The sequence below is a fragment of the Anabrus simplex genome, chromosome 1, assembly GCF_040414725.1.
Source record: "Anabrus simplex isolate iqAnaSimp1 chromosome 1, ASM4041472v1, whole genome shotgun sequence".
NCBI classification, from domain to species: Eukaryota; Metazoa; Arthropoda; class Insecta; order Orthoptera; family Tettigoniidae; genus Anabrus; species Anabrus simplex.
This window is the reverse complement of record NC_090265.1, coordinates 667042717-667186895: the sequence shown is the minus strand read 5'-3', so window position 1 is coordinate 667186895 and position 144179 is coordinate 667042717.

Below are 144179 nucleotides of genomic sequence, written 5' to 3'. Positions count from 1 at the left end.
TGACTCACAGTAGCGCTCGTAGTGGTGCTTAAGTGAAACACTGCATTGACTCACAGTAGCGCTCGTAGTGGTGCTTAAGTGAAACACTGCATTGACTCACATTAGCGCTCGTAGTGGTGCTTAAGTGAAACTCTCCATTGGCTCACATTAACGCTCGTAGTGGTGCTTAAGTGAAACTCTGCATTGGCTCACATTAGCGCTCGTAGTGGTGCTTAAGTGAAACTCTGCATTGGCTCACATTAGCGCTCGTAGTGGTGCTTAAGTGAAACAATGCATTGACTCACATTAACGCTCGTAGTGGTACTTAAGTGAAACTCTGCATTGGCTCACATTAGCGCTCGTAGTGGTGCGTAAGTGAAACAATGCATTGACTCACATTAGCGCTCGTAGTGGTGCTTAAGTGAAACTCTCCATTGGCTCACATTAACGCTCGTAGTGGTGCTTAAGTGAAACTCTGCATTGGCTCACATTAGCGCTCGTAGTGGTGCTTAAGTGAAACTCTCCATTGGCTCACATTAGCGGTCGTAGTGGTGCTTAAGTGAAACAATGCATTGACTCACATTAGCGGTCGTAGTGGTGCTTAAGTGAAACAATGCATTGACTCACATTAACGCTCGTAGTGGTACTTAAGTGAAACTCTGCATTGGCTCACATTAGCGCTCGTAGTGGTGCGTAAGTGAAACAATGCATTGACTCACATTAACGCTCGTAGTGGTACTTAAGTGAAACTCTGCATTGGCTCACATTAGCGCTCGTAGTGGTGCGTAAGTGAAACAATGCATTGACTCATATTAGCGCTCGTAGTGGTGCTTAAGTGAAACTCTGCATTGGCTCACATTAGCGCTCGTAGTGGTGCGTAAGTGAAACAATGCATTGACTCACATTAGCGCTCGTAGTGGTGCTTAAGTGAAAGAATGCATTGACTCACATTAGCACTCGTAGTGGTGCTTAAGTGAAAGAATGCATTGACTCACATTAGCACTCGTAGTGGTGCTTAAGTGAAAGAATGCATTGACTCATATTAGCGCTCGTAGTGGTGCTTAAGTGAAACTCTGCATTGGCTCACATTAGCGCTCGTAGTGGTGCGTAAGTGAAACAATGCATTGACTCATATTAGCGCTCGTAGTGGTGCTTAAGTGAAACAATGCATTGACTCATATTAGCGCTCGTAGTGGTGCTTAAGTGAAACAATGCATTGACTCACATTAGCACTCGTAGTGGTGCTTAAGTGAAACAATGCATTGACTCACATTAGCGGTCGTAATGGTAGAAAAAGGCAAACTGCTAATCTAATCGACCGGATAACGATGATTAAGAAAATGATTGTAATTTTTAGGAATAGCCTAAATAAAGAATAATATATTCTCATATTTTATTATATTTTATGTACCTAAAATTTGTACCTCATATCCCTAGGGCATTTTCAACGTTCAGTAGCTTGCCTGAAGATTTAAAAAACAATTTTTTCACGGCTCTAAACAAACTAAGTTTTAAAATAGCAGACATCAAAGTTTATCGCCTAATCTTGCATTAGCATTTAGCTGCCGACGCACTTTATTTTCCAACGGTTTCAGACAGATGTATTGTATCACATCTTTCTTACATATTTATGGCCCTGCTCTGTAATCTCTACGACTAATTTATAACTTGCTCACCATTAAGATGTCGACCGTTAGAACAACCGTCACTTTGGTCAAGTGGCTAGGTAAACAAGCGAACTGATAAACAGATGTGTGAACACAGCAGCGCTGGGATAAAATCGTTCCGCTTTTGAGTGCACATCAGAGGGCTTTGCTATTTCGTTTAATGTACACACACACATAATCTCAGGCAGCGATTTAAAACAGTTGTTGTCCCATAAGTTGTAAAGTGTGCCACATTTGGCTCGTACAAAGAGGATTTAGGAAACCGCTGTGGTAAGCTACATCACTTCCCCACTACGCTCTCTTTAACATTCAGTCAGTCGTTAATTTCCAACATTTTTATAATTTCATGTAATATGGACGTGTATAAAGCAAAAATCAAAGTCATCTCCATTCACTCCGACTCGATGGCTGAATGGTCAGCGTACTGGCCTTCGGTTCAGAGGGTCCAGGGTACGATTCCTAGCCGGGTCGGGGATTTTAACCTTCATTGGTTAATTCCAGTGGCTCGGGGCTGGGTGTTTGTGCTGTTTCCAACATCCCTGCAACTCACACACCACACATAACACTATCTTCCACCACAATAACACGCAGTTACCTACACATGGCAGATGCCGCCCACCCTCATCGGAGGGTCTGTCTTACAAGGGCTGCACGCGGCTAGAAATAGCCACACGAAATTATTATTATTATCTTCGTACAGGCCGTGAAGGCCTTTGGAGGGGCGGAAGGTAAAGTGTTCCACTATCCGTAACCTCGGCACTTGATGCGGTATAGTGGTTAACTCTACGCCCGACCGCCTTTGCCCCCAAGAATTAACCTGGTACTCATTTTAGCAGTAGGCTGAGTGAACCTCGGGGCCATGTGCACCTCTGGAAGTAGAAATCTTGTTACTTACATTTTTCGTTTTCCTGGCGGGGATCGAACCCACTTCCTTCCGGGTGGCATGGAAGTGTATAACAAAACCAAAACAAAAATGGCTGGAATCTGTCACTATTGCAACTACCGCAGGGTTTTGAGGGTTTCGTAAACTTATTAAATTGTTTTCTCTGTTTCAGCTAACCGCCAAATGAGCGCGCGGGTCAACACAGCGCCATCTCAAAACATAGTATGCGTGTGACGTCACATACTTAGCACAAAATTTTATCTTACTTTGGAAGGCCATTTCATGAAAAGTACGTTTCAGATTTTTGTTTTGGACCCTCTCCAAGCTGGGACTGTGGTGAAGAACTCCAGACAATGAGACACATCCCCTTCAGATGCTGTGCGGTTAGTGGCGCACAGCTGTGAGCTTGCATCCTGGAGATAGTGAGTTCGAACCACACTGTCAGCAGCCCTGAAGATGATTGTCCGTGATTTCCCATTTTCACACCTTAATTAAGGCCGCTTCCTTCCCACTCCTAGGCCTTTCCTATACCATAGTCACCATGAGAACTATCTGTGTCGGCGAGTTAATAAAAAACTGAATGAGACATTTCGCATCATCGTACAGTAGGAGCTGTAGTTATTTTTTAAAAAATGTATAAGGGATGGAGTTATACAGCGTGGTCGAAAACAACGTGAGCGGAATATAAAAGCGTTAGAGGGTTGGTCATACTGATAAGTAATTTGAAAGCAATAAATCGATATCTCTCACCGTTGTAGGTTTATCATCTCCTGAAGTTAACCAATCAGATCGCTTCGAGGGCGAAATTAAATGACTTCAAGGGTCGGTTTTGCTAAATCTGAACGTGGCTTGAGAACAATGCGCAGAAATCAGCATTAAAACACACCGTGGGTTTCAGCTGATGTGACCGCAGTGTAGCCTACTTGCTATGGGGCGATCTTGTCAGCACGGAAGCCCGTGTTCAAATACCTGCCCTGGAGCTCATTTCCTGGACTCAAAATAGATATTTCTACTCGCAGGGGCACGGAAGATAGTGGGTTCGAAACCCATTGTCGGCAGCCCTGAAAATGGCCAGGCAAATCCTGGGGTTGTACCGTAAGGCCACGACCACTTCCTCCCCATTCCTAGCCCTTTCCTGTCCGATCGTCGTTATAAGATCTATCTGTGGCTGTGCGACGTGAATTAAATCGTTAAAAATAAAAAAGGAATCTACTCATAAGAACGACGTTCCATTCTTCTAAAAATTGTCGGGCTGTGTGGCTCAGACGGTTGAGGCGCTGGCCTTATGACCCCAACTTGGCAGGTTCGATCGTGGGTAAGTCCGGTGGGATTTGAAGGTGCTCAAATACGTCAGCCTCGTGTCGGCAGATTTACTGGCACATAAACGAACTCCTATGGGACTAAATTCCGGTACACCGAGCTCGATAGTTGGAGTCGCTTAAGTGCGGCCAGTATCCAGTATTCGGGAGATAGTGGGTTCGAATCCCATTGTCGGCAGCCCTGAAGATGGTTTTCCGTGGTTTCCTATTTTCACACCAGGCAAATGTTGGGGCTGTACCTTAATTAAGGCCACGGCCGCTTCCTTCCTACTCCTAGCCCTTTCCTATCCCATCGTCGCCAAAAGACCTATCTATGTCGGTGCGACGTAAAGCAAATAGCAAAAAAAAAAAATAAAAAAAAAATAAAATCCGGTACCTCGACGTCTCCGAAAATCGTACAAGAAGGTAGTGAAACGTAAAGCTAGTAACATTATATTACATCTAACATTTTTCTCTATCAATTTAATTATTTTCCTGGTCACTATATGGCTCGGTCACTGCCCCTACAAAATAAAATTTCCCTAATATTCGGCAAAGTCGATGAAATACCACCTGGTTGGTTGCAATTGTACGTAAAATTTGACAAATGCTAATGGAGGCCAAGAAAGTATGCCTAGAGCATGAACTTTCCATTCCTCTCGATACCGGCTGTAGGCTAAGTTAGTAACACAAATGTAAGAAGTGCGAGTGTCGTTATCAGGCGAGAGAAAGCGAAGTGAAGATAATCGTGCCCCATACATCACGCGGCTCGGCTGGAAGAGGCGCTAGAAGGCTGTAAATCATGAATAGCGGCTCCTCCAGTCCATAAATTATCCCAGCTCAAAGCTCGGATAGGTAAAGAAGTGGTTCTAAGTGAGTGAAAGAGATCCTTCAAAACCGCAAACACTTGCTGAAGAAAGGCTTGATATGAGATGACTAATGCGGTCAGGGGCAGCAACACTCTCGTCTGAATTAGTGCGAGCAGGCGGGATTTACATCATTAGATGGTCCGTCCATTTCCAGTCTCCACTTTCGGAGCCAGTTCATTCTAGAACCAGAAATACGAGGATAACTATTGTTGAGTAGACCAAGGGCAATTATTGTAGCTTGTTCATTTTTTATATCCTGAGATTTTTGTTATGGTAATTTCGAATACTAGTGTTCTTCAGAACGTTCTGGGTTGTAACACAACTTTGGCAGAGGTTTCTTTAAAATGTTGTAGCTATAATTTGCAGGTTAAGGTTTATTAGTTATGAATATTAATTACAAAACGTTTTGAGTTTGCCTTAATTAAGGTACAGCCATTTTCCGGGCTGCCGACAGTGAGGTTCGAACACACTATCTCTCAGATGCAATGTTTAGTTTTTAGTTATAGATTATTGTGTTTCGCGTTGAACTTCGTGCTTTTGGCAGTCCAGATTTTCTGGGATGTAGGTGATCCTTTCAAATACATTATAAAATTTGGTGATACGTGTATGCATTTACGTGTCGCGCTAGAGATATACAATAATGTACACGATTACAGTCTTCATTAGGACTGTCACCAATCAGCCTAGCGACTAGTGTCAATATTCATCTCTACGACACAGAAAACTGTGATTTCGACGCCTATGTCGGTCATTTTCGATTATTTTTATATGTCGCCGCCTCCCTGTGTCTTACTCCCACAGTATTCTTTTTCCGTTTGGTTGAGAACTGTGCTAGAACAGAAATCCAAAACTTCGGGCATTTTGAATATTTGAATATTTTTTGAATATTTTTTCACCCCTTGAACGGCATGCAGAGTGTGACAATTCATCTCAGTCACCCTGGAAACTATTGTTTCAACTCTAATATTGGTTATTTTTCGACTATTTTTACATGTCACTCCACCCAATCTCCATCCCTACGGGTGCTAGGGGTGTCTTCCTCATCATTAGAACCATCTATCAGATTTCCTTCAAACCATTTCCTAAACCCTTTCAGAAGTAATAGGAACAAATTGTGAAATTTTCAGCGAAATCGCTCTAGTAGTTTTGTTAGTCCCTTCGAGACGAACAGACAAATATTCATTTATATATTAGAATTATTTATATACCTTTTATCTTGATGCACTACAAAAATACCTGACGAGTTGGCCGTGCGGTTAGAGGCGCTCAGCTTTATGCTTGCATCCGGAAGATAGTGGGTTCGAAACCCACTGTCGGTAGCCCTGAAGATGGTTTTCCGTGGTTTCCCATTTTCACACCAGGCACATGCTGGGGATGTAGCTTAATTAAGGCCACGGCCGCTTCATTCCCAGTCCTAGGCCTTTTCTATCCCATCGTCGCCATAAGACCTATCTGTGTCGGTGAGATTTAAAACAAATTTAAAAAAAGTCGCAGTATAAAATATGGAGCATATCAGTGGCAGTCGTGTGAAAGTTGAAGTCTAAGATACATAATTCAATGGAGAGTTACATTGAAGTTAATCCCGGCCAAGTTTGAAACGCTACGAGCACCTGTCTGTAAAGTTTTTGATATCCTGATAGCTGGATTTTATACCAGAATTTCGTGATTCATGTGGAAGGAAACGAGGGTGGAGGAGAAGATCTCAACTGAAAGGAAACTTAACACGCTAATATGTCCGTTTATAACATCACCAGATTATTTTTGATACCAAATCTCCTAATAATTTGTCAATTAGACTTTACTTACTAGGCACCGAGTAAGTGGCTTCTTGGTTTGGGTTACGTAGCCTTCACCTATTGCCATATTTGTATCTTCCGTTACTTTATTATGTACTAGCAAATGTACCCGTGCTTCGCTACGGTATTCTGAATTGTATACGAATACTGAAGTAAATACTGCACATGCAGTAAATAAGATTGTTTTAAAATTGCATGTCTCTTAGCGTTATCCGAGAAACAGCATGGAGAGGTCCCCATACGTTGTTTCCAATGTAAAGTGCTTGTTACGGATTTGTGATTATAACGACAGGCTCACTTGCCTACTGCCATTCGCAATCTAGTTGGGAAGTTTACATTATAATTGCACGCCCTATTGCTTACTGCGCGGTTACAATCGATTTGGGGAGTTTTCGTTACAATGGCAGACCCCCTTTCCTACTTCCAGACATATTGCAGTTGAGGAGTTTTTATTATAATGGCAGGAAACTTCCCTACAACCAGTTAAAATTGAGTTGTGCAGTGGTCATTACAATGACAGGCCCCTTTTCCAACTGCCAGCCAGCTTGCTGCCAGTCACACCAAGTTGGTGAGTTTCCATCAAAATAGCATGCCACTATGCCTAATGCCAGTCACATTTTAGATGGGTATATTTGTTTATAATTGCGCGCACGCCTGCCTACAGCCAAACACAATCGGGTAAGGGGAGTTTTGAACAAAACTGCATGCTCCCTTGCCTTCTGCAAGTCAAATCGAGAAGTGAATTATTCATTAAAATGGTAGGCCTGCCTTATTAAGGCATTGGAGAAGGACCCCATTCCTACTGCCAGTCAAAGTCGGTGAGGAGAGTACTGATTACAATAGCAGACACACCCTTTCTAGATCGCTACAAAATCGACATCAGTGAATATATATAGATCGGCATACGAAAGTATGTGCTTGTTTACAATATTGGAGACCTTCATATACAGATTAACTGCTGCTAAACGATACATCATATCGAGAAAGGATTGTACCATAAGACGCCGGATCTAGTGGCATAAATTGCTGGTCTTATGATATCTCATCTATTCATGGGTGAGATTGAGTTAGAAACGTGGAATAGGGTAAAATTTGTGTAAGATTATCTCACATTGCATTGCTTTTCGGATAATTAAGTAACAGCTACATACATAGCATTTGGCTCACATATGGCTACTGGGTGGGCCAATTTTCGTGTCGAGTTTGATGATTCTATCTTTCCCATAAGTGATGGAAAGTATGAATTATGTATGTGAAAAGTCCAAATTTACTTAACACCGAGAAACAGAGAAAAATCAAACGTAAAATGGATATAAATACGACAAAAAGTCGTAAGACCAAGGTTGTAGATCACTCCAAATTGAACGGGGATTGTGCCATCCGTTATGTGATAATACTTCCCGAAGGTCTGCACCATCATTAAAATTGCCTCCATATTTCGATATTCTTCAGGGATAAAAAGGGAAAAATTTAAAGATCTTGGAAGTTTTCCGTTCGTTACAGGCTAAAACGTATAATTTTGCCAAATTTCAATATCCTTCTTCTACTGGCAGATTATACCGCAATCTGGATTTTCGGTGAGGAGGGTAAAAATTAGGACTTTCAAGAAACTAAACCATTATGGTCATTATTACCCTTTAAACGTGTAGTTGAACGAAAATTTCGCCTAAATAGTCAATGTACTGTACAGGCACACAGTCGTTACGATTTTATTTACATAGATTAAGAATCTACTCCACGTACAACACCTTTTGGGCTATATCCGCTGAACTTAACCTGAAAAACGGACCATTTATGATATCTCCCTTATTAATCCTCGTGTCCAAAAATACTCATGAAGACAAGTTTTAGAAATGGATTTCCATCAAGTTTGCTCGATTTCCAGTACTCGATTTCTTGTACTGTATACTGTATATTGTGTAAGAGTAAAATCACCATTTCGGTTCCCTATAACCGCCAGTTCATTCCGGGAAGACGAACCGTTATTGACCATTAACACCTACCGTTGGACAGGTGGATGTTAATATAAATTTTGACTCAAATATCTTCAGTAGTTTTCAAGTTGTAAAAAATACGCTTTACACGCCCCGCTCTTGAGTTAAGTCCGGTGGGACTTGTACCGGAAAACGGTCTGTTAATGATATCTCCCTTATTAATCCTCGTATTGAAATGATTCACATGAGGAAAAAGGCTTAGAAGTTCATTTCCATTAAGGTAGGTAAATTTACATTAAGTTTGGTTGTGTATATTTTGTGGGAATGCAAAATCACGGTTTCGGTTTCGTATAATCCCCCAGTCAGTTCAGGGATTTAGAAACAATACTTACCCTAAAACGTACCCAAGGACAGGTGGATTCTAAATATCAAGTTTGATGGAAGTATATCCAGTAGTTTCCAAGTTATAGACAAACAGACAAACAAACAAACAAACAGACACCAAAACTGAATATACTGTATGCAGATGGTCATTATTACACCTGAAACGGATAACTGTACGGAGATTTCGCCAAAATAGTCAATGTACAGACACACTCTAAAAGTGCAGACCTTTATTTCTAGAGTTACTGCTTTGAATCTGTACGACGTATCTACAAACGGACTTCACCAACAGACGCCTCTTTCAGTGCTCTACATGGTTGGTCCCATGACATCTTCTCGTATCTTCTATATTTATGGGTTAGATTGAGTTAGAGTCATTGAATGGGGTGACATTTTGTACAGTTTTCACATACTACTTTATATTTTTGATACTCATGTGACAGCTTGAATCATAAAATTTGGCTACCACATGGCCACTGGTCATGTCAATGTGCGTGCCGAATGTCATGATTCTACCTTTCCTATAGGCTAAGTGTGCCAAATGATAACATATACGTGTAAAAGTACAAAATCAACTTGAAATCGAGAAATGAAACGCCATTTGCTTTCTGACTTGTGATACGACTTACTGATTAGCCACCAATTACCCCGAAACGAAGGTCTGCACCGTCGTTAAAATTGCATCCATATTTCGGAATTTTCCTGGGCCAAAAGTTATACATTTGCATAGCTTAGAATATTTCTTCAAAGAAAAGAGTGCCCAGCTTTCGGGATTAGCACTCTCATACATACGTGGTAATTAAGGAAGAAAATAATACAGTTTAGTAAGTTGAAATTAATAGAAAATGGATTATAACTGAGGACATTCGGATGACGACAAATATGTAAATACCAAGTGAATGTATTGGAAAATCAAATGCTCCTCAATAAATTATGCCGGTGTCAGTTATGGATATAAGAAAGCGGTAATCGGAGAGAAATTTAGGCGCAGGGATTCTTAGGTAATCAGATAAGAAGATGAATATTTGTGTTATTACTTAAGCTATTCGAGGACGGTTATAACCTCCAATGATATTCCGCAGAATGGCCGATTGCTTTCTACCCAAAGATCAACCACGAATTTAAAGGCATGATGAGGAAAATGGCAACACGTTACTTCCCTCCTGGCAAGTAGTCAGAGACGTTGCCATGGTAACTTATATATTCGTTGTCGGTCTGTCAGTCACTCAATGCAGAGCATGGTATCGGCAGAAAATAGTAAATTTCTTCGTCATTTGAAGAGTAAGGTAAATTATGAATATAACGAAAGTTGTTTATAATGAAGAGAACTTTCACATACGGTCCATAGAGTTTACAGAAAATCAATAGTGCAAGAGAAAATGGAGGAAAACCGTTGTGGTTTTCCTAAAAACCTGTATATTGAAAGGTTTTAAAATTATATGCATATCGAAACCTTCCCCTGGACGATTATACTCTAAATATGAAGTTTGGTTGAGATCTATCCAGCCGTTTCGACGTGATGGTGGAACAGACAAACAGACAAACAAACAAACAGACACGAAAAATAAAAACCACCGATCCGGTCTTGAGTTGACCTAAAACGGATAAATATCTGAAAATTTTTGCAAAACAAAAGGAATTACAGACAGAGGACCCCTTACAACGTTATTTATATAGATTGTGTTCTATTCATGCATTGACTTATATTTTTCAGTTTGTATATAACTTGTGTATCATTGTGTTTGTTCTCTTCCTTTTTACTTTTATGCTCCGGATTTCTTTTCTTTCTTTCTTCATTATATGTTCTCCAAATCTGTTATTTAGCTTACTTATCTTTGATCGATTAGTAGTCTATAATTCTTCTATATGTGTAGGCTATTATACTGTAATTCACGTGGGTAAGTGTAAGGAGAGGGCCAAAAACCCTAACTTCGCCACTGCTAAAGTCAAAAATAAATAAATAAATAAATAAATAAATAAATAAATAAATAAATTTCGTTTACATCGCACCGACACAAATAGTCTTAGGATGTGAATGTTCTAGAAGTGGGAGGGTAACGGCCGCTTCCTTAATTAAGGTACATGCCCAGAATTTTCTTGGTGTGAAAATGAGAAACCACGGAAAAGGGCTGTTGACAGTTCGAACCCACTATCTCCCGAATGGAAGCTGACAGCTACGCGACTCAAACCCCGCAGGACACCGCTCGGTATTAAGATATGTATATTGTTCGTATCGGCCTACTAAGGACCACGTTATTTCAGATGTCTTGTCTGAGATTTGATCTTTGCCCAGTGCTTCTTCATTCTTTGCCGGTGTTCTTTTCTTTCCTCCGTCCACGTCTTTCCCGTCTTCAGCTTTGGTTTTTCTTGAAAACCTTGGCGGTCTTATAGTTAAGAGTTTCCTATGAACTAAGTTGGCTGGGTCTTCTTGTTTTTAAAATAGGCAAAGATCCAGTTAGATAATCGTATTGGTTTCATTCTTAGGAAGTGGCCATAAAATGCAATAATTCTCCGTTCCGTAGATATACTTTATTTTAGAGTTGCTTTACGTCGCACCGACACAGATAGGTCTTATGGCGACGATGGGACAGGAAAGTTCTAGGAGTGGGAAGGAAGCGGCCGTGGCCTTAATTGAGGTACATCCCCAGCATTTGCCTGGTGTGAAAATCGGAAACCACGGAAAACCATTTTCAGAGCTTGCCGACAGTGGGTTTCGAACCCACTATCTCCCGAATACTGGCGCAAGACACTAGAGATATTCTGGACGTAAGTATACAGCTCAAGGTTATGCCGACGTCTATATTCATCTTTGTCTTTAAATGGGCCAAGAATTGTCTTTAAATCTTTCTTTTTTTCTTTCTTTCTTTAATTTGCAAAGTTTCTATCCGGCCCTTCTTGTTTATATCAAGGCATTCCGCTGCATACAAAGCCTCTGGTCTTATTACAGTGCAGTAATATCTGAGCTTTGCGTTCACGGATATGAACTTTTTGCTGTAAAAGTCTTTGGTCAGTTGATAATAATAATTTCGTGTGGCTATTTCTAGCCGAGTGCAGTCCTTGTGTAGGGCAAACCCTCCGTTGAGGGTGGGCGGCTAATGTGGTGGAGAATAGTGTCATGTGTGGTGTGTGAGTTGCAGGGATGTTGGGTACAGCACAAACACGTGGAATTAACCAATGAAGGTTAAATCCCCGACCCGGCCGGAAGTCGAACCCGGGACACTCTGAACCGAAGGCAAGTAGCTGACCATTCAGCTAACGAGTCGGACGGTCTGTTGATAAGCCATATCCATTGTATTACAGTGAATGAAAATCCACAGCCTGTTTCCAGTCATTCGAGCGGGTCATGAATGGAATGAATGAAGCTCCATCTAGCGACGAGTATAGCAACTGTGCCGGCTGCCGAAACCTGTCGCGCTCCTCTGGGGCAATGATCAGTGAATGACAGATGGAATGAAATGATATTGGAGAGTGTTGCTGGAATGAAATATGACAGGGAAAACCGGAGTACCCGGAGGAAAACCTGTCCCGCCTCCCCTTTGTCCAGCACTTGGAGTGACCGGGATTTGAACCATGGAACGCAGCGGTGAGAGGCCGGCGTGCTACCGCCTGAGCAATGCAGCCTCTCTTTATTACATTATTATTATTATTATTATTATTATTATTATTATTATTATTATTATTATTATTATTATTATTAGATATTTAACGGCTGTGGACTCAGAAATGCATTCTTATGGTATTTCGTTGTAGAGTTAAAGGCTTAGTTTCGACAGCATGAAATTTACGCGGGATTGTTCGTACTTGATATTGAATTTTCTTCACGAGCAGTCCAAGGAAGTAGCGATAGCGGAGAGGGGAGAAGTGACAGACTGCATTACCACGGTGTGAAATACGCTGAGCATAAAGGCGTATGTGTGTTTTGTGATAACAGGTACATGTGTGAATACATAAGGCTCTACGAGATGTTTGTACAAGTCTGGTAGGATGGGGTGGAGTGGGGGTAAAAAGTACACCTGGCCTTGTAACGGCACAGATATATCCTTTAATCCGTCCCATACAGTCAGTCATAAACATGTATTATTGTATATTTTATGACACGTTATAATAAATCAGCCCTCACAGTAGCATTACATGGGATTATAAAGTCGTACTTGTAATGGTGTATGGAGATTGCAGCAGAGCCACAATCTGTTACACAGCTACTGTGTGTGTTTGTGTGTAGCTACCTTATCTCCTTGGCTCTTCGTTTATCTTCCTGCTTCAGTTTACTCGAGCGATGACAGTTTTATGGACAGGAAAATGTTTCGCTTTTCACTCTAAGATATCAGGCATAAACATCATGTTATATATGTGTTAACACTACCCGAAGAAAGGAGAGACAATCCTTCTGGGAGAGGAGTAGGAGGAGGAGGTAAAATCAAAAAACACACACATGTCGGCTGAATAATGTTTACGTTTCGTACATTGATACACTGCTGTGTTAGTTTCTTAGGACGCGACAAGGAGGGTCCTGCCTAAACAAACACACTCGACATGTGAGATACTACACAAGGTTTACCTGGGGAGACAACATACTGTTCGCTCCCACTATGGCGTAATGCATTTACGCAAAATTTCCTGCCACAACATCTCTTGCATAGTATTGACCCCACTCAAAGAGGTGACATCCGTGTCTGGCTTTATGGTCCTCCTGTAGGTGGGGGCGGTAGAATAACACCCACGTTATCCCCTGCCTGTTGTAAGGGGCAAATAAAAACGGCTGAAGGGGTTTTAAACTTTGGAGTGTGGGTTATCGACCACGGGGCTCTTAGCTGTGTCCTGGCATTGCTTCCACTTACTTGTACCAGGCTCCTCACTTACATCTATGCTATCCCACCTCCTTTGGTGAACTTGTTCATTTTCGACAGCGCCGGTATTAGGTGTCGAGACCTGGGGAGTCCTTCATTTTCACTCCCTTCGTCGCCCTGGTCTTTCTTTGGCCATCACCTTCATTATTCGAAATGTTGAACCTAGGGACGTAGCCAAGAATTTTGTTAAGGAGTGGGGGCGGGGGCAAACTCAACATAATTATAAAGACAAAGCTCCTTACTTGTTCTTATTCTTTATCCACTTTTTCCCACGCCTGTAGGGTCGCGGGTACGAGCTGTGGCGCACATGAGGATTTGGCCCTGTTTTACAGCCGGATGCCGTTTCTGACGCCAACCCTATATGGAGGGATGTAATCACTATTGCGTGTTTCTGTGGTGGTTGGTGGTGTAGTGTGTTTTCTGAATATGAAGAGTACCGGGCGAGTTGGCCGCGCGGTTAAGAGCGCGCAGCTGTGAGCTCTCATCCGGGAGATAGTGGGTTCGAATCCCACTGTCGGCAGCCCTGAAGATGGTTTCCCGTGGTTTCCCATTTTCACACCAGGCAAATGCTGGGGCTGTACCTTAATTAAGGCTACGGTCGCATCCTTCCCATTCATAGGCCTTTCCCATCCCATCGTCGCCATAAGACCTATCTGTGTCGGTGCGACGTAAAGCAAAATAGCAAGAATATGAAGAGTAGTGTGTTGGGACAAACACAAACACCCAGTTCCTAAGCCAAAAGGATTAATCAAACTCGATTAAAATCCCCCCGACCCGACCAGGAATCGAACCTGGGTCCCTCTGAACCGAAGGCCTGAATGCTGATCATTCCAAGGAGCCGGGCACAAAGATCCTTATTTATTAGCTTAAAACTATGCCGAATTAATTAATTGTATTTTTCAGTTTCACTTCAACTGCAGGTTGACAAAGACGTCCGACCGTTCGAAGAATGAAAGTACGGACAAAACGAAGGGAAGGTCTTAAAAGCAAATTCCGTCGGGGTCAGAAGACAACCTGAATTTGCCTCGGGAGGTCGGTCAGAAAGGAAAAAGATGCCAAGAATATGGCAGAATTTTTTTCTTCCTTTCCTAGTGTTTTATTTTACAATTGGCTGTACGTCGCACCGACACAGGTCTTATGGCGACGATGGAATAGGAAAGGGCTAGGAGTGGGAAGGAAGCGGCTGTGGCCTTAATTGAGGTACACTTGCCTGGTGTGAAAATGAGAAACCACGGAAAACCATCTTCAGGACTGCTGGCAGTAGTGTTCGAAACCATTATCTCCCGAATACTGGATATTGGCCGCACTTAAGCGACTGCAGCAATCGAGCTCGGTTTTCTAGTGGTTTAACGTCACGCTAGCACATGGACGGTTTTCTAGGTTGCAATGGTTGGAAGGGATGGGATTGGGAAGGTCTTAATTAAGCTAAAACCACAGTATTTTCTTGGCGTGAAAATGGAAAAGCATCTTCAGGGCTGTCGTTGGAGGGTTCATCCGTCACAGGGAAATTGCCGTTGGTCCAAATGTGACTTAATAACGATGAGAATCTCCTTTGGAATATTTTCTCCTGCCATCTGGATGAAATGCAAGCTGACAGTTATATGACCCGAACCGCACAGCCAACTCGCTCCTTTTGGGAGCAATCCAGAATCAACAAGGGGTCCATGGTCATCAACTCATGCTCCCAAATTGAGAGCCTAGGGAGTCCACCTTTCTTTAGTTGTCCCTCGTAACACATAGCGAATACTCCAACCTACAAGGAGGGCACGCCTCCTGAATTCGATTCCCGATAAGTACAAGCATATAAATTCTGGAACAATGATAGCAACTGTTGAGCTCTGTAAAGTGAGATGCAGGTAGAAGGTTTCGAACCATGAAGAAAGAGGCTGTGTCATGATATGACCTAGGGGAGGTTAATCCTCATAATTTCTCAGGTTTGTTTCAACTGTCCGCATTTATCTGCTTGCTTCATCTAGAGGACTCTGTTGAACGTAGTTAACGTTTGCTTTGAACAGCGTTCAATTTATACGAAGGGGATACCACAACCCTCTCCTCTCCCCACCAACTCACTGCCTTCGACCATCCCAACCTCTCGACATGAATGATATATCTCAGCCCGGGATATTAATTGAAGATCTCCACGGAATAATGATGTAACCAAAACACCGGGCGAGTCGTCCGTGCATCCGGGAGATAGTGGGTTCGAACCCAATTGTCAGCAACCCTGAAGATGGTTTTCCGTGATTTCCCATTTTTACACGAAGAGAATGCTAGAGCTGTACCTTAATTAAGGCTACGACCGCTTTCTTCCCGATCCTAGGCCTTTTCTCTCCCATCGTCGCCATAAGAGCTATCTGTGACGGTGCGACGTAAAGAAAGTTTTAAAAAAAGTGAAAAATGAGATTTCAATAGGTATATGGCGTATCATCCCGCCTGTATGCTGTGGTGTCAGCTTATGTCGTAAATTTGAACTTCAAGCTGACTTAAAGCCAGTAAAACTTTGTCCTTTGTCCTCAGTGGTGTAAGAATGGAACACCAGTCAAAATGATTGACAGTGCTTGTGTTGATTCATCACCATGTGTAATAGATCATTTAAATAACGGACATAGAAAATTACATCTATATTTTGAATTTATTTTGACTGCTGTTATTGTTGTTATTTTTATTATTACACTAATATTATTTGCTATCATTTTTGTTCTAAGTGCATGTAAACATTTTCTTCTGTTACACTAGTATACAAATCTAAGACGTACTTGCAATATGTTTTCCGTTGTATCACTTCCAATACGTACTTTATTTTTAAAACTGAAGTTAATACACTAAAATATTGTTTTAATAGATGAACTCATTTATACACTTGCATATGCAACTGGTTCAACTATGTAGGCCTATACCATGAAAAACAAAAAATTATCTGTTGGTTACATCCTTATTCCGGGGAGGTCTTCAGTTATATCCTGGCTACTGGATGTTTTAAATTTATACGAATTGATGTTTTGTTGTTGCACTTAGCGTTAGATAAGAAACTTAGTTCTTCTGAAGCATAGATTATTGAGGAAATCAATTTGATAGTACAGTTCTGCATTATATCCACTTTTAGAATCAATGGAATCCGTGCTTAAATATACAGTATTTGTGCTGTTCACTCCAAGTGATTATGAATACTGTTAAGTGCATCAACATGATTATTGACATAAATATGTCTTAATGGCTCGGGGTCATCTGAAAAATTAGCGTCACATAATGTATAACGAAAGCGTAACCTATCAACCGTGCACGCTGTGATGTAAAGTATGGGTGGCGAGGCAACGTTACCTAGCAACCGTCACGCTGTGATGTAAAGTATGGGTGGCGAGGCAACGTTACCTAGCAACCGTCACGCTGTGATGTAAAGTATGGGTGGCGAGGCAACGTTACCTAGCAACCGTCACGCTGTGATGTAAAGTATGGGTGGCGAGGCAACGTTACCTAGCAACCGTCACGCTGTGATGTAAAGCATCGATGACGAGGCAACGTTACCTAGCAACCGTCACGCTGTGATGTAAAGTATAGGTGGCGAGGCAACGTTACCTAGCAACCGTCACGCTGTGATGTAAAGCATCGATGACGAGGCAACGTTACCTAGCAACCATGCAGGCTGTGATGTATGTATAGATGACGAGGCAACGTTACCTAGCAACCGTCACGCTGTGATGTAAAGTATGGGTGGCGAGGCAACGTTACCTAGCAACCATGCAGGCTGTGATGTGAAGTATGGAAGGCGAGGCAACGTTACCTAGCAACCATGCAGGCTGTAATGTAAAGTATGGGTGGCGAGGCAACGTTACCTAGCAACCATGCAGGCTGTGATGTAAAGTATAGATGACGAGGCAACGTTACCTAGCAACCATGCAGGCTGTGATGTAAAGTATAGATGACGAGGCAACGTTACCTAGCAACCCTGCAGGCTGTGATGTGAAGTATGGAAGGCGAGGCAACGTTACCTAGCAACCATGCAGGCTGTAATGTGAAGTATGGATGGCGAGGTAACGTTACCTAGCAACCGTGCACGCTGTGATGTAAAGTATGAATGGCGAAGCAACGTTACTTAGTAACCGTTATAATAAATAATAAATTAAAAATAACGCCCACGATATCCTCTGCCTGTCGTAAGAGGCGACTAAAAGGGGACGCAGAGACTCAACTTGGGAGCGTGGGTTGGCGATCACTGGGCCCTGGGCTGAGTCCTGACATTGCTTCCACTTACTTGTGCCAAGCTCCTCGTTGTCATCGGTCCTATCCGATCTTCCTTGGTCAACTATTCCTTTTCCAACCCCGACGGTATTAGGTTTCCGAGGCCTAGGGAATCCTTCACTTTCACGCCCTTTGTGGCGCCGATACCTTTATTTTTCGAAGTGTCGGATCCTTTCCATATTTTCCCTCTGATTAATGTTATATAGAGGATGGTTGCGTAGTTGTACTTCCTCTTAAAACAATAATCACCACCACACTCTTTGCGAAAATCAAATGATAATCCCCGTCAAGGCCAGCCATCAACGGCTGCTAATTTCAGATGGCAACCGGCCATATGACGTAGCCTGCACGGTTGTGCTAAGTAACATTGTCTGACCACCCATCCATACCTTACATCACTACCTGTCGTTACACTTCCGTCACACATTTGGTCGCTTCACGTTACATAAATTTTGGGATGCCTCCCAGCAATAAGACGTACTTATGTCAACATCGGAATGAAACCTTTACGTTCGCTATTAGATGTGCCAAATTTCAGCCCTTTAGCTTAGCGGGAAGTATCAGAATGAGTGATGAGGAGAATAAAATGTGAGTCGTGAGGGCCTCGTTAGCCTTCTATATATATATATTAAAAGGATTATTTCTTACTATATTTACTATAGAAAGGGATATAGTTCTGCTGATCATGGTCAACGGTTGCTTTGGAGTAATATTTAGCCCATTGGCCGTCATGTTTCACTCATTAAGACATGGCAATTGTAATATTTGCTATATTTAACAATTATTGTTTCATCACGATTCTTTATAAGGAGCGATAAACAAAAGTAAGAAACATTTGCCTGAGAGCTTCAATGATCACTATAAAGAACTGACATTCCTCTAAAATAGCTTCCACATTTTGAGAAGTAAGTTAGTCTCTGGAATTCTCTTTCCTCCTTTTCCGCCACCGTACCACATCACATCTTCAAACGATGTGACGTCTCACGGTCAAAGGCAAAGACGTATTCTACCCTCCTGCGTCTACTGTCCTGGCGAAAACGGTTACCACAGCATATTCTCCTCAGTGGATTGGAGAGTGTTTCAATGTTACATAGTCAAACTTCAGAATTCTGTCTTGTATTGGACGCAGCAATGTTTTATAACTTTTGTCTTGAATTGTTTAGACATCCTCTTGTCGCTGAGAACGCAAATTGCTTGGCTCCACTTGAGCCATGCTGCATCCTTCTTTGTCCACGATGATATTGTTCGAGCATGTTACCTCTCTCTGTCTCTCTTTTCAATCCTGACTTCCCGTAGGAGGTGTGATTATGTGATATCTTCGAAAAATTTCTCCATAATTTCGTGTCATTTGACTTCATTTATTAGATCATGCATTGTTCTTCCACACGTACTAGTAATCTGTCTAAACCACTTTTTGGCAAGGGTAAACGCCGTATGACCTCTGCTTAATATATTTATTCACGAGCTTAAGATACAGCTACACTGACCGAATTTCACTTGTACTGCCCACATACTATTAACAAATGTAAACTTTCATAATAAATTATAATAAACATAACGAAAGATAACAAGATCAGATTCACAACCTACTAATAACAACTGTCCAAATCGAAAACCATGAGAATGTCCATGTTCATAGCCAAGTCGTCATGGGTCAAGATGGCAGTATAACCACTTCACATCAACTTATCCTTAAGAGATTATTTACACCCCTCTGGAATATACTTTTATCTGATGCTATGTGGAGCTCTTGTCTCCTATTAATAGTGTTAAACAGAGTTGAGAGGCGGATTAGAAAAGATCACTGAAGTATTGAGTACTGACTGTGGGGAATGCGGGGAAGACTCTGGTGGACCGGGAAGGAACGTGGAACTCCGCTCATTAGAGTATGCCTCCTGATTTCTTGCGTATACCTTCTACTCTGGCTTCTTTTCTTTTTAATTTCGGCATTCTGTCAGTGACTTTTAACTCTCCTGCTACGCTCGTAATCGTGACCATCGAAGGTTCAGCTTGATGAATAACATTATTAGCCGAAGAGTGAATGTTTATTTGGTACTAAAAAAGACCGTTTTCATCCGATGTTGCGTAACCAGATTGAACTACGGCGTGATGGCCTGTAGGTAGGAAGTATGGTACCCTGCATATTCAGAGTAACAAGTGTTCGAAATGTTGACCACTTCAAAGTGTTCATTTAACTTTTTACCGTTACGGAGCACGGGACGTACATTTTAATTCGACAGCACTTTCTCCATATTTTTTTTTGCTATGGGCTTTACGTCGCACCGACACAGATAGGTCTTATGGCGACGATGGGATGGGAAAGGCCTAGGAGTTGGAAGGAAGCGGCCGTGGCCTTAATTAAGGTACAGCCCCAGCATTTGCCTGGTGTGAAAATGGGAAACCACGGAAAACCATTTTCAGGGCTGCCGATAGTGGGATTCGAACCTACTATCTCCCGGATGCAAGCTCACAGCCACGCGCTCTCCATAAATTAGCAACAACTCAACGTACTCTTCATAGGAATACATCGCGAGGAAATGAAAAAGTCCTGTGATGTGACCTGGTAGGTGTGGATTATTATATGTGTGCGTTGGATTCGGTAGGTTGTGGATTCGAATCCCATGCTGGCCGTTCTGAAAACGGTTTTTCTAGGTTTACCATTTTCACCACCTGGAGAATGCCGGGACGGTACCTTTACAAAAAACCAAGGCCGATTTCCTTCCCAATCTTTCCCTCACCCATCCTTAGTGGAAAGACGCCAATTCAGAGTGCACCAATTAAAACAAACAGCAAAAAAGTATTATTGTATCCCCCCTAAAATTGAACACCTCTGTCTTTCAGAAAATTTCGAAGCACTATGATGCCGATACTTAGACATTTTATACTCCACCCCTTATCCGATTCAGCCACGAAGTCTGCAACATGTTGCTTGCTAGAGGCTTAGTACTTAAGTACGGCCGTTCTAACTCGAAAGTTAACATACGTGTCAAAGTCTTCATTGAAGGTTTACAGTTTTCATTTAACTTCCTTACGTTACAGAGCACGTGTTATCGCTATTATGTGTACCTGTGTTATTTCAAGGCGCAAAAATCACATGTTTGCAGAATGGTCCTTAGTATTTGGCCCGGCATTGTGCATAGTAGCTTTTCTTTGCTACGTCCTTGGATCAATTTACAGTGATGACACGCAGGTAGAGGAGAGTCTTATTGACCATAAGGAGACATTTCAAGTTATTTGGTGTTCATCAAACGTTATTTGGGTTGCCTGTCTCCGAAAAATAAGGGGCTGTTGAACCACTCGGTATATATACGAAGAAAATAGGGCCATATCGATTGAATGAATGCCGTTATGCTATTGTTCTTTACTAGAGTGGCAAAGTGAGAGTTATATGCATGGGAAGTAAGGGGACTTCTCGTCGGAGCCAGGGAAACTTCGTTTAAGGACACGAGTTCGTATCTCAAGAAACCGAGTCTTTTGTCGACAGATGTACAACATATTTCATTAAATAATTTGAAGGATTCGTTGACAATATTAAACCACCTTTTATATTATTTTCATTACATAATAATAACTTAATATATTACATTTTAAAAAGTTGTATTTTACTCCGGATCTTATTATAAGGATCTTTAGGTTATACGCGTTATTTGGGTTGCCTATCCCCGAAAACTAAGGGGCTGGTGAACCAACCGGTGTATATACGAAGAAAATTGGGCCATATCGATTGAATGAATGCCATTATGCTATTGTTCCTTTTACTGGAGTGGCAAAGTGAGAGTTATAACACAACTGCTTATGCATGGGAAGTACGGGGACTTCTCAACGGAGCCAGGGTAACTTTGTTTAAGGACATGAGTTCGTATCTCAAGAAACCGAGTCTTTTGTTGACAGATGTGCAACATATTTCATTAAATATTTTGAAGGATTCGTTGCCAATATTAAACCACCATTTATATTATTTTCATGCGATAATAACAACGTATTATATTACATTTCTATTATACATTTAAAAAATTGTATTGTACTTCGGATCCTTGTGGTCACCCACAATTGCGGCGGGATGAGTCTCTTGTTGAGAATATAATAATAATAATAATAATAATAATAATAATAATAATAATAATAATAATAATAATAATAATTCCCTTTAAACACACAATACGGTAAAATCGTACAAGTAAGTCATTTTAAATACCTTAGTGAAACTATACAGTCATCGGGACTAAACCGGATCGCCAATGAACAAAGAATCATCAAGCTAGAGAAGGCCTGTAAGCTAACGTGCGCTCACTACAACAAGAAAAGCATTTCGATAGATGCAGAATTACGGCACTTTAAAACAGTAATTATTCCAAAAGGAACCTATGCAGCCGAAACAATGGCGATCGACGGTCATTCTAAAATTAAGGACATAGAAAAATGGGACGAAAAATTCTTCGGAAGTTTTATGGGGAAGTGAATACAAATGACATCTGGATGAAGAGACCGCAGAACGACCGCTAAGAAAAGATAAAAGCTATTACGGATGAAATCACAAAACGCCGAGCAAAGTTTTACACACACATTTACAGAATGGACAACTCCAGAACGGCAAAGAAACTGCTCAACATCGTAACAAAGAGTAAATGAGGCACGGAATGGCTAAAAGAGGTTCAGAGGGACTAACAATAGATGAACATAGCAAATCTCGAGGACCGCACCGAGTGCCGAAATAAAATCACAAATGTAAAATTTGAGTCAAAAATATCACTACAACCTGGAAAAAAGTGGACAGAGGAGCGGAATAGGAAACATTCAGAGATGATGACGAGATTTTGAGAAGAAAAGAGGAAAAATGCCCGAAGATGACATTATTTATTCAAGGTCAATCGCTCTCCTTAAGGGAAACAATCATGTAAATAAATAAATAAATCAATAAATAATAATAATAATAATAATAATAATAATAATAATAATAATAATAATAATAGGAAGATGGTGATGTGAAGTCTAGAAGGACAGAGTGAAAGATCAAGTTACTATCAATTTGAAGAAGAGTTCTCGACAGAAGTCTCTCACGTGTGAGCGGTATATTTGAGAGAAGAAGAATTCTGTCAGTTATCTTGAGCAGGAAGCTGTCAATAATCCACAACACATGTCCCCATTGTTCACTGCTTGTTACAGACCAATCTATGGAATCCCTTGTAACACAACTCTGTTCAAATATTTACTGCCTTGGTGACAACTTGAACATCCCCCACCTTCTATAATACTTCTTGCTGTCCCCCTCAGACTGTCTCCTCTGCTGGCGCACTTCACTCGATGTTAACGTTTATTGTTCAGAGCGTACAAATTACATTAGTCGACCGTCATCCCGGGATTAGGTCACAAAGGAACATGCAGAGTTGATCCGTGATGATGTCACAAACTTCAGGGATGATGGAAGACGACAAATGGATCACTTTGAGATAAAGAACCGAAGTCCGGAAACGTTCAAGTCAAAAGTTATTAATAATCCAAATTGTTTAAGTCCGTCCGTTCTTAACAGACGCTGGGGTGTCGAAAATTCGTCCCGCAGTAGTTCTTTAAAGTACCGGAAGCCAACGACATGGAGATGTCGCCTTTAAACACCTATAAAAACCACCGACCTCTTGGCAAGAATTCTCGCTGCCGGGACGCTGTTCGAACGACACCGGGGATATTCCAACGGGTACGACAGAACTTTGTGCGACGATGCCACACCATTTCGAACATTTGTTGTAAATGTAGCAGCTTGTGAAACTTGTGCAGGTAAACAGACTTGAATGAGTAGAATTTTGCTTACTTTTTGACTCGATCGTTTCTGGAATATGGTTCTTTATCTCAAATTGATCAATTTCCCGTCCTCCATCATTCCTGAAATTGTGTAACATCATCAGGGATACACTCTTTATAGGCCTATACATGGAGTATGTAAAAATAAGGCGATGGTAGGAACCAAAATATAACATAAACAGTTAAAGCAGATATGACAGAAATATTGAAGGACTGGAAGTATCTGTGTGGGAATTAAGTTTCAATTTACAATGATGATGATGATCAAAGTATAAAAATGGACATTACTATGGTAGTGTTCAAAGCAACGTACAACCCACAACTGTACATCACATGGTTGGCACAATTTTCTTTCAGTTTTGTCATGAGCATTGTAAGTGAAAAAAAAACCCCTACATTTTGTTCACATTCGTATCACACCACTTGTGAAGTCTATTATTCGAAAAAACTGGATAATCAGTTAAGACTTTCGTGTAATATTCACTGGTAGCCTCCACAATAACCTGAACCGGTGCAGAACTGAACAAACACAAAAAGACGTCTATTTCCGGAGAATCATCGCGTAATATATTGTCTACAATAGCTGAATGCGTGAACGGCAAGTATACAGTACTGTAGTAAACTGATCATCAATCCAAGGAAATGATGATGACTTACGTTTCACTAGTGGAGGCCAACTCTTTTAAACTTCATCTCTCTCAGTGATATCATTGTAATTGTACGCATTTTCACTGTCACTTTGTATCACAACATCTCGAACGCCATATTCACCGTCACTTTCATTGTCCAGAAATTCATTATCCGAAGTCAACTAAACACTGTTCAATTTCGTCATTGCTGGGAAACACAATCCTGACGTAAATACGAGGAAAAAGTGAACTGTATGTCCTTCAGAACTTCCTTGAACTTCTAGTACGCCATTTGAACTGTTCGGACGTTGCACGCATTTTTAAGGGCTTAGCAAAGTGAGCGCTGCACGAAAACGTAAATTTACGGCTTTAGCATAGGCGGATCGCCCTATGTCACCGTAAATCAGCGTCTTTCATTGACGATAGGCAAGTAGTCGAAAGTACATCTTCCGACTGGAGGACTAATTTCTAAAGTTATCCCGCTAAGGGCCGGTATTATAAGAGAAGTTTAAACTGTTGATTCGGTTTAAACTTCGGTTTATCTGTTAGTCGTCTATTATAAAATTTAATCTTAAGTTCAACTAGAGATTAATTTTACTGCCCCTCATCTACCGTTTAAACTGAAGTTTAAGAATATATAACCTTACAACATGGCAGAACGAATGGATCTCGAAGATATTTTTGAGGTGTTTGAAGAAATACTAAGCGATGACGAAGAAGTGATTCACATTATTGAACGACCACGGGCACTACGATTTTTCCGAGCAAATGAAAAATAGTTGTTAAATAGGTTTAGGCTTACAAAACAGAATGCCAAAAGTGTCAATTTTAGAAAATAAAGTAACTTCCTCCTATTTCAGAAATCATGCTGTAGAACCCCTCAGTCAGCTACTAATAGCATTGCGGTTTTATACCTCCCGTAGTACGTTTATTAAAATGGCAGATTTCGAAGGAATTCATACGGCCACTGTTTCACGCACTGTATAAATATTGCTGTACTAATTGCACAAGCAATTCTATTTCCTTACAAGTAAAAATAGGACAACGTTTATTGCTTTTATCCGCCATTTTACCTACAAGAAGTAAACAAAAAATATCGACAGTCATCTTTTCTTGCAAGTCACTGCTACCAAGATCGTATATTTCCTTCTTCACCTCAGTTTAATTTAGACCGGCCAGTATAAGACTCAACATCGGTTTAAACTCAAGTTACAGTTTAATTCAATCTTCAGTTTAAACTCTCATTATAATACCGGCCCTACTACCTCAGCTGGATTACTCCAGCCTCACTTGACCGTTACGAAACCTTTGACGGAGAGGAGTGGTTGCTATCTTCAAAGTAGCTACTTATAATGACCGATGTCCGAATCCACCAGTATTACTACACGTCCTTCATGTGCCTATTCCATTGATTATGTGCTGACATGCTCGGCCAGATGTCTCGGTATACTAACCGAAAATTGATGTCTGATGCACAGCAGAAGTGGACAGAATAATATGTAAAGTTAATCTCTCTTAGGGGCTGCCTGACCTAGGCGGTAAAGACGTGCTCGGGTCGTCCGGAAGGACGTGAGTTCGATTCCCCGTCAGGAAGTCGTAAAATTTAAGAAACGAGATTTTCACTTCCGGAGGTGCATTTGGTCCTGAGGTTCACTCAGCCTACACCAAAAATGAGTACCAGGTTAATTCTTGGAGACAAAGGCAGCCGAGCGTAGAGCTAACCAGTCTATCCCATCAAGTGCTGAGGTTAAGGATAGTGGAAGCCTTTACCTTCCACCCCTCCAAGGGCCTTCATGGCCTGTAAGGAGATGACTTTGCTTTGCTTTAAACCCTTTGAATATTTAGAGAGCTGTGAACTCGAATTCCACCATTGGCATCCCTGAAGATGGTTTTCCTTCATTCACCATTTTCACACCAGGCTGTGCCTTAATTAAGGCCACGACAGCCATCTTCCCCTTCCTACCACTTTTCCATCTCTGTATCGCCAAATAACATTAAATCACTAGCAGAAGATAAAGAAAAGTTCATTTCTGCTAACTGATTGGATCGGATTGCGATGTGCTGTGTTGCAAGATCTGGTAAGGCAGTGAGGCTCGTAATCAGCGTTAGTTTATTGTCACTGTGCAGTCTAACATAGCGTCAAACGCGGGAAAGACCGTCAATCAACCGATAAATGACCATTGATCTGCATTTAGGTCAGATTCCCTATCAGTTGTTTACCTAGTCTTTCCTTAAATGATTTCACAGAACATTTATGGAACATTTCCCTTGATAAATGATTCTAGTCCCCAATTTCCCTTCCTATAACTGAATATTATTTACCTCAATATGTCCTCGTGAATTCCAATCTTATCTTAATATTACGACATATCCTGGGGAGCCTCCGTGACTCGGACGGCAGCGCCGGCCTCTCACCGCTGGTTTCCGTGGTTCAAGACCCTGTCACTGCATGTGAGTTTTGTGTTCGACAAAGCGGAGGCGGGAAAGGTTTTTCTCCAGGTACTCCTTTTTCCCCTGTCATCTTTAATTTCAGCAACACTCTCCAATATCATTTCATTTCATCTGTCAGTCATTAATCATTGCCTCAGTGGAGTACCACAGGCCTCGGCAGCCGGCACAATTCTATTCTCGCCGATAGATGGAGGCTTCATTCATTACATTCCTGAGCCGGTCGAATGACTAGAAAGAGGTTGAGTATTTTTCACTGTGATATTTCCTATTTTCAAAAGCTCAGCTCAAGCTTATTCGGCTGCAACAGTCATTCCACATCATCGCTCCACTGACAACTCGAAAAATCTCTGCAGATTCCTTCCACTGTGTCAGCCAATCACGTTTGCATTACAATTAATCAATCAACATTGATCTGCATTTGTGGCAGTCACCAAAATGGCAGATTCCATATCTGTTGCTTTTCTAAACTTTTCTTAAATAATTGCAAAGAAATCGGAAATTTATTGAACATCTCCCTTAGTAAATTATTCCAATCCCTAGCTCCTCTTTCCATAAACGAATATTTGCTCAGTCTGTCCTCTTGAACTCTAACTTTATCTTCATATTGTGATCTTTCCTACTTTTAAAAACACCATTAAAACTTATTCGTCTGCTAAAGTCATTCCACGCCATCTCTCCACTGACAAATCGGAACATACTATTTAGTCGAGCAGCTCGTCTCCTTCCTCCCAAGTCTTCCCAGCCCAAACTTTGCAACCTCTTTGTAACTCTTCTCTTTTGTCGGAAACCACTCAAAACAAGCCGAGCTGCTTTTCTTTTTTTTTTTTTTTTTTTGCCAGTTCTTGAATCAATTAATCCTGGTGAGGGTCCCCACACACTGGAGCCATACTTTAGTTGGGGTCTTACCAGAGATTTGTATGCCCTCTCTTTTACATCCTTATTCCCCCCCACCTCCCCAGCCCATGGCGCGACAGCCACGAATAGCCATGGGCTACATAGCGACTGTTTCTCAGCCCAAAAGCCTGCAGATTATGAGGTGTCGTGTGATCAGCACGAGGTATCTTATCGGCCGTTATTCACCGTCAGACAACTCCTCAATTGTAATCACGTAGCATGAGATGACCTCGAACCAGTCCGCATCCAGGTAAAAATCCCTGCCCTTGCCGGGAATCGAACCTGGAGCCTCTGGGTAAGTGGCAGGGACGATACCCCTACAACGCGGGACCGGGTTTACATCCATACTACAATCCCTAAATACCCTCATAACCACGTGAAGAGATCTGTACCCTTTATTTACAATACTGTTTACGTGATTACCCCAATGAAGATCTTTCCTTGCTCACAATCTTGTAAATTATTTATGACTCTATACAGCCTCCGCTTTGAGCACGTTGCTTTGACATCACCGTCGATTGAACAATCACCCTGCAGGTACGAGCCCAGGTAGCTTTGTCAAGATCTACACCATTAACTCGGATGGAACCATCAGCCGGACTTGTTTCCAAATACTCCGTTTACGCAGCGTTGAGACGAAGCCCAAACTGCGAAAGGCGATCGGCCCATGCCTGTACTAAATTGTGGCTGGAGTTGTTTCCTAGTTGTATTATTATTATTATTATTATTATTATTATTATTATTATTATTATTATTATTATTATTATTATTATTATTATTGATTCATTGTGCCCAACTGTGGAGCGCGTTTGAACTTATTTTGCACAATGTTTCTTCTTCTTTTCTTCCCAATATCTCTTCATTTTTTCACTGTATTCCTTTCTGGTGTTTCTGTCCAGCCTGTATTTTTTCTTGTTGGCTTCTCTGCAAATTTATGTTTGTTTACTAAGCTTCTAAATTTCATTCTATCTTGAATGGTTTCGTCCTCAATACCCATTTCTTGTAGATCTTCATGAATTTCTGCTAACCAATTGTTGCGGATTTTCAGCGTTAGAGCTAGATATAGAACTTTCTTTGTCAGCCTGTTGTTATCCATTCTGTGAAGGTGTCCGTAGAATTTTAGTCGTCTCTTTCTGATGGGATCTGTGATTTTTTCTGTGAATTGAAAAATTTCGTGTGGTTTCTTTTTCATCCAAATTCCATTTTCAAACTTTGGTCCTAGGATTTTTCTGAGAATTTCCCTCCCTTGTTTCTCAATGCTTTTCATTTGTGACCTGCTGCCAATGATCAGTGTTTCAGATGCATAAAGTACCTCTGGTTTGATGACTGTATTGAAGTGTCGTAATTTTGCATTTTGCTATAAATCTTTTGTTGTATCTGTTCCATGTGATTTTGTAAGCCCTTTGCAGTTTAGCAGTTCTTTCTTTGTTAGCTTCCTGATTTAATCCTGCTGGCTGAATAATTTCACCAGATACTTGAATTTGTCTACTTGGGAAATTATTCCACATTTGGTGATTAAGGGTTGATAGTCGAATCTTGATTTAGTTCCTTCCATAAACTGCGTCTTTTCAAATGAAATTTGAAGTCCAGTTTTTGCGGCTATTTCATGAAATTTTTCTATGGAGTGGATTGCTTCTTGTCTGTTGTTCGAAAGGATCGCAAGGTCATCTGCGAAAGCTAAGCAATCAAGGTGAATTTTGTCTTTAAGATGTCTGCCAATGTTTATACCTTTAGTTTCTTTTCTCCATTCACGAATCACTTTTTCAAAACTAAATTGAATAGTAGTGGGGATAGTCCATCTTCCTGTCGGACACCAGTTCTGATTTCGAACGGTTCAGAAATTTCTTCCAAGAACTTAACTTTTGATGTTGTGTTGGTCAGAGTTTGTTTAATCAATTCCCTCATTTTCATGTCGACTTGAAATTCCTCTATTATTATTATTATTATTATTATTATTATTATTATTATTATTATTATTATTATTATTATTATTATTATTATTATTATTACTGTTTCTTTCTCCGTTGAGGCTTTTGGGGACCACGTGAAAATTTTAATGCTTTATCCTCTGTTGTTCCTTCTTCTTCCTCTAATACTCCTTAATCTGCTCACGATGCCGCCTTTTCCTCTCCTCTTTCCCTCCTGACGTGGGAATCCTTCCATTTTTAACAATTTCTTTCTAAAAATCTCTCTCCCCCTTGCTTCTTTTTCTTCTTCCCATATTATTATTATTATATATATATGTAATTCGCTGGAGCCATCAAGGACCACGTTAAGTCTTGTTGCATTTGGCACTGAACTTGGCCTTCTTTAGAGCCCAAATTTCCCTCATTCTTTGTGAGTGGGCCTGCTTACGCTCCTCTGTCCAAGGGGCACCGTGTCTTCTCTTCGGTTGCTCGTCTCGGTTTAGCCCGTTTGTCAATATTTTCTTGCGGAAGAGATCTCTGTTAAGGGCGTCTTCAGCTGAGATATGTAGCATTTGCAGGTCTTCTTTGGTATTTCTAAACCAGGGAATTGTGGTTTTGGGGTTTGAATCAATAAAGTGAAAGATTTCTTTAGTTAACTTTCTTCTGTCCATTCTTTTCAGATGACCGTACAATCGTGCCCGTCTTTTTCTGATTGTGTCGGTAATTTTCTCTATTTTGCTGTAGACTTCCTTGTTGGATCTCTTTTGATGGATTTCATTTCTGTACTTTGATCCCAAGATTCCTCTCACAATTTTGCGTTCTCTTTTCTCCAGTTCTTCAAGGAGTCCTTTGTTGGCATTTAGAGACAAGCTTTCGGCTGCATATAGAACTACTGGCTTCAGAACTGTTTCATAGTGGCGTATCTTGGTGTTCTGGGAAAGGCATTTTTTGTTGTAGATTGTGCGCGATGTTTGGTAGGCTATTTCCAGTTTGCGTACTCGCTCCTGAAGTGCTTCTTTGTCCAGTCCATTTTTCATGATGATCTCACCCAGGTATTTGAATTTGTCTACTCGGGTGATGTCCCCGTATTTTGTATGGAGTTTTGGTGGAGCCTCATTGATGTTAGTCATTACTTCTGTTTTCTCAAACGATATCTGCAAACTAGTTTGTTCGGCAATTTCCTTTAGATTTTCAACTTGAGCTCTAGCGGTTTCTATGTCGTTTGAGAGAACAGCAATATCATCAGCAAATGCTGAGCAGTCTGTTGCGATCCCCTTGGATTTGGTTCCTATTCTCAATGGACTGTAGTTGGTTTCCTGTAATCTCACACGCCAGGTTCTGATGATCTTTTCAAGAACACAGTTGAAGAGTATCGGGGATAGCCCATCACCTTGTCGGACTCCTGTTTTGATGTCAAAGGAATGCGAGAGACATCCGTGGAACTTCACCTTGGATTTTGTATCGGTCAGGGTGGCTCTAATTAATGCCAGCAGTTTCAAATCAACTCCAAATTCATTTAAGATGTTTAGCAGGACTTCCCGGTCAATGGAGTCGTACGTTTTCTTAAAGTCCACAAAGACAGACACATAATGCTTGGACCTTAGTGTACAATATCTGATGATCGTTTTGAGATTTTGGATCTGTTCAGCTGTTGAGCGACCTTTTCTGAACCCTCCTTGGTATTCACCTATTTCATGTTCGACTTGTGCTTCCAAACGCTCCAGGATGGCAAGTGATAGAATTTTGTAAGTCACGGGTAGCAAAGATATTCCTCTGTAGTTGTTGATGTTCTTCATGCTGCCTTTTTTGTGTAACGGATGGATCAAAGCTATTTTCCAATCTTCGGGTAGGGTCTCCTTGTTCCAAATTTCTTCTATTTGCTTTTGCAAGATATCAAGTGATTCTTCTGGGGCATATTTCCATAGTTCTGCTACTACTGAGTCTTCCCCCGGCGCTTTGTTATTTTTGAGACGGGCAATGTGGCGCTTGATTTCATCTCTGTCGGGTGGTCTGGAATCTGGGTATCTGAGTAAGGGTTCCTTGGTCTCAATGGCGCTTTGCGGTTTAGAGCAGTTAAGTAAATTCTTGAAGTAATCTGCCAGAATGCTGCAATTTTCTTCATTTGACGACGCCAGTGTTCCGTCCTTTCGCTCAAAGCATAGAGATGGTGGTTATAGCCAGTGAGTTTGCGTTTGAAGGCTCTGTAGTACTCTCTGCTTTCATTCTTCCTAAAGTTTTGTTCTATATTTTCAATGAGAGATTTTTCGTATTTACGTTTCTCAGTTCTGAACACCCTAGCTGCTTGGGCACGTTGGGTTTAGTAGGTTTCCCAATCATTTTCTGATTTCGTAGAGTAGTACTGTTTCCACGCATTGAGTCTTTCTTGGAGGACTGATTCGCAGGTACCATTCCACCAGGCATGCTTTTTGCTTCTCTTGATTTCTGCAACGTCTTTAGCGGCCTCAACAAGGAGACTTTTGGCGTTGTTAAAGTCACAGTCATTTGGTCTAGCCTTCTCCTGGAAATCCTCGACCCTTTGCCGAAGTTTATCATTGTCAAAGCGTGTAATCTGTTTGGTTGTCTTCCTTGTGTTTGCGGGAACTGGTTTGAATTTGATAAGAGACATATAATGATCTGGGGCCACATTGATGCCTTTCTTTACCTTGACATTCATAATCTCAGGGCTGTTTCTCCTGGAGATTGCAACATGATCAATTTGGAACTCTCCGAGAGATTGGACGGGAGAACGCCAAGTCATTTGCTTTCTGGGTAGATGGCGAAAGTGGGTCGACATGACCTGCAGATTGTGATTTTCGCAAATGGACACCAGTCTTTTGCCGTTGGGATTGGTTCTTTTGTGAGCAGGGTAATTTCCTATAACTTTCTTGTACTTCTGTTCACGACCTAGTTGGGCATTGAAGTCACCCAAAAGAAGCTTGACATGGTGTTTGGGGATTTTGTTTAATTTTTCATCCAGTAGGTCCCAGAAATTATCAACTTCGTCTGGATCAGACTTGTTCTTATCGTTTGTAGGAGCATGTGCGTTAACTAGGGCGTAGGTTTTGTTCGCGCATTTAATTGTGAGTATAGACAATCTGTCATTCACAGGTTCGAAATTTGCAACCGATTTAAGGATCTTGGTTCTAACAGCAAACGCGGTTCCAAGCATCACAGCTCCATTGAGGATTCCTCTTTGCGCTTTGCTCTTGAAAACTCGGTAGCCTTCGGATTCAAAAATCTCTTCATCTGGGTACCTTGTTTCCTGTAGGGCCATTATGGATATCTGATTTTCGTGAAGAGCTTTGGTGAGGATTTTCAGCTTGCCAGTTTGTGTAAGTGAATATATGTTGAAAGTTGCTAGAAAGGTTTTAGATTTTGGCCTGAGTTTTTGACTCTTCGGGGTACACCGAGACGCTCCGACTCGTCTCTTGCATAATGTCGAGTCTCCCCCAGAATCCGAACGAGACTCCTGCGCCGTGGCGTTCACGACGAGGGATTTATCCGAAGATTTACCCCCTGGGGTATGTTTCTCGAAATGTTGTGCCATCATGCTTTTTGACTTGACTTTGCTTTGGACGGGTACCCATCCTTTTACAACTAGGGTTGTTAGCCCTAGAGGTTGCCTCAAGATGTTTTCTGGCTTCTGGTCATTTACCAGTCTTCGCCGTAACCCTGGCAAGGGACCAGTTTTTTTTTTCACGGTGGTATTTTATTTCCCTACTACCCTCTAACTTTGCTGGCGGCAGAGCCAGCGAGCTTCCCCAATTCCCATGGGACGCGCCCTATGGAGGTAACCGGTAAATCCCCACACGGGTTATTATTATTATTATTATTATTATTATTATTATTATTATGATTATTATTATTATTATTTGTATAAATAAAATCGTAACCACCGTGTGTCTGTTCATTGACTATTTTGGTGATATTTCCTACAGTTGTCCGTTTCAGGTGTAATAATGACCATCTACATAATTTTTAGCTTTGTTGTCTGTTTGTTTGTCTGTTTGTCGTTCTATAACTTGAAAACTACTGGATATATTTCCACCAAACTTCATGTTTAGAATCCACCTGTCCTTGGATAGGTTTTAGGACACATATTGTTTCTAAATCCCTGAACTATCTGGGGGTTTATACGAAATTTTGATTTTGATTTTGCACTCCCTCAAAATATACACAACCAAACTCAATGTTTTTTTTTGGTATTTGCTTTACGTCGCACCGACAAAGGTATCATGGCGACGATGGGATAGGAAAGGCCTAGGAACTGGAAGGAAGCGGCCTTGACAGCCCCGGCATTTGCCTGGCGTGAAAATAGGAAACCACGGAAACCATCTTCAGGGCTGTCGACAGTGGGACTCGAACCCACTGTCTCCCGATTACTGGATACTGGTCGCCCTTAAGCGACTGCGGCTATCGAGCTCGGTCAAACTTAATGGAAATCTATGTGCCTTATTGAAAATTAATTTCTAAACCTTTTTGCATGTGCATCATTTCGATACCAGGATTTATAAGGGAGATATTATTAACCCACCTTTTTTCGGTACAAGTCCCATCGGACTTAACGCAAGAGCGGGTGCGTGTAAAGCGTATTTCTTGCAAATTGAAAACGACTGAAGATATTTGGACCAAACTTTATATTTAGCATACACCTGTCCAAGGGTATGTTTTAAAGTCAATACCATTTCAAATTCCCGGAATGGACTGGGGTTTTATAAAGAACCAAAATGGTGATTTTACTCTCCCACAATATATAAAGTACAAGACCAACCTGACTGGAAATCGACCAAACGTGATGGAAATCCAATTCTTTTTTCCATGCGCATTTTTACAACAGGAGGATTAATAAGGGAGATATGAAAGGTTGGTTTCTCAGGCTAAGTCCAGCGGACATAGCCCAAAAAGTGTTATACGTGGGTCAGATTCCTTATTTATCTATAGAAATAAAATCTTAACGACCGTGTGTCTGTGTGCATTGACTATTTTTTGCGAAATTTTCTTACAGCTTTCCGTTTAGGGGATAATAATGAACATCTGCATATTTTTAGCTAGTTTCCTGAAAGACCTAAATCAAGTTTGCCTCACAATCTGCCACACGAGCTCAAAAATTGAAATTAAGCAAAATTATACGTTTTAGCCGGTAACTTACGGAAAACTTCCAAGATCTTTAAATTTTTCACTTTTTATGCCGAAGAATATAGAAATATGAAGGCAATTTGATGACGATGCAGACCTTCGTTTCGAGGTATTTCATGGCTAAACGGTAAGTCCTATCACAAAACGGATGACACATTCTCTGTTCAATTTCGAGTGATCTACAACTTTGGTCCTGTGGCATTTTGTAGTCTCTCTCTCTCTCCCTTATAGGGTAGATTTGGCTGTTGTTCGTAAATTTTGTGCTTTTGACACGTATGTTACTTAGTTTGACACATTTATAGGAAAGATAGAGTAATCGAATTTCGTACGCACATTGCACGACCAAAGACTATATGGGAACCAAATTCCATGATTCTAGCTTCCACATAAGTAGTCTATGTGAAAAATAATTTTAAATGTTAAAAATGTACCCAAATTTCACCCCATTCAAATATCGTAACTCAATCGAACCCATAAATATGGCAAAATGTTTTAAGAAAAAACATATAGAGCGATAAAAGGGACGTCTGAGGGTGCAAACCGTTTGTTGGTATGGTCTACCGTTCAGGAGCAGTAAATCTTGAAATGAAGGTTTCCACTTACAAACTTGCCCATGCTTATCTGTCATCTAGATAAATTTAATCGTAACGACCGTGTGTCTGTACATTGACTATTTTGGTGGAATTTCCGTACAGTTGTCCGTTTCAGGTGTGATAATGACCATCTGTATATTTCTAGCTTTAGTGTCTGTTTGTCTGTTTGATTGTATGAGTTCTTATAACTTGAGAACTACTGAATATATTTCTACCAAACTTGATATTCAGAATCCACCTGTCCTTGAGTAGGTTTTAGGGCCAATATTATTTCTGAATACCTAAATTTACCGGGGTTTTTTCCGAAACCGAAACCATGATTTTGCACTCCCTCAAAATATGCACATCCGAAATTAATGGAAATCTACAATCCTTAATGGAGATCCATTTCTAAAACTTATTTCTCATGTGCATTTTTCGACAGGAGGATTAATAAGTGAGATATAATGAACGGTCGGTTTTGCAGGTTAAGTATAGCGGACATAGACCAAAAGGTGTACGTGGAGCAGATTCTTTATATCTCCATGTATATAATTAAAATCGTAACGACTGTGTGTGCCTGTACATTGACTATTTTGGTGAAATTCTCGTACAGCTACCCGTTTGAGGGATAATAATGACCATTTTCATATTTTTGGTGTAGTTTCCTTAAACTCCTAATTTTTACCCCCCTCACCGAAATCGAGATTGCAGCATAATCTGCCAGACGAGCAAGAAATTTGAAATTTGGCAAAATTATACGTTTTAGCCTCTAACGGACGGAAAATTTCCAACATCTTTAAATTTTTCACTTTTATTCCCGAAGAATATGGAGGCACTTTTAATGATGGTGCAGACCTTCGTTTCGAGGTATTTCGTGGGATAAACGGAAAGTCCTATGACATAACGAATGGCGCCATCTCCGTTCAATTTGGAGTGATCTTCAACATTGGTCTTATGATTTTTTGTCGTGTCTGTATCCCTTATAAATTAGATTCGTCTCTATTTATCGATTTTAGGTAAATTTGGACATTTTCATGCATAATTCATACTTTCGATCACTTACGGAATCATCAAACTCTACACGAACATTGGCCCACCCAGTAGCCATATGTGAGCCAAGTGCTATGTCACACAATTATCCGAAAAGTAATGCAATGTAAGATAATCTTTCACAAATTTTGCCCTATTCAACGTTTCTAACTCAAACTGACCATGAAAAGATGAGATGCGAGAAAATATCATAGGACCAGCCATTTAGACCGCTAAACATGGCGTTTTATGGTAAAATCTTTTGTCGATATGACGTACCGTTTAGCAGCAGTTAATCTGTAAATGAAGGTCTGCAATATTGTAAACATGCATATACTTTCGTATGTCGATCTATATATATTCATTGATGTCGATTTGTAGCGATCGAGAAAGGGTGTGTCTGCTATTGTAATCAGTACTCCCCACACCGACTCTGACTGGCAGTAGGAATGGGATCCTTCTCCAACTCCTGTTAACTGGCATTAGTAAGGAGGGCCTACCATTGTAATGAATAAGTCACTTCTCGATTTGACTTGCAGAAGGAAGGGGAGCATGCAAATTTGTTCAAAACTCCCCTATCCGATTGTGTTTGACTGTACGCCAGGGTGGCCGCCATTATAAACACATGTACCCATGTAAAATGTGACTAGATTTAGGCATAATGGCCTTTTATTTTAATGGAAACTCACCAACTCTGTGTGACTGGCAGTAAGCTGGCCGGCAGAAGGAAAAAGGCCCTGTCATTATAATGGTAACTGCACAATTCAATTTTGACTGGTGGGAAGGAAGTTGCCTGGCATTATGATAAAAACTTCTCAACTGTAATCTGTCTGGAAGTAGGAAAGGGAGCCTGCCATTGTAGCGAAAACTCCCCAAATCGATTGTTACCGTGCAGTAGGCAATGGGGCCTGCAATTACAATATTAACTTCCCAACTCGATTGTGAATGGAAGCAAGTGGGCCTGCCGTTATCATCATAACTCCGCAATCCACACTTTACATTGGTAACAACGTATTGGGACCTCCCCATGCTATTTCTCGGATAACGCTAAGAGACAAGCAATTTTAAAGCAATTATTTACTGCACGTACAGTATTTACTTCGATATCAGTATCCAATGTAGAATACCACAGCGAAGCACGGGTACATTTGCTAGTTATTATTATTATTATTATTATTATTATTATTATTAATAATAATAATAATATTAATATCTTCTTACGGCTGGAGATTATGGTAGACAAGAGATGTTAAGGCAGGCTATCCTTGTGCTCGAAATTCTGCTAACACTACACAACGCCACCAACTTTATTGGTTTACGACTTGCTCAACGACTTACCAGAAGCTTACAGCGATATTAAAGACTTCTTCTCTCTCGCTACATCAAAACTTCATCAAGTTATTCCTTGTTGTTGTTTGATGGGAGGTCGTCCTTCTCTCTTGGTAACAAACTACTTCGTTAACTGCGAGCAGTCATAATGAACAATGTTTTACTGAAGTGGCAATTTGCCTTCCTCCACATCTTTGCGCAGAAATTAAAGGTAGGAAACTGTAGTGGCTCTTCACAAGGAAGAGAACTGACTTATCAACATTTCAGAGTATTTCATTTCCTTCTTTTAGGTGGATCTCATTATGCTCTGCCGCAGGTATAATAGCTAGTTTACCAGTCGTTTACAGGTTGATTTTTCCTACAATTGCAGCATTAATACTATCTAGAGGAGATGAGTTGCAGCTATGGATAATAGTATCGGTAATATAATCTCTGTAATAATAATAATAATAATAATAATAATAATAATAATAATAATAATAATAATAATAATAATAATAATAATAATAAACGGTCCACAAAAGGCTGTAAAGAGCAATTAATAATTGATAGTATAATCATCGGACAAGTATACCATAACAACCGGAATTTGCACACTTATTTCATATATTACACAAAGACATTTCACTTAGTGTCACATTTCTGACTTCTTGAGGTCCTTAAAGTTCATCCTACAATAGTGACATTCTTAAATAATGTTATTGGCTTTACGTCCCACTGACTACTTCAACGGTTTTCCGAGACGCCGAGGTGCCTGAATTTTGTCCCGCAGGAGTTCTTTTACGTGCCAGTAAATCTACCGATACGAGCCTGACGTATTTGAGCACCTTCAAATACCACCGAACTGAGCCAGGATCGAACCTGCCAACTTAGGGTCAGAAGACAAGCGTTTCAACCGTCTGAGCCACACAGGCCGGCAATCAGAATTTTTGCTGTTTATTTATTTGTGTAACAGGGATGATTATTTCTTATTATCATTAATATTTCACAAAATAGCAGTGATATTCTTAGCAACTACCTGGAGACTAGGAAAACTGCTATGGAGAATAATGTGTGATAACTGACCTCATATCAATTAAGAGGCATTTTCAAAGGAGATTCCCTCAGTCCACTATGGTTTCGTCTTGCTTTTAACCAACTTTCAGACTTACTGGGTTCAACAATAACGTGCGGATTCACTACAAAAAATAAGCAAAGAACAATCTACAAAATCTCAATATCTACTGTGCATGGATGATCTGAAACTGTATTCTGCATCTCACAGATAACTTGAACACCTTGTTTCAAGTTTTCCACAGTCAGCTGCATGAAATCTGGACTCGATAAATGTGCTACTCAGACAATAAGGAGGGGTCCTTTCTTAGCACAAAGCATCCACTTTAAAGCAACAGATATCTCACCACTAACAACAAATCAAACATATCGATATCTTGGAAAGGCTATAACCAATCAGAAATAATTTCATACAAAGACACACAACAGGCATTGAGAGTGACATACTTATATTGAACGAGTAAGACGAATCCTGCGTTCTTAGCTCACAGGAGAAAGCATCGTTAAGGTAGAGTGAGTCTTTCCGAGGCTGGTTTTGGATGATGCAAGTGGTGTTTTGTAAGCAACACATTCACTTTCGTTCATTATAGGCTTATCAACTCTCACATACTCATTTGGAGTCATAAAATCTGTGATGGTCTCTGCACTGTTTTTATGACTTCATTTATTGTGACATTTCTCGGAGAATTTCGATGTCGTCAGAAAGCCAATTTTAAATTACCTAAACTAACTTTTTTTTTGGTAAATGTATACACCTATCTCTGAAAATTTTCTTTGTTACTATGTGAGAAATTTGAATTTTTCATTTCATTCCCAACTAAATAACCAAGATATGTTATGCAGACAAAGAAGACGAACACGTAAGAAGAGTCGAATCTGCATTTTAATAATAACAATGTTACTGGCTTTACGTCCCACTAACTACTTGTACGGTTTTCGGGGACGCCGAGGTGCCGGAATTTAGTCCCGCAGGAGTTCTTTTACGTTCCAGTAAATCTACCGATACGAGCCTGACGTAATTGAGCACCTTCAAATACCTCCGGACTGAGCCAGAATCGAACCTGCCAACTTGGGGTCAGAAGACCAGCGCTTCAACCGTCTGAGCCACACAGGCCGGCAATCAGAATGTTTGCTGTTTATTTATTTGTGTAACAGGGACGTTTATTTCTTATTATCATTAATATTTCACAAAATAGCAGTTAGTCTCTAACCACACTGAAAATTACATTAAAAACTTCCAAAATATAATGGCTAGAAATGGCCAATTTAGGACAAGAAAGTAGCCATGGGACCCACACTAGGACTACTTGATACGAGAACTGGAAAATATCCAAAGGAAAGCACGATTTGTTTGGGTGATTTCCGACAAAGGAGAAGTGTTACGAAAATGTTGGAAGCGTAGGGCTGGGAAGACTTGGGAGTAAGGAGAGGAGACGAGATGCTCGACTATGTGGTATGTTTGGAGCTGTCAGTGGAGAGATGGCTTGGAATGATATTAGTAGAAGAATAAGCTTGTACGGAGCACTTAAAGGTAGGAAAGATCACAATATGAAGATAAAGCTGAATTCATCATCATCATCATCATCATCATCATCATCATGATCGTCATCATAATTTTCCAGTTCCAGTTTCCTGGGTTTGGCGTAAAAGCGGTCGCTACTTCTACCTGTCAAAGTATAATTTCAACATAATTTTCTTTTCACTTGTATCCCGTTAGTCGCTGACTCTTAATTTACTTAGAAGGAGCTGTCAGAATCGACCACGGTGCGAGTCACACAGCTTCCTACGTTGAGGTCACTGTTCTCTCACTTGACATTCCTCTTGTCTACCTCCGATTTCAGTGTCTATCCATCGATTACTTGGCCTCCGTACTGGCCTCTCGCCTTTCACTTCTCTGTCAAAGTAATTCCTTGCTGTTCTCGTTCTGCCCGTCTTCATAACATGTCCAAACAATTGTAGTCTGCTTCTTGCTAAAAGCTCGGCAACAGGTATTTTGATGCCAGCCTCCTTCTCGTTTGCTTATAGGTGGGCCGGCGTAAGGTTGCACATGACAGCTGCGCACAATATTGGTCACACTGCAATGGCGCACGAAGCGATGTTGCCGCTGTAACAACAGCTGATTGCACGACACATGTGTTTTTAAAAACATGGGAGAAATGTTTTTAATGTCATCGCGATGATACACAATACAAATGAAATCTTCCGACAAAAATTGAACTTTCAACTCGCCGATTATTCATCACACAAAATTATACGAGATAAATATACTACGAAGTTCTTATTGTCGCGATGTTACAAAACACGGAAGAAATCGGCCGACAAGGATCTCACTTCATATACACCTTCACCAATAAATGTTAGAATAATATACTGTACACCGGTGCTAACACAAAATGTTTCAAGTAAATTCTATAAAATTTACGAAAATTCAGAAACCTTATTTTCATACCTGATTCACAAAGGCAGGAGCTCGATACCCTCCAGTTCACTGCCATCACTACCGTCGCCTTCGTTGTCATTGTCATCATCGTCTAGGCAGATCATCAACTCCTGAGAGTCACTGATGATGCCATGTATTGCCATTGCCGAATTAATGAATGCTGCGACATGGCTAAATTTCTTCCTGCACAAAGCCGCATCCATTGGAGCAATACTCTCCCGGAACAGTCCTTCCACTTCAGTAACTGTGAAGGACGTGTTATAAGTGCGTACGTAATGTTTTACTTCACCCCATACCGTACCAACTCAATGAGGTTGAAGTGACAGTGGTACATCGCACCGACACAGATAGGTTTTATAGCGACGATGGGACAGGAAAGGCCTAGGAAGCGAGCGTTGTCTTAATTAAGGTACACCCCCAGCATGTGCCTGGAGTGAAAATGGGAAACCACGGAAAACCATCTTCAGGGCTGTCGACAGTGGAATTCGAACCCTCTATCTCCCGGATGCGAGCTCACAGCTGCGCGCCCCTAACCGCACGGCCAACTCGCCCGGTGTCGACTAATTTAGTCGTACACATATGCGCTGGGATATTTCTTTACTGCAGCCATTCCACTTACAGTTCTTTACGGGCGCTCGAAGAAGGGGTCTTGTCCATTATTACGGAGTGGTAACGTGCATTGTCCATAACAATGACAGAAGGGACTTTGAGCTGTAAAAATCGTACTCGTGTCTTCGTATTGCATCAGCCTGGAAATAATTAATTCCTATTACAGGAGATAGCTTAATTCGTTTCTTTCCCGGAGTGCTGTAAAACAAGTCCCTACTATCAGCCCCGTTTTCGCTATTGCTATGTACCCCAGTCACTTTTTCCTTCTGTTCTTGGAGGCGAACACCTCTTTGAATGACAGTACGCTTTGAAAGCCCTAATGTTTGAGATATGCGATCCACAACATGATCTACAGGAACGGAGAGACGGCTATACAAGCGTACGAATTTCGTCTCCCTCTCGTAAAACTCACGAGTTCTCCGCACTAATTCTAATGCCTGACTATTAAGGGACACTCCACGGCTCAAAGGATTATCACTTCGCGCTTCATGACTATGTTGTCATTTCCGAGACATCGCACTGCATTGGTTAAAATAAAATTTCACAATTATCTCAAAATGAAAACAAAACTTTCATAAACGCGCGAATCACACCCGACCACGTGCTAGCGGCGACAGACAAAACGGCAACACTTCAATACAGTAGTCAAGCTACTTATAGATGGCACCACTATACTACCTATATTGCCAACAACAATCAACTGAAAATAGTTCGTATTTGTTTTGTAGCTCGCTTAAACCTTATAATATATTTTAAATGCTCATATTTGTGTAAGCAAATAAAATATTATGAACACTGTACGGAATTAAATACGAATTAACATGAATAAAATGCGCAACTGTATCTGACATAAAAAGTAGTGGATTGGTGATTCTGACTGACGGGTGACGTTCTTCATTTTATTTTTGTAGTGGTGCCAACATGACTTACAACTGTCAAGTGCAACCTTGTGCCGGCCCACCTATAATTTATAATCATGTATTTCCTGGTCTTTTGGTTCATTGCTCTGATGAATTTCATGTCTATTGACTGGATTTTGCTATTAGCCTTGTTATGCAGGGTAGGCCTACATATTTCGACTCTATAAGTCGATATGTACTGTACTGTAGATATGAAACAGGGTCTGTTTTACTGTCTGGGGTATTTTATCATCCATGAATAGATTTCTCATTTGAAAATATTTTTTTTCTAGTGCCTTTACGTCGCACTGACACAGATAAGTCTTACGGCGATGATGGGATAGGAAAGGCCTAGGAGTTGAAAGGAAGCGACCGTGGCCTTAATTAAGGTACATCCCCAGCATTTGCCTGGTGTGTACATAGGAAACCACGGAAAACCATCTTCAGGGCTGCCGACAGTGGGATTCGAACCCACTACTTCCCGGATGCAAGCTCACAGCCGCGTACCCCTAAGCGCACGGCCAACCTGCCCGGAAAATAAAATTAAGAAGCTTTCTGAGTCCTATTATTTCTTGGTTTATTGTGTTATCTTTTTAAATGAAATGAAGTTAGAAACCTGTTTTAACAGAGTTCCTCCAGGAAAATGTCTGAAACTGTGCCTTGCCTTTTGATCGTAATTTCAACAGTCTTTGTTTTACTGATGTTTAGTCCATGTTCTTTAAACTTGCCATTCGAAAGAGTTAGTTTCTCCTGTACTTCTGCTTCATTTTCTCCCGAGATCAGAACAACATCTGCAAATATTAGAGAGTTAGGCTCTTTGAAATGTTCTTTGATGGATTTCATGATCCTATCCATAGGAATGACGAACGGGAGTGGTGACAAAGAACTTTCATGCTGGACTCCTCTTTTGGTTTCAAACCAATCTGAATCTGGACTTTAAGAAGAAAAATTGGGAAAATATTCATTAATACATTAACACAGGAAATATTCGATACGTTTCCAAGTTTTCAATGTTGACACATTTCCTAGCAGACAAAGTAAGGGTCGCCATATTTCCTCAATTGCGCAGAAAGTTGAAGTGCTAAAGGGTCCGGAAAAGATTCAAACTGTAAGCTTTGGATAGCTCTATCAAACAAAAAATTATCAAAAATCATTTCCGGCCTAAATGCAGTTTCGGAAAATACAGCCTAAAATCCCTCGTTTCTGTACACGGTTTCTTTTTTATTCAAATCCTAGCCAAATTAACTTATTTACATAATTCTTTCAATAATGTGTTGCTTGGTTCAATACCCCCAGGAGGTTTTTTGATTTGTTGAAAAATGTCCATACCGAATGTAGTTCTCTTGAGCCCTGAGCTCCCTAGTGCTGAATCGGTAGACCTCGGTTATCTTCGACGTCCATATTGGCAACCTTTGAAACACAAACTATGCATCGCTGTGTGACATCTGGCTTGCACTTTACGAACTAGTACTGATGTTGTTTACATAGCAAAGCCAAACTATAATGCATGCTAGGAACAAGATTCGCATCGAGAAATGTTATATAATGTTAAATAATGTATGTGTGACACAGTTGTTGACGCAAGATAATAAATGTTTAGAAAAATCATATCGATCGATCATATTATCGATTCAATTCAGATTTCATTTCCATCCAGTTGGCAGTATAACCGGAACCGCCAGCGCTCCCTCCTTACTCCTCACCCCGTAAAAATCGGGCTCAAGAAAAGTTTCGCGTATAGTAAGTGTAACTCTGCTTTGACTCACATTAGCGTACGTAGTGGTAGAAAAACTGCTAATCTAATAGACCGGATAACGATGATTAAGAAAAGGATTGTGAATTTTGGGATAAGTAAAGAATAGGTATTCTCGTAGTTAATTATACTTTATTTGCCTAAAGTCCGTAGCCCATATCCCTACGATTTTTCAACAGTTGATAGGGAATCTGCCACCTGGGCCCTAAATGCAGTTGGTTGGTTGGCTGATTGATTGATTGATTGATTGATTGATTGATTGATTGATTGAATTGGCTTCTTAGAAAAGTTGTGGCTAGCTTGCTACTCGAAATCTAGCCATTTAGTGGCTAAATTGGCAACCCTGACTGGAGAACCTAGTTATGCTAATGTGACAAATAAATAAATAAATAAATAAATAAATAAATAAATAAATAAATAAATAAATAAATAAATAAATAAATAAATAAATAAATAAATAGTCCGCCTCTGTGGTGTAGTGGTTAGTGCGATTAGCTGCCGCCTCCGGAGGCCCGGGTTCGATTCCCGGCACTGCCACGTGGTGGTACAAGTGCTGGAACGAGGTCCACTCAGCTTCGAGAGGTCAAATGAGTAGAGGTGGGTTCGATTCCCACCTCAGCCATCCTGGAAGTGGTTTTCATTGGTTTCCCACTTCTCCTCCAGGCAAATGCCAGGATGTTCCCTAACTTAACGCCACGGCCGCTTCCTTCCCTCTTCCTTGTCTATCCGTTCCAATCTTCCCATCCCCCCACAAAGCCCCTGTTCAGCATAGCAGGTGTGGCCGCCTGGGCGAGGTACTGGCCATCTTCCCCAGTTGTATCCCCCGGAGGATAAATAAATAAATAAATAAATAAATAAATAAATACACTCGATATTGTTCTATAACATACAAATAGTCTTCACAAACGGATTACTACGGTATTTATGTCAGATTATGGGCGAGGGTTACACAAAACGAATGAGTAAGTGTACCTCAGACACGTATTCATGTCATTAAACTATGTACGCAATATCTGTCTGCTTGCTACTTGAAAACACGGCTGTGTGCCCATTGTTCCGCCACATTCCAGTGAAGCACATATTCTCTACCCTGAGCGTGCACAGATTTGTGAGGTGACGCGCCCCCGGGGATTTCCCATTCATTTTGTATCACGGCTTCCTAGAGTCCAATCCCCGGGGGCTTAATATCGCGGTGATGGCGGCCGTTTACGTTAATTTGCCCGCCGTAACGGCAAGCACAGCAGGGCCCACTTCCGACAACAGATTTACAACCTTATCTTCCCATTACATCGATATTGTTTACAGGCTTACCGATATTGGAAATGTAATCAGTATTGAATTAAATTATAGGATAACAAGATTGCAGCCTCTTTATCAAACCGCTATTATCGTCAACATTTCCTTCCCATCATTTATTTTAAATTTTCAATAAGTTACTTCCTTCCTTTCCAAGTATTACATAATGCTTCGTAACATTGCGAATTTACCTTCAATGGATTGTCAGTTATGAAGACTGTCGCGATTGATAGGAAGAGATAGCCTATATGGGCTTTATTATTGATCCAGCAATAATGTTTGAGGTTAACAGTTTACAGGGCAATTCTGAAAAGAAGAGATACTGCGAATCCTGTTTTAAGTACATACCGGCGAGTTGTCCGGCTCCATGGCTAAATGGTTAGCGTGCTGGCCTTTGGTCACAGGAGTCCCGGGTTCGATTCCCGGCAGGGTCTGGAATTTCAACCATCATTGGTTTATTTCACTGGCACGGGGGCTGGGTGTATGTGTTGTCTTCATCATCATTTCATCCTCATCACAACGCGCAGGTCGCCTACGGGAGTAAAATCAAAAGATCTGCATCTGGCGAGCCGAACCCGTCCTGGGATCTCCCGGCACTAAAAGCCATATGGCAGTTGCTGGGAGAGAGGTAATTGGGTTCCTCTGTGATGCGCGAGGATCTGTCACGAAATGTTCACTTCATTTTTTCCTTAGTTTTGGTATTCCTCTTCGGTTTTAACGCAGGCTTATGCTCCTCGAAAATGGGTGTATAGAAAGAAACGTTTTAAGACGCTTTTAGAGTTCGGGTAAAACGCGCATATCGCCGAAAGTATTTAAAATACGATTATGTTTAATGTCTCAATTGCCGTATAATACAGGACTAGGCCTGTCTGTTAAAAAAAAAAAAAGGAAATATGAAATGTAGTTTTCATGAAATGGCCCTTCAAAGTAAGGCAAAATTTATGCTAATATGTGACGTCACATGCATACTCTGTTATAAGATGGCGCTGTGTTGACTAGCGCGCTCAGTTGAAGGTTATTATTATTATTATTATTATTATTATTATTATTATTATTATTATTATTATTTTGCTAGTCTCCTTACGTCGCACCAACACAGGCAGGTCTTATGGCGACGATGGCTAGGAGTGGGATGGAAGCGGCCGTGGCCTTAATTAAGGTACAGCCCCAGCATTTGCCTGGTGTGAAAATGGGAAACCACGGAAAACCGTCTTCAGGGCTGCCGACAGTAGGATTCGAACCCATTATCTCCCAGATGCTAGCTCACAGCTGCGCGCCCTTGACCGCACGGCCGACTCGCCCGGTCACTTGAAGGTTAGCTGTCGTAGTGAGTACATCGTGGTCTGTTGTATAGAGTAACAGATTTAATAATGGAAAATAAAGATTTGATTAGGATTCGGCAAAAACGTGCAAAGGTAAGAGTGAAAACGCGAAAAGTGCATGATGAAGGGATAAAAGAAATCGAACGAATAGAGCGTAATAGGTGTTACTATGCGAAATTGAAACAGTGAACATAATTTAGTAAGTAAGTCTACGAAACCCTCAAAACCCTGCGGCCGGCACAATAATGACAGCTCAACGCCAACAAAACCCCATGCCATGTCAAGCATGTGTGGCCATTTGTACCTGACCTGTTGCTGTCCAGCGCGTTCTATTGGTCATTTTGTGTATTTTGCATTCGGTTTTTCATTCGGATCGCAAATTCCAATTGTTTCCACCTTCAGCGCTGAAACCGGTCTCCTCTTTCGCCATGAAGTAAAGTCCGAGTTGATAGTAGATTCTATACTCTTTGGAACGAAACCCTTGACTGGCGTGAATTATGATGTAAACATATAAACTAATAACGCGAATAATATGTTCGTATTTATACTCCCCCTCGCAGAAGTGAGCAAACTTGACTCATCTGTACTAATATATAAAGAGGTAAAGTTTGTATGTAATGGCTAATCTCAGGAACTACTGAATCGATTCTAAAATTTATTTTACTAATGTGAATATGCATTATCCCTGAGCGACATGGGCTCTTTTTTATTTTCAAAACAATTCTAGGGGCGGGGGCATGGGGAAGATAAAAAGATAATAGGCTAATATAGGCGAAATATCGAATTTGTCGTACAAGGACAAGACACAGCTCAATTTAAGCCCCTTGACGCAAAGAACAAAACTCGTTTACGGGCCCTGAAACCATGTTTTAAGGCCCTAAAACCAACCAGTATTGAGATATTGGTACCACACTAACCCTGCTCTAGGAATCGGATAAAGAAATGAACTGCCGTAACCATGGCAACGACAGCTCCAGGATTCTAGAGCAGTGAGATTATCTACAATATATCACAAACCCCTAACACGTTACAGACATAAAATTTGGTATTTGAAATTTCCTTTAAAATAAAAGAACACAAACTTTTGTTTTCAGAAAATCCACTGAAGGGTTGAGGGGGGTGGGGGGTGAAAAGAAGTGAGGAAAAGTTGAATTCTTCGTATGAGGATACATATATCTCTTAAACTGAAGATGTTACAGACGTTAAAATTGGTGGGCCCTACTTGGAATCTCTTTTAAAAATAAGTGAACACACTTATTTTGGAAAATCCACTTAAGGGGAAGAAAGTAATAAAAAAAGCGGGTGAACTTTTAAAATGAGTATTATCTTCTTCTTCTACCGGTTTTCACACATCTGTGAGGTCGCGGGTGCGAACTGTGTCGCACATGTGGATTTGACGCTGTTTTACGGCTGGATGCTCTACCTGACGCCAACCCAATTTGTAGGTATGTAATTACTATTCCGTATTCCTGTTGTGCTTGGTAATGTGGTGTGTTGTGTGAATATGAAGAGGAGAGTGTTGGGACAAACACAAATAACCTGTCCTCGAGCCAGAAGAATTAATCACACGCGATTGAAATCCCCGACCCAGCCCGGAATCGAAACCGGAACCCTGTGAACCGAAGGCCTGAACGCTGAACACTCAACCAAGGAGTAGGGCAGTTTTTAAAATGAGTATATCTCACAAACTTAACATGTTACAGGCGTGAAAATTGGTATTGGTAATAATCCCCTTTAAAATTAAAGAAGCACGTACTTTTTGTTTTCGGAAAATCAACTTGAGCTGGAGATTGAAAATAAGTGAAGGAGTATAATTCTCTTTATGAGGATACTTATATCTCAAGGCTAAGATGTTACAGGCGTATTAGGAATCTCCTTTAGAAATTAAAAGAACCCTTTTTTTCGACTTAAAAGAGGACTGTTTCTCACATGTAGAGTTCCATGTCGCATCTTCCAGATTTAGCTCTGCCAGTAGCTTGGTCATTTTGATTGCAAAAGGCAATGCCACAAACGTGGTTTACAAAGAGGTTGTGGGATAAATGAAATGCAATTTTTCGGTGAGTTTTTATACTTCATGGATTTTCAGATAATGTCTTAGTGCAGTACCGAGTACAATTAATTTTTATTAATTTACGAAATCCTCGCGAGCGAAGCCGTGGGTAACAGCTAGTTTATTATAAATGAATAGATATCTGACTCAAAGTTTCGTAATGATAAATGAAATTATATTATTGTGCACTTTATCAAGCGATAATCATGTTATAGTTTTTATAAATACTTTCTATGTACTTACCATGAACCTCTAATGATTGAACCTTAACCTTAAGTGAACGGAATTATTTTTAAATGAATATATGCAGTATTACTTGGTCCTACGGAAATATGTTGTCCTTTCACTTACAAGGGAGCATTCCCTACTCGTCACCACCGATTTCGCTCAAATTTATAGAACATGCAGGGCTTGGCTAGAAATGAATGTACCTAAAGTGGGAACTCCAGATTGACCAAGCATATAGAAAATAAAAATAAAAATAAAAATAAAAATGAAAATAAAAATAAAAATAAAAATGAAAATGTTGACGCGGCTCTCGCACCGTATACGCCACTTACGTTCGTGAGCACGCCGAGCAGTAATTGGTGTAGCGGTAAGAGCTTGGACTAGTAATTCGATGGTCGTGGGTTCGACTCTCGATGTGGAGAATATTTCTCTCAATTTTTATATTATTCCTTCATTTTAATTTATTTTATTTATTTATTTACATGCAAAATGCATATAGGACGTCATTTTTTTTAATGAGCGCACAATTGTAGAAAATTTGGAGTTGCGAACTTTCCCGACATGGTCAAACAGAAATTCTTCTTTATCATCATCATCATCTGCTTACCCTCCAGGTTCGGTTTTTCCCTCGGACTTAGCGAGGGATCCCACCTCTACCGCCTCAAGGGCAGTGTCCTGGAGCTTCAAACTCTTGGTCGGGGATACAACTGGGGAGTATGACCAGTACCTCGCCCAGGTGCCCTCACCTGCTATGCTGAACAGGGGCCTTGTGGAGGGATGGGAAGATTGGAAGGAATGGGCAAGGAAGAGGGAAGGAAGCGGCCGTGGCCTTAAGTTAGGTACCATCCCGGCATTCGCCTGGAGAAGAAGTGAGAAACCACGGAAAACCACTTCCAGGATGGCTGAGATGGGAATCGAACCCACCCCTACTCAGTTGACCTCCCGAGGCTGAGTGGACCCCGTTCCAGCCCTCGTACCACTTTTCAAATTTCGTGGCGGAGCCGGGAATCGAACCCGGACCTCCGGGGTTGGCAGCTAATCACGCTAACCACTACACCACAGAGGCGGACAGAAATTCTTCTTTTTCTCCTTTATTGGCTATCTCCCCTCCCTGGGGAACGTGCCATAAACGTGAATAGTCGTTTCGCTGTAAGATTCGTTTTCACCCGACAAGTGAAGGTTGCTCCTGGCGGCTGTACACAAACAATAGATTCTTGGCGCTGGTGGAAAACAGTCTGACAATGAAATCCCAATTTTTTAACTTTTCTATGCCTTTTGCGTATAAATAAATACAATGAATTATTCACCTCTTTGCGTAATTGGAAAATGAATAATATAAAAGTTAACAGAGAAAACCAGTCTCCACACGGGGAGTCGAGCCCACGGCCATCGACTTACCAGTCCGAGCTCTTGCCGCTACGCCAACAACTGCTCGGCGTGCGCACTAACGTAAGTGGCTTACACGGTGCGAGAGCCGCGTCAGCATTTGTATTTATATTTTTATTTTCTATACGCTTGGCCATCTGGAGTTCCCACTTCGGGTATTTTCCTTTCAAGCCAAGCCCTGCATGTTCTATAAACTTGAGCGAAATCGGTAGTGACGAGTAGGCAATGCCCCATTGTTAGTTTAGTTTGCTGTATTCACATTAATTTAATATGGAGTGTCATTACAATAAAGTATGAACCTAACCTTCGTCTGAAATTACTCAACATTTTTTATTTTATGAACAGACGATCTTACATTCATTAACCAAAAAATGAATTTTATTTATAATGAAACATAATAGCCGCCTCTGTGGTGTAGTGGTTAGCGTGATTAGCTGCCACCCCCGGAGGTCCGGGTTCGATTCCCGGCTCTACCACGAAAATGTGAAAAGTGGTACGAGGGCTGGAACGGGGTCCACTCAGCCTCGGGAGGTCAACTGAGTAGAGGTGGGTTCGATTCCCACCTCAGCCATCCTCGAAGTGGTTTTCCGTGGTTTCCCACTTCTCCTCCAGGCGAATGCCGGGATGGTACGTAACTTAAGGCCACGGCCGCTTCCTTCCCTCTTCCTTGTCTATCCCTTCCAATCTTTCCATCCCTCCACAAGGCCCCTGTTCAGCATAGCAGGTGAGGCCACCTGGGCGAGGTACTGGTCATACTCCCCAGTTATATCCCCCGACCAAGAGTCTGAAGCTCCAGGACACTGCCCTTGAGGCAGTAGAGGTGGGATCCCCCGCCGAGTCCGAGGGAAAAGCCGAACCTGGAGGGTAAACAGATGATGATGATGATAAAACATAATGATCACAATTACTTTAATCGGGACTTTTTATCTTACAGTATTTTATAGACTAATGTATTTCAGTTTACAATCACTTCCCTCAAACATTGCGTCACGTCTGTTACTAGTCTCTATGTTTCCGCTTATATTACTACCATTGAAACAAACACGCTATAAAAATCGGTAGTATAATACAACAATCCATATTTCAACATTCGATCTTTGTAGTTACTAGTAAATGACTTATTACTAGTTGTCGAACACCGCAGGACAAAACATATTTTACTACTTTATAACCAATTTCAAACCGAATGAAAACTTTTTCTTTTTTGCTATTTGCTTTACGTCGCACCGACACAGATAGGTCTTACGGCGACGATGGGACAGGAAAAGCCTAGGAATGGAAAGGAAGACGCCGTGGCCTTAATTAAGGTACAGCCAGGTGTGAAAATTGGAAACCACGGAAAACCATCTTCAGGGCTGCCGACAGTGGAGTTCGAACCCACTGTCTCTCGGATGCGAACTCACAGCTTCGCGCCCCTAACCGCACGGCCAACTCGCCCGGTAGTCATGCTTCAAAATCGGTAACCCACTGATAGCTTAAAACATTCGATATTCCCATCACTAGCACGAAGTCCGATAAACCCGCATGTTGCCGGAACTTGGCCAATTTCCTGACAAACAACAACAACAAAACCCGCATACATGGATGAAAGTAAGTAGCTATCGTACTTAGTCCAAGTACTCAGTCGAATATATTGGTTCTTGAGGATTTTAAAAATAAAAATCGTCCACATTTTGATATACAGAAATAATATCCTTGAACCGGGTTTTGCACTGCAGGCCCTAGCGGTTAAAGCCGGAAGCAATGTGGAATGATCTCAGCTAAAAGGGGAAAGGATCTGATAAATACATCGATGTCAGTTTTGGGCCCTTCAGAGTCTCTTTAAAAACGAACAGTCTAGCCAAGGTCTGTCTAGGGAGGTCAAGTCACGAATGCTACTTATGGAGCCGCCATATTGGGTCTTTAAGCGAGCGTAACCAAAGGCAAGTGTATTCGAATTTAGAGGATTTCGGTACCGTACATTGAAATAAAAACAAAATACCAACCAATTTTGATAAAGAATTTAATTGGGCATCTCCTGGCCATGTATATATAACTGTATAACACTTAAATGATGAATACATTCACAGCTGTTTGAATAGAAAGATAATTAACAGAGCCTGAAATTCTACTTTTTTTTTCTTTTTTGAGAAACAAGAATCAACAGAAAAGCTCATGTTCTTCTCTTTTACTTCCTTACAACTTGGTCTTACTGTGTTTCTTATTAATATCATCTGTCAAATACGTAATCTTATTGACAGAAACATAGTAATCTGTGCAGCACCTGTGTCAAATTATGATTACCAGTACATGAAATACTGAACTTGAAGTACTGTATTTAAAGTACTAAACGACGGTTGTAATACATTACCTTCAGCGTTTTCTTTATTAAGAGAGTAATTTCCGATACTGCGTTTCTAAAAGGTTACCCCAGTATGTTGACAAACACTGAATGCCTCTTGAGTTGAGTTCATTAAATTATGTATGGTAACTGTTTTATCCATTCGTGTGGCATTTCTGTCAGTTCTAAGGCAAAAATATTCTGCACGAAAACAGCAAGAGTGATGTTCTTACCTACTCTTAACTAGTTTATTGATAACCCATGCAGCTATATAGTACAAAGTGGTGATGGTGATTATTGTTTTAAGAGGAAGTACAACTGGACAACCATCCTCTATGAACACTAATCAGAAGAAAACAAATGGAAGGGGACCAAAACTTCGAAAAATGAAGGTATCGGCAAAAGAAAGATGAAGGTCACAAAGTGCGTTGAAATGAAAAACTTCCTAGGCCTCGAAAGCGCTAATGCCGTCCAGGTCGGAAAAGAACAACTGTTGACCAGGGGAGGTCGGATGGACTAGAATAGTGAAAGCAATGTCAAGACTCAGCTAAGGGCCTCGTAGTCACAACCCAAAATAGATTTCCCCTCGTGGGTGGGGGCAATAGAACAACAACCACGGTATCCCCTGCCTGTCATAAGAGGCGACTGAAAGGGGCGTCAGGCCCTCCTAACCAGTGAGCGTGAGTTGGCGACCATGGGGCTCTTAGCTGAGTCCTAATATTCATGCATATAATAATAATAATAATAATAATAATAATAATAATAATAATAATAATAATAATAATGGGTAAGAAAATTAAAGCCATTGGTAAACACGATTTCATAAGAAATAGAAATTCAGTCACTATTAAGTTGAGTTAACCTAGGTTAGACTATTTTAGGGATTACATTAGGATATTATGTTAGGCTACGGTACATTAAATTACAGTAGTTGGTTAGAGCGAGTGAAGCGAGTGTTGTGATCTTTAAGTATTTGTCGAGCCATATAATGTACTCTATAGAACATTTAAGATGAATGAAATTTAGCTGTAAATAATAACTACACTACAGTATAAAACTGCTATTATCAATACAATTGTTGTAATGATCGCCAGCTGGACATAAATTGTTGGTTTGAAGTGATAGGCCTATTGTTTGTTGTGATTATAATTGGTAACTGAACAGGAACAAGCATTTCAAATATCTGTGAAACATTTCTACGTTGCATGTAGGGTTAGAATGATACTGTCTGTAGTTTAAATGAAAAGGAATGGAATGAAATGGCGTTTGGCTTTTAGTGCCAGGAGCGTCTGAGGACAAGTTCGGCTCGCCAGGTGCAGGTCTTTTGATCTGACTCCCGTAGGCGACCTGCGCGTCGTGATGAGGATGAAATGAGGATGAAGACGACAAATACACCCAGCTCCCGTGCCAGCGAAATTGACCAATTATGATTAAAATTCCTGAACCTGCCGAGAATCGAACCTGGGACCCCTGTGACCAAAGGCCAGCACACTAACCATTTAGCCATGAAGCCGGGCACATGAAAAAGATATTTTCATAAACATCAATACTAGTAGGCTATTACACATTTCCTGTTACTTGTCTTGCTTGTTTTGAAAGACGACAAATAATAGGAAACCTCCCAAAGACTTAGGTAGATTAGGGACTTTGAAAATTGTTGGGATGGAATTCCACTCGAGTAGTTTCCGTCCATCTGCCCTCTTTAGTTCAAATTGCGATTCTTCAAAATGATGCTAGAAGAAAATACACCGGACGAGTTGGCCGTGCGGTTAGAGGCGCGCGGCTGTGAGCATGCATCCGGGAGATAGTGGGTTCGAACCCCACTGTCGGCAGCCCTGAAGATGGTTTTCCGTGGTTTCCCATTTTCACACCAGGCAAATGCTGGGGCTGTACTTTAATTAAGGTCACGGCCACTTCCTTCCAACTCCTAGGCCTTTCCTCTCCCATCGTCGCCATAAGACATATCTGTGTCGGTGCGAGGTAAAGCCACTAGCAAAAAAAAAACCAAACAAACATAATAAGACCTATAAATATAAAACATCGTTCATATAAACATACTGTTATTCAGGAATAATACGAATGTATAACTTCACTAACCTCGCATAAGAAGCAATTATCTCTAGATTGCCATTTGTCACGCCTACAGTTTTGTACCCACTGAGCTCTCCTTTGCTTATCTCTCGGGAAGCGAAACACTCTAATTCCGTCAGTTATCTTATTTTGACAATTTGGTGCGGCGCAGTATCCCGTTTTCCTTCAAAATACAAGTAATAACTCACATCATTACATCGGGCAAGCCCACGTAACAACGATATTTGAGACCCAATATGGCCGCCACCGCAAAGGATTGTGGTAGCGTGACCAGACCTCCCTAGATAGACCTTGGTCTAGCAGGATGACTGTGCTGCTGTCGTGTGGCCAGACTGCTAACCTTTCCCTCCTCCCCCCCTCTGCAAAGCTTCACTTCGCGCAAGGAGCTCTTGTTTGGCCAGAATGTAGAACCTCTTCTTTGTGGAAGAGGATCACTAGGGAGGCCGAGGAGGGAATGAGGCACAAGACAGTCAAAAATGGGGGATATTTCGCAATTTTGGGGCACAGCAACATTTTTAGCTGTAATTTTAAAACGACAAAAATGTTAATATCTTCAAAAGTATTGTGTTGGCCATATATCCCATTTTTTGACCAAGAGCACTTTTATTGAAGTAATCGCATATAAGATACATTTGATTCATCTTTATAGCAGAGTTTCATTTCCAGTCTGTGAGTTGAAGACCCTTATCCATGATAAGTGACTTATATACTGAACTTCTTCTTGCAAAGTTTACAAAACGTCCTGTGGACGTTTCTTCGATCAGGAGATACGTATGGCGTGTTGGTTTCCCACTTTTCATTATATGCCCATACGCGTTAATGTTTTACTTTTGCCTTCTCGGGTTTAAATGAAGGCCTTCCCTTCTGTGGCGAGGTAGAAGTACAACTTATGAATTTCATTGGCATCAACTCAACTAAGGTTAGGTTGAAGGAAGTGTCCCACCTTCCAATACTTATCTTTTTTTTACTGTTATTCTATGTAATTATAAAACATATTCCAGCTTAAAATCTAGTTTACATTATTTAAACAAGTTCCTTGTTTTGTTCTTAAGGCGAAACATCTTGAGCTAAAAATTGGTAAAAAAAAAAAAAAAAGTCGATACAAACGAAATGAAAACACTTATGATGATGATGAGATGAAACGTTATTTCATGTTGATCCAAAACTCAACAAGTCCATGTTCAAGCTTGAGATAAAATTCGTACATAAGGGATCTTCTTCCTTGAGAATGCTGGAGAAGTATGTATGTAGGGTAGACTTAACAATTTAAAAATGTAAAATTTAAAATACGTTGACCGCGGGAAACTTTTTAAAAATAACCGAAGTTGAGGTTAAGTTTTTGTTATAAGTCCGGCTAATTGGCTGAATGGTGAGCGTTGAGGCATTCGGTTCAAAGGGTCCCGGGTTCGATTCACGGCCGGGTCGGGGATCTTAATCGCCTCGGATTAATTATTCTGGCCCGGGTACTGGGTGTTTGTGTTTGTCCCAACACTTTCCTCTTCATATTTACACAACACACTACACTACCAACCACCACAGAAACACGGAATAGTGATTACTTCCCTCCATATAGGGTTGGCGTTAGGAAGGGCATCCGGCCGTAAACAGGGCCAAACACACGGGTGTGGGAAAATTGGTATAAAAAGGAAAAGAAGAAAAAGAAGAAAAGGTTAAGTTTTTGTTATAAAGTTTTAAGTTGTTGAAAGGAGTCTCCCGGCAGGTCCCGCTCTTTCGTCTCATGCTCCTCTCTCTCTCTCTCCCGGCCGGTCCCGCTCTTTCGTCTCATGCTCCTCTCTCTCTCTCTCTCTCTCACACACACGCACACACACACACACACACACACACACACACACACACACACACACAGTCAGCTGACGACGTTGCAGTAGATTGCTCGCAGGAAGTTTCACAAAATGAAATTTTGAGAAAATTGTAATTGTGTATTGTACCGGTAATTTGGATTGAGGGCTGAGAAGAAACGAAGTGTTACAAATGACGGTTGTGAAAAATGCATTTCAAGTTTGTGTATGCTTACTATGGTACTACTTTCAAATTATTTATTTATACATACCCCTTGTAGGCCTATTATATTTTTATCACGCTGTTGTTACTTGTGGTGCGAGTGTGCTAAATTCAAATTATTCATTATCTACAGTACTTAAATGCTATATTCAAGACCGTAAACATATTTAATCATCGTAACTTGCGGGACACCCGGTAACAATCGTGCCAAATTTTTTATAATTTGCTTCGATTGCAAAAAATCTGCAAGTTCCCAGAACTTACCAAGGACGGAAATTTGTAATATTTAAAACTAGCTTTATTACCCATCGTTAGAGGCATGATGTTTTCGCATTAACGATAAGCGCGATAAGAAATATTTTGAAGCGATTTTGAAATATCTTGACGAGTATTATGATTATGGTTAAGAAATCAGTGATTTTGTTTTCGCGAATTACGGCGAATTAAAGCGACAAGGCCAGTTTAAAGCGAAATTTACTTATTTTGCGTTAGGTGCGAAAATGCAGCGGAATTTGTTTTATTGAATCATCTTTAATTGGGAAAATAACTTGTGCTTTTCTGTTCTATTCTATTCTATTGAAATTCATGGAAAACAACAATTTTGAAATAGTATTCCAATATCACGTGTGTGAAAGGAAAGAGAAGACAGAATAAGGATTTCTCATTTCGATAGAAGTATCTCTTCGTATTAATATTCTGTCAAAATCCCTTAATAGAATGGCCATATAGGGTGAAAGCTACGGCCATGTAGGGTGAAAGGGTAAATAACGAAATGAATAATAGAAAGGAATAATGAATGATTAGGCCTATCAATATTGTTTCTCTTTACCTTTCACGTGAATAATTTACAAATCCCACGAATTAAACTTTTAGGAATAATTTTAGGAAATGATTAACGCGAAGTTACGTGAAAAATTGTTTCCTTTTCGCAAAATCGAACAAAAATGAATGCGAAAAATTCATGCCCCTACCCATCGTTGACGGGACAATCATATAACATGTGCAAAGTTATCCAACTCCCGCCAATATTCAGGCAGGCTGTTTTACTCGGGACGCAGCAGTAATCCCATTTATCAGAAATGAGTGGCAGCAGAAGAGACAAATCATATAATAACAAACAGCGGCCAATGTAATGTTATTGTTAATAAATGTTATCAGATTTCGATATTGTAGGCCTTCACATTAATGTTTTTCTGACTTCGTGATTTTACAGCATCTAATGTAAAGGGATTCCTTTCTTCTTTAATGACAACCCTGTTGTCATTATCTTCAAGCGAGCGTTTCTTTACGATAATTTCTCAGTATATAATCATCTTCACAATTTTCCTTGTTGATATGGACCGATGACCATGCGATCATCACGACACAAACCATCTCCAGTTAACAAGATTGAACAATGCTTTTATGTTAGGAGTACTCGGCGTTGATATGAACTAAGCTACAAAAGTATAAATTCATGAATTCTATTATCATAGTCGGTAAAACTCTATACGACATAAATGATAGGAAATTATATTCTCTATACCTTTTGTTAGGTACTACCTTTCGATGGGACCAATAGATATTTAAAATTATGTATAGCCTAGACTGTAATGCCTTATTCTTCGGCTTAACCCATTTTCTCGTGTTTCGGCGTTGATATGGACTTAGCAATAAAATGAGAAATTCATGAATATCTGTGTTATCATAGCCACTACATTAAAAATGTGTATGTCTTAAATGATCGAAAATGTAATTCTGTATAACTGTTGTTATGTAGTAGTTATTGATAGGACCACTAATAACATAAATATTTGAGAATTCAATGTTAGGACTTCCCCAAACTACCATTTCGCTCAGCGTGAACAAAATTGTTTATGGCCTAGATTATAGTGGCTTATTCACCGACTTTATATGTAGATTTTCATTAAATTTTATTTTGCCATTTTCTCTTGATGCACGTACAGACAGACACAGACAGACATGACGGAAAATTAAAAAGTGCATTCTCTTGTTACTATACACATAACCGATACAGAAATACCAATTTTCTGAAATTCTGAGCAATGTACAGACAAAACTCTCTGTATACATAGATGATTGGTCAAAACTCTGGTCAACTCCTGCTCGTTCATTGGTCCTTTTTTTTTTTTTTTTTTGCTGTGCTATTTCCTGTTTCACCACCTCGCGCGTGCTACCATCTGGAAGTGCGTCAAAGCGTGGCAAGGCAACACTGGATGGGACCCTAGCTGCTTTTTGGGTAGGAAACTTGTAATTTTTGAGATTTAACTTAATTTAACTTAACTATCAATTTTCTATCTAGGAACAAGGGATTGCTTGTCGATTTTATCAACCTAAGAATTGTAAAACGTTTCACAATAGGGTCAGTTGGGGTTATTTGGTCAATTACTGCCATTCTCAATTTGTGTTGAGGAAAACTTTATTTTAAATAACACTTTTGTAACCTTAAAATCATACATCCGGTTTAGCCTCATGTAATTACCGTATACGCTACAAATATATTTCCTTATTATTATTTATCCCGAAAGTGATTATCCTTCGCGAATTTAAATGTGTTGCTTCGCCGATGCATTTTTTCTCCTTACTGTTGTGCTCTATCGTAACTTCTCTTTGTTTAAATCACACCTTGCAACTCGAACATTGAATAGGAATAGCCTCTTGCGAAGTAGATGTTTAACGTCGAAGTAGGGTTTCAGTGTAGGCTTATGAGCCACGACCATATTATTTTATTCTTTGCAAATGCGAGCTAATATTAATAAATTTTCTTTTTTCTTTTGTGAAATGATTTTACGTTATGTGCTAGGCGCACATAGCTTTTATTATTTGTTATTGTAAGTCCTATTTAATCTGTTTACCTTTGTAATTATCTTTATAGTTACGTTGTTAATTTTGTTTACATTGTGCTATTTTTGAAATTAAGTATGAGTTAAAATAAATTGTTCTCTTAGAAAAACTACTTTCTTTTGAAGTTCGGTGCATAAAAGTCCTTCCTTCCACGCCACGTACAGACCCTTCCACTTTCCACATCCATTGACTTTAGTTGTCGTTTCTTTTACCTTGTTTTATCTGTTGTCTTTTTACAATTTGTTTTACGTCGCGCCGACACAGATAGGTCTTACGGCGACGATGCGATACGAAAGGGCTGGGAGTAGAAAGGAAGTGGCCGTAGCCTTAATTAAGGTACAGCCCCAGCATTTGCCTGGTGTGAAAATGGGAAACCACGGAAAACCATCTTCAGGGCTGCCGACAGTGGGGCTCGAACCCACTATCTCCCGGCTGCAAACTTTATTTGTAGGGACACGACTTAAAAAAGAATTGGTAATACTACCGAGGAGAGTGATGAAACATGGAAGAGTGGTTGATTGATCAGAGGTAAGTTATTATTGGACTGTTCACTATTTTCAGTGCTGTAGTCGAGGGTTCATGCGGGTATACTCCACTCATTAGAGTATGCCTTCTGATTTCTTGCGCATACCTTCTACTTTGGTTTTTTTTTATAAGTTCGCCATTCTGTCAGTGAGTTTTAACTCTCCAGCTACGTTCGTAATCGTGAACATGGAAGGTTCAGCTTGATGAGCACCATTGCCAGCCATCACTGTCAGTTGCTTACGTCTCCAACCTTATGTTCACTCACTCAAATGCCTCACCACTTGACCGATTTAAACCTGAGAAATATCTCGTCACCTAAGAAGTAATACCTCGTATCTCACACTGTTCTTGTGGATATGCAGTCCATCAGAACAATTTTCGTTGTGTTCATTTTCCTATGGTTACAAGTAAAGGAAAATGAACCTTACCATGCAGTACTGTAGGGATGTATGTTTGCATAACGCATTAACACACCCCTACAGTATACGGTATATAAGGTTAATTTTGCTTTATACATAGGCATACTAAAATATATACACCGGAAACTGTTCTGATGGACTGCATATCCATACGAGGCTGGGAGGCGTGACCAGTCTTAAGGAAAATAATGGATAGGAAAATGATTGTGAGATACGAGGTAATTCTTCTTACGCATCGATATGAAGACGTGGCGACAAAACCACCGTACTGCAACATACACCAATTCAAGTATTTGTTCCAATGAAAAGTGTGATCGCAAATCAGAAGAGGCGCCTTGAATTGCTTCTTTTTTAATAAATCGCTGGATGAAGGTCCAGTAGAAAACTACTGTGTAAACAAATTAAGATTTTCAAACTAATGCATTAAACTATGGATTTCTTTGTCTTCATAAAATGTCTTCTATAAGCCTGATTTATGCCAAATTGAAGGAGATTTGTTGGAACTAGCTATAAGCCACTAATTTTAAACGCCAGGGTAGTCTGGTAACCGGGATTTGTCATGGCCTGACTTTGAGTATACCCTGTGGTAATTACGGGACTAAAGCGCTACCAATATTGTTCAAACCAGATTTATAATCTTAATTTCGATGCTAGCTGCTTGATGAAAAAGAATTGGACAGTCCCTTACAAACGTCGCCTTCAACTAGACCTCTACCTTTAACCCGTAGCTTGCATGGTGAAAAAATATTACGTTGCTTACACCCATGGTCCAAGGGACCCAAGTGTAAATAAGTTCTTCTACCACATATTCTATCAGGTTTTGAAAATTTTCTGATATTGCACAAGCTTTAACTGATCATTTTCAATGAAAATATACAGTTAATTGTCAGTTCCTCTTCTATATTATTATTCAAATCAATTTATTTAAAAAATCGCAATTCCAAAAACACTTATATTAACAGTTATATGGTTCTTTCATAAAGAATAGGATTTACATATCTACATAACGTTTTCCTCAAAACTGTCACATTTGCACAGATTTGCAATGGGGAAAAAAATCTCTGTATCAGTATGTTCTAATAAACTTCAAGCAAACAGTTATGGGGCCAAACCCTCAAAGGACAAAATTACTCTTTTAATTATCAAAAGGAAGCTTTAATCCTTTATAATTCACCACACTTTAAGCAAATGACAGTTCCAGAAGACCCGCACAGTGGAAATTGACATTTAGCACATGCATGACAAGCCTTCCCCCTCCTCACTTTCACTAGTACTTGAATTATGTTCTCTAATTCCAAACTCACTTTCTGCGTCCAATATATCACTTAAATCTTCTTCTAAAAAAGCGCTCACATCATCACTACATAGTGACATATTATTCCAAAAATAACGTTTTAGGGCACACACAAATTAGTTACTTTCCTTACACACGTGGGTCCCAGACACCCAAACGCTGCAATTACAGACAATAGGAAACCTCAGCGCATCCGCAGCTCCCAAGGTCATGCAGAGAACGAACGGAAAGGAGAGTACAAGGAGGGTAAGCGTAGTGCGGGCAAAATGTGCAAATTTACTTACAAAAGAGAACACTCGTGGGTCCCAGGGACCCAACCGTGTAAGTTACGGGTTGACACACTAAAATTGTCAGATATATTATCATTTAGGCTTTCACGGCCTGTGTAACTATTCATGATGTTTCTGCCGTAAACACGCTCAATGCATTTCAAAAGGAACCTTGCCTTTCTTCATCAGGAGAAAGCAGAAAAAGGAAACACGACTCATCAAAGGTTGCTAGGATATAACAACAAAGAACTTCAAATGGTGCCCTAAGATTTAATAGGGACCCCACTTTTTAGCCCCGTGGTAGAGACAACAAATGATAACTGTAAAGCAACATTTTCTGACGGTTCTGACAATAGGTAGCCATGGTTCACTGGAGTTGTAACCTGTATCGCGGTTGAAATAAACTGAGTGTTCACGTATTTGAACCGCCTCCATGATGAATTTGAGGCGATATTATTTTTTATGGGCAAGAACATCCACTGCTTGGAACATGACACACACCAATAGATATCTCCATGTAGAGTCTCACCATCACCCTGACCAGAAACATGGTATCCTTACAACGCTAACTATCAAGGCTAGAAGGATTTGTGAAGTGTCTGCTCTACAAGAAGAAAGTAACACCTTGAGAACCACCTTTGAGTTCAGCAAAGCTTTGATCTCTACGGACGTCTGTTAAGAAAAAAGATGTAAAAGGAACTGTTTACATACCTTACATACATAACATAACGAATCGTATTGTTAAAACCTTACATAGGTACAATGTACGAACTGTATTTGGAACTTCAATTAATAGGCAACTCCCTGCGACCAAAAAAAGGATAGTTTGCCTAAATTGCAACAAGCTGGTATGTACAGAGTTCCCTGTACTTGTGGCAAGGTGTATATTGGGCAGACTTCGAGAACGATATGTACTCGCATTAAGGAGCATAATAGGTGTATCAGACTCAACCAACCTGATAAATCAGCTGTTGCTGATCATGCCTTAACACCTGTTCATGATGTCATGTTCCAAGGAGTGGATGTTCTTGCCCATATGAAACAATATCGCCCCAGAATCATCAGCGGGGCGGCTGAAATACGTAAACACCCAGATAATTTCAACTGCGATACAGGTTACATCATCAGTGAATCATGGCTACCTATTGTCAGAACCATCAGAAAATGATCCTTTATTGTCGCCATTCGTTGTCCTTAGCATGGCGCTAAAATGGTGTCCCTATTACATCTTAGGGCACCATTTTAAGTTCTTTGTTGCTTTCTCTTAGCAACCTTTGACGAGTCGTGTTTCCTTTTTCTGTTTTCTCCTGATTAAGAAAGGCAAGGTTCCTTTTGAAACGCGTTGAGAGTGTTTATATAGTTCATTACATGGCATGAACCCAAAATATACTTCATGAATTGTCAGATATGCAAAGTTTGAGGAGTAATAAATGGATTTCCTGTCGGAGGAGGACACATGAGAACAAGACAGAAGTAAAACAAGCAAATCAAAGCAAAGAAAGCGTGAGCGAAGAGACACATGGCGAACAAATCCCCGGGGATAAAAGTAACAGTTATTGAGAATCGTGTCCTGTTCTTGAAGAGCTGTGCTCTTTCCCAAGCTGGAGATGAGGGGGGCTTTGCCGCAGTAATGGCTTTCCATTGTCATCAAGTGCCTCGCCTCTCCGTTATTAAAACACTTGGCACAAAGATTTCAATCATCTAGGGGACCGTGTCACGACGGTTTCAAGTGCCTCGCCTCACGCCAGTGGTGTGACGTCATCTTGAGTTGCAGAAACACTTGACGGCTTTATCAAAACACAGACAACGAGATTAAAGTTGAGTTCGTTACGGAAAATAATCTCCTGTAAAGCGAAGCAGATGGAAGAGCTGATATTATTATTATTATTATTATTATTATTATTATTATTATTATTATTATTATTATTATTATTATTATTATTATTATTATTATAAGCAAGGGAACAGGAAGGATTCCAACAACTATCGAGGTATCTCATTGATCAGTATATCAGCACGGAGTTCACTGGGATTTTGGATGGGAGGGTGCGATCGGTGGTTGAGAGGAAGTTCGATGAAAATCAGTGTGGTTTCAGGCCACAGAGGGGCTGTCAGGATTAGATTTTCAGTATGCGCCAGGTAATCAAAAAATGCTACAAGAGGAATAGACAGTCATGTTTATGTTTTGTAGATCTAGGGAAGGCACATGATAGAGTACGGAGGGAAAAGATGTTGGCCTTGCCGTACTAGAGGACTATGGGTAGATTATTAAAGTCAATCAAAGGCATTTATTTTCACAATAAATTGGGCTGTATTGAGAACTGATGGTAGAATGAGTTCTTGGTTCAGGGTACTTACAAGGGTTAGAGAAGGCTGTAATCGTTCACCTTTGCTGTTCATAGTTTACATGGATCATTCGCTGAAAGGTATTAAATTGCAGGGAGGGATTCAGTTAGGTGAAAATGTAGTAAGCAGTCTCGCTTATAGTGATAACGATTTAAGAACTAAACTATGCCATTGAACTAGTTACAAATAGAGGCATGGGTGGCCGCAAGGTGGAGGGGGCGCTGGAATACTAAAACGTTTGATGTTCAATTGTTTAATACCATTCCAGATTATTTCATAAACTGAACTTACTAACAGCCATCTAGCATCTGTTATAACCGGAAATTTCTGTAAACAATTTAATGTTACTGACGTTATATTGGTTTTTATATTCAAGAAAATTGTTAATGTGCCCCTCCCCCCTGGAAAAGATCCTGCAGGCGCCCATGAATAGAGGATTGTGGCGGCGGTTAGTAAATTCACAGAGGCTGAAAGGCATTACAGTCTATGAAGAAGATGTATGTATGTATGTATGTATGTATGTATTGCACCCAATTAATTGAGCCTAATTACATCATATCAACATATTGCTACTGATATTGAAAATGTAATTTTTCCACACAGTGGAGAATATGTTCTCACACTCTGGCAGGAAGCAGAAAAATCACAATAGATGTTTAAGCCGGCCAGAGCACTTCGGAGCACGGTTTGTTTTGGTGCAATAAAGCAATTATCTTCACACAAAGAGGGAGAAGACGCGTTGGTACTTTGAAATTGAGGTCAAGGAGTGGTAGTTTTCCATCTGAAGACAAGAAAGAGCTTCCAACCACCCCACGAAAGTGAACTAGGAACAGTCCAATGTTACCCGCTTGAAACCGGTCAACCAATCAGGGAGCTGAATTTGTATTATTCAAATGTAGCGCTTCCTCGTATTTGTTTTCTTCATAGAATCGGACAGTAATTGAATACTTGTTTATCAGAGTGACACTTTAGGTTGGGGATCATAGTGTATGTCTATGCTAAATCCTGTTAATATGCAGTAAATATTAAGTTAGCAGAAGTTATGTCTGGGAACGAGAGTACCTGAAGTTCGCGCCGGAACCGTACGACAGCCGGCGGTGCGACAAAAGAAATATTCCCACCAACGCCACCTACACTGTGCATAATTGTACGATTAATTCGATGATCACAGGGTAGTGATGGAACCACCAGCAGTTTAAGTATGAATTTAGATGATAAGGACAGTCCGCATCGAGCTGCGTGTATTAAAGGACGCTCTGGAAATTCTGAAAATATCAGTCCGCCAGAAATCGAAGCAGGTCTCTGCCGCCAAGAGGAATGGACACTTGTTCACCAAGGATCGTACAGACCAGACGTGTCAGCGAATTTCTCTCTTTTGAACATTGGGCGACATTTGTGAAATGTAAACTTTAAGGCAACTGAGCCAAGCATTCAAAGACACCGTCTTGTATTAGAACGAGTAATTGCAGTCAGAGTTATAGAGATATTCTATTTGAGTGATAAGCCAATTAGTCACTAATTTTATTTGCCATATATTACTTTGTAATATTTTGAGAGTAATGGGTAAACAAAGGAACTTCTTTCGTACAAGTATAGGCTGTACGGGAAGTGTTACTAGCAGGAGCCATTAAGAAATAACAGTAGTGGTAGAGTCAATGGATGGATAATTCCACAGGTCATTGACAACTAGTAGGACAACAAACTTGCTGCAGAGGGATTATCGCCGGCCGCAGTCCAGTGTGTAAATAACTTTCACTCAGGGAGCGAGGGCCACACTCACACAATCGTCTCGCAGGAATGTCCAGAGAAGCGGGCGTGGTGTTAAAAAAAGAAGTGAATTTTTTATATGTGTTTTCAGTCAGTGTATTTAATTATTAGTATTTAAGCCGCTGAAGTTGCAAGAAAAGTGTCGTGTGCCCAAGGAAATTGATACCATGGAGGTATACATCAATTTTGTGAAGATGTGCATTATGTATTGCAACATGTTCTAACTTCAACCAGATGGATGCCCCTGTGGGGTGAAGCTTAATGGCAGAATGTGAGTAACAATAATCTTATGTAATCTTTCACTGATTGTACTATTTCTTTAGGCGTTACGCGAGCTGCTAAGTAGATGTTTAGGTATTGTAATTTCTTATTCTTGGTGTAGCACAGAGGAGAGGTAAAAATGCTGATTTATGCACGTAGTTTGTGTTTAATTTCAATTATCTTGTTCTTATTATTATTATTAATTTTTTTGTCGATGTTATTGTCGGATTGGACCGAATTAGTTTAAATGCTTAGGCCTACATTTGAACTAGATTTGAGGTCAATATTATGCTTATTGGCAGTGGCAGAGTATGATATTTGATTCGCTAAGTCACCCGACGGAAGTTTTCTTTGACATTAAAGTAGACTCATTTTTTTTTGTTATGGGTATTTTGCTACCATTTTAATTAGTTGATTCTAAATTTCTCCTGAATGCTGATTACATGGACAGGAGGAGTTTGATTTGCTTAGTTAACTGTTCAGATTTGATTTTGAGAATGTAATTGAATTTTATTGTAGTCTGATAGAGGCATTAATTTGGGAAGTGATCATTGGAAGATTAATCGTGGTGAATTTAGGCCCACGCGTCAAAATATGTTATGTCATTAGGCCCAGACGACAGTATATGTGCGTTAAGATAATTATGTGATGATGGATAAGCCACTACGGGCAATTATCTCAGTATGTGAGAAATGAGGGAATGATAATGAGGCGATGAGCCGGATAAATATCATGGTCAGCCGAGGAGCTGAGAGTTAGTAGTCAAGCCATTGAGCTTAATACACGGAGCGATATGCAAGCTCTGACAGCTTGATATCACAATGTGTATATATGTGCCGGCAATGTGAAGCCGAGGTATGAAAATGAGCGGGAGGACCAGATGCCCCGTGAAATGAAAATGAATTTGTTATATCTATTATCACGACGAATTTATAAATGTGGCGACATGGCATAGCATATTGCACTCAATAAGTATAGGTAAAGATAGCAGGTTAAGTCTGCAATAGTACTCATGAGGATAGTTAAATCCCATTTTATATGCCAACATCGCATTATAATATGTGTTTTGAACATTGGTTTTAAATAGGAGTTTGTGGAATCTCATTTTCGTAATGTGGTTGTGAGTTGATTTTGAGTTGATTTAATTTTAATTACTCCTTGTTTTTTTTTTTGTAATGAATAGAGTAGGGGAGCCATGAAACTAATTATTGGACATGGTGAATCAATATTCTTAACCAGAGAATTGAAATTGCAGGACTCTGGGCAAGATAACATGTTTGTCGGTGACGATGCAATCTACATCATATTATGTTAAATTCATTTACGATTATGAGTGCGTGCATGAATAAGCAGCGGTATAAGAAATGTAAATATCACGTGGACTCGTACGTTGATCATCTCTCAACCCTGACGAGTATATTTTATTGATGTGTAAGCTAGATTATTCTCTGTGACTACAAGGTAATATTATTAGTTTACGTAATTTTAAGTCCATTAGTGTGATAAGTGATTTGTTCACTCATTTGTAAATAGTACGGCAGTTCGTGTAACATAAGTACAGGATGTGTTAGGTTCGTGTTATTACGTCACGAAACACGACACAACAGATTTGTAGGACTTACTGAACGAATGTTTGTCGTAAATTAAATTGTATTTTATTAGGAAGCGATGTAATAGATTTTGATGATTAATTGCCATAAATTGGTCCGGATAGTAATACTTGCCTTGATGCACAAATTTTGCATGTTTTTCAGTATGTTAAAAGATGAGGTTTTATCTTTTTAAAGTTCAGTAAGATCCAGGGTTTAGAAATTAAATTTGCAGAGTTCATAAGTATGATTACGTCACGCTGCACAGCGGTTTATTTGTGTTACATCTATCCTCAGGTTTTTCAAGGAGTATATTTAATGTTAAATAATTGACATAGAGTTTGGAGATTGTACTCCTAGGAATGTTGGAATGTTCTAGATTACATGCAAGCTTAACTATAATGCATAATACGTTAGTAAAGTTCTTGTTTATTACACTATGATATCTATCGTAAACACAACATATTATATCGATCTAGTTGAATCAGTAAATGACATTTTATTGTGATATTATTGTTAAACGCACTATTTTGGTGTGCTTGAGGTTGCATTTTGGTCAACGACTCATATCACTTATATTTGTTGACAATTTTATTTGGATCATTTTCAATTAATTATTCTATTAATCAATTAATTTATTGATCACATTCAGATTAGTCATGATTAATTGCAGGTATTCTTATATTGCATTTTCAACAGTGACACTAAACTTGATTGGAGCTTTGATTCAAGCCTTGTGCATACTTACTAAATTCTTGCTTTGTCAATAAAGTTTATTTATTACATAATCAGTCCGTGTCATGGTGGTTATTTTAGACTATTTGCTGGTAATCCTTAGTTAGACAACCCCTATGCACCAACCCACAGGCGACCAGGAACTGAGCACACCCGAGAAGGAATCTCTACGATGCGGTAAGTATATTTTTTCTAGCAGCCGGAGACAGCATATATCAAGAGGAACCGCAGCTCTACCGACAAAGGGTGCATGGGGATGGATGAGTACGTATAAAAATGGCGCCCAACGTGGGGCTCGATTATCGCCTTATGATGGTAAGAATGGTTAGGTCGTGACAGACGGACAATTTAGAACATTCCAAGGGTAAATTAGTAGTTATAAACACTGTGCAGTTGTGTGATTGTATAATGGTAGTCATGTGATAAAGTAACGTTGTTTATCCCATTGTAAGGATAAGTAAGGAAATGTTGTGTTGTGTTGTAAATAGCTATTAAGTTTCGCCCTAGCAAAAGGGGGGTCCAGTATTTTGAATATTTGTTTACGATGGTGGTAACTGATGAGCAGTGGGAACAGCTAATCACGGGCATTAATATGCTAAATGGTAAAGTGGACGCGGTCCAGAGTGAAATGAAGGCGGATCAGAACACACTCACGGAGAACTTAAATAAATCATTGGAAGAGACACAGAACACTTTGACTCTAAATTTAAATAAACAATTGGAGGACACACAGAACACTTTAACCCAGAACTTGAGTAAACAGTTAGATGTTATTCAAACAGAGTTTTCACGTAACCAGGAGGAGCTGCGTAGGGAACTGTCTGAAAATCAGGAAAAGCTACTGGAACAGTGTGATAAAAATAGGAAAGAAACCAAGCAGGAGCTTAGTAATTTGGCTCATGCACATAAACAACTTATCAAACAGCTAGGGGATGTAACGTTGTCACTAAGTAGCAAAATAGATGACACTAAGAAACAGGTCGAGGAACAGTGTAAAAAAATGGCCGAACATATTCTTATGGTCCAAGACCAAATGAATGTATTAGAGGAAGACACGCAAAAGAATCTGACCTCAATAGCTAACGAAGTTCACGAAGGGCTAGAGAAGTTCGACCAAGGATTAAGAGTTATGGAGGAGGCTAGAATCGCGAACAAGGAAGACGTGACTAAACAACTCGTAGGAATGAGAGAGGAAATTACTGCTTGGCAGACTGAAATGGCCAGTACCATTGATAAGGAGCTTAAAATTAGTGACGAGTTAATGCGTGACGAAGTACGAGAGGTTGTCAATGGTGAAATCAATAACCTGCAAACTCAGACGGAAAATCTGGCAACATTGGTTAAGTTTATGTCAGAAGAGCAGGCTATTCTAAAGGCTGGTATGCGGAAGGACGGGCCAGCATTTCAACAACCAGCACCTGTTGTTACACCTCAGGTAACAGAAAGGATTAGTGTCGACCCGAGCACTCAGCCAGTTCGTAAAGAGAATGTTCAAACAATTGTAGCGCACTCAAACCTCGTCAATATATTAAAATTGAGCGACGAGCAACCACGGAAGTTTAACGGTACTAATTCCGTGACCCCTAAAATGTTCCTTAGAGATCTGAAGGCTTATTTTCAGGAAATGCAGATTCCGGAGGAAAAGAAATTAAGAATAACTGAGAAATATTTAGAGTCGAGTCCTAAGACATGGTTCATAGGCTTTCGCACTTCATTTAGTACATTTGAAGATTTTGAGAGGGCATTTCTCAATCGTTTTTGGAACTTAGGGACACAACAGGGTTTACGGTTAGAACTTTACTCCAAAAAGTATACGAGCACTCAGCCTACGCAATTTAGTAGGTACTTCCTAGATCAGTTGGTTAAATTGCAGGAGCTAGACAATCCTCCATCTCAGAGTGAGCTTGTCCAAGTGCTCATTAAGCAATTTCCAGTCGAGGTTCAGAGGATGTTAATTACCTCGAAAGTTCAAACCCCGGAGGACGCAGAAGAGATTTTACGCCAGTTAGACGCCACAACCAGTGTAAATTCACCTAGGCCAACACGGAACCTCGAGCATAAAGTGTTTGTAGTCGAAAACGTGGAAACCAATAGTCACCAGGACAGGATTAGCCCGAATACAGGAGCAATACCACGCAGGAAGCCCGATAATAGGGAACAGCTTAACAATGCAGAATTCCGTAACGAGAGGCCAGTGCGGAATAATTATGAATATAATAGGAGTTACCCTAGACAAGACCTCAGACGTGACAGGAATAGGTACGGATATCGGAACCGTGACCGTCCTTACCAACGGTGGTACGGTAGAAATCAACAGCAACAATCGTACAGATATCGTAACAGAGAACCGGATCATCGTGACAGGGAGAATAAACGGTATGTCCAAGATTTGAACTCAGAACGTCAAGAAAGGGAACGTTGGCGAGAGGTCATTAATCAAACGGACCTCAATCCGGACATAGTAGGCGCAGAAAGTATAGAGTATCAGAGAACGCGCAACCAAGCTGACCGCAGGCAGCAGTCTTTGAACCCGGAAGCCCAGCCATACTCACAGAATGGCCACGGGCAGCAAAAAAAAAAAAACGCCAATGTAATATCAATGTCTCCATCCGACCGGAACGAGCTTGTGCTAATGGCCGACAACTCGAGTGATTGGGTTGTAGCGCAGGTGGATTCCTGGGTCGTGCAGCCACAAGATCTTTTGGAAGATCCTATAATAAGAGAGGCCAAACAGATACCGAAATTGCCGGTCATAAACGTTAGGTTGTATGGCACAAATATTAGAGCTCTCACAGACACAGGAGCGTCGATAAGTATTATATCCAGAGCACTGTATGAAGATATAAAAGAACGTCACAAACTTCCCGAGATTCCTGTATCTTCTGTCAAAATAAGAGGGATTATTCCGGATAAAACGACAGTATGCAAATCCCAAACATTGTTGGAAATGCAAATCGGAAACTCTATTTTTATGCACCCATTTGTGATTATGTCGAAGGTCAACCACAACCTAATTCTAGGAGCTGACTTTTTGAGGGCCACTAATGCTGTGATTGACCTGGCCAACAACCAAGTCAAATTCCGAAAACCGGAAGGGGATGATCATGTTTGTCTAAACCCCGAAATAAATTGTAAAACGGATGTGAGTGTGAATAACCAGGAAGAACCCATTAACGAGGATATTGCGAAAATTTTAGACAATGAGAGCATATTTGCCAATATTTTCAGTGCTGAAATGGACGAGGATATTGAGAGTTTAATATCAAGCAAGGTGGCCGAATTTAATGGAACCAAAGAGCAAAAGGATAAGCTACGAGCTCTGTTGGTGAAGTATAAGACTGTTTTTGACTCGAAGGTTGGTCTGATCCCTAATTTCAAGTACGCATTAAATGTCACAGATTGGCGTCCATATAAATGTAAGCCATATCCTATTCCAGAAAAGCATTACTCGGAAGTGAAACGCGTCATTAAGGAAATGGAAGAGAACGGAATTATATCAAAAAGGGTCACCCCTTTTCTAAATAATTTAGTGATTGTAGTCAAAACAGACGGATCGCTCCGCATTTGTGTTGATGCGAGAATGGTCAATCAGAAACTAATACCAGAATACGATCAAATACCATCTGTCAAGGACGTCATTAGGAGGTTCAATGGCATGAGCATGTTTACCGGAGTTGATCTTACTAGTTCATTCCACCATATCCAGCTGGAGGAAAAATCCCGATTGTTAACAGGATTCCTATTTGACCAGCACACTTATACCTACAATAGACTCGCATTTGGTATACGCAACAGTACGGCAGCTCTTCTCCGTGCACTAGATAGAAATCTTACGGACGAAGTTAAGGAGGTGACGACCCGTTTTATTGATGATATTATTATTCCTAGTAGAAATTTCGAGGAAAATTTAGAATATGTGGAGAAGTTACTTAAAAATTTGATGGACACAGGCTTTAAGGTTAACTTAAAGAAATCCCATTTCTGCCAATCAGAGATTCTATTTTTAGGACATGTGATTGATGGCCAGGGAACACGCCCCAACCCTGTAAAGATAGAAGCTATCCAGAACTTTCCGAGGCCAAGAAGAGTTAAGAACATACGACAATTCTTGGGTCTCTGTAATTTCTTTTCGGACCATTGTATGAACTACACTGAGGTAGTGGCACCACTGCAAGATATGCTCCACAAAAATAACAAATGGAAGTGGACGAAAGAGACAGAAATGGCATTTCAGCGGACGAAAGAATTGTTAGCACGAAGTATTAAATTGTCATACCCGGATTTCGAACAACCGTTTGTGCTACAAACTGACGCATCCAACGTTGGAATTGGAGCAATTTTATATCAAGAGGATGATAAACCGCCTCACTTAAAGAAATTCATATCATTTTATAGCCGTAAGCTGAGGAAGCATGAAGTTAACTACAGTACTACCGAACTGGAAATGCTAGCGATAGTACAGGCCTTACAACACTGGCACAAGGTCATTTATGGTTTTCCAGTAAAGATTCGGACCGACCATAAAGCCTTGACATTTATGCTAAAAACAGCTATTTCTAGTCCACGAGTGTCACGCTGGTCGCTGTATGTACAGCAATTTAATTTTACAATTGAGCATTGCCCTGGCAAGGATAACATTGTAGCTGACATTTTAAGTAGGAACCCCAGCGAGCCACTTGAACATGTAAATTATGTCGATTTAGTACCGGATGATCATGAAGTCTTACGACACCTAAGTCAATTACATCAATTTCAACAGGCAGAAAACTCTTTGAGCAAGCTGATCGACTTTTTCCAGAACAGAATTCAGCAGGGAGATCCAAACTACCGGGACATCCAGAAGCAAGCTGAGGAATATTTATTCATTAATAATTTGCTCGTTAAATATGTTGATAGAGATCACACAAAATTGAGAGTGGTAATACCATCTCAACTTCAAAACGAAATTATCTGGCATGTACACCGAATTACCGGACATGGCGGTATCGACAAAGTAGTTGCCACTATTCAAGAAAGTTTTACTTGGAGAAATTTAAGAGAGTCAGTGAGGGACACTGTTGTGACTTGTGACACATGCCAGCGAGTAAAAGCGAACCCTTATCTCATTAAACAAGAACCTATCCCTATATTGCCTACAGAACCTAAAAAGCTGTTCTCAATGGATATTTTCGGCCCTATTCCGAAGTCAACCCGTGGGAACCGTTTTGTTTTAGTGACCATGGATGTATTTTCGAAATACACGACTCTATATCCGATCCAAAAGGCTAACACTAAGCTTGTACTAAGATGTCTTACCAGAAACATTATACCGAACATGGGTAAGCCACAAAGTTTGCTAACTGATCATGGAACTCAGTTCACATCAGCTCAATTCAGAGATGCTTTACAGGAGCTCGAAATTAAGCATGTCATGAGCTCAATTCGTAATCCTCAAAGTAATCCTTCGGAAAGAATAATGAAGGTCATCTCTAAATTTTGTAGAATTTACATACCGAATCAACACAGTAAATGGGTTCAATTGCTACCAGTCATCATGGACTGTATAAACCATACTATCCACGAAGCTACGGGATTTATACCCTCAGTCACCCATTTAAATGAATACCCTATTCGACCGTGGACAGCAATTATTAATTGCCCAGCGGATGCTAGGCCAGCTCCTGACGTATGTGTAAGGAGGGTTGCCGAACACTTGCAGCAACAGGCGCAACGTCGACAAAGAAGATTAAGAGGGAAGAGATTCCATCGCCCACTTAGAGTAGGTGAATACGTTCTTTTACGTCGTCCAGTCTCATCTGCACCGGAGGCGAAATTTTATGCTAAATTCGCACCATTATATGTGGGACCGTATAGAATAACCGAATCACTTCACAATAACGCATACAGGATAATCAGCCTAGATGGTCAAGAGGAGATGACTTTTAATGCCCGAAGCTTAAAGTTGTATCGACCACCACCCGGAGGAATTCCACAAGTGAACCTGGTAGAATATTCACAGAGTGAAGAGGAGGAGGACTCATCTACGGAAGAGGAGATGACGGCTGACGAAGATTGGCCCATGGAAGAGGATGATGACGAAATTTCTGCAGTGGAGGAAGAAGAAGAAGAAGATGAAGATGAGGACCAATTCAACCTGAGCTGTGATGAGGAAGAAATGTCACCGAATGACGGAGACCTACCAATCACGGAATCCGGAGAGAAGCGAGAAGAAGATGGACGTGATGATTGCCCAGAATGTCTGCAAGAGGCCACGGAGCTGAGAGAAATCATGGAGACAATTATCGCCGAGTTACAGGAGGAACGTAGACAACTAGAAGAAGAAAATTTGCAACTACGAAGAGAATTCACTAACTAAGCGAGGTACAGAGCTGAGGCTCAATTATGGTTGCAGTTTAGTAACCAAGTTGAGATTGAATGACATAGATCTAGAAATCTTCCTCTTGTTCTTTCGGAACATTTCTATTTTTAGTAAGGGAGGAGTTGCACCCAATTAATTGAGCCTAATTACATCATATCAACATATTGCTACTGATATTGAAAATGTAATTTTTCCACACAGTGGAGAATATGTTCTCACACTCTGGCAGGAAGCAGAAAAATCACAATAGATGTTTAAGCCGGCCAGAGCACTTCGGAGCACGGTTTGTTTTGGTGCAATAAAGCAATTATCTTCACACAAAGAGGGAGAAGACGCGTTGGTACTTTGAAATTGAGGTCAAGGAGTGGTAGTTTTCCATCTGAAGACAAGAAAGAGCTTCCAACCACCCCACGAAAGTGAACTAGGAACAGTCCAATGTTACCCGCTTGAAACCGGTCAACCAATCAGGGAGCTGAATTTGTATTATTCAAATGTAGCGCTTCCTCGTATTTGTTTTCTTCATAGAATCGGACAGTAATTGAATACTTGTTTATCAGAGTGACACTTTAGGTTGGGGATCATAGTGTATGTCTATGCTAAATCCTGTTAATATGCAGTAAATATTAAGTTAGCAGAAGTTATGTCTGGGAACGAGAGTACCTGAAGTTCGCGCCGGAACCGTACGACAGCCGGCGGTGCGACAAAAGAAATATTCCCACCAACGCCACCTACACTGTGCATAATTGTACGATTAATTCGATGATCACAGGGTAGTGATGGAACCACCAGCAGTTTAAGTATGAATTTAGATGATAAGGACAGTCCGCATCGAGCTGCGTGTATTAAAGGACGCTCTGGAAATTCTGAAAATATCAGTCCGCCAGAAATCGAAGCAGGTCTCTGCCGCCAAGAGGAATGGACACTTGTTCACCAAGGATCGTACAGACCAGACGTGTCAGCGAATTTCTCTCTTTTGAACATTGGGCGACATTTGTGAAATGTAAACTTTAAGGCAACTGAGCCAAGCATTCAAAGACACCGTCTTGTATTAGAACGAGTAATTGCAGTCAGAGTTATAGAGATATTCTATTTGAGTGATAAGCCAATTAGTCACTAATTTTATTTGCCATATATTACTTTGTAATATTTTGAGAGTAATGGGTAAACAAAGGAACTTCTTTCGTACAAGTATAGGCTGTACGGGAAGTGTTACTAGCAGGAGCCATTAAGAAATAACAGTAGTGGTAGAGTCAATGGATGGATAATTCCACAGGTCATTGACAACTAGTAGGACAACAAACTTGCTGCAGAGGGATTATCGCCGGCCGCAGTCCAGTGTGTAAATAACTTTCACTCAGGGAGCGAGGGCCACACTCACACAATCGTCTCGCAGGAATGTCCAGAGAAGCGGGCGTGGTGTTAAAAAAAGAAGTGAATTTTTTATATGTGTTTTCAGTCAGTGTATTTAATTATTAGTATTTAAGCCGCTGAAGTTGCAAGAAAAGTGTCGTGTGCCCAAGGAAATTGATACCATGGAGGTATACATCAATTTTGTGAAGATGTGCATTATGTATTGCAACATGTTCTAACTTCAACCAGATGGATGCCCCTGTGGGGTGAAGCTTAATGGCAGAATGTGAGTAACAATAATCTTATGTAATCTTTCACTGATTGTACTATTTCTTTAGGCGTTACGCGAGCTGCTAAGTAGATGTTTAGGTATTGTAATTTCTTATTCTTGGTGTAGCACAGAGGAGAGGTAAAAATGCTGATTTATGCACGTAGTTTGTGTTTAATTTCAATTATCTTGTTCTTATTATTATTATTAATTTTTTTGTCGATGTTATTGTCGGATTGGACCGAATTAGTTTAAATGCTTAGGCCTACATTTGAACTAGATTTGAGGTCAATATTATGCTTATTGGCAGTGGCAGAGTATGATATTTGATTCGCTAAGTCACCCGACGGAAGTTTTCTTTGACATTAAAGTAGACTCATTTTTTTTTGTTATGGGTATTTTGCTACCATTTTAATTAGTTGATTCTAAATTTCTCCTGAATGCTGATTACATGGACAGGAGGAGTTTGATTTGCTTAGTTAACTGTTCAGATTTGATTTTGAGAATGTAATTGAATTTTATTGTAGTCTGATAGAGGCATTAATTTGGGAAGTGATCATTGGAAGATTAATCGTGGTGAATTTAGGCCCACGCGTCAAAATATGTTATGTCATTAGGCCCAGACGACAGTATATGTGCGTTAAGATAATTATGTGATGATGGATAAGCCACTACGGGCAATTATCTCAGTATGTGAGAAATGAGGGAATGATAATGAGGCGATGAGCCGGATAAATATCATGGTCAGCCGAGGAGCTGAGAGTTAGTAGTCAAGCCATTGAGCTTAATACACGGAGCGATATGCAAGCTCTGACAGCTTGATATCACAATGTGTATATATGTGCCGGCAATGTGAAGCCGAGGTATGAAAATGAGCGGGAGGACCAGATGCCCCGTGAAATGAAAATGAATTTGTTATATCTATTATCACGACGAATTTATAAATGTGGCGACATGGCATAGCATATTGCACTCAATAAGTATAGGTAAAGATAGCAGGTTAAGTCTGCAATAGTACTCATGAGGATAGTTAAATCCCATTTTATATGCCAACATCGCATTATAATATGTGTTTTGAACATTGGTTTTAAATAGGAGTTTGTGGAATCTCATTTTCGTAATGTGGTTGTGAGTTGATTTTGAGTTGATTTAATTTTAATTACTCCTTGTTTTTTTTTTTTGTAATGAATAGAGTAGGGGAGCCATGAAACTAATTATTGGACATGGTGAATCAATATTCTTAACCAGAGAATTGAAATTGCAGGACTCTGGGCAAGATAACATGTTTGTCGGTGACGATGCAATCTACATCATATTATGTTAAATTCATTTACGATTATGAGTGCGTGCATGAATAAGCAGCGGTATAAGAAATGTAAATATCACGTGGACTCGTACGTTGATCATCTCTCAACCCTGACGAGTATATTTTATTGATGTGTAAGCTAGATTATTCTCTGTGACTACAAGGTAATATTATTAGTTTACGTAATTTTAAGTCCATTAGTGTGATAAGTGATTTGTTCACTCATTTGTAAATAGTACGGCAGTTCGTGTAACATAAGTACAGGATGTGTTAGGTTCGTGTTATTACGTCACGAAACACGACACAACAGATTTGTAGGACTTACTGAACGAATGTTTGTCGTAAATTAAATTGTATTTTATTAGGAAGCGATGTAATAGATTTTGATGATTAATTGCCATAAATTGGTCCGGATAGTAATACTTGCCTTGATGCACAAATTTTGCATGTTTTTCAGTATGTTAAAAGATGAGGTTTTATCTTTTTAAAGTTCAGTAAGATCCAGGGTTTAGAAATTAAATTTGCAGAGTTCATAAGTATGATTACGTCACGCTGCACAGCGGTTTATTTGTGTTACATCTATCCTCAGGTTTTTCAAGGAGTATATTTAATGTTAAATAATTGACATAGAGTTTGGAGATTGTACTCCTAGGAATGTTGGAATGTTCTAGATTACATGCAAGCTTAACTATAATGCATAATACGTTAGTAAAGTTCTTGTTTATTACACTATGATATCTATCGTAAACACAACATATTATATCGATCTAGTTGAATCAGTAAATGACATTTTATTGTGATATTATTGTTAAACGCACTATTTTGGTGTGCTTGAGGTTGCATTTTGGTCAACGACTCATATCACTTATATTTGTTGACAATTTAATTTGGATCATTTTCAATTAATTATTCTATTAATCAATTAATTTATTGATCACATTCAGATTAGTCATGATTAATTGCAGGTATTCTTATATTGCATTTTCAACAGTGACACTAAACTTGATTGGAGCTTTGATTCAAGCCTTGTGCATACTTACTAAATTCTTGCTTTGTCAATAAAGTTTATTTATTACATAATCAGTCCGTGTCATGGTGGTTATTTTAGACTATTTGCTGGTAATCCTTAGTTAGACAACCCCTATGCACCAACCCACAGGCGACCAGGAACTGAGCACACCCGAGAAGGAATCTCTACGATGCGGTAAGTATATTTTTTCTAGCAGCCGGAGACAGCATATATCAAGAGGAACCGCAGCTCTACCGACAAAGGGTGCATGGGGATGGATGAGTACGTATAAAAATGGCGCCCAACGTGGGGCTCGATTATCGCCTTATGATGGTAAGAATGGTTAGGTCGTGACAGACGGACAATTTAGAACATTCCAAGGGTAAATTAGTAGTTATAAACACTGTGCAGTTGTGTGATTGTATAATGGTAGTCATGTGATAAAGTAACGTTGTTTATCCCATTGTAAGGATAAGTAAGGAAATGTTGTGTTGTGTTGTAAATAGCTATTAAGTTTCGCCCTAGCAAAAGGGGGGTCCAGTATTTTGAATATTTGTTTACGATGGTGGTAACTGATGAGCAGTGGGAACAGCTAATCACGGGCATTAATATGCTAAATGGTAAAGTGGACGCGGTCCAGAGTGAAATGAAGGCGGATCAGAACACACTCACGGAGAACTTAAATAAATCATTGGAAGAGACACAGAACACTTTGACTCTAAATTTAAATAAACAATTGGAGGACACACAGAACACTTTAACCCAGAACTTGAGTAAACAGTTAGATGTTATTCAAACAGAGTTTTCACGTAACCAGGAGGAGCTGCGTAGGGAACTGTCTGAAAATCAGGAAAAGCTACTGGAACAGTGTGATAAAAATAGGAAAGAAACCAAGCAGGAGCTTAGTAATTTGGCTCATGCACATAAACAACTTATCAAACAGCTAGGGGATGTAACGTTGTCACTAAGTAGCAAAATAGATGACACTAAGAAACAGGTCGAGGAACAGTGTAAAAAAATGGCCGAACATATTCTTATGGTCCAAGACCAAATGAATGTATTAGAGGAAGACACGCAAAAGAATCTGACCTCAATAGCTAACGAAGTTCACGAAGGGCTAGAGAAGTTCGACCAAGGATTAAGAGTTATGGAGGAGGCTAGAATCGCGAACAAGGAAGACGTGACTAAACAACTCGTAGGAATGAGAGAGGAAATTACTGCTTGGCAGACTGAAATGGCCAGTACCATTGATAAGGAGCTTAAAATTAGTGACGAGTTAATGCGTGACGAAGTACGAGAGGTTGTCAATGGTGAAATCAATAACCTGCAAACTCAGACGGAAAATCTGGCAACATTGGTTAAGTTTATGTCAGAAGAGCAGGCTATTCTAAAGGCTGGTATGCGGAAGGACGGGCCAGCATTTCAACAACCAGCACCTGTTGTTACACCTCAGGTAACAGAAAGGATTAGTGTCGACCCGAGCACTCAGCCAGTTCGTAAAGAGAATGTTCAAACAATTGTAGCGCACTCAAACCTCGTCAATATATTAAAATTGAGCGACGAGCAACCACGGAAGTTTAACGGTACTAATTCCGTGACCCCTAAAATGTTCCTTAGAGATCTGAAGGCTTATTTTCAGGAAATGCAGATTCCGGAGGAAAAGAAATTAAGAATAACTGAGAAATATTTAGAGTCGAGTCCTAAGACATGGTTCATAGGCTTTCGCACTTCATTTAGTACATTTGAAGATTTTGAGAGGGCATTTCTCAATCGTTTTTGGAACTTAGGGACACAACAGGGTTTACGGTTAGAACTTTACTCCAAAAAGTATACGAGCACTCAGCCTACGCAATTTAGTAGGTACTTCCTAGATCAGTTGGTTAAATTGCAGGAGCTAGACAATCCTCCATCTCAGAGTGAGCTTGTCCAAGTGCTCATTAAGCAATTTCCAGTCGAGGTTCAGAGGATGTTAATTACCTCGAAAGTTCAAACCCCGGAGGACGCAGAAGAGATTTTACGCCAGTTAGACGCCACAACCAGTGTAAATTCACCTAGGCCAACACGGAACCTCGAGCATAAAGTGTTTGTAGTCGAAAACGTGGAAACCAATAGTCACCAGGACAGGATTAGCCCGAATACAGGAGCAATACCACGCAGGAAGCCCGATAATAGGGAACAGCTTAACAATGCAGAATTCCGTAACGAGAGGCCAGTGCGGAATAATTATGAATATAATAGGAGTTACCCTAGACAAGACCTCAGACGTGACAGGAATAGGTACGGATATCGGAACCGTGACCGTCCTTACCAACGGTGGTACGGTAGAAATCAACAGCAACAATCGTACAGATATCGTAACAGAGAACCGGATCATCGTGACAGGGAGAATAAACGGTATGTCCAAGATTTGAACTCAGAACGTCAAGAAAGGGAACGTTGGCGAGAGGTCATTAATCAAACGGACCTCAATCCGGACATAGTAGGCGCAGAAAGTATAGAGTATCAGAGAACGCGCAACCAAGCTGACCGCAGGCAGCAGTCTTTGAACCCGGAAGCCCAGCCATACTCACAGAATGGCCACGGGCAGCAAAAAAAAAAAAACGCCAATGTAATATCAATGTCTCCATCCGACCGGAACGAGCTTGTGCTAATGGCCGACAACTCGAGTGATTGGGTTGTAGCGCAGGTGGATTCCTGGGTCGTGCAGCCACAAGATCTTTTGGAAGATCCTATAATAAGAGAGGCCAAACAGATACCGAAATTGCCGGTCATAAACGTTAGGTTGTATGGCACAAATATTAGAGCTCTCACAGACACAGGAGCGTCGATAAGTATTATATCCAGAGCACTGTATGAAGATATAAAAGAACGTCACAAACTTCCCGAGATTCCTGTATCTTCTGTCAAAATAAGAGGGATTATTCCGGATAAAACGACAGTATGCAAATCCCAAACATTGTTGGAAATGCAAATCGGAAACTCTATTTTTATGCACCCATTTGTGATTATGTCGAAGGTCAACCACAACCTAATTCTAGGAGCTGACTTTTTGAGGGCCACTAATGCTGTGATTGACCTGGCCAACAACCAAGTCAAATTCCGAAAACCGGAAGGGGATGATCATGTTTGTCTAAACCCCGAAATAAATTGTAAAACGGATGTGAGTGTGAATAACCAGGAAGAACCCATTAACGAGGATATTGCGAAAATTTTAGACAATGAGAGCATATTTGCCAATATTTTCAGTGCTGAAATGGACGAGGATATTGAGAGTTTAATATCAAGCAAGGTGGCCGAATTTAATGGAACCAAAGAGCAAAAGGATAAGCTACGAGCTCTGTTGGTGAAGTATAAGACTGTTTTTGACTCGAAGGTTGGTCTGATCCCTAATTTCAAGTACGCATTAAATGTCACAGATTGGCGTCCATATAAATGTAAGCCATATCCTATTCCAGAAAAGCATTACTCGGAAGTGAAACGCGTCATTAAGGAAATGGAAGAGAACGGAATTATATCAAAAAGGGTCACCCCTTTTCTAAATAATTTAGTGATTGTAGTCAAAACAGACGGATCGCTCCGCATTTGTGTTGATGCGAGAATGGTCAATCAGAAACTAATACCAGAATACGATCAAATACCATCTGTCAAGGACGTCATTAGGAGGTTCAATGGCATGAGCATGTTTACCGGAGTTGATCTTACTAGTTCATTCCACCATATCCAGCTGGAGGAAAAATCCCGATTGTTAACAGGATTCCTATTTGACCAGCACACTTATACCTACAATAGACTCGCATTTGGTATACGCAACAGTACGGCAGCTCTTCTCCGTGCACTAGATAGAAATCTTACGGACGAAGTTAAGGAGGTGACGACCCGTTTTATTGATGATATTATTATTCCTAGTAGAAATTTCGAGGAAAATTTAGAATATGTGGAGAAGTTACTTAAAAATTTGATGGACACAGGCTTTAAGGTTAACTTAAAGAAATCCCATTTCTGCCAATCAGAGATTCTATTTTTAGGACATGTGATTGATGGCCAGGGAACACGCCCCAACCCTGTAAAGATAGAAGCTATCCAGAACTTTCCGAGGCCAAGAAGAGTTAAGAACATACGACAATTCTTGGGTCTCTGTAATTTCTTTTCGGACCATTGTATGAACTACACTGAGGTAGTGGCACCACTGCAAGATATGCTCCACAAAAATAACAAATGGAAGTGGACGAAAGAGACAGAAATGGCATTTCAGCGGACGAAAGAATTGTTAGCACGAAGTATTAAATTGTCATACCCGGATTTCGAACAACCGTTTGTGCTACAAACTGACGCATCCAACGTTGGAATTGGAGCAATTTTATATCAAGAGGATGATAAACCGCCTCACTTAAAGAAATTCATATCATTTTATAGCCGTAAGCTGAGGAAGCATGAAGTTAACTACAGTACTACCGAACTGGAAATGCTAGCGATAGTACAGGCCTTACAACACTGGCACAAGGTCATTTATGGTTTTCCAGTAAAGATTCGGACCGACCATAAAGCCTTGACATTTATGCTAAAAACAGCTATTTCTAGTCCACGAGTGTCACGCTGGTCGCTGTATGTACAGCAATTTAATTTTACAATTGAGCATTGCCCTGGCAAGGATAACATTGTAGCTGACATTTTAAGTAGGAACCCCAGCGAGCCACTTGAACATGTAAATTATGTCGATTTAGTACCGGATGATCATGAAGTCTTACGACACCTAAGTCAATTACATCAATTTCAACAGGCAGAAAACTCTTTGAGCAAGCTGATCGACTTTTTCCAGAACAGAATTCAGCAGGGAGATCCAAACTACCGGGACATCCAGAAGCAAGCTGAGGAATATTTATTCATTAATAATTTGCTCGTTAAATATGTTGATAGAGATCACACAAAATTGAGAGTGGTAATACCATCTCAACTTCAAAACGAAATTATCTGGCATGTACACCGAATTACCGGACATGGCGGTATCGACAAAGTAGTTGCCACTATTCAAGAAAGTTTTACTTGGAGAAATTTAAGAGAGTCAGTGAGGGACACTGTTGTGACTTGTGACACATGCCAGCGAGTAAAAGCGAACCCTTATCTCATTAAACAAGAACCTATCCCTATATTGCCTACAGAACCTAAAAAGCTGTTCTCAATGGATATTTTCGGCCCTATTCCGAAGTCAACCCGTGGGAACCGTTTTGTTTTAGTGACCATGGATGTATTTTCGAAATACACGACTCTATATCCGATCCAAAAGGCTAACACTAAGCTTGTACTAAGATGTCTTACCAGAAACATTATACCGAACATGGGTAAGCCACAAAGTTTGCTAACTGATCATGGAACTCAGTTCACATCAGCTCAATTCAGAGATGCTTTACAGGAGCTCGAAATTAAGCATGTCATGAGCTCAATTCGTAATCCTCAAAGTAATCCTTCGGAAAGAATAATGAAGGTCATCTCTAAATTTTGTAGAATTTACATACCGAATCAACACAGTAAATGGGTTCAATTGCTACCAGTCATCATGGACTGTATAAACCATACTATCCACGAAGCTACGGGATTTATACCCTCAGTCACCCATTTAAATGAATACCCTATTCGACCGTGGACAGCAATTATTAATTGCCCAGCGGATGCTAGGCCAGCTCCTGACGTATGTGTAAGGAGGGTTGCCGAACACTTGCAGCAACAGGCGCAACGTCGACAAAGAAGATTAAGAGGGAAGAGATTCCATCGCCCACTTAGAGTAGGTGAATACGTTCTTTTACGTCGTCCAGTCTCATCTGCACCGGAGGCGAAATTTTATGCTAAATTCGCACCATTATATGTGGGACCGTATAGAATAACCGAATCACTTCACAATAACGCATACAGGATAATCAGCCTAGATGGTCAAGAGGAGATGACTTTTAATGCCCGAAGCTTAAAGTTGTATCGACCACCACCCGGAGGAATTCCACAAGTGAACCTGGTAGAATATTCACAGAGTGAAGAGGAGGAGGACTCATCTACGGAAGAGGAGATGACGGCTGACGAAGATTGGCCCATGGAAGAGGATGATGACGAAATTTCTGCAGTGGAGGAAGAAGAAGAAGAAGATGAAGATGAGGACCAATTCAACCTGAGCTGTGATGAGGAAGAAATGTCACCGAATGACGGAGACCTACCAATCACGGAATCCGGAGAGAAGCGAGAAGAAGATGGACGTGATGATTGCCCAGAATGTCTGCAAGAGGCCACGGAGCTGAGAGAAATCATGGAGACAATTATCGCCGAGTTACAGGAGGAACGTAGACAACTAGAAGAAGAAAATTTGCAACTACGAAGAGAATTCACTAACTAAGCGAGGTACAGAGCTGAGGCTCAATTATGGTTGCAGTTTAGTAACCAAGTTGAGATTGAATGACATAGATCTAGAAATCTTCCTCTTGTTCTTTCGGAACATTTCTATTTTTAGTAAGGGAGGAGTTGCACCCAATTAATTGAGCCTAATTACATCATATCAACATATTGCTACTGATATTGAAAATGTAATTTTTCCACACAGTGGAGAATATGTTCTCACACTCTGGCAGGAAGCAGAAAAATCACAATAGATGTTTAAGCCGGCCAGAGCACTTCGGAGCACGGTTTGTTTTGGTGCAATAAAGCAATTATCTTCACACAAAGAGGGAGAAGACGCGTTGGTACTTTGAAATTGAGGTCAAGGAGTGGTAGTTTTCCATCTGAAGACAAGAAAGAGCTTCCAACCACCCCACGAAAGTGAACTAGGAACAGTCCAATGTTACCCGCTTGAAACCGGTCAACCAATCAGGGAGCTGAATTTGTATTATTCAAATGTAGCGCTTCCTCGTATTTGTTTTCTTCATAGAATCGGACAGTAATTGAATACTTGTTTATCAGAGTGACACTTTAGGTTGGGGATCATAGTGTATGTCTATGCTAAATCCTGTTAATATGCAGTAAATATTAAGTTAGCAGAAGTTATGTCTGGGAACGAGAGTACCTGAAGTTCGCGCCGGAACCGTACGACAGCCGGCGGTGCGACAAAAGAAATATTCCCACCAACGCCACCTACACTGTGCATAATTGTACGATTAATTCGATGATCACAGGGTAGTGATGGAACCACCAGCAGTTTAAGTATGAATTTAGATGATAAGGACAGTCCGCATCGAGCTGCGTGTATTAAAGGACGCTCTGGAAATTCTGAAAATATCAGTCCGCCAGAAATCGAAGCAGGTCTCTGCCGCCAAGAGGAATGGACACTTGTTCACCAAGGATCGTACAGACCAGACGTGTCAGCGAATTTCTCTCTTTTGAACATTGGGCGACATTTGTGAAATGTAAACTTTAAGGCAACTGAGCCAAGCATTCAAAGACACCGTCTTGTATTAGAACGAGTAATTGCAGTCAGAGTTATAGAGATATTCTATTTGAGTGATAAGCCAATTAGTCACTAATTTTATTTGCCATATATTACTTTGTAATATTTTGAGAGTAATGGGTAAACAAAGGAACTTCTTTCGTACAAGTATAGGCTGTACGGGAAGTGTTACTAGCAGGAGCCATTAAGAAATAACAGTAGTGGTAGAGTCAATGGATGGATAATTCCACAGGTCATTGACAACTAGTAGGACAACAAACTTGCTGCAGAGGGATTATCGCCGGCCGCAGTCCAGTGTGTAAATAACTTTCACTCAGGGAGCGAGGGCCACACTCACACAATCGTCTCGCAGGAATGTCCAGAGAAGCGGGCGTGGTGTTAAAAAAAGAAGTGAATTTTTTATATGTGTTTTCAGTCAGTGTATTTAATTATTAGTATTTAAGCCGCTGAAGTTGCAAGAAAAGTGTCGTGTGCCCAAGGAAATTGATACCATGGAGGTATACATCAATTTTGTGAAGATGTGCATTATGTATTGCAACATGTTCTAACTTCAACCAGATGGATGCCCCTGTGGGGTGAAGCTTAATGGCAGAATGTGAGTAACAATAATCTTATGTAATCTTTCACTGATTGTACTATTTCTTTAGGCGTTACGCGAGCTGCTAAGTAGATGTTTAGGTATTGTAATTTCTTATTCTTGGTGTAGCACAGAGGAGAGGTAAAAATGCTGATTTATGCACGTAGTTTGTGTTTAATTTCAATTATCTTGTTCTTATTATTATTATTAATTTTTTTGTCGATGTTATTGTCGGATTGGACCGAATTAGTTTAAATGCTTAGGCCTACATTTGAACTAGATTTGAGGTCAATATTATGCTTATTGGCAGTGGCAGAGTATGATATTTGATTCGCTAAGTCACCCGACGGAAGTTTTCTTTGACATTAAAGTAGACTCATTTTTTTTTGTTATGGGTATTTTGCTACCATTTTAATTAGTTGATTCTAAATTTCTCCTGAATGCTGATTACATGGACAGGAGGAGTTTGATTTGCTTAGTTAACTGTTCAGATTTGATTTTGAGAATGTAATTGAATTTTATTGTAGTCTGATAGAGGCATTAATTTGGGAAGTGATCATTGGAAGATTAATCGTGGTGAATTTAGGCCCACGCGTCAAAATATGTTATGTCATTAGGCCCAGACGACAGTATATGTGCGTTAAGATAATTATGTGATGATGGATAAGCCACTACGGGCAATTATCTCAGTATGTGAGAAATGAGGGAATGATAATGAGGCGATGAGCCGGATAAATATCATGGTCAGCCGAGGAGCTGAGAGTTAGTAGTCAAGCCATTGAGCTTAATACACGGAGCGATATGCAAGCTCTGACAGCTTGATATCACAATGTGTATATATGTGCCGGCAATGTGAAGCCGAGGTATGAAAATGAGCGGGAGGACCAGATGCCCCGTGAAATGAAAATGAATTTGTTATATCTATTATCACGACGAATTTATAAATGTGGCGACATGGCATAGCATATTGCACTCAATAAGTATAGGTAAAGATAGCAGGTTAAGTCTGCAATAGTACTCATGAGGATAGTTAAATCCCATTTTATATGCCAACATCGCATTATAATATGTGTTTTGAACATTGGTTTTAAATAGGAGTTTGTGGAATCTCATTTTCGTAATGTGGTTGTGAGTTGATTTTGAGTTGATTTAATTTTAATTACTCCTTGTTTTTTTTTTTGTAATGAATAGAGTAGGGGAGCCATGAAACTAATTATTGGACATGGTGAATCAATATTCTTAACCAGAGAATTGAAATTGCAGGACTCTGGGCAAGATAACATGTTTGTCGGTGACGATGCAATCTACATCATATTATGTTAAATTCATTTACGATTATGAGTGCGTGCATGAATAAGCAGCGGTATAAGAAATGTAAATATCACGTGGACTCGTACGTTGATCATCTCTCAACCCTGACGAGTATATTTTATTGATGTGTAAGCTAGATTATTCTCTGTGACTACAAGGTAATATTATTAGTTTACGTAATTTTAAGTCCATTAGTGTGATAAGTGATTTGTTCACTCATTTGTAAATAGTACGGCAGTTCGTGTAACATAAGTACAGGATGTGTTAGGTTCGTGTTATTACGTCACGAAACACGACACAACAGATTTGTAGGACTTACTGAACGAATGTTTGTCGTAAATTAAATTGTATTTTATTAGGAAGCGATGTAATAGATTTTGATGATTAATTGCCATAAATTGGTCCGGATAGTAATACTTGCCTTGATGCACAAATTTTGCATGTTTTTCAGTATGTTAAAAGATGAGGTTTTATCTTTTTAAAGTTCAGTAAGATCCAGGGTTTAGAAATTAAATTTGCAGAGTTCATAAGTATGATTACGTCACGCTGCACAGCGGTTTATTTGTGTTACATCTATCCTCAGGTTTTTCAAGGAGTATATTTAATGTTAAATAATTGACATAGAGTTTGGAGATTGTACTCCTAGGAATGTTGGAATGTTCTAGATTACATGCAAGCTTAACTATAATGCATAATACGTTAGTAAAGTTCTTGTTTATTACACTATGATATCTATCGTAAACACAACATATTATATCGATCTAGTTGAATCAGTAAATGACATTTTATTGTGATATTATTGTTAAACGCACTATTTTGGTGTGCTTGAGGTTGCATTTTGGTCAACGACTCATATCACTTATATTTGTTGACAATTTTATTTGGATCATTTTCAATTAATTATTCTATTAATCAATTAATTTATTGATCACATTCAGATTAGTCATGATTAATTGCAGGTATTCTTATATTGCATTTTCAACAGTGACACTAAACTTGATTGGAGCTTTGATTCAAGCCTTGTGCATACTTACTAAATTCTTGCTTTGTCAATAAAGTTTATTTATTACATAATCAGTCCGTGTCATGGTGGTTATTTTAGACTATTTGCTGGTAATCCTTAGTTAGACAACCCCTATGCACCAACCCACAGGCGACCAGGAACTGAGCACACCCGAGAAGGAATCTCTACGATGCGGTAAGTATATTTTTTCTAGCAGCCGGAGACAGCATATATCAAGAGGAACCGCAGCTCTACCGACAAAGGGTGCAGTATGTATGTATGTATGTATGTATGTATGATTTTTTAATGCCAATGTTCCTTCTTTCCTTCCTAACATTCCTTCATGCGTTCACTGAGAAAGAAACCCATCCAACTGTAGGCTAAGTCTCCGATCGGATTGAGATTTGGTTCAACGACTGCAGTAAAAATGCTTTATTCAGCCATAACAAAATTAGATTTCCGGTCGTATATTTAGTTCCTGTTTTAGGGTGTCAAAGTTTGCTCATTTAAGCACCACATAGACAAGAGTTAGTGGCAGGTGGCAGGTAGAGTTGGGGCCTACGGCCAGTTCATGGGTCACTCTCTCACTCTTTCTCTCTCGCACACACATTACTTCCCCAATTCTACCTGCTACCTGTGAATCATTTTTTCCAAAACTAGATTGAATAGTAGAGGGGATAAATCATCTCCTTGTCGGACAACCTGTTCTGATTTCGAAGGATTCAGAAATTAAATTTTGATTGGTGTGAATTTGTTTGATCAGTTCCCTTGTTTCTCTGTCCAATTGGGATTCCTCTAGTGTGCTGAGCAGTGTCTATCTGTGGAGTCATACACCTTCTTAGTTGCACGTTATTATTATTATTATTATTATTCTTTCGTTATTTATTTATTTATTTATTTATTTATTTATTTATTTATTTATTTATTTATTTATTTATTTATTTCTTAATCTGTTTACCCTCCAGGGTTGGATTTTCCCTCGACTCAGCGAGGGATCTCACCTCTACCGCCTCAAGGGCAGTGTCCTGGAGCTTGAGACATGGGGTCGGAGGATACAACTAGGGAGGATGACCAGTGCCTCGCGCAGGCGGCCTCACCTGCTATGATGAACAGGGACCTTGGTGGGGATGGGAAGATTGGAAGGGATAGGCAAGGAAGAGGGAAGGAAGCGGCCGTGGCCTTAAGTTAGGTACTATCCCGGCATATTCCTGGAGGAGAAGTAGGAAACCACGGAAAACCACTTCCAGGATGGCTGAGGTGGGAATCGAACCCACCTCTACTCAATTGACCTCCCGAGGCTGAGTGGACCCCGTTCCAGCCCTACTCAATTGACCTCCCGAAGCTGAGTGGACCCCATTCCAGCCCTCGTACCACTTTTCAAATTTCGTGACAGAGCCCGTAATCGAACCCGGGCCTCCGGGGGTGGCAGGTAATCACACTAACCATTACACCACAGATGCGGACATTATTATTATTATTATTATTATTATTATTATTATTATTATTATTATTATTATTATTATTATTATTAAACATTTCGAAGGACAAGATAGGAAAATCCTTTGGAAAACCTTTGGCTTATTATGCATGGGGTCTAGAAGGAGTATGGATGAAAAGGTGGTCCCCTGAATTATACCAGCATTCTGAGAAAATATCGGACACTGTTAGAAGCATACGATTGAAATTTTATGGCCATATTCATAGAATGGGATTTTTGATTTTTTTAATTTCGTGTGGCTATTCCTAGCCGAGTGGAGCCCTTGTAAGACAGACCATCCGATGACGGTGGGCGGCATCTGCCACGTGTAGGAAACTGCGTGTTGTTGTGGTGGAGGATAGTGTTATCTATGGTGTGTGAGTTGCAGGGATGTTGGGGACAGCACAAAACACGCAGCCTTCGGGCCACTAGAATTAACCAATGAAGGTTAAAATCCACGACCCGACCGTGAATAGAACCCGGGACCCTCTGAATCAAAGACCAGTACGCTGACCATTCAGCCAACGAGTCGGACATAGAATGGACAATGAAAGACTTACAAAAATATTTAATTATGCCTCCTCATTAAAAGTCAAGAAAATTCGATAATCGAACGTGAATAAGACCTTCAAGAAATCAGCAAGACAGGTAAAATTATATGAGACAAACCTAGCTTTAGAACGTTGGAACAAAATTCATTTTGCAGAAAAACCCAAGAAGGGAACCACCACTGCATGAACGGAAGAACGGAAGAAAAACACAGTGTTAGGATAAGGAAATTCTAGGAAGAGAAGAAAGCTAATTCATCTGGTAAATAAGTTCAATGGCACTGCTTATTTAGGCATAACGTTGTGAAAATGAGTATGGTATGAAAATTAGCCTTTGTAAGACTATACTGATGTCGGTAGGTAAGAAATACAAGAGAAATAAATGTCAGATTGGGGATACAAAGCTGGAACATGTAGATAACTTCAAGTTTTTATTATCTTCATTAAGGATTTCGGAATATTCTAACACGTTAATGTAGTTTGATGTAAAAACGTAGCTGAAAACCTACTACCTGTTTTCCAGTCATTGACCAGGTCAGGGACGGAATGAATGAATGAATGAAGCCGCCATATAGCGGCGAGAATAGGAATTGTGCCGGCCGCCGAAGCCTGTCGCACTCCTCTGGGGCAATGATTAATGACTGGCAGATGAAATGAAATGATAATGGAGAGTTTTGCTGGAATGAAAGTTCTCAGGGAAAACCGGAGTACCCGGAGAAAAACCTGTCCTGCCTCCGCTTTGTCCAGCACAAATCTCGTGACCGGGATTTGAACCACGGAACCCAGTCGTGAGATGCCAACGCGCTGCCACCTGAGCCACGGAGGCTCAGAAACTTTTGTTGCCAGAGCTGGTAAACTTACTGTACTTCCGTTCATTGCTGTGCATTTCATGTTTAGATGGATAGTGGTGAACAGTGTAGTGTACGTATCTAGGGAGCGGTTTGTTCAGTGAACTCCACTCCGAGAAGCATGTACTACAGCATGCTCTTTACCTCCATATGGCGCGCAATGCTTGTTGGCTCCTTCATTCATGGATGTGAGGTTTAATACGGTAGTAGTGAGATACACTTAACTCCATTTTCACCTTAGAAAGACATAGCTGTTAACATATTAACATTCTACCCTGTTGGCCCTGCTTCAGTATTCTCGGTCATTGCCAACGAGGACTTAAATCCTAACAAGAGGGTTTGATCACGATCAACTCAGCCTTTTCACGGCAACTGAGAAGGTTTGTTTAGAAGCGTCAGCAGCAATTATAACTATATGCAAAGATATACACAAGTTAAATAACTTTAACCCCGAAACAGGCTACGTCTTTGGTATTTTTATTGTAAAAATAAGGTTAATGGCCGCCTCTGTGGTGTAGTGGTTAGCGTGATTAGCTGCCACCCCCGGAGGTCCGGGTTCGATTCCCGGCTCTGCCACGAAATTTGAAAAGTGGTACGAGGGCTGGAACGGGGTCCACTCAGCCTCGGGAGGTCAACTGAGTAGAGGTGGGTTCGATTCCCACCTCAGCCATCCTCGAAGTGGTTTTCCATGGTTTCCCACTTCTCCTCCAGGCGAATGCCGGGATGGTCCCTAACTTAAGGCCACGGCCGCTTCCTTCCCTCTTCCTTGCCTATCCCTTCCAATCTTCCCATCCCTCCACAAGGCCCCTGTTCAGCATAGCAGGTGAGGCCGCCTGGGCGAGGTACTGGTCATACTCCCCAGTTGTATCCCCCGACCAAGAGTCTGAAGCTCCAGGACACTGCCCTTGAGGCGGTAGAGGTGGGATCCCTCGCTAAGTCCGAGGGAAAAACCGAACCTGGAGGGTAAACAGATGATGATGATGATGATGACATAAGGTTAATAATAATAATAATAATAATAATAATAATAATAATAATAATAATGTCGGCCTCCTGTGGTGTAGTGGTTAGTGTGATTATCTGCCACACCCAGAAGCTCGAGTTCGATTCCTGGCTCTGCCACGAACTTTGAAAAGTGTTACGAGGGCTGGAACGGGGTACACTATGCCTCGGGAGGTCAACTGAGTAGAGGGGGATTCGATTCTCACCTCAATCATCCTTGAAGGGGTTTTCCGTGGTGTCCCACTTCTCCTCCATGCAAATGCCGGGATGGTACCTAACTTTAGGCCACGGCTGCTTCATTCCCTCTTCCTTGTCTATTCCTTCCATTATTTCCATCATTCGACTCGTTGTCTGAATGGTCAGCGTACTGGCCTTCGGTTCAGAGGGTCCCGTGTTCGATTCCCGGCCAGGTCGGGGATTTTAACCTTCATTGGTTAATTCTAGTGGCCCGAAGGCTGCGTGTTTGCGCTGTTCCCAACATTCCTGCAACTTAAACACCACACATAACAGTATCCTCCACCACAATAACACGCAGTTACCTACACATTGCAGGTGCCGCCCACCCTCATCGGAGGGTCTGCCTTACAAAGTCTGCATTTGGCTAGAAATAGCCACATGAAATTATTATAGTATTTCCACCCACCACAAGGCCCCTGTTCAGCATAGCCGGTGAGGCAGCCTTGGTGGGGGTACTGGTCCTCCCCCAGTTGTATCCCCTCGACCCAAAGTCTCACGCTCCAGGATACTGACCTTGAGGTGGTAGATGTGGGAACCCTCACTGAGTCCGAGGAAAATACCGACCTTGGAGGGTAAACAGATTAAGAAAGAAAGCAAGAAATAATAAGAACAATATCATAATTATTTAAAAAATCTGCAGTAGAAGAAAGGTTGCACAAGACAGAAACAGTATGGTATCACGAAGAACGTTCACAAGAAATGCTCATCTACAAATCCTAAAATAAGGCACTACAATACAGCTGTAAAACCAGAATGTGTTTACGCAAGTGTATGCCTAGTTTTGAGCTATAGTTTAGATAAACTTGAAGTACTTGAAAAAAGTCCGCCTCAGTAGCGTAACGGTTAGCAATATTAGCTGCCGTCTTCGGTGGTTCGGGTTCGATTCCCAGTACTGCCTGAAAGTTAACAATGACAGGAGGGATGGTACTTGCACCTCACCTCCAGTGGGGGTGTGCCTCAAAAGAGCTGCACCACCTCGGGATGAGGACACGACTTGGCCGTGCGTTTAGGGGCGCGCGGCTGTGAGCTTGGCTCCGGGAGATAGTGGGTTCGAATCCCACTGTCTGCAGCTCTGAAGATGGTTTTCTGTGGTTTCCCATTTTCACACCAGGCAAATGCTGGGTCTGTACATTAATTAAGGCCACGGCCGCTTCCTTCACACTTCTAGCCCTTTCCTATCCCATCGACGCCATAAGACCTATCTGTGTCGGTGTGACGTAAAGCAACTAGCACACACGACACGAGTTTACTTTTTTTTTTTACTAGAAAGGAACATCTTAAGTCCACTGAAAACAACAGAATGAAATTAGGAAGTAATAAAGGAATATACCTGAACATAGAAAATATAACGGAAACAATAAGAACAAGTAGATAAAGGTAAAGTAGGTAAAGGAAAATTGAAAATATAGGAGAATACACAGTCATGAACTATATCTGCATATGGAGAAAATAACAGACACTATTAGGAAAAGAAGGATTTCTTTCTATGGTCGCTTAACACGAATGAGACCAGAAAGATTGTCCACTCGAATCTTTGCCTACTTTCTGAATAAGAAAACTAAAGAGGTCTGGTTTACCGAGGTGGACAAGGATTTACAAGAATTGCGGATCTTTCATGATGGCATCTTGCAATGTAACCATTTAAAAAGAAGAAGCTTGAAGGTCTACAGAGTTTTCGAACAAAACCTAAAATGAAGACGGGCGAGACGTGAACCGAAGAACGGAAGGAAGCTCACCGAAGAAGGATGTGGGAGTACTGGGCGAGTGTTACAGCTCCAGACAGAAAACGGTTGAAGTAGCGTGGTCCATAGCTGGCCGAAATAATAATAATAATAATAATAATAATAATAATAATAATAATAATAATAATAATAATAATGAACTGAACATCGGGGAAGACATCATGAAAAATCGCAGTCTTCAGGATCTCAGTAAAAAAACACTCATTTGTGGTCAAAATTAGCAGCAGGACTGGTACAAAGTGGTCCGAAGAGCGGAAGAGGCAACACAGTGAGTTCATGAAGAGATTTTGGAAGAATAGGAAGGCGAAAATCATGAAGCTAATGAACAAGTTCCAACACGGATGGACATAATGAAACAACGATAATAATAATAATAATAATAATAATAATAATAATAATAATAATAATATATGTCTGCTTCTTAGTCCCGTTTCTTGATATGGGGTTAAAGATGAGTTGCGATTACAGTAACTTATATAGTATGATTTTTCACTTATAAGACATATTTATCTGAAAAATAGTACGGTAAAATTTATTGCAGGAACCAGTACGTCAAGTCATGTAATCGATGTTTACCACAGGGATCAAGCGTTATCAGCCACTGATAATCAAAGCTATGTCAGAGGAGATCTGCTGTCACCAATCCAGAGTTGCTAGTTCCTTAACTCAGATTATTCCAAATCAAGCTTTGAATTACATATGCTTATGACGCCTTTTTCTCTAAATTTTGGGCAGACTGCAGTGAAATTTCAATGAGAACTGATGTGGCTTCAGTGGAACTCAATTTTGAAAGAATTATAATATTCCAAGCGACCTTCTTTCAGTCTACAAAACATAGGAACGAAAAGATTACTTACTGTGTTCGGCTCTACATATCTTTGTGAACACACGTTCTCAGGCCCGTATTTATCAACGTGATTAAAAGCTTCTATCGCGGTTTAAAGCTAAGAAAAGCGAGATAACCACTACATTTTGTATTCGCCAACAAAATTATCTCGTATAATATGCATTTCCTTCTTCTTCTTCTTAATCTGTTTACCTTCCAAGGTTGGTTTTTCCCTCGGAGTCAGCAAGAAATCCCACCTCTACTGCCTCAAGGGCAGTGTCCTGGAGCGTGAGACATTGGGTCGGGGATACAACTGGGGAGAATGACCAGTATCTCGCCCAGGCGGCCTCACCTCCTATGCTGAACAGGGGTCTTGTGAGGGGGATGGGAAGATTGGAAGGGATAGACAAGGAAGAGGGAAGGAAGCGGCCGTGGCCTTAAGTTAGGTACCATCCCGGCATTTGCCTGGAGGAGAAGTGGGAAACCACGGAAAACCATTTCAAGTATGGCTGAGGTGGGAATCGAATCCACCTCTACTCATTTGACCTCCGAGGCTGAGTGGACCCTGTTCCAGCCCTCGTACCACTTTTCAAATTTCGTGGCAGAGCCGGAAATCGAACCCGGGCCTCCGGGGGTGGCAGCTAATCACACTTACCACTACATCACAGAGGCATAATATGTAATATCTCAGTTTAAAATTTTACCGGCGAAAGATTGGCCGGTAAAATAGGAAATCTAAGATAATAGCCTTTCCTTATGGCAGCTCATAAATGACTGGAGTATTCAATTGAAAGACGAAGAATATGACCAGGTTAATACAACAAAACCTTTTAGGTGGATAAAATAACGTGCTACATACTTTGAGAACTTCGATAATACCGATTTTAAAAGACAGGTTATCTGTCGGTCTTACCCATTATCGAGTATGACTTGGAATTTCCAACACACGGGTAAGATGAATTCTCGATAATAGCTTATAGCCTATAATAAATGTCACACGATTGGGTATGAAATGAAGAACTAAGAATTATTGCCCTTTTTGAGTGAAATTTACGATATGTAGGCTAGGCTATAATCTGTTTCTCAATGATAATATTTTCTGCCGAAATGATAATATTCTGTGGTGAATTCAGAAGTGAGCGTCATCCGTGATAATGACATTATCTGAGTTTTGGAAATCTAAGATAACAGGGAAAACAGAGCGAATTGGCTGTGGGGTTAGGGACGCACAGCTGTGAGCTAGTGAGATAGTGGGTTCGAACCAAACTGTCGACAGCCCAGAAGATGGTTTTCCGTGGTTCCCCATTTTCAAACAGGGAAATGCTGGTGCTGTACCTTATTTAAGGCCACGGTAGCTTCCTTCCTACTCCTAGCCCTTTCCAGTCACGTCGTCACCATAAGACCTATCTGTGTCGGTGCGTCGTAAAGCCTTCTGTAAAAAGAATCCACAGTCGTTCAGCTTTCGGCGCAATTGAGGAAATTGCTTAATTTTGCGTAGCACATACGGCGACCCTTACTTCGTCCGCTAAGATATGTTTTTAACTTAAAAAACATTCGATTAGGCCATCTTAGGACCACATGTAACAGTTTTCTTCTTCTTGTCTTCTCAAAACTTTCTCATCCTTTCTCGCTGTTGTTTACTTACTTCTGTCCATTCACTGATTGATTTTTTCTTGGCTTTCTCTGCAAATTTGCCATCAAATATTGCTTTCCTAAATTCTTTTCTATTTGTAATTTATTATTTTTTAATGTTGAGTAGTTCCAAATCTTCTTCGGCTTCTTTGAAAAATGCTGCTTTATTTTTTGTAATGTTCAAAAATGTGCTGTGTTTATCTGTCTTCGTGCACTCTGTACTGGTGACCAAAGGATCTAGATCATCGTTTTTCTGAAAGCGTGACCTCTTTTAAGATGGATATGTTTTTGGGCTGGGGGTCTGTCTGGAATTGGCATACGCAATTTTGCGTGAACAAACCGACACCATAACCAGGCAGCCAGTGTACGTCATAATATGGTTGGAACATCGCCTGCTCGATATGCACTCAATGGCTTTGGATGCAGACCGAGCAGGCGGTGGGTTGCAAGAACGACGCCATTTTTGGAAAATATTGATGTTGGACGTATTAGACATATACAGAGAGGCTTTAAATAAAGCAATGGCGAATCATTTCAACGAGAAAACGTCAATTAAAATACTGAACACTGTGGAATGAAGAGAAAGTTATAAATAACTGTCTATTTATTAATAATGCTGAAAACATTCGTTAGCAGTCAAAATAGGGGTCCCCATACTACAAAAACGTAAAATTAAGCAATTTCTTCGATTGTGCCGACAGTTGAAGAGCTAAAGAGCCAGAAAAGATTTCAAATTATGAGTCTTGGATAGTTCTATCAATCCCCCCCCCAAATAAAAGAAACAGATTTCGAAAATCACTTTCGGCCTAAATGCAGTTCCGGAATGAGCCGAAAATCGCTTGTTTCTTTACTCGGTTTCTTTTTAATTCGAATCCTAGCCAAATTAACTTATTTACACAATTCTTTCTGTAATGTGTTCCTTGGTTCAATACCTTCACCGGGCGAGTTGGCCGTGCGCGTAGAGGCGCGGCTGTGAGCTTGCATCTGGGAGATCGTGGGTTCGAATCCCACTGTCGGCAGCCCTGAAGATAGTTTTCCGTGGTTTGCAATTTTCACACCAGGCACCTTAATTAAGACCACGGCCGTTTCCTTCCAACTCCTAGGCCTTTCCTATCCCATCGTTGCCATAAGACCTATCTGTGTCGGTGCGACGTAAAGCCCGTAGCAAAAAAAAAATAGGTTCAATACCCTCAGGCGTTTTATCATTTTTGAAAAATATCCACACCGAATATAGTTATAAGGGCTTAAGTGAAACTCTACATTGGCTAATTTTAGCGCTCCTAGTGGCGCTTAAGTGAAACAATGCATTGACTCACATTAGCGCTCGTAGTGGCAGAAATAGGAAAATGCTACTCTAATCACGGCCGACTTGATGCGTCGCGCCAGCTAGCTCCTTACCGGCCTTGACAATCGGGCCCACGCACTGTAATCGGAGTAGTTACACAGCTCGACACATGGCGCTGGCTAATCGACCGGATAACGATGATAAGAAAAGGATTGTAATTTTTAGGAATAAATATATTCTGATACTTCATTATGTATTTTATTTATTTAAAATTCGTAGCTCATATCCCTAGGATGTTTTCAACATTGACTTGCTTGCCTGAAGTGCTAGAACTGTGTATTTTTATTTATTAATTTATTTATATTTATCGTAACTCTTTATTTCGTCTGTGGGTGGACTGAAAACCTGCATTCATTATCTGTACCCCTACATGTCGTAAGAGGAGAACAATCAAAGAATCTGTACTCGCTCTATCGTCTACTAAGCCTCAAAACAAATCGATGATTGTACATTTTTCCGTGTAGTGGAGATATTTACATAGGCTATATCTTTTTTCAGATGTTTTGTATAAAACTTGTCCTGGTCTCAGTTTGTTTATGCCAAATAGGTCCCATCATTTTCCTTAGGATACTCTTTTCTGTCTTGCTCATTATTCTATATGAGAAGGTATTCAAACACTCTGCTGCAATAAAGCTGCTGCTGAAAGGATTACAGTTTTGCAGTGTCTCAATTTAGCATTCCCAAATAGCCTACTGACTTTTAATTGTAGACAGTCATCGTTACGTGATATGTTTTTTTTCTTCCATTTTGTGAATTCGCACCTTCATACTCTCCTTCTTTACCGCTGTTACTGTTGTTAATTCACCAAAGCGTATGCATTTGTTGACTCTTTTGATTAATCTGGTTTTGGATATTGGAATTTTTGCAGTGCATTGCTGATACTAGTGATCCAGTCTGTTATTTCATAGTAGGTCGCACAGTTTTCAAGGTCTTCTAATTTTATCTTTACTTTTTCTTTTTCTTTTTCTTCGTCTTATTAAGCTGAGGTGTTTGGATCTCGCTACCAAGATCATATTCAGAGTGATAAGAACGAAGATGGAAACCGATTAATGGAAGCTGTCACTCCATAGTAACTAGAATCAAGATAGAAAGATCTGTTTATGTCGACCAAACGTGAAGGAAGGTAACAACAAGGGTTATTCATGTATGAATGCAGGCACTTACGTCTGCTGTGGAAGAGCATGCCATACATAATGACCATCAAATCATTATTGATGCAACATCTCTGTCCTTTGTAAGGAGAAAAGTTTTACGTCTAGAATCAATTGTGAGGCGATAGAAATTGCTAAACAGCTGAATAACTGTAACAAAGGGGATAGCTATATACAAAGGGCACTAGGAAAGTTTTGCAATACGAAAAAAATGGTTGGCTGGACACCCCTGTAATGGTGAGGGATGAAAAGAGGGGTGAAAACCTGTCTAGAAGACAGCAAGGTGCGACCTTCACACCAGTTGTTACCAAGCAGTGGGATTGAAAGCAACTTAAGATGTCAGTGTGGTCTAAAAGTGAATATCGCGCAATTATCCGCTACAATTTTGCTTGTGGATTAACTGTTGACCAGCGTCTGGAGGAAATGACTCCTGTGCTGGGGAAAGACTGTCCACATCGGACAACAATTTTCCGCTGGTACAAAGAGTTCCAGAGGGGAAATTTTAGGTTTGAAGACGATCCTCGTTCTGGGCGACCATCTGAATCAGTGACTGAGGAAAACATTGAAGCTGTGAGGAAAATGTTGCAGCAAGAGAGGCGGTTGACATATCGGCAGGTACAAGAGGCTCTCCACATCCCTGCACCAGCTATTCATTCAATTCTATACGACCATCTCCATATTACCTAGAAAGGTTTGTTCTCTTTGGGTGCCCCATTCACTTTCAGAGGAACAAAGGGCACATCGAATGAAATGGTACCGAAAAATGCTAAAACAGTTTGAAAATGGGACTTCGCGTAACGCCAATAGCATCGTTACAGGTGACAAAACTTGGCTTTGTTATTACGATGTCCCAACAAAATCCCAGAACAAGGTGTGGCTGTTTGAAGATGAGGGTACTCCTGTGACTGTGCGAAAGTCAAGGTCATTGAAGAAAAGGATGATTTGCAGTATTCTTCACTAAACGGGGCATCCTGACTCGGGTTGTGCTAGAAACACAAAGGACAGTTACTGCGAAGTGGTACAATGAGACTTGTCTGCCTCAGGTCATCCAGGCTCTCAAGCAGCTCCGTCCAAGGTCACGGCTCAACACTTGGCTCTCGCGTCACGACAATGCTCCAGCACATCGTGCTAATGTAACAATGGATTTTCTTGCCAGATCAGGGTTGACTGTGCTTGATCACCCTGACAGTCCTGATCTTGCCCCATGTGATTTCGCACTCTTCCCAGAAGTGAAGATGAAGCTGAAAGGGCGGCGTTTTGCATCCGACGAGGAGCTTCTGGGTGTGAAAATGTAACCGAAGAAAAGTGGCAGAGTTGGTTCAGTAACTGGTTTCGACGTATGGAGAAGTGTATTGAGTGTGGTGGAAATTATTTTGAAAATAGTCTAAAGCGTTCACTCACATTGCAAAACTTTCCTAGTGCCCTTTGTACTAAGTAGATCATGGCTACCCTCCATGGAAAACTCCTCAGCATCCTTGTCCTTGACTCTAGAGGCCCTGGAATGAACTAGGCCCTACACAACTAACAGGGTCTTATCTTGTGTCTAGTTACTATGGAGCGACAATTGCAATAACTGTTTTCATCCTTCATTGTTAATGCTGTGAAGCTGCTACCAAGATCGAAACGCATCAGCTTGCAACACTGTAGTTGTAACACGACGTAATTCCCCCAAATACGATATATTATTATTATTATTATTATTATTATTATTATTATTATTATTATTATTATTATTATTATTTCCTGACAAGAAGAGTATGAGGTAATGCCACATTTTGTTGTGTGAAGTGTGCTGTTTAATAAATGAGAAGCGAAAGAACATGGTCAATTACATTGGCAAGACAGTGAGAAACATCAATTTGTTGAACTGCTGGTGTATATTCTGAAATGGTTATAATCGAGCTATGTATTCGGGAGACGAGGGGTAGAGTTTGCATGGCCAGTTTTCAAAAGTAATTTTAAACAAACGGTGTTTTGCTGCACTCGGGTGGAAATGTGTAAGCCTTGGGAAGCGACATTCTAATTACAATTATTTAAAAAAGACTCTGAATGGAGTGAAGCAGTTGAACGAGTGACATTGAAGGGGTTAATTACTGGATGCTGGTATTGTTGAAGGTGTCTATTACCTGTTTTAGCGGCTGCTGCTACAGTTGACATCGTGGAGCGATCAATAGAGTGTGTAGCGGGTAACGATAGCAACCGCTCACTCGCCCCCTTTCCTTCTCTTACAAGACACTCACTCACGCACTGGCTAACGTACGTAGACGACTGAACACTTGTCACGCCATGAGATTGATAACCGCGCGGGCCGGGGAGATAAGGGAACACGAGACCACACGGCAGATGTACTGACAGGATCCCTCTTGTTGTTGCTGCGGTGATTCTTTTACTGTCTTGCTCCTTCCGGATAGGCCTACAGAAAATGAAAGACTCGCAGCGTAAGCATTAAATGCCGAATGATTGTTTAAAGACTTCAGGAGCAAATATCAATAGCTGATAAATCAGTGAAAGCGCGGAATATTTTGCCACAATAAACACATTTAACAAAATACAGCAACAGACTGGGTTACGGAACACCTCGCTTCTACTAGTGCTTCATCATACTAGTAGATGCTTTCGTAATGAAATGAAATGGCATGTGGCTTTTTAGTGCCGTGAGTATCCGAGGACAAGTTCGGCTCGCCAGCTGCAGGTCTTTTGATTTGACTCCCGTAGGCGGCCTGCGCGTCATGATGAGGACGAAATGATGATGAAGACGACACATACACCCAGCCCTCGTGCCAGGGAAATTAACCAATGATGGTTAAAATTCCTGACCCTACCTGGAATCGAACCCGGGACCCCTGTGACCAAAGACCAGCACGCTAACCATTTACGCATTTGGTCGGACGATGCTTTCGTCCTTGTTCTCGATAGTTGACAGGATGCCAGTCTGAGAGAGTTATTTACAAGCGATGGAGTTCTTTGTAGGTGAAGAGTTATTTTTATATGAAATACTTTTCTGAAATCTAGATATTCAGTGCACCCAGTTTGTAAAAACTGACGTGAACTCGCTGTATTCCATCATTTGCATAGAATGTTTAAATACGACGAACAAAAAAAAAAAATTACAGAATATTCCGCCTCTGTGGTGTAGTAGTTTAATATTAGTGTGATAAGCTGCCACACACCCGGGGCCCGGGTTCGATTCCCGGCTCTGGCACGAAATTTGCAAAGTGGTACGAGGGTTGGAACGGGTTCCACTCAGCCTCGGGAGGTCAACTGAGTAGAGGGGTTCGATTCCCACCTCATCCATCCTCGAAGTTGTTTTCCGTGGTTTCTCTCTTTTCCTACAGGCAAATGCCAGGATGATGCGGCTCTCTTCCTTGTTTATCCCTTCCAATTTTCCCATCCTCCCACAAGGCCCCTGTTCAGCATAGCAGGTGAGGCCGCAGGTACTGGTCCTCCTCCCCAGTTTCATCCCCCGACCCAAGGTCTCTGGCTCCAGGACTCTGCTCTCGAGGCGGCAGAGGTGAGATGCCTGGCTGAGCCCGTGGAAAAAGCAACCCTGGACGGTAAATGAAGTAAGTATATTATCGAATGAGGTCAGGTAATTTTTACTTTATCTTAGATAACATACATGACCTTATTACAAGACATAGGAAAACATTCACCGGGCGAGTTGGCCGTACGGTTAGGGGCGCGCGGCTGTTAGTTTACATCTGGGAGATCATGGGTTCGAATCCAACTGTCTGCAGCCCAGAAGATGGTTTTCAGTGGTTTCCCATTTTCACACCAGGCAAATGCTGGGGGCTGTACCTTAATTAAGGCCACGGCCGCTTCCTTCCAACTCCTAGGCCTTCTCTATCCCATCGTCGCCATAAGACCTATCTGTGTCGGTGAGACGTAAAACCACTAGCAAAAAGAAAAGAAAACATACCATTTCCGCAGAAGAGAAACTTGTAGTAACGCCGAGGTAAGGGAATTGATGAAATAAAACTACACTGGAATATCATACAATAATATTTTTTTAAAAATCATATTATACATAATTCTTTTAAAATGTAAAGTTGTGAGTGGAATGGAATGAAATCAAATTGCCTTCGGTTGTTAATCCATGATTACCACTCTGCTGTCAATCTTCAATTGGCGCGAGGAAACCGACAGCGGACCGTTTCACTCGCTTTATTGGCGCTAAATAGCGCCAGCTCGCGCGTGATAAAATGAGAATTTCAAACTCTTCAACACTGAACATTGTTTATAAATTGTAGCGCTACCTTGCACGGGTAGCCGCTAGTTGTTCCATAACCGCAGCGTTAAGCGGTGTGAGTGTAGAGTTTTGCCCAGGGCGAGCCATTTTGGCTTGTCAGTTGGACTAGCAGCCTATCCAAGATGCTACATAGCAATGACGGACCGTTCGACTATCTTTACAAGTTAGCCTAAACACTCATTCTATTCTTTAGATCACCGGGCGAGTTGGCCGTGCGGTTAAGGGTGCGCAGCTGTGAGCTTGCAAACGGGAGATAGTGGTTCGAACCCCAATGTTGGCAGCCCTGAAGCCATTTTTCCGTGGTTTCCCATTTTCACACCAGGCAAATGCTGGGGCTGTACCTAATTAGGCCACGGCCGCTTCCGTCCCACCCCTAGTCCTTTCATAATCCATCGTCGTCATAAGACCTATCTGTGTCAGTGCGACGTAAGGTAAATTGTAAAATAATAATAATAATAATAACAATAATACATTCTATCGCTGACATTTCTGTTCTACGCCCGTGAAAGCGTTAATAGGTACATTGGATTTTTCTCGTTTCTTCAAAGGAGGCTACCCTCTACATGTAGCCTTTCATCGTCTCAGCTAAGTATTTACAAAATGGCCATGATACATCTTTAAATTATATCAAATTAAAATGATTTCATCTACGAAATCTACCCTGTTCCAAAGAGCAGTTTTAATCCAAGATGTGCATATGATTAGTATAAATAGTGAATTTTGATACTACTTCATAAAATACTTCCTGTAACCAAGATAACCTACAAATATTTTTCGTAATCTGACAGTTTAAAAAAGTGCCTTAATATTCCTTATTCTGAAAAAGTCCACTCTTACTTGTAGGTGAATAATATTTCCCCCAAAGGTTGTGCACTTATTTTTTTTATAAGAGTTCGAATTTTTGAAATTAAATCCACTTCAGAATAATTAATATAGGAGTAGATTCTCTCATTCAAATGCCCCTAATTGTCCTAGGAAACCTTCATTAAAAATTCCAGGTATGAGTATGTTTCTCTTCTGCCAATCAGTCGTCTTTTTGCTCTGCTACACTGTTATCAGTGTCACTCAGCGGTTATCAGAGCTGATTGCTTTGTTTTGATACACCATATTTGTCTTATCTCCTACATATGTTAGATTATTTCTGTAATGTAGCGATCCAGTAGTCTGCGAGGAAGTCACAGGTGGATACAAATAAATATATGCTACACTGGAGGGAGTGATACGCTGATGAGTGACACCAATTGAAAGTTTGTTGTATCTATTGCCGAGGTGATGAGGCAAAGTAGTTAAGTTGCTTATATAGACTCTCCTTTCGTTTTCAGGAAATGTGATACGCACTTTTAGTCAAAGTTTGGGTAGACCTCGGACCTCATCATCAAGGGTCTTGTTACTACAACAATACTTATGTTTTTCATCCGCCCGGCTTCAGCGAACCTGCTACCACTGAAACGTTTTCATTCTCTCCCTGAAGGGGACGACGGGTCTTCTAGACGGTAACGCCGTCTATCAGGCTAGGGAGATGTGATACGGTGAAGGAGATGTTCGGAAAAGGTGATAAGGTTGGCGGCCGTGGCATATATCAGGAACTGTCCCAGCATTCGCCTTAATGCAGGAGAATGAAAACCAGCTAACGGTAGGGATCATCCCCTCTCAAACACCCGAATGCAGAGGTGTATAGTCACGGCAGAGCTGTGGCCACCCCTCCTCTGCTCGGTTGGTCGCCCGGAGTGCAGAGCTGTTGAACCACGGACCAGCCGTGTTTCCGTGGTTTTCTATTCTTCTGCACTAAGGCGAATGACGGGACAGTTCCTAGTATTTTTATAGGCCACGGCCGCCAATCCTCTCACCTTCTCCGAGCATCTCCTTCACCGTAACAAGTTTCGTGGCCTTCTAGACGGTGTCACCGTCTAGAAGGCCCGCCTTCCCCTTCAGGGGAGGAATGAAAACATGTAGTAGTAGTTGTTGCTGCTTGGAAATCCTCTTTTGTATCATAGGTGACATCCAAATCCAGATTGATTGTTAGGATGACTGATGTTTAGTGAATTTGAATTTGTTTTCAGTCAATCTATGACAGTTCTACACTTGAATATAAAGCAAGTACGTGAAATAGTTCACTCAATCAAGGTAACTGCTTGTGCTCGGTGATGGCTTGTTACATTCGAGAAAGCGAAAGAACACAAATAGGTAATTAAGACCACTATGCATATTGTGAAAATTAGATCTCGCCAACAACAGCTGTGGCTTTAATTTGTGTCTACCTCTCTCCTGTGGTTGGTAGTTAGTGTTGATTGGTTTGTTTCTAAAAAAATGTTGTGGTTTTGAACACGAAATTCGCCTGTTAATTGTGGTATTTAACAGCAAGCCCGCGCAACAAGGACGATCATGATTAATTAATATTGGCCACCATATTGCCCAGTGTACACTACCTCGTGCTCTATTGCAGCGTTTAGTCGTCTTCTGAACGGCCCCGGGATCTAAAGCCTGCATTTAAAGCTTATTTTATAGTTTCAAAATGACCAAACTTCGATCACATTTTGATATCAATTGTGAAAAGAATACATGCGTAATTTAAACCATCTAACTCACTTAGTTCACCAGCAATAAATAATAAAATATCACATTTAGAAATTCAAATTTCTGCCATAAATTTTAGAGGAGTTTTCAAAGAAAATGTTACTTGATGAGCCTTTCTTTCTTTCTTTCTTTCTTTCTTTATACTTGTTTAACGTCGGTTTTCGGCGACGGAGGGATGGGAAGGAAGCGTCCTCAACATTTGCCTGGTGTGAAAATAGGAAAACATGGAAAACCATATTCAGGGCTGCCAGCGTGAGATTCGAACCCATAATCTCACGAATTCAAGCTCACAGTTGCGTGATCCTAAGCCCACGTCCAACCCGCTCGGTACTTTATGAGTCATAATAATTTTTGTACAATTTAAAAATAATACTACCTACGTTAGTCTTACTAGGGTACCAACAGGTATTTTAGCCTGTCGGAAGGGATTCTGAAAAAGAAAATACTTCCCCCTCATACGTATTTAGGGGGTCAGTAGCATAATATTTCTTCTTCTTCTTCATCATCATCTTCCCGTTATGTCCTGTAAGGGATCACGTACCAATTTCAGTTCCTCTGCCTTTAATATTTCCTTTATTTTTTTTTCTTTCCAACACTACTGTTGTGTTTCTTCTTTCTCTCTTTAGACCACTTTGTACCTGTTTCGTTTTCCTTCATAGGCTGGAGTCCTCGCATTATTTAACACTTTACCGTACATCTGAAAGCCATTCTTTCCCTGATTTTTCCCTCTCTTATGTTATGTCGATCCAAATCTTCCTTGACACTTTGAGTCCAGGGCTGTTGTTGACTTTTTCTTCCGAAGGTATTTGAATCTCTTTCTTGTTGATATGTTTTCATCCGTTCTTAAGACATGCCTAAAGAAAAAGAATAGTATTTCCTTATTTTTAATTTCCATTCTAATGATTATTCTTTCTAATATTTCAAGCTTATCTAATATATAATTCATTGCTAGGAATTTCACTCACGTATAGACACTCCTGTTTCACTACTGTCTTAAGATATTTGGACTTTTTATTGTTAAATTTCTTAGTGAAATGAAATGGCGTATGGCTTTTAGTGCCGGGAGATCCCAGGACGGGTTCGGCTCGCCAAGTGCAGGTCTTTGGATTTGACTCCCGTAGGCGACCTGCGCGTCGTGGTGAGGATGAAATGATGATGAAGATAACACATACACCCAGCTCCCGTGAAAGGGAAATTAACCAACAATGGTTAAAATTCCAGACCCTGCCGGGAATCGAACCCGGGACCCCTGTGACCAAAGGCCAGCACGCTAACCATTTAGCCATGGAGCCGGAAAATTTATTAGTAATACAATGTGCGCTAACAATCTTGTGTATCCTTTCTTCTACAGCAGATTTTTCGAAAACACTCTTTATTTTCTCGATTCGATCAATATCTGTCCTACCGAGCGAGTATGTCATGCGGTTTGGATTCTGTAGCTGTGAGCTAGCATCTGGAAGATAGTGGGTTCGAACCCCACTGTCGGTAGCCCTGAAGAAGGTTTTCCGTTGTTTCTTATTTTCACACCAAGCTGTACCTTAACTAAGGCCACGGCCGCTTCCTTCCCACTTCTAGCCCTTTCCTATCTCATCGTCGCCATCAGACCTATCTGCATCGGTGCGTCGTAAAGAAAATTGTTAAAAAAGAAGAAAATTACAGGGAGTGTCATTAAAAAATCTGACCCCTTTTGGATGAGGAGTAGGTAGAATAACATCCAAGGCATCCCCTGCCTAATGTAAGATGCAACCAGAAACGCGCCAGGTACTCTCAACTTAAGAGCGTGGAGTAGGGCCCTTAGCTGAGTCCTGGCATTGCTTCCACTTAAGTGCGCCGGGTCCCGCAATTTCGTTTATCCTATTCGATCTCCCTCGGTCAACTCTTGTTCCTTTCTGACCCCAACGGTATTAGTGTCGAGGCTTAGTGAGTCTTTCATGCCCTTCGTGGCCCTTGTCTTCCTTTTGCCGATACCTTCATTCTTCGAAGTGTCGGATGTCTTCCATTTTCCTATTGATGGTTACCCAGTTATACTTCCTCTTAAAACAATAATCACAACCAAGCAAATTGACCGTGTGGTTAGGGTCGTGCAGCTGTGAGCTTGCATTCGGGTGGTAGTGGGTTCGTATCCGACTGTTGGTAGTCCTGCATATGGTTTTCCGTGGTTTCCCAATTTTTTAACAAATTGCTTTACGTCACACCGACACAGATAGGTCTTGTGGCGACAATGGGATGGGAAATGCCTAGGAGTGGGAAGGAAGCGGCTGTGGCCTTAATTAAGGTACAGCCCCAGCATTTTTCCTGGTGTGAAAATAGGGAAATTACGGAAAACCATCTTCAGGGCTGCCGAGAGCGGGGTTCGAACCAATTATCTCCCGAATACTAGATACTGGTCGCACTTAAGCGACTGCAGCTATCGAGCTCGGTGTTTCCCATATTTACACCAGGGAAATTCTGGGGCTATACCTTAATTAAGACCACGGCCGCTATCTTCCGAACCCCAGCCTTCGGTGTGTTAGTGTGACTTTAAAAAAGTAATAAAATATACAGTTGAACCTCGATATCTCGAAACTCCATTACTCGAATTTTCATTATCTCGAAGTAACTACAATTTCCCGGCCGTTTGTCCTATTCTTCGCATGTATTTATTTCTCTATTACTCGAAATGTGGTTACACGAATTTCTCAATTTCTCGAAGAAGACGTTTTCTCCCTTGAAGTAAAAAATACTCTCTACAGTAACTCGAATTTTGTACAACATTGACTGTGCAATACAACATTTGTAGTTTATGAAGAACAGTTAACAAGTAAAGAAAGGGTTACTGTGATGCTGGGAGCTAATATGACAGGAACCGAAAATCAAACTTCTAGTGATCGGAAAATCGACGAAGCCTCGTTGTTTTTCGGGTGTGAATTCATTATCGGTCACGTAGGAAAGCAACCTCGGAAGCCATGGATGACAAGCTCCATTTACGAATCTTGGCTGCGTGGTTTCGAACCTACATACAGAGTCAGTCGAGTATAAATAATGACCGTGTTTCTCACAGAAATAAATGTTGTTGAATAGTATGTGGAAGAAAAGAAGGTTAACAGTAAAAAACAGAAGAGGCTAACGATTGTTTTCCAAAGGTGTTAACGGAGGTATGTTTCTTGGTTTCACTACTGTATGTACTGTATTCCAATTTGTAAAAAGTTACTTTAATAAGGGTCATAATTAAAGCGATGCCGTAAAATGCGAGTTTGTTAGTATATTTTTAAATACTGTAAACACCGAGCTCGATAGCTGCAGTCGCTTAAGTGCGGCCAGTATCCATTATTCGGGAGATAGTAGGTTCGAACCCCACTGTCGGCAGCAAAATAAAAAAAATGTTTGTTTGTTCCACCATCACGTCGAAAGGGCTGGATAGATCTCAACCAAACTTCATATTTAGAGTATACTCACCCCGGGGAAGGTTTCAATATGCATATCATTTTAAAATCTTTGAAAAGACGGGGGTTTTTATAGGAAAACCACAACGGTTTTCCTCCATTTTCTCTTATACTATTGATTTTCTGCAAACTCTGTGGACCGTATGTGAAAGGTCTCTTCATCATAAACAACTTTCGTTATGTTCATAATTTACCTTACTCTTCAAATGACGGAGAAATTTACTATTTTCTGCCGATACCATGCTCGGCATTGAGTGACCGACAGAGCGATGACGAATATATGGGTTACCATGGCAACGTCTCTGACTGCTTGCCAGCAGGGAAGTAACGTATTGCCATTTTCCTCATCATTCCTTTAAATTCGTGGTTGTTCCTTGGGTAGAAAGCAAGAGAGTCGTCAATCAGCCTTTCTGCGGGATATTGGCGGAATATCATTGGAGGTTATAACCGTCCTCGAATAGCTTAAGTAATTACACAAATATTCATCTTCTTATCTGATTACCTAAGAATCCCTGCGCCTAAATTTCTCTCCGATTACCGCTTTCTTATATCCATAACTCACACCGACATAATTTATTGAGGAGCATTTGATTTTCCAATACATTCACTTGGTATTTATATATTTGTCGTCATCCGAATGTCCTCAGTTATAATACATTTTCTATTAATTTCAACTTACTAAACTGTATTATTTTCTTCCTTAATTACCACGTATGTATGCGAGTGCTAATCCCGAATGCTGTACACTCTTTCCTTTGAGGAAATATTCTAAGCTATGCAAATGTATAACTTTTGGCCCAGGAAAATTCCGAAATATGGATGCAATTTTAACGGCGGTGAAGACCTTCGTTTCGGGGTAATTGGTGGCTTATCAGTAAGTCGTATCACAAGTCACAAAGCAAATGGCGTTTCATTTTGTAGAGATCTACAACTTTTGTCCTATGACTTTTCGTCGTATTTCTATCCCTAATACATTAAATACAAGTTGATTTTGTACTTTTACACGTATATGTTATCATTTGGCACACTTATAGGAAAGGTAGAATCATGACATTCGACACGCACATTGACATGACCATTGGCAATGTTATAGCCAAATTTTATGATTCTAGCTGTCACATGAGAATCAAAAATGTAAAGTAGCATCCAAAAACTGTACAAGATTTCAACCCATTCAATGACTTTAACTCAGTCTAACCCATGAATATAGGAGATACGAGAAGATGTCATAGGACCAACCATGTAGAGCACTGAAAGGGGCGTCTGATGGTGAAGTCCGTTTGTAGATACGTCGTACAGTTACAAAGCAGTAACTATCGAAATAAAGGTCTGCACTTCTAGAGTGTGTCTGTACATTGACAATTTTGGCGAAATTTCCGTACAGTTATCCGTTTCATGTGTAATAATGACCATCTGGATATAATCAGTTTTGGTGTCTGTCGGTTTGTTTGTTTGTCTGTTTGTCTATAACTTGAAAACTACTGGATATATTTCCACCAAACTTGATATTTAGAATCCACCTGTCCTTTGGTAGGTTTTAGGGCAAATATTGTTTCTAAATCCCTGAATTGACTGGGGTATTATACGAAACCGAAACCGTCATTTTGCATTCTCACAAAATATAGACAACCAAACTTAATGTAAATTTACCTGCCTTAATGGAAATTCATTTCTAAGCCTTTTTCCTCATGTGCATCATTTCAATACGAGGATTAATAAGGGAGATATCATTAACGGACCGTTTTCCGGTACAAGTCCCACCGGACTTAACTCAAGAGCGGGTGCGTGTAAAGCGTATGTTTTACAACTTGAAAACTACTGAAGATATTTGAGTCAAACTTTACATTAACATCCACCTGTCAAACGCTACGTGTTAATCGTCAATAACATTTCATGTTCCCGGAATGGACTGGCGGTTTATAGGGAACCGAAATGGTGATTTTACTCTTACACAATATATACAGTACAAGACCAACCTGACTGGAAATCGACCAAACGTGATGGAATTCCATCTCTAAAACTTTTTTTCATGTGCATTTTTTCGAAAGGAGGATTAATAAGGGAGATATCATAAACGGTACGTTTTTCCGGTTAAGTCCAGCGGATATAACCCAACAAGTGTTGTACGTGGAGCAGGTTCCTTATTTATCTATGTAAATAAAATCGTAACTACTGTGTGCCTGTACATTGACTATTTTGTCGAAATTTTCGTGCAGCTACACGCTTAAGGGGTAATAATGATCATCTGCATATTTTTTGGTTTAGTTCCTTGAAAGTCCTACTTTTTACACTTCTCACCGAAAACCCAGATTGCGGCATAATCTGCCAGTCGAGAAAGAAAACTGAAATTTGGCAAAATTTTACGTTTTAGCCTGTAACGGGCGGAAAACTTCCAAGAGATTTAAATTTTTCCCTTTCTATCCCGAAGAATATCGAAATATGGAGGCAATTTTAATGATGGTGCAGACCTTCGGGAAGTATTATCACATAACGGATGGCACAATCCCCGTTAAATTTGGAGTGATCTACAACCTTGGTCTTACGACTTTTTGTCGTATTTATATCCATTTTACGTTTGATTTTTCTCTATTTCTCGATGTTAAGTAAAGTTGTACTTTTCACATACATAATTCATACCTTCCATCACTTAGAGGAAAGATAGAATCATCATACTCCACACGAAAATTGGTCCACCCAGTAGCCATATGTGAGCCAAATGCTATGTATGTAGCTGTCACTTAATTACCGAAAAGCAATGCAATGTGAGATAATCTTACACAAATTTTACCCTATTCCAAGTTTCTAACTCAATCTGACCCATGAATAGATGAGATATCATAAGACCAGCAATTTAGGCCTCTAAATCCGGCGTCTTATGGTACAATCCTTTCTCGATATGATGTACCGTTTAGAAGCAGTTAATCTGTAAATGAAGGTCTGCAATATTGTAAACAAGCACATACTTTCGTATGTCGAACTACATATATTCACTGATGTCGATTTTGTAGCGATCGAGAAAGGGTGTGTCTGCTATTGTAATTAGTACTCCGCACACCGACTATGACTGGCAGTAGGAATGGAGTCCTTCTCCAATTCCTGTGTAACTGGCATTAATGAGGCAGGCCTACCATTGTAATGAATAATTCACTTCTCGATTTGACTTTCAGAAGGCAAGGGAGCATGAAGCATACTGGCTGTAGGCAAGCGTTCCCGCAGTTATAAACAGATGTACCCATCTAAAATGTGACTGGCATTAGGCATACTGGCCTGCTATTTTGATGGAAACTCATCAACTTGGTGTGACTGGCAAGAAGCTGGCTGGCAGTTGGAAAAGGGGCCTATCATTATAATGATAACTGCACAACTCAATTTTGACTGGTTGTAGGGAAGTTTCCTGCCATTATAATAAAAACTCCTCAATTTGTAATATGTCTGGAAGTAGGAAAGGGGGACTGCCATTGTAACGGAAACTCCCCAAATCGATTGTGACCGCGCAGTAGGCAATGGGGCCTCCAATAATAATGTAAACTTCCCAGATTGTGAATGGCAGTAGGCAAGTGAGCCTGCCGTTATATCACAAATCCGTAACAAGCACTTTACACTGGAAACAACGTATGGGGACCTCTCCATATTGTTTCTCGGATAACGCTAAGAGACATGCTATTTTAAAACAATCTTATTTACTGCATGTACAGTATTTACTTCAATATTCGTATACAATGCAGAATACCGTAGCGAAGCACGGGTACATTTGCTGGTTCGAAATAAAATTTAGCTCCCAAGGTCATTCGAGATATCAAGGTTTCACTGTACAGTTATCGTCGGGCTCCATGGCTAAATGGTTAGCGTGCTGGCCTTTGGTGACAGGGGTCCCGGATTCAATTCCCGACAGGGTCGCGAATTTTAACCATCATTGGTTAATTTCGCTGGCACGGGGGCTGGGTGCATGTATCGTCTTCATCATCATTTCATCCTCATCACGACGCGCAGGTCGTCTACGGGCGTCAAATCAAAAGACCTGCATCTGGCGAGCCGAACTTGTCCTCGGACACTCCCGGCACTAAAAGCCATACGCCATTTCATTTCACCACCATCTTGAAGAATATGACTGCGCCTTCCGGATTTTAACCGTGGAGGTAGGATCCAGAGGTTGGCATTTTACCAGTGATCCTCATCATGCCAGCTTCTTGTAAATATAATCTGTCTGGTAGCACCTTGTACTGCAGTGGCTAGCGCACCGGTGGTATTTACTGGCACCTGAGCTCAGTTCCTGTAGTGCTGTATAAGCCTCTCTAAGTTATGTATATGGAACACGTGTGTGTGTGTCGTGGACCATAGCGTCAGCTGTTTGCAGGTTTGCATATCGAGACATCAGCTGAGTTTGTGTAATATCTAGGACAGAAGGGATGTTATACAGGCATTGCTAAAGTATAAAAATAGCTTACATTTATTATCCTCTAGCTGCGTTACCCATCGTCAACGGGAGAGCTTCTCTTGTGTGTAGGTTGGTAAAATACATCCATCGTATCTCTTGAGTGTCGTTAAGAAGAGAATTTGCTTTACGTCGCACCGATACAGAGAGATCTTTTGGCGACGATTGGATACGAAAGGGCTAGGAGTTGGAAGAAGCGCCCGTGGTCTTAATTCACGTACAGCCTGGTGTGAAAATGGCAAAAAAAAATAATAAAAAATGGAAAACCAACTTCAGGGCTGCCAACAGTGGGGCTCGAACCCCCCTATCTCTCGGATGCAAACTCTCAGCTACGCGCCCCTAACCGCACTGCCAACTTGTCCTGTACTGGGTGTCGTTAAGAGGCGACTTTGTTAAAACCCACGTGAACTCATCTTCGGAGAGTGGGATGGTGACCACAGAAACCGAGCGACTTGGCTACGCGGTTCGCGTCACGTAGCCGAGAGCTTGCGTTTGGGAGACCGTGCGTTCGAACCCCGTGTCATGAACCTTGTAAATCAGGCATGTCAAGGTCGAGCGCACGCCAGGCGAGCTGCGTGCAGGGTGACTTTACACCCGTGCGGTCTCGGCTGGCACACGCTGACTCGAGCAGGGAAATTCGAAGGAGACGCGTTAGTGGTGCACGGTATTTCTTCATTACGACCGAATTGCGCTACCTTAAATGACAGCTGTCCTTTAATAAGGCACCGTAAGTTGTTAATTTACCAAACCAAACCAAACCAAACCAAACCAAACCAAACCAAGCCATACCAAACCAAACCAAACCAAACCCCATGGTGCAACAGCCCCGAAGAGCCTTGCCCTACCAAGCGACCGCTGCTCATCCCGATGGCCTGCAGATTACGAGGTGTCGTGTGGTCACCCCGACGAATCCTCTCGGCCGTTATTATTGATTTTCTATACCGGAGCCGCTATCTCACCATCAGATCTCAATTGCAATCACGTAGCCTGAGTGGACCTCGAACCATCCCTCAGATCTAGGTAAAAATCCCTGATCTGGCTGACAATCGAACCCGGGCCTTCCAGGTAAGAGGCAAGCACGCTACCTTTACACCGCGGGGCCGGATTGTTAATTTACATGAATTAATAAAAATACATTATTGATATATACAAAGACAATAGGATTATAAATACTACACAAATTAACCAAGTAGGCTATTAAACGAAGGATCAAATTCTGGCATGTTCAAGATACATTAAAATAATGAACTGAAAAATAAATACAAATTGCCTAAAAGTTACCCATTTATATTCACTGTTTTCCAGAGCCCTGCTGATGTTTGATGGTTCTGGCAGAAACTATTTTCATTACTGCATTGAGATGTGTGTGTGTTAGCCAAGATCGGAAGCGAAATTTGTTTATCCTGGAAAAGAACTCTTCACATCTGTAATTACTTCCAAAGACTGACAGGATTTCTGCCGCAAACTTTCGAAGTTGTACGAAGCGCAATAGGACAAGTGTTCGATAAAAGTCAATAATTTCCCTTTCTTTGAGCTCTTGCTTCACTGCGCGGCACATATTAACTCTGTAAGTTCTGGTTGTAAATTTTGGGGTGCGTTTTCTGGTTGAACGCTAAACGGTATGGAAAGAGCTGCAACTTTCCTTTCACAACATCAAGGTCCTGAAACCTCCTATCCTGTACTGGTGTGCATGATACAGCTCATAATGACGCCTAACGCCTTTTGCAGACGACATGCCTGTTACACACTAAGCGTTGAGCTTCTCCTTCATGTTCGCGACTTAGAAAACAGTGCGGCCATTCCGGGTCAAATCCACCGTAACTTTTCCTCTTACCACTTTCGTCTTGCATCGTCCTTTTGTTTCACGTGGCACGAAGAAATTTGGTTTACTCATCCCTGCTGCGAGCGAACGTACTTTCAGTTCAACTCTCCTAGAGAGAAGTTCTGCCCGCACAAGTGCGAGGTCATTTCTAAGCCGTGCGATGTCTTACTTGTGATTACTGTTTGACATGCCTGCTGTACATAGTTTCCTGAGGTTTCCCCATTTCACACCAAATGCTGAGGCTGTACCTTACTAAAGGGCACAGTTAATTTATTGCACAGTCCTATTCCATCGTCGCCGTAAGATCCGTTGTTAGTCGGCCCAACGTAAACCAATGGCGACCATGGGTACCCAGCCTGATTCTGGTATGAGTATGATTTCCACATGTGCCAGCCTCCTAGCTTTTAACTCTCCTATCCGATCTCTCTTGGTCGAATTTTGTTCTTTTCCGACCCCGGTGATAAGTTTGCAAGGCAAAAGATGCCTTTCATTTTCACGCCCTTCATTGCTATTCCATTTCCCTTTCCTATAACCCACTGTGGCTGTTGGACGCAGAAGAAGAATACATCCATGGTATCCCCTGCCTGTCTTAAGGGATGACTAAAAGGGGTGACCAAGGGACGATGAAATTAGAACCATAAGACTACTTGTGTTTATTACCACCATGTGAGGAACACCGCGGGTCTGGCTTTGCCTGTGTTTTGTACCATCGTGTGCATCCCACCGAGGTGGGTGGGGGCACTCGGTTGCACAGACTAATGTCCGTGCGAGAAATGGTGTCGTACGCTGCGCTAGAATGTGTTGGTTCCCCAGTGTTCAGAATGGGTCTAAATCACCTATGAGTAGCACCACTATATGAAGAACACTACGAGTCTAAGTTGCCTCCGATTAGTACAACTATGTGAGGAACACCACGGGTTTGGCTGTTGGCCGTGATTATTACCACTATGTGAGGAACACCATGGGTCTCTGTTGCCTGTGGGTGGTGCCATAATGTGTGATACGCCGTGGGTTTGCATTGGCTATGATTAGTACTACCAGATGAAACGAAATGTCGTATGGCTTTTAGTGCCGGGATATCCCAGGAAGGGTTCGGCTCGCCAAGGTGCAGGTCTTTCTATTTGACTCCCTTAGGCGACCTGCGCGTCGTGATGAGGATGAAATGATGATGAAGACAACACATACAGCCAGCCGCCGTGTCATAGGAATGAACCAATTAAGGTTAAAATCCCCGACCCGGCCAGGAATCGAACCCGGGACCCTCTGAACGGAAGGCCAGTACACTGACCGTTCAGCCAACGAGTCGGACAGTACTACCAGGTGAGCGGCACCAAGAGTATACGTGGCCTGTGATTAGTCCCACTATGTGAGGAACACCATGGGTCTGCGTTGTCTGCGAGAGGTGCCATTATGTGTGACATACCATGGGTCTGCATTACCTGTGATTAGTACAATTATAGGGGGAATACCATGGTTATGTTTTGCCACTGATTAGTACTATTACGACGGGCCGGTGATCTGGATTTTGGACCCCTTTTTATAACGAGCATCATATCAGAAAGGAAGGATCCACTGATTGTTTTCATCGTCATTCATTTTATATTTTAGTCAGTGGGTACATTTTGAAGTTTTAATTATCGTTTCATTTCGTTGCACCTCGTACCGTTAGGAGCCAATGACCCAGCTGTTAGGCCCCTATAAACAACAAACATCATCATCTTACCTTTCCGATACTCTCATTCTTCGAAAAGCCGGAAGACTACCTTTTTAATTTCTGATTGGTGTTAAGCGATATTGGTTGCCTAGTCACTCTTCCCGTGTTAAGCGATCACTCTTCCCGTGTTAAGCGATATTGGTTGCCTAGTTACTCTTCTCGTGTTAAGAGATATTGGTTGCCTAGTTACTCTTTCCGTGTTAAGAGATATTGGTTGCCTAGTTACTCTTTCCGTGTTAAGAGATATTGGTTGCCTAGTTACTCTTCTCGTGTTAAGAGATATTGGTTGCCTAGTTACTCTTTCCGTGTTAAGAGATATTGGTTGCCTAGTTACTCTTTCCGTGTTAAGAGATATTGGTTGCCTAGTTACTCTTCTCGTGTTAAGAGATATTGGTTGCCTAGTTACTCTTTCCGTGTTAAGAGATATTGGTTGCCTAGTTACTCTTTCCGTGTTAAGAGATATTGGTTGCCTAGTTACTCTTCCCGTGTTAAGAGATATTGGTTGCCTAGTTACTCTTCCCGTGTTAAGAGATATTGGTTACCTAGTTACTCTTCCCCTTAAAACAGTAAGTGGTGGTGGTAGAGTAGAAAGTAGACTCGTGTCCTCATCCCGAGATGGTGCAGCTCTTTTCAGACACACCTCCAATGGAGGTGAGCTGCATGTACGATTTTAAACACATACCAGCCTTCCTGTCATTCTTAAATTTCTGACAGTATCGTGAATCGAACCCAGCACTAACCGTTACGCTACGAAGGCGGACAACTGGTGGTGGTGGTAATTATTATTTTAAGAGGAAGTACAACTGCCCAACCATCCTCCATTAATACTACTGTAATCAGAGGAAAAAGTCGGATGATTTTGACACGTCGAAAAATAAAGGCATCCGACAAAGAAAGACAAGGGCCACGAAGGGCATGAAAATGAAAGACTCCCTAGGCCTCGAATGCTTTAATACCATCGGGGTCGGAAATGAACAACAGTTAAGTAAGGGAGGTCAGAAAGGATAGATGAAAGCTGTGAGACTGACACATGTAAGTAGCAGTAATGCCGGGACTTAACCAAGGGCCCTGTGGTCGCCAAACCATTCTCCCACACTCCAAAGTTAAGAGATTTTGGGGCATTAAACAGTAATCACTACCACTAGCGGGAGTGAACGATTTTGTACAGAAATCAAATGAAATTAATTTAAATTTAGCGAATACCATGCAAGTGTTGAAGCAGTGGAAACTACACCCTCATTACAAAGGCCTGATAAGGACATGCTAATAATGTACTACGAACTTTCAGAAATCGAATACTGTTGAGAAATAAACTACAGAAATAATCACTGTCCAGACAAAAGAAATGGCACAATGACTTTCGTGTGTGAGAAGCCGGTAGTTCTTATCATTCGGGTATTACCAGCACGACGAAGGGCACGTGAATCATCGTCCTTTAAAGGAATAGAGTCCGCCTCTGTGTTGTAGTGGCGAGTGTGATGACTGATTAGCTGCCATCCCCGGAGGCCCGGGTTTGATTCCCGGCTCTGCCACGAAATTTGAAAAGTGATAGGAGGACTGGAACGGGATCCACTAAGCCTCGGGAGGTCAACTGAGTAGAGGTGGGGGGGGGGATCGATTCCCTCCCTCAGTGGTTTTCCGTGGTTTCCCACTTCTCCTCCGGGCAAATGCCAGGATGGTACCCAACTTAAGGCCACGCCCACTACCTTTCCTCTTCCTTGTTTATTCCTTCCAATCTTCCCATACCCCCACAAGGCATCTCTTCAGGATAGCAGGTGACGCCGCCTGGGCGAGATACCTGTCCTCCTTTCCAGTTGTACCCCCGACTCAAAGTCTCAGGCTACACGATACTGTCCTTGAGGCGGTAGAGGTGGGATCCTTGGCAGAGCCCGAGGAAAAAAACCAGCCCTGTACGGTAAACAGATCAAGAAGAAGAAGAAGAAGAAGAAGAAGAAGAAGAAGAAGAAGAAGAAGAAGAAGAAGAAGAAGAAGAAGAAGCAGTAGTATAGAGCATAACGGAACGTTGAAGCTCAATTTCAATTAACTAAGCTTCTGCTGATAGCCAAAATGTAGGCCTACAGCATACAAATATTTCATATATGTCTTTTACTGAGAAAAGATTCATGACATTCATGATTTAACATTATACGCATTGGTCCCTGCATTTCCCTATGACGGACACTGTATTTGATTGAAGCTTCCTTCTTTTTTGGATATCACAACCCAAGCTTAATAACATTTAATAAGTCTTCTTGTAATAAACCAGTTAATGGGACCAACACACCATGATTAAAACAGGAATATCGAAGGATATAATTGGTTTAAAAGCAAATTACTTCTATAATATTTTCCCTTTGTTCTCAAACTATTTGAGAACGTTACTTTACATCTGAATTGGTCTACACAGAGGGAATTCACAGACACATCATTTTTCCTTCTTATAACACCCTCGTCAGGCACCCTTGCGTTAGAAATGTTTTCCTTCGTTGGAAAAATCTCTTCACTTTTCCCTTCCTTAGATCTTCACCTCTCCCCTTCTCTATGATTATATCTTCTGAAAGACTTCACACACACACTCTCTCCTCTATATTTTATTTTTCATCCAGACACTTTCTTCCATCTCTCTCGCGGAACAAAATCATTTCGAATATTAATGTTGGAAGCAGACCATGTAACATTCACAAAATAAGTTCACTTTCTTTGTAGCACCAGCTGCCAACTTCTAAAGGAGCAGTTAGGCAACTTATTACAGTGGAAATGAGATAAAACCTTAACAGACGAACAGCAAAAACGAAAGCAGGGTTGCAGATTTACGCGACTGTTGATTTCATAATCTAGTACCGTGGTTTAAGGTTAGCGATGTGGCTCAGACGGTTAAGGTGTTGGCTTTCTGAGCCCAAGTTGGCAGGCTCGATCCTGGCTCATTCCGATGATATTTGAAGGTGCTCAGATACGTCAGCACCATGTCGGTAGATTTACCATCACGTAAACGAACTCCTTCGGGACAAAATTCCGGCACCTCAGCGTCTTCGAAAACCGAAAAAGTAGTTAGTAGGACATAAAGTCAATAACATTATTATTATTATTATTATTATTATTATTATTAATATTATTATTATTATTATTATTATTATTCCGGGATATTCTGTGAAGCGCAGAGGTGAAAGAAGGTGCGGGCCTGAATGCGTCTATCTACGATAGTCAAAGATTAATTTAACATTTTAAAATAAAGGTTATATTTTTTCCAGATGTTAAAATTTAACAAACAACAAGAGAAGAAACAACAGATTTCAGGTACAGAGTAGAAAAAGAGAAAACCTAGAAAAGGTTCGTTACAATTTGATCTTCCTATTTACAGAAGTCACTACATCACTAATTTAGCGTTCAGACAAATGGACCAGGAGACGAATCTCCCAATTTCTTTTACAGGATATTCAAAACACAATTTTCAGGATAACTTTGCTCCAACGGTTACAAAGTTACGGCCTTCCAAAGGCACCACTCAGTATTACAAAAAATATATATTTGACATTTGAAGAAAAGAGCCTCAATGCTCTACAGTTCTACCCAGAGGACTACGCTCCCAAACCCTTACAGTCTACTCAAGGCGACCTTTAAGTTCCACATTGGTGATTAGAGCATTGTTGCTCAATAAAAATTACACTTTCAGGCCTCTCTAGGCACAACCTACAATTCACAAAACCATATTGGCAGTCTTTTAATATGTTTACATGAAAGAAATATTACAGGAGTATTGAGTACCCATTCTACCGGGCCTTTGTGGAAAAGTACAGGTTAAAGTTACTGGCCCAAAAATCAAAATGTATGGAGGCTGAACTTGTGCTCCTTGAAATCAAATGTTAAAACACTACTGGGGCTTGTGGCCCGATGATGCAGAGGCTAATCCCACACTACTGAGATGACTAGATGGACAAGTTAAGTTACAAATTACAAGCGAAAACGGTTACAAAATCATAGTCACCTCAAGATTAATTGAAGGGGAACTCGAGAGGGTAACGCACTCTCTATCCCCGGTTTTCTATTAAGTACTTTGACTTACTTGGACTTTTACATGAGAAGGAAGAGAAGATTACATGTTAGGAAATTGACTCTTACATAGTTAAAGATAGGAACCTTCCTCTCGAGTCGGCTTGTTGAGATAACTATTGAGTTAGAAACTGGTGGCTATTACCTTGTCTGATGTTCTGACTGCCGAAGAATGAGGCCCCCGCCTCCTCTCTTAACACACACACTCAGTAATACGACGATCAATAAGACAAGCTAGCTAGAAAAGGTGTCAGCATTTATACCCGAGAGGAAGGTTCGAGAAGGCTCTGGACTAGACTAATTTTTATTGGACGATAAACTAGGTACAAGGAACGTTTGATTGGTTGAAAAATAAATACACAAAATGTATGATTGGCCAGACTCCCAAGCTGGCGGGATGAGTAAGAAGTGTTGCAACCTTGAAGTATCAAAAATAAGGAAAGTCAATTCAGTTCAGGAAACCTATGAACACAAAACTTCTTTAAATTTCTAGTTATTCCACTTTGCACGAGAGTGAATGGGCATCAGTTCTTAAGTAGAGACATTTATGGAGAAAAGTCCACACTTCTTGAAATAGTTGTTGCAACACAAAAAACAAAACAAAACAAAACAAATGAAATCCAGTCAGTTTAGGAATCTTTAAAATAATACATTACTCTAACACTTTAGTAGTGACATTTTTGATCAACGTCCCAACTTCTTATTCTTCTTCTTCTGCTGCTTTTTCTTCTTCTTCTTCTTCTTCTTCTTCTTCTTCTTCTTCTTCTTCTTACTGAGTCTCCGTGTTTCAGGCAGCGGCGCGCCGGCCTCTCACCGCTGGGTTCCGTGGTTCAAATATCCCGGTCACTCGATGTGAGATTTGTGCTGGACAAAGTGGAGGCGGGACAGGTTTTTCTCCGAGTACTCCGGTTTTCCCTGGCATTCCAGCAACACTCTCCAATATCATTTCATTTCATCTGTCATTCATTAATCATTGCCTCAGAGGAGTGCGACACGCTTCGGCAGTCAGCAGAATTCCTATCCTCACCGCTAGACTGGGCTTCATTGATTGCATTCCTGACCCGGTCGAATGACTGGAAACAGGCTGTGGATTTTCATTATTATTATTATTATTATTATTATTATTATTATTATTATTATTATTATTATTGTCTGGCTCCGTGACTAAATGGTTAGCGTGCTGGGTTTTGATCACAGGAGTCCCTGGTTCGATTTCCGACAGCGCGCGGGGCACGGGGACTGGGTGTATGTGCCGTCATTATTTCATCCTCATCACGACGCGCAGGTCGCCTACGGGTGTCATATCAAAAGAACTGCACCAGGTCTCTCCGGAGGCCACACGCCATTTCATTTCTTCATTGTTATTATTATTATTATTATTATTATTATTATTATTATTATTATTATTAGCTGCCTCTGTGGATCAGTGGTAGAGTATCAGCCACTGGATCCCAGGATAGCGGGTTCAAACCCGGCAGAGGTAGTCGGATTTTTGAAGGGTGAAAAAAAGGCCACTCGACACTCCTCATCCTACGATGTCGGCTTGTAAAAGGTCTCTGGTGACACATTTGGTGTTTACCCAACAAATTTCATTAAAAAAATCTTAGCCACAGACGCCCAAGAGAGATTCAATTTACTCTGTCTGTCATCTAGTAAGCCTAGAGTAAAACGGAACGTCGAAATTGACGAGCAGACGGCCAGATGACATCATACTAAAAATATGTCTGCACACGGTAGTTGAGGCCAAAGGATTATTATTATTATTATTATTATTATTATTATTATTATTATTATTATTATTATTATTATGTTGTTATTATTACTGAATGAAATATACGATTTCAATTTAAAAGCAATGCCTTACTTAATTTTCTTACATTTAATATATTTTAAATCATTTTATAGAAAAATAAGGCATTACGAATAAGATCCACTAATTATTTTAAATTCATAATAATTTTCTTCATCATCATTTTTTAAATCCTAGTCAGTGGGTAATATTAATCTTTCAATTATAATTTCGTTTCGTCTCATATCGTACCATTACGGGCAAATGACCTAGATGTTAGGCCCCTTTAAATAACAACAATTATCATCGTCATCATCATCATATTCTATCCTAGCTCAACTTTTCTTCGTTAACTCTTGATCTCCTTTATTCCCGACTGCGTTAGATTTACGAGGTGTAGGTTGTGTTAAATTTCGATGTCCATTGAGCCGGCGCCGCGGTGTAGGGGTAGTGTGTCTGTCTCTTATCCGGAGGCCCCGTGTTCGATTCCTGGCCAGAACAGGAAATTTTCCTTGGATCTGAAGGCTGGTTTGAGGTCCACTCAGCCTACGTGGTTACAATTGAGGAGCTATCTGACGATGAGATGGCGGCCCCGGTCTAGAATGCCAAGAATAACGGCCGAGAGGATTCGTCATGCCGACCACACGACACCTCGTAACCTGCAGGTCTTTGGGCTGAGTAGCGGTCGCTAGCGGTCGCTCTGTAGGTCATGGCCCTTCATGTCTCTAGTGCCATGATGTTTAGTTTATATGTCCATTCAAGGGTGGTGGTGATTTTTGTTTAAAGGGGAACTACAATAATATTATCATCTTCTCTTCACACTGCCGTAGAGGAGACAAGAAAGCCAACAAAATATGAGGGTTTTTAGAAGAAAAGAAAAGAAAGGTTCAGAATGGCATGAACATGAAGGGCTCCGTACGTCTTTCAAACCCAACACCTTCGGGGTCGGTCTTTGTTACGATCACGATATGAACAGCGTGAGGAGAATATTAGTTGATGAAGCGAGGTTGAACTGTTAAATATCAAATCGAAAACTTACGAAGAGGAAGGAACGCTAGACCATTGCTGTCCGGCTCCTTGCCTCCTGAGGACGCGGGTACGATTCCCGGCCGGATCAAGGATTTTAACTGCGTATGGTTAATTCGTCTAGCTCGGGGACTGGATATTCGTGGTCGTCTTAATACGCATCTTCATTTACATACAACACATTACACTAATGACCATCACCAAAATACACAATAGTGAATACATCACTCAGCATAAGCTTAGCGTGAGGAAGGGCATCCAACCGAAAAACTGGGCAAAATTCACATCAAGTTCCTCATGATTGCGGCGCCAAATGTGACGTGCCCAGAACACGCCACTCACTTGGGCGCTAATATTGATGAGTAAAAATACACGTTTTATGTAACTTTTTTGCTATTTGTTTTACGTCGCACCGACACAGATAGGTCTTATGGCGACGACGGGACAGGAAAGGCCTGGGAATGGGAAGGAAGTGGCTGGCCACATCGGCCTAGTCCAGTTATTATCCGATTTACTGATACTCCACTGTCACCTTGGAAGATCAAATCCTTGTACACGTTTAGAAGGGTTATCAACCAGATGTTTGTTGACTACTGGTGACTGATCCCAATGGGCTTTCCATAAACCGTTAACATGAAAAGAGGTCTACGTTGCTTCACGTCCGTAGGTTTAACCACCACTCTCCCTACACGCGCACCCCGGGGGGTGCTAAGAAAACAACAGTGATAAGATGAGACCGAACTGTTGAGAAACGAGCTCTCGGTCAAAGAGCGAACAAGGAGATGTGTGGCCTTTTCCAGGACCCTCAAGTTCGTAGAATTATTATTATTATTATTATTATTATTATTATTATTATTATTATTATCTTTAACGAGCGGTGGATGCATTGTTTGTGTCACGTAGATGTCAGCTTGCATTTGGAAGATAGTAAATTCGAACCCCACTGTCGGCAACCCTGAAGATGGTTTTCGGAGGTTTCCCATTTTACACACCAGGAAAATGCTGGGATTGTACCTTAGTTAAAACCACAGTTGCTTCCTTCTTGATCCTAGCTCCATCGTCTCCATAAGATCTCTCTTTTTCAGTGTGACGTGAAGAAAAATCTTATTCCTACATATAGCATCTTAATGCTAAGAAACACGTGCGTTAATAGAACATCATTTAATGTTTTTTATCAGCGTTTGGGCAACAGGCTTTCATCCAAGTGTTTATTTAAGAGGTGCTACTCCAGGAATAAAAGTGGAAAAGAGAAGCATACTTACAATGCATTTTCAATATTTTAAAAATCGTATATACTGTATCATTTAAGCTTTAGATGACTGTAAAACGTTTTCAAATTAAGGTTAGATAGCAGTAAGTTCTGAAAAAGAGATGTAAGATTACAGTTATGTAATCAGCCAAACTTATTCGTCTGTTAAAGGTTAATAAATTCATACTGCTTCCACAAGTGGGAACAATGGTGTATAATATTACGGCAGTAAAACATAGCCTCTTTAGGAATATGAGAAGGAGCCCGGAAAGAAGAGTCATAATGAGATTGCGCCAAGAGAAATCTTCACATTCTCAGACCGCCTTCATTTGCACATTAAAAGCACGAGGAAAGAGCTAAGACTTCCTAGTGGTTACTAAAGATTGTGAAATTATTCTTGTTAAAGAGGATTCTTAAGAGATTCTTGACAACCACTGCAAGTTGTTACTTGAGTAAGAAATGCGAAGTGAAATATTATTAAAGGTATTCATCGCCCACCTGCGTAGAATGACTGTTAGCGCCCACGAAGAATGGGTCCATTTCAGAGATTTAAAACTTGCACGGGCACAAGTGGGGGAAGTTTAAAAAAGGTTCAGTCACTTAAAAAAAAGAATGAGCCCATGGTATTGTATAAGTTCCTCGAATGCACTCTTTTCTTAGAGACAACTGAATTGTATATATAATGTTTGTGGTTTTGTTGTGGGAAACCACTGGTTTTAAAAGAAAATCTATGTGAGAGGTGGATGATATTTTGATAATAAATAAAATTACTTCTACCGAGGAAGTGACCGCACAGTTTGGGTTGTGTAACTATCAGCTCACATTCGGAAGATAGTGGGTTCGAGCCCCACTGTCGTTTTTCCGTTGTTTCCCATTTTCAACCCGGCAAATTCTAGGGCTGTACCTTAATTAGGACCACGACCGCTTCATTTTACTTCCTATCCCTTTCCTATCCCATCGTCGCCATAAGATCTACCTGCCTGTGTCGGTGCGACGTAAAGCAGATTGTAAAATAAATGTTTATTAAGAAGATCTGACAATAAAATTTACCTTCCACTTGCACGGTTTATCCAGATGATTGATATGAAGATTTAAATAAGGCATTTACCGCCGAGGGTTCTTTTGATTGTGTTGCGAACTTCTTTCCTTTCTTCTGAATTGAGACATTTCACGAATTGTCTGTGTTTTATGAATATTTGTACAGGAGGTTTTTCTTAATGCATGGCTACTGGATGAATGCCAGATAAAGAGAAACAATGCCTGCATATAGCGTTGGCGTCAGGAAGGGCATCCGTTATAAAATTGGACGAAATCCAAATGTGTGGGATAGTTCGCACCCCCCTCCCCCCCAACCCGACAAGGGTGTGAAAATAGTGGTAGAAGAAGATGCCGGCACGGTTGCTACGTAACATCGCGTTACAAATGTTGTATCGCTAATTTCGTGACGAAACTTTTCATCTGCCACAAGACATAATATTTACGTCAAGAAGAAGATGAGTAGGAGAAGAAGAGGGGGAAGAATAACAAGAAAAAGAACGAGAAAAAGAAACAAATAAGAAGTAGATACGACGCAATTCTTACATTTACGATGCCCGCGTAACTTTTTCCGTAAGCGTTTTATCCCTTTCAGACCTGAAAGAAAACTGGAGGTGTGAATTTTTGTTTGTACGTCAAGAACTGACTAAAATGCTCCTCAATACACATATTAATAGTTTATTTTACAAAATAAAGACTAACATCCGAAAAACAGGACCCACACAATTGTGCGTATCAAAATTCAAAACCTCGTTGTATCACGTACGATGGTGTAGCTTCAAAATTTACGTTCACTAACCAATGTACACACTTCATTGAATATATTCCGGTATTCAGTAAAGCTTCTAGATTTATATAAACGCAGTAAATAAATACTTACTTTCGGCACTACTGCTTCCTGCCATCTCGCCGATCAACTGTGCTTTTTAAACTCTTCTTCCTTCGCCCTGGCGGTCAAGCGCATACTAAAATCAATTGAAATACACGCCACGTGTCCTGCACAATCACTGCAGTCCGGTGTAGCGCCGAAAAAACGTCAAATACGGTCAGGGATAACTAAAATACGAACCCGCACAATTGTGCGTACTCGGTCTGAAAGGGATAGGGTAACAGTTATGGTAACATCATCTCGGGCTGTCCGTCTCCATGGCTAAATTGTCAGCTTACTGGCCTTTGGTCACAGGGGTTGTGGGTTCTATTCCCGGCAAGGTCGGGAATTTTTAACCATTATTGGTTAATTCCCTTGGCACGGGGACTGGGTGTATGTGCCGTCTTCATCATCATTTCATACATCACGACGCACAGGTCGCCCGTCTACGGGTGTCAAATCAAAAGATCTGTACCTGGCGAGCCGAAGTCCTCGGACACATCCTGGCACTAAAAGCCATACGTCATTTCATTTCATCTCGGGCTCAGATAGAACACTAAAAACGGTACCCCTCACGAGGGGAAGAATTATGTACTACGGTCAAATAATCAAATTTACAAGAAAAATTGTTAGTTTTCCCCTTGAGAAAATTCAAATCATCATAATTATGTCTCTCAATGAATGAAACTCGAATTGATAACAATTTATTTGCATCGAACGAATTGTACTTGAGATACATCTGTAGGGAATATGGAGTCGACAAGTGTAGGATTCAGTACATCAACAAGTGGAAACTGACTCAGAGCGTACGATGGAACTACCACGAAAGAGACAATCACTTCTCTGCAGAATGATGAGATGAGGCCTTCTATACTGTATGTCTCTCAGTCATTGTCATCCATCAAACTTCACATCACAGCCGGCACGGTTGCATCGCGTTACACATGTTGTATCACTAATTTCGTGACGAAAATGTTCATATGTCCCCTCTCACTTGCCACAAGACATATTTACGTCAAGAATTCGAACTTTGAATTTTGGGTCCCTCACATACTTTTGGCATTCGGATCAGTTTTTCTTCAGAATGTTGGTGTAAAATTTTCTACTTTAGACATCTGAATCACCTTCTTATGTCTCTCGGTTAAGAAATTATTAGCCACAAACCAAAACGTATATCTCAATATCACCTAACGACATGAAAAATATAGACTGCAAATCTCACGTCCTCTTGAACATCAACTTTATCTTCACACTGTGATGCTTTCTTACTATAGAAACTTCATCCAAGCTTATTTGTCTATTAATGTCATTCGAAGTCATCTCTCCACTGACAACTTGGAAAATACCACTTAGGCGAGCATCTCGTCTCCTTACTCCCAAGTCTTCCCAGCCCAAAGTTTGCAACATTTTCACAACACTGCTCGTTTGTTACGAATTGAAACAATGATTGTTTCACGTTTTTGCTAGAAAGTAGAAGAGGTAAATTTATAGGACAGGGGCATGAAAATTTACCTTTCCCAAGGTGTAAATGGCCTTAAGAACTAATAAAGACAGTATTGTTTGATTTTTATACGAAAATTACTCTGTGAACGGCAGGTACAACAACCATTGTAACAGTAGACTTCTACTGAGTTAGAGAGTTGTAGGCAAGTGTGACAGTGAGTTAGTTGTTTTTAACAGCTCTCCTACTTAGAGGATAGAGAGTATTATGTAGCAATTATTGTACCGAGCTAGATTTTATCACTAACAGGGTGAGTGAGCTAACTATATTAGCGTGCGGGCTGCTTACACGCACATGGGACAATACAGTACAGCGGCCTGGGCAACACACCTCCGTTTAGAGTAGACCGGGGCTTTATGACCGACAAACATATTGTAACATTTTCTTCTATTAGAAACATTTATTTATTTATTTATTTATTTATTTATTTATTTATTTATTTATTTATTTATTTATTTATTTAAGTTAGTGTGGCCATAGGTAGCCTGGTAGAGAAAATACCTTACACCATTTCAGGAAAATATCTGCAATATTTAAATCATGGATATGTTTTTGGCTTAGAAGACGAGAGAACGAGTAAACATTCTTGGTTTGCTCCCCTCTTAGTAGCCTCTTACGACATGCAGGGGGTACAGATGATGCATCCTTTGACAGCTGAGATAAGGAGGTCCGATAAATCGATAGAAACATTTAGTATCATCATCTACTTCCAATAATATGGCAGCTAAACCAGCACACAACATTCCTATGCCATGTAACAAGAGTGCTCCCCTATCAAGATCTACGTCCAGCGAAATGATCGCTGATTTAGTACAATGATCGCTGACTCAGTACACAAATTTCTGGTCATAAATAGTCGCAAGATACGCCTTATGGGAACAATTGTGCTGTCTTTGGCGACGTTACCGGGTGTAAGGCTTTTTGCTGTGACCTAGACTAAAATACCAGTCAGTGAAAACTGTATACTGAAGGCAGAGTTTTGGTACTCGTCCTGCAGTTTGTTAAGTGTTATGTATAACACAACTGCCTGGCAAACCGTCTAGAATTATAAAGAAAATGTATACGGACGTCTTAATAGAAAATGTAATTCTAAATCATATAATTATTCTGTTTCTATGATGAGACTAACTTTTTGCCTAGTATTGTGGATTTTATTGGGTAAAACATACGCCGAAACGTCGTAACAGGAAACATGTTGAATTTAGGAAAAACATGCGTTATAGACCTTTGACAAAAATATATCTTAAAGCTGGAGGATCATCCGAAAATTTGTGTAACAAAATAGTGTCTTGTTACAAAATGTGTGACATGATGTTACCTAGCAACAGTACCTTGAGAGCTGCACAGGCCTTGTATCTGTATGTCATAGCCATCGATCAATACCAAATACTTTAATATGATAATACCGGACAGCTTGCTGTTTTCAGCGAGAAAGTCGATAGTGCTGCTACCTACATGGCTTGGTGTGACCAACTCTTCAATAACATATTGTCATCTGTATGATTCTTGGCGCACTGCCGTGTTGTTTATAATGTATCAGTGTTTGTCACTAAATAATCTTACATTGCAGTTATATTCTAAGAAAAGTGTTATGCGCTGAACAAATTACCCACAAGCTAATGGGCATGGGAACTGATAAGGACAGCAAGTATTAAAAAAGTTATGACCTCGCATCTGTGTTGAGGTTACATTCTATGACCCTTATATTAAGAAAATCAAATACTCTACTGAAATGTTAGTGGGACGTAAAAACAATAATATTAACACATATGGAACTCTAGTATACTCAAACTTGAGGGTCCACATTGTTAAACAGTACCATAAATTTCACAAACAAAAACTTGTGGGCCTGTAGCGTAATGGTTATCACGGTAGTCTTGAAGTTGAAAATTGAAGGCCATGGGTTTCGAATCCAGTCATTTTACTGTAAGAAAATAATAATAATAATAATAATAATAATAATAATAATAATAATAATAATAATAATTTTCTTTACGTCCCACTAAGTACTTTTACGGTTTTCGGAGACGCCGAGGTGCCGGAATATAGTCCCCCAGGAATTCTTTTACATGCCAGTAAATCTACCTACACGAGGCTGACGTATTTGAGCACCTTCTAATACCACCGGACTGAGCCAGGATCGAACCTGCCAAATTTGGATCAGAAGGCCATCGCGTCAACCGTCTGAGCCACTCAGCCCGGCGTAAGAAAATTCTTCTTTATCTGTTTACCCTCCAGGGTCGGTTTTTCCCTCGGACTCAGCCATGGATCCCACCTCTACCGCCTCAAGGGCAGTGTCTTGGAGCTTCAGAATCTGGGTCGGGGGATATAACTGGGGAGGATGACCAGTACCTCGTCCAGGCGGCCTCACCTGCTATGCTGAACAGGGGCCTTGCGGGGGCATAGGAAGATTGGAAGGGATAGACAAGGAAGAGGGAACGAAGTGTCCGTGGCCTTAAGTTAGGTACCATCCCGGCATTTGCCTGGAAAAGGATGGCCACTTCCAGGATGGCTGAGGTGGGAATCGAACCCACCTCTATTCAGTTGACCTCCCGAGACTGAGAGGACCCCGTTCCAGCCCTCGTACCACTTTTCATTTTCGTGGCAGAGCCTGGAATCGAACTCGGGCCTCCGGGGGTATTAGCTAATGACATGAACCACTACACCACAGAAGCGGGCAAGACAATTATTTCAGTGCATTACAGGCATAGGCTTGAGCACCAGTCCAACTAATTTAATACGTGTGTATGGTAATGCTTCATGCATAAATTTGTGAAAGAGACTTTAGGAAATTCTGAACACTTCTTCTTTGTCAAGAACATCCTAGTTCATTCACCGTAACCCCAATGTATTATACATATTATGTATTTCTGTCTTCAGAGGTGAAACAGAAAATTCAAAGTACAGCAAAAACGAGAGAGCAGCGTGAGCTTAGTTCTCCTGTAGCATTCGGGAAGATCGGCCGTATCGAAGAAGAAGTAGAAGAAGAAGGAGAAGAAGAAGAAGAAGAAGAAGAAAAGAAGTAAAAATAATGGATCAGAACTCCTGCTCCTTAATTACAGCTTCTCTTTTCCAAAATTGTAATAAATCATGGATGTTGTTAAGTTATCTGCCCGCTCTGGCGCTTTGGCTGAATGGTTAGCGCTTCGTGCCCCCCGTTTTTATGATACCTTCATTCTTCGGAGTGTTGGATCTCTTCCATTTCCCTTCTGATTAGTGTTAATAGAGGATGGATGGCCAGTTGTACTTCCTCTTAAAAAATAACCACCATGGAAAGGTCAGCGTACTGGCCTTCGGTTCAGAGGACCCTGGTACGATTCCCGACTGAGTCGTAGATTTTATTCGCGTCTGTTAATTCCTGTAGATCGGGGGCTACGGGTTTGTGTTCGTATTCATACGCATCTTCAAATATATACAACACATCACACGAGAAACAACCACAGAAACACGAGGTAGTGAATATATATCCCTCCACTTACGATTGGTGATAGAAAAGGCATCCGGCCGCAAAACTAGGCCAAGTCCATACAACGTCCTTCGCCAGGCTAGAAGAAACTGGAGAGAGTAGGTAGTTGTTAAATATTTCCCCCAGAGGATGGTTGGATCCTCAAACAAATGCTGCTTTTAATTTTCAAGACATAGCGAAAGGCACGGGTAACATAATGCTCGTTTGGAGGTTTATGAAAGAGGCATTTCATATTTTAAAATGTCATTCTTAATTATTATGATTATTCAATTTATTATTTTAACAAAAATATTTCCAATGAGTGTAGTGCATTCCTCTCAACTGTAGCATAGACGAGTATGCAGTTCACACCAACACGCTAGATGTCACCACCATCGCTGTTCGCACTCAACTCAATGCTGTTGAGATAGAGCTGTCCGGTATTGGTGTATTAAAGTATTTGTCAATACTTCACATCACAGCCTACTCTGTTGCTAGGACATAGCGTCACACATTATCTTAAATGACAGTGTGATAGTAAGTAGCCTATTGTTATCCGACGTCACAGTATAAATGTGTGTGAAATACAATCCAGACGCATCAAGTCGTACAAACGTTATAGTTCCACAAGCTTCATATTTATTGTATAGAGTGTATCAAAACTGAACGGAAAGAGGTCACGAATGGATTACTGAATATATAGAGAGAAGAAAAGAATGGGTATGACATCAAGGGTCCGACCTTTTAATCTGTTCAAATACACAAGCAGTCAAATACATGACAGACTGTACATGGCTCCAAAGATGAAAGTCCGGGAGTTCAGGAGAACGTGGAGGCCAAGCAATTGGTCCACCTTTACATATCCAGGACAATACTCATTAAAGTGCCTGCGGATTAAAAGGCTGGAATGCACGGGACCACGATCATGCATGAAGTAGGCCTACAGATGTCAAGGTGATGCTAGTGATATTCGCAGAGTGACTTTTTATTTTAAAGAAAATTCAATCTAAGTACACTTAGGAGGCTCCCATTTTATGGAACTAACCGTTTAGACGGCGTATTCACTTTTATGGGCACCGAGTGTATATTTTTTCTTATGATTTGCTTCTCATTTTCTCTCTCTGCATGGGAACTCTATGGGACAGCGTGATAGGAAATATTCTAGATGCTATTTGAGGTTACAGTACAATTATGTGTGAAATTTAATCCAGCCGCATCAAGTCGTGCAGACGTGATAATTCCAACAATATCAAAATAATTCTTCACACTTATTATACAAAGTTTATCGAAGTTAAACGGAAAAATGTCAAGAACGGATTCCTTGTACAGAGATAAATTAATTATTACAAAGTTATCCGACCTTTTTGTTGGTTTATAATCAACAGCAGCAGAATACACGTGGCTCCAAAGATAAAAGTCCAGGGAGTTCAAGTCAGGGGAACCGGGAGGCCAATCAATTAGTCCACCTTGACACACTAACGTGCCCGCGCAAGAAATAACTGAATTGTGTAGGGGTAAACTCACGCATGAAGCACAGCTGTCGACGGGATGCTAGTAATATATCTTCCAAGTAATCAGGAAATGTAGTGCTCAAAAATCTGTGTAGTTCTCTTCAGTAAGTCTGTCCGGAGAAATGCAGGGGCCCACTTAGGATAACATTGGGGGGAGAGGGGGGCAAAGAGTTAGGTCAGACTCACATAAAATTTACTCGCCATGTGACTACTTGTGTAGCAATCGTAACCGGTTTCTCGCATTTTATTTTGACAATCAGGACGTGTTGATGTGCACTCAGTAAATATTCGCTCGGACAACTCTATAATTATACGTTTCCGGATCCACTTTGTCACATCCTTTTCTCTCTATACAGGGTGATCGGAAGCACCGCGAACCGGGTATTTCGTTAAAGGGTTGGTCATGTTCATAAATAATTTTAAAGAAACAATTCGATATCTCGTACTGTCGTCTTTTTATCAGCTGTTCAAGTTAGCCAATCAGATCACTTTGCGGACGAATTCAAATTGGCTTTGCGCGGTACTGTTGCTAAATCTCCGCGTGACCTAAGAACGGCTTGAGCGCCATGCCGAGAAATCAGCGTCAAACGCAAACACACCGTTGGCTTCAGCCAGTGTCTTGCTTGCGCCATCCTGTCAGCTCGGAGGTCTGTATTCAAACCCTTCCCTTGGCGAAGTTTCATTCCTCGACTGGTCCTCTGATGCCTATCTTAAGCCACGTACAGAAACACCGCCTCGCAAAGCGCATTTGAATTCGCCCACGAAGCGATCTGATTGGCCAACTTCAGCAGCTGATAAAATGATTACGGTGCGAGATACCAAATTATTTATCAGTATGACCAACCCTGTAACGCTCATATACCCCGTTCACGTTGTTTCCGATCATCGTGTATATGAGAAATAATTCTTTCCTGAAATTGTGCCGTTGAATTTTGTTTTACCCTGTGTTAGTTGGGCAGATTCTTTAACGAAAACCTCCATGTTCAAGTTGAGACGCAGTCTAATTATACGTATCTCCTGTATGGTGCTGCTCTTTCATCCGGTGCATCACAGATAATGATGCAATGTCTCTACGGGAACGTCTCTTCCTCGCATTAAATGAACGTGTCTCTCGTTATAGGAGCACTGTTGTTTGATCTTTCTGGCCTCCTTTTCTCTTGTCTCCTTTGGGACTTGGAACGGTTGACATCTGATGGTAATACTAAGAAGCTGTGAGCTATAATTCCCCCGTTTTACAAACTGTGTGCCACGACGTCTCGTGTCTCCCGAGATTTGAGAGGAACTTCTGGTAGTGCACGTCACAGGTTACGGTGTTGTATTGGAGACTCCACCTGCCGCTGATCTCTGCGGAGTAGTTTAGAGAGGTAAATGTTGTTTTAAGTAAAAAAGAAACAAAAAACTAAACAACGCCGATATTATTAAACAAAGGCGATTTTAATGGCGAGAATATGAAAAAAAACTCAGTTCAGTTCTTCAAAAACACATCTACTGTATAATAAGAGTTTTGTCTGTACATTGCTCAGAATTTAAAAAAAAGAATGGTATTTCTATATCTGGCGTGTACACGGTAACAAGGACATGCACTTTTTAATTTTCCGTCATTTCTGTCTGTCTGTCTGTATGTCTGTCTGTCTGTCTGTCTGTATGTCTGTCTGTCTGTCTGTATGTACGCGCATCAGGAGAAAATGGCTGAAGCAAATTGAATGGAAATCGGGATGTAAAGTCGGAAAGTGAGACACTACAATCTAGGCTATAAATTATTTTATTCACGCTGAGTGAAATGGTAGTTTAGGGGAAGACCTAAAATTTAATTCTTATATATTTATGTTATTTGTGGCCCTATTGATAAATACTACCTAACTAAAGTTACATAGAATTACATTTCCGATCTCTTACGTCTTTTTACTGCACCGGATATAACAGAGATATTCATTAATTTCGATTTTTGTTGCTAAGTCCATATAAACGCCGAGCCAAAGGAAAATGGGTAAACAGAATTTAATGAAAATCGGTAAGTAGAGTCGGGAAATAAGAAACTACAGTATGGGCTGTAAGTAATTATATTTACCCTGGATGAAATGGTAGTTCAGGGGAAGGCGACTAAAATTTAATTTTTAAATCCTATGTTATTGGTCCTATCGAAAATTACTACATAACAAAAGTTGCAGGGAATACAATTTCCGATCATTAATGTTTTATTTAATTTTTGCCGTACCAACTATGATAAGACTGGTATTTCAGAGTTGGAAGAAAACAAAATATGAAGGCCTACAATATAGAAACCTCATAAAATTTATCAACAATAACATTTCATTGACCGTTGTTTGTTGTGATGTTCTTTGTCTCATCTCCGATACATGGGTTTACTGCTGCGTACAGACTTTAACAGCCTGCCTAAATATTGGCCGGAACTGGCTAGGAAAATAGATAACTTTCTCTTTTAGCATGCCATTTGTTTTAATACTGCTGGTACGTAACACACTCGTTCATCATAGTATTCCAGCTGTTCGATCCCTACTCTCAGGCGCTGATTGGAATGAGCAGTGTGCACACTTGATGAAATAATGGCAGGGAGGAATGAAAACATTATTATTATTATTATTATTTTGTAGTAGTACTTAGTAGTAGAGGAGTGTTCACGGCTGTTTGTGGCCTGATTATTCCAGGTCTGGAACTTTAGACTGTTAGATCAATTGCGAAATATTGTTCGTTAAAAGTGAGAAAATGTGTGGTTTTTCACTTGATCGAGCATTTCATATGATGGCATTGCCTTTAATCGTGGCATTCTCACTGATATCATTGTAATGACCTATGTTGTTTCAGTTGGGAAAACCACTGAGAGAGATTTTTCTGAGGATGTAAAAAGGCAGGTGAAGAGTAAGTGTCTGCCATTATAATGAAAACTCCCCAACTTGACTGTGAGCGATGACAGGCAAGAGGGTCTACCATTACAATGAAAATTCCCTAACCCAGTCTTCACATGAGAAGAAACGTATGGTGACTTCCCCGTCGCGTTTCTGGAGTTACGTTAAGAGCTAAGGAATTTAATACAATCTTACTCATAACGTGTACACTACCTAACCTAGAATTCTGTATACAATGTAGAATACCGTAGCGGAGCTAGTTATAATTAATTTAGAGTCCGGATTTTGAAGCAGTAATAGGTTTGAATGCGAAATTATTGAAGCCCGTAACAAGTATAGTCTACACTACATAACGGTTATGTTATGACATGAGGGTTGCATGAACCGAAGGCGTACGGCTCATCAGAAGCCCTAGAATTTATATTACTCTCGTTTCTCGTTACATAACGGAAGGAGGGCTATTTGACACTTCATAATAATCAAATTAGTTTGCATTCTAACCTACTGTATTATTGCCTAAAATTTCTGAGTCTAATCATAATATAAAAGAAAATGTATTACGTAACTGAACACGGAACGACTGATAATAGTCTGCCTTTACTTTTATACTATATAATTCCCGCATTTAAATGCTTTTCAGTTGATTTTAACCAGCCATCCTCACCAACACATAGAAATACTTGGATATCCGACATATGTTGATGGCAAATAAGTTTACTTGTTGGATTTGTAGTGGTGGTGGTGGTGGTGGTGGTGGTGGTGATTATTGTGTTAAGAGGAAGTAAAACTGGGCAACCATACTCTATTAAGGAAAAATGGAAAGGGTCCTAAACTTCTTAAAATGAAGGTATCGTCCAAAGGAAGGAAAAGGTCCACGAAGTGCGTGAAAATGAAAAACTCTCTAGGCCTCGAAACCTAATACGGTGCGGGTCGAAAAAGAACAAGAGTTGACCAAGAGAGGTCAGTTAGGATAAATGGAAGTGAGGAACCTGGCACAAGTGACTGCAAGCAATGTCAGGAATCAGCTAAGAGTCCCATGATCACCGAGCCTCGCTCCCAAGTTAAGAGCCCCTGGGGCCCCTATTTGTCACCTCCTAACGACGGGCAGGGTTTACCATGGTGTTATTCTATTACCCGCACCTCAGCCATCTTGGAAGTGGTTTTCTGCGGTTTCCCACTTCTCTTCCAGGCAAATGCCGGGGTAGTACCTAACTTAAGGCCACGGCCGATTCCTTCCCTCTTCCTTGTCTATCCCTTACGATCTTCCCATCCCTCATAAGGCCCCTGTTCAGCATAGCAGGTGAGGCCGCCTGGGCGAGGTACTGGTCGTTGCTCAATGAAGTAAAACAGGACTTAGCTTCCACTGGGATTTCTGATACTGATGCCTCAGACCACCCCAAATTTTTTAAAATGGTAAGCTCTTGGTCTCCTCTACCAAAGGTTGTTAAATCTCGCAAATCTCTTTCACAGGAAAGAAAGGAAAAACCAACAGCAGGGCTCGAGAGGTGCCGGGAACGAAAGCGAGTATCCAAAAAGAACTAGTCATAAGCGTTCTCTGGTGAACTTTAATCTATAGATATAAATAAGTGTTTTGTCTGTACATTTCTCATAATAAAAAAAAAATGTATTTTTGTATCGGTCGTGTCCACAGTAACAAGGAAGTGCACTTTTTACTTTTCCTTAATTTCTCTCTCTCTCTGTCTGTCTGTCTGTCTGTCTGTCTGTCTGTCTGTATGTATGTATGTATGTATGTATGTATGTATGTATGTATTATGTATGTAAGCGCATCATGAGAAAACGGCTGAAGAGAATTTAATGAAAATCGGTATGTAAAGTCGGGGAATAAGGAACTACAGTCTAAGCTATAAATAATTTCATAAGTCGCCCTAATATCACAGAGTCGGAAAAAAATAATGTGAAGGCCTACAATATAGAAAGCTCATAAAATTGATCAACAATAACATCACATTGACCATTGTTTTATGATGTGCTTTTTGTCTTCTGTTGCCACTCATCTCCAATAGATAGAATTACTGCTGCGTACCGAGTATAACAGCCTGCCTGAATATTAGCGGGAAATAGCTGGGGAAATTGATAACTTTCTTCTTTAGTATGCAATTTCTCTGGTTCAAACATTTTCTGATACTACTGGTACGTATCACATTGGTTCATCATAGTATTCCAAACTATTGGATCCCTACTCTGAAGCACTGATTGGAATGAGTAATGTGAAAATTTAACGGAATAACGGCAGAGGAGTGTTCACGGCTGTCTACGGCCTGGTCATTCCAGCACTGGAACTTTGGACTGTTAGATCGGCACCGTTGTACAGTTCGTTAAAAGTGAAAAAACTGTGCGTTTTTTATTTGATCGAGTGTTTTATATGATAACATTGCTTTTAATTGCTACTTTCCTACTGACGTCATTGTAATGACCTATGTTGACTTCAGTTGGGAAAACGACAAAGACAGTCTTTCTGAGAATTCCGTAGTGAAGCGCGCGTACATCAGCTAGTCATTAATAATAATGTAAAAATATGTAATATTACTAAGAATATGTAAAAATACGTAAAGTGACACACAGGTATACTTGGGAATAAAACATGACGGCCTAAGTTCCTGGAAGTCAACTGGAAGCCAGCAGTCAATCACACCCTGCACCCTGCCGAGTTAACAAGTTCTAAGATCCTTGTTTGGTGAGGTGAGGTTGCCAAGCCACTTTATTCCATACTGTCTTCAGTCTTTACCCTTTCTTCGTGTCGAGTTCAGTAGACGATTTGGCAACTCCGGCTACAGTTGACAAGTAAATCCTATAAGTCGCTGATACACACCCGTCTGCCGCTAGAGGTTGGTGGTGTGAGGCGAAGTCGTCATGTTTTGTCCCCAATTATACAGTGTGATTCAGCAGCCCCTTCCAATATCGTTTGCTGCAGTCCAACTAACGTGCACATTGTTATAGGAGTGCCATTCCCCTGCAGGCGTACTGCATGGTATTAATGTTCGGTGAGTACATTTTGCACACGATTCTGAACTCTAGCGAAATGTTATATCACCGTTCACAAAACATGATGCCTTGAAATCATGTACCAACGCCCCTTTACCATGTAACTATGTTAATGTGTCGTGCCTCGTGACCGGGTGTAACGAAGGGGGGGAATTAATGCACAAAACTAGGTAACAGTGCAGTAATTAATGTCTTAAACACCGAACCGGATGGCGTATATACTCTGCTCTCGTCGTACTACCAGCGTGTTTCCTGCAGTGTAGCGTAGCGGATGTGGTTAGGCGTTCGCGTAGCAGTCGACGGAATGAACCAAGCGGTGGTCCGAATCCTGCACCATTCAAATATTTTTGCATCGGTATGATGTTCAAATACGTAAACACAGGCCCACGTTTGCCGCATACAAACAGTAGAATGACGCTGTAATTCATCTTGTGCCCTGCGCATATTCCGCTGGTTAGAGCCTGAATGTACTGTAATCTCTGCTGTCATTCGGCATGTTTTCCATAGAGGAGTACGTTGACATGCTCCTCATTCATGGGGAAGCAAGACAAAACGCGTGCGATGCACCACGTCTGTACCAGAAACGGTATCCCGACAGGCGACACCCGGCTACTATGACATTACGCCGTGTTGAAAGACACGTAAGGTCAACAGGCGTGATTTCCAACCAGCCACCAGTCCACGATAGACCCGTTATATCGAGTGAAGCAGAAGAGACCGTTCTGGAGGCAGCTCGTAATAATCCACACATCAGTACAAGGACGATTGCAGGACAGGTGATCACCAGCTAGCCGTCCGTCTGGCGAATACTGCATGAACATAAATTTTACCCATACCATCTTGAGCTGTACCAAGAGCTCCATGGGCGGGATTTCGAAGCTCGAATGGAGTACTGTTGGTGGCTATTAGGCAGGCTGAACAATGATGCAGCATTCGTATCGCGTATCTTGTTCTCGGACGAATTGTGCTTCCAGAATAATGGGAACGTCAATTGCTACAACATGCGCTATTGGAGTCCGGACAATCCTGGCTGGGTGCGACAGGCGGCCCATCAAGTACGATGAGGAGTGAATGTTTGGTGTGGAATATTGGGGGATCGCCTGATTAGACCTTATTTCTTTGAGGGCCATTGGACGGGTCCACGCTACCTGCACTTTCTGCGTGAGGAGCTGCCACTGCTGCAGGGCGATGCGCCCTTGTACGATCGTTTGACGATGTGGTTGCAACAGGATGGAGCTCCACCACATTCGACTTTGCCCGTTCGTAACCATCTGAACGAGGAACTGCCAGGGAAATGGATAGGACGAGGAGGCCCTGATTCTTGGCCCGCCAGATCACCGGATTTAACGCCGTTAGACTTCTTCTTGTGGGTACGTTTGAAGTACGTCGTTTACATTCAAGCGCCGGAAAACCCCGACCAGCTCCGGCAACTCACCACTGATGCCTGCCGAGCAATTACACCTGGAATGCTTCAGCGCGCAAGACCATCTATTGGACACCGGGCCCGAATGTGCAAGAAACCAAAACGGTCATCACATCGAGCATTTGCTGCGATTAAACATTGTCAGGACAGTTGTGTTCCTATAATTTCTGGTCTGTATGTGTGAGGCCTGCTAAATAATCGGACCTTCTTAGGGCCACAAACACATTCATTCACACACAATTTGCATGAAAGCGGGCATTGAACTTACATTGAGTGCGGTACGTATTACACAAATATTTCAAAAATTTGTAATCTTCGCCCCGGACTCGAACCTCCCACCTAACATGTAAGCCAGCTACGCCGCGCATTTGCCGACTACACTACGGCGATCACAATATCAATGTCAGGTTCGTATGATCCAGAAGGCACACGCATGTCTTCCAGTATTTGATACGAGTATAACTTTTAGGCGTCCTATCATGGTGATACGGTAAATACCAAGATATCCGGTTGTGTTGTCTGAGCATAACTGCAGGGCAGATGTTTTCAGAACGGAATGAATATTGTGGGTTGTATAAAACTACATTGGAAGGGGCGGCTGAAACACGCTGTATAACCATATTCCAACCACAATTCGCCGACACTTTCAGTTCTCTACAAGCAAATTAATGGAATATATAAATACATAAGAATCCGGGCCCTATTTATCAACTTGGGAGTGACGGACAGTATCAGTATTTTAATTCCAAATTCCTAGTCCCAGTGCTATGCATTTCAATATAACAGTTAACTGACTGACAAGTTACTGCCAGTGTTGCCTCAAATGAAGCCCATTGATTTCGAGGCTCTCTGCCAACATTTATTCAACCATAATATATGTTCACTCTACCCAAAAAGAAATAAGGCAAAAAATAAAAAAAAATCCTATATAGATACAAAATGAGATTTTTCTAAAAACGAAGAACGTGTGATGAAGAGGAATGGAAGGGAGAAGAGAACATTTTAATCACGAATGGATGTGATAAGCGAGGTGTGGGTGGGGATGACAGAATAGCATTATGAAAAGGGTAGGGAGGTGGGGAGTTGTGCGACAAGGACGGAAGATCTATAAATATGGATGATGCGAGGGCGGGTATAAAACAAAGAGAACTGTGCAGCTATGGATTTTCTATTATCTTTATTATACTGGCTATGAGTATATGGTGCTCCGGAAGTTCTGCACTCTTTTATGATTTTTTTATCTTTTTCGTTTTTTATATATTTGAAGTCACATAAGTTACACGCGATGTGTGTGTGTTCCGCACGTGGTAGTTTAACTGGAAGAGATCTCCTTTATGAACATCTGAATGGAACGTGGATTTATATGAACCAGATTTCACAGGCTAAATTCCAAATGTCAATATGAATGCTATCTGGGGAGTAGGATGTAATCCTCAAGCAGAGTTCTTTTGTATGAAAGAAAGAAATTGAACATGCTTGTTGTGTAAACGGGCATATCATCTAGATCATCGACCCAGGAAGAAATTAACCGCCAGTTTGTAATATCGTCGTGCTCACTTTTATTTTTGCATCTTGCCGATTATTGAATTGGCGCCTCCCATTTAATCTAGCTCTTCACAGACTTTTTTTTTGCCATTTGCTATT